Source organism: Oreochromis niloticus, linkage group LG4 (genome assembly GCF_001858045.2).
Source record: "Oreochromis niloticus isolate F11D_XX linkage group LG4, O_niloticus_UMD_NMBU, whole genome shotgun sequence".
Taxonomy (NCBI): Eukaryota; Metazoa; Chordata; class Actinopteri; order Cichliformes; family Cichlidae; genus Oreochromis; species Oreochromis niloticus.
Genome location: NC_031969.2, coordinates 29505424 through 29649602, shown reverse-complemented (window position 1 = coordinate 29649602; position 144179 = coordinate 29505424). Strand labels below are relative to the sequence as shown.

Below are 144179 nucleotides of genomic sequence, written 5' to 3'. Positions count from 1 at the left end.
TCCCCATCAGGCCTTTCAGAGAACTGTGGAGACCCAGTTGAGGAAGGGGCACTGGGGAGGGCAGAGTGCCACCTGTCGGTGTTCCCCCACCAGTGGAGGTTGGAATCTGGGAACAGGATATGTTCTGTGACTGAGAGCATGGTGAGGGGTTGTTATTGTTGTTGAGGCCCACACCAGATCCTGTGCCCATGCCCAGGCCCATCATGTTGTTGTTGAAGTGATGAGTTTTGTAGTAGTGGTTGAGGTGCTCCGATCGAGCCAGGTTGGGCAGGTTGACTATCTCTGGGTGGTGCAGCCTGAGGCTCTGGGTACCTCCAATTCCACTGCTTCCACTCTGTGTAACAGTGGCTCCCCCTGAGATGCCGCTGCCCCGGCCACTGGCCCCAGCGCCGAGCTCATCCTCCACATTGATGATCTCGATGGCACGTGCAGGGCCGTGATGTTTGTGCAGCTGGTGCTGCTTCCTAAGCTTGTAGAACACCACCAGCATCACGGCTGCCATGAAGGTAATGGCTACGAAGCAGCCAATGATGATCTTGGTGGTCTTCATCACATCATCCATTAAGGTAGGGTCCGTGATAGGCTCAGTGAAGGTGGGTCGAGTGGCGCGGGGAGAGGAGGAGGACCAGCTGATAGGCAGAGAGGAGTCTGTGGTAGCAACACCGTCTGGCCACAAATCAGAGGGAGTGGGGCCAGGTGGAACACGGATGAAGGTCTCATTGATGGCAACCAACGCATAATCATTACCTCCAACAGTATCCACAGTTTCCACAGTAACTGTTGTAAAATAGGTGTAGTTGACACTAACATCAGCAGCAGTAACGTTGAGGACAGCGGTTGCAGTGGTATTGCCAGCAGCGTTAGTCACCATGCAGGTGTACTGGCCTGTGTCTCGCAGGGTTACATTGGTGAAGTTGAGCGTGCCATCGTGCAGGACTGATATCCGCACGCGGTAGGAGCCGTGGGTCATGAGAGTGCCATTAGGGGTGATCCAGTTGACGGATGTTGTGGATGTGCTCGTTCGACACTTCAGCTCGGCAGCCATACCCTCGGTGACATTGAGGTCTGTAGGTGGCTCCACAATGACGGGCGCATAGCATGTGAAGTGGCTCTGGTCAAGCTCTCCAATGTATTTGCCTTTTAAGAATGGTGGAGCATGGCAACGAGCGCAGCAGGTGGTGTTGCTCGGCACCGTCTCTTTCAACCACCAACTAAGCCAAAGCACATCGCAGTTGCACACCCAGGGGTTGTGGTTAAGGTGTACCCTCTCTAGCTGGTGAAGGGGTGTGAAGAGATCGTGGGGCAAGGAGTGGAGGGAATTATGGGATAAGTTGAGCTCTTCCAGGTTTTTCAGGTCATCAAAGGCATTGCGCTCAATGACGGAAACCTGTGAGTGCATTAGCCACAGCTTGCGAAGAGAAACCAAGCCTTGGAAGGAGCCGGGACGGATGATCTCCAGCCTATTTCCTGACAGCTCCAGCTCTTCCAAGCGTACAAGGGCTGTTAGTTTGGGAATGTCTTTCAGCCCACACATGCCCAGGTTTAGGTACCGCAGATTGATGAGGCCAACAAACGCTGCATCAGAGATGAAATCCAACTTCTTGAGCTCACCCAGGTCCAGGCGACGTAGCGAGGGCACACGGTGGAAGGCATAGCCTGGCAGAGTCTCGATGGGGTTGTTGCGCAGCCACAGCTCCCGCAGCTTGCTGAGGTACTCAAAGGCATGTGATGGCACCAGCGTGAGGCGGTTGTCAAAGAGCTCCAGCGTGTTGAGGTTGGGCAGGCCATTGAATGCTCCAACTTCAATCTGACGTATCTGATTCTTGGACAGCTGGAGGATTTCAAGGTGCCTCAAGTGCTTGAATGTGTCCGACTTGATAACCTGGAAGGACAAGTAATGATAAAGTTACTGCAAAACGTAGGATTATTAATGGAGCTTACTGAAAGAAAGGTATCTAAACAAAATGAAAAAAGGAAGCTGTGTTTTACAGCAGCCATTTAAAACAAACTCAATTACACCTCTCATAATAACAAACCAAATACACTTTTAAAATATTAATTTGGCTGTCATGCATTAGTTCTCAATAAGAATGAAGATCAATAACAGCTTCCCTAAATGTTTAATTTGCTTTTTTATTTATTAAAGAATACCAAATGATATAAAACCTTTAGCAGACATGCAGCACTAATACTGACATTGTTTATTGTTTGTTTATTTCCTTTTAGGGACAATGCACATTAATCAAGATTACTGTAATGTGTCAGTGTTTTCATTTTACAACTATTAAATTAATCTTTTAAAATATTTTAAGTTATACAGACAACATTTAAAATGATTGTCAAACAATACCAAACAGCCATTTAACCAAATAATATCTCATTATATTACACATGACAATGCCAGAAAGGACACAGTGAGACAAAATAGAAAAAACAAAACAAAAACAAAATGCAAGCACGCAGCAACTATGTATGATATGTATGATAGCAGCTCTGGTTTCTTCTCATGTTGTTATTTTAAGGTTTAAGATTACTTGAAGCCTGTTATGCTCATTTCCATCTGCACATTTTTATCCTTGGATTTTGTCAGAATGCACTGATAGTTAAAAGTTAAAAGCTCATTTTAGCTCTCTCCCTTTAAGCTAAATCTCTTCTGATTGGCTTGTTCTCAAAAACAGGTGGGCTGGACCTCTGTTCCCGTGGTCAGAGGGATGAGTCTGAGATGGCTGTATTACACATTGGAAGTGACTGGTTTATATAGCTGCAGAATACATTTAAAGTTGGATGTCTAGGCTTGTTCCTGCAAATATGATACACAGAGAATCAGGTGAGCAGTGAATAAACCTCTCCCCCTGAGCCTACAGGTAGAATCAGAGAAGGTGGAGGGGTTAAAAGAGCCAGCAGCAATGCAGGGGAGCAATGGCACTGACAAGTCAGAGGGAGAGATGCAGAATTTTTCAGATTAAATAGACAGATAAATTACCGTGACAGATCTGTCCCCCATTGTAGCTGGAATAGTCTCCAGCCACCCCACGATCCTGAAATGTATAAGCTGAAGGAAGGATGGATGGATGGATGGATGGATGGATGGCGAGACTGGAACAATGTGTTTGATTTCACATGAGGAAAGTGAGTGGATGATGGTATGTATGTATCCATTAGTGATATCCACTCTCAGTGACATCATGCAGAGCCTACAGTAGAAAAAACCGCCAGAGCCTGAACATTCAGAGCAGCTTGAATCGTGAGCTTTGGGCTCACAGGGATTACTTATTACTTATCATGACCTCATTACTCGAAATGTTTCTCTGTATAACATTAGGATCCACCAACAGTATGTAACAGTATATATTTTCCAGACAACAATAAAGAGTGTAATCGGCCTCTTCGCTGGATGTTCCAAAAACTGAGAAAATCCTATTGCAAAGGCTGAATGGCCAAAGAATGTTTTCTTCCCTGAAAGACAAATGTCTCCTTTAATTCTGCATTCTGTTATTCTTATGTGTTAATCTGTTCCCAACATGTAATTAAATTATGTTAATCTGTTCTTAGCAAATAATCTTTAGAATTTGGAGATGGTCTAGTTTTTGTAATGTTACAAATCAGTGCAAAAACAAACACACAAAGCAAAGCAAAACAAAAACAAAATGACGACTTAAGGCTAAATGTATGTTTAAGTAAAGAAGCCATACATTTAAAAAAAAAATTATTTATCTGCTAATACTGATAACTGCTGACCTTTCCCCCTCAGTGATTCCTGCTGCTGTCTGCATTTGAGTTCCTCCCTCTGGCTATGGACATAAACATGATCAAATTAAGGGTTTCCCTGGCCTCCATGTTAGACTTTCTCTTAAAACAATATGCATTTGAGTAATGGAGTTACACTGAGTGCTCTGATTTACAATCAGAGGTTGTAAATAGCAGGGATACAATAAAGCTTAAGTCAACAACTTTGGCTAACGCCCACTGAGAATACAAATCTTTAAGACTGAAAAGATGGTGGATGTCCCACCCACGTCCTGAAAAACTCAATCAAGAGCCAACACCAACGAACATATGAGCCAAATGTGTTCACACACTAGAGGTTCCTAATAGGGTAAGCTGTGAGGCTGCACCTGCTGTCTTAGTAAAGGTATCATTGTGAAGCCATAATTCAGTGAAACTCACCCAAAGTGACAATGAGTGAATCTGCACAAGAGGTAGTTTATTGAAACTAAAGTAACAAACATCAAATGCACTTCATGCCCAGCGAACCAGCTTTTAAAGCCTGCCCAGGTGAGCTGCATTACCTGACGACCCTCCCATGTCAGACTATTGTCAGTAAAAGTAAGCAAGGACTCCCATGGAGATAGTTGGAGGTACGTCACAATGCATGGAGGCGGTATAAGCTTTTAAAGCTTTATCCTGGGCAAAAATCAGATTTAACTAGTGACTCTATATCAGCCAAGAAATTTCTCTCCCCATTTACCAACAATTTAAGGAAGATACTGAGGCGTTCCAAAACCAGCTGAGAGACATAATCTCTCCAGCTTGCCATGGTTTCCCCCAGGATCTTCTCCCACTAGGAAATGCCCCCAAATCCTCAACTAGGAAGTGTCCAGGAGCATCCTTGTAAATTGGCTGGAGAGAGGAACGTCTGGTCATGTCTGCTTAGACTGCTGCCCGCAGGGCCCAAACCTGGTTAAGTTGTAGAAAAAATGGATTGATGGAACGGTGGATGGATGGATTCTGCACATGTAGTTTCACAATTGCTCTGTTCCCATTCATTTAGAAAATAATTGTCACTTGGACGGCTATGGAATTGCAAGACTTGCTTCTAAAAGGACTATTTTTGCCATTTAAGTTGGTGTCAAATACACCTAGTGACCAAAGTAAAGTATTAGGAATTTGATCAGTAGCCCACATTATGACTACAGCACAGCTCAACTTGTACTGATGAAAAATGGCAAAAAAAAAATGGTCACTTTTAATTAGTAGTTTCATGCTTCATTCAACAATATATCACATGACAAAAAGCAGTTAAACTCTTGACTTTTCATTAAATCTGAAAGCACTGTGGTAAATTTACTGTAAACCCAACCCTGTCTTAACCCTGACCATATTTTAGCGCTTGCTGCAGACACAAAAGTGCTTTTCACACCGTTGTTACCGTGAGACTCAGGGGGCTTGCTACTGACACATTATAATCCCTTGCTAATAAGCTGATTATCAGTGTTGGACTACAGTATTCGCATAAAGTGTCACGAAAAAACCACAAAGGAACTATGAAATTAAATTAATACATTTTTAATAAATTTGGTGTGACAAACAAAAAGAGATGATTTTGTCTGCAGGAAGACATGAATCTGAACTCTATGGGTGCCACGGGCCCTGGACAGAGCACAGTAGCATTGGTGTGGTCCAACTGGAGCTCATTTGGCGTGAAGTCAAAGACACACAGTTTAGTGAGCGCGACTAAAAGCCCCTTAAATCTCTGACTGTTTGAGATATGTGCGGCCAAAGCCCTCAGTGAGGCACACAGAGGCTCCTGGAGTCAGGCCATTGCTTCTTCTGTATGTAGAGCAGGAGCGGGGGGAGAGGAAGAGGGGAGTTGATAGGCAAAAGGAGGGAGGGGGGCGAAAAGGGAGGGGTGAGGATGTTAAGAGGGGGTGGGAGCTGTCAAGGCTTTACTCTGAGGGTACTCAGTGGAGGAAAAAATAAGCCAGAGAATCTAGGATGCCTTCAGGTGTTAAAACATTTTTAGATTTTTAATCATTTCAAGTGGGGCTGCAGGATACAACAAGCCGAATCCGAATTTTGTAGGCTAAAAACAAAACGCAACAAATACTGTTCTTATTTCCTTATTTTTTTCTCCCCTTTCATGTTAACAGCATCTCTTAAAGCCTCACATACCAAATCAAGTGGCGTGATGTCCCATTTCTGCTCCGTTAACGTCACATAAAGTTTAATAAGATGTTTTCTCAGAGGAATAGAGAATATCAGGCTGCTCGGTCCAATGTACAGAGCAATTTGACATTATAAGAGATGCACTGGACAATTTTAACAACGTTTAGGATACTCGTTGCTTTTCATTAGAGGAGATAAAATGTAGTGGAAATGAATTTAAAACCACAAAAGAACAAGGCACTGTCAGGAACATGAGGATGGATCCAGCTACATCAAATGCTGCAGCAAAGACTAAAATCAACCCACTCGGTTTATAAATTTAGAGATTCATGTGCTTTGTATCGATGGTCTGTGGTTAAATGATCTTCCCCTGCAGCTGTAAAGCCACAAATGCTGTCTAGGGACTCGAGATAAATTGGTAATGCATACAAAAGGCAGCTCGGTGTCATGGAAATCTGCCTTGCTTTCAATTCATAAAATATTCCCTCAGTTCACTAGAGGCTTAAGTGCTTTTTTCTACCATTATAGCCGCTTACTTTCTTGTCTTTTCTTAGAAATAAAGTTTCCAAGAGAAAACCTGTATCAACAAGTTAATCCTAACATCCACAACTGCCTGCAAACGCAAATGTTCGCTCTGATAGCGGGCAAAAAATGCAAACACAAGTGTTAAAGACACATAAGTGTGCTGGTGTCTGTGTATGTGTTGATTTTTAGATGTGTGCATTATGATGTGAAAATCCTCAATCTGCTATACAAGATGCGACTGTGCTATATCACTGACTATGCAAATATCTCCTTTCATAATAAAAGAAATAAATGAGTTTGTAGAGAAGTGTCAATAGGTTATTTGCTGAAAAGAAATGCTGAAAATGTGGCATATTTCAAATGACAGGATGAGTGTTTTCTCTGTGCACTGATTGTAAAAAAGAGAATGAACCATGACCTCCAATCAATTAGTGTTATAGGAAAAATGACTGGCAGTCAGCACCTTCAGAAATTACATCATGCATCATGATGCAGCTTATGATGCTTACAGAAATAAACTGCATGCATGCTTTTCTTTTTAGCACTTCATGTGTGGATATTTGTGTCATATTCCAGACTTTACTTGGGCGAGTCGGCTAGTATATTTTGGTGAATCATTTTAGCATCTTTTTTTATTAATCTCAGAGAACAACATCATCTGCAGTATATTATTATTGGTATATGTTATTGGAGATCTCTTCACTCCTATTTGGAAAATCCAGTCATTGTTAGCCAGCTAGCTCCAGCCCTCCCCCTTTTGTGTTTCCCCATTGGCTTACTGGCTAGGTGACTGGATCACTATTGTGAAGATCTACTGTATCGTTCAGCTGCGTGAATCTTTTCTCTCTCACTCCGGTAGACTCCTATGGCTCGTTCTCGGACTGCAGATTGCCATGGTAGTCCTGTTCTTGAGCTGAACTGTATTCAATCTACAACCTGCAACAGATAGTGAACCGCTTCCTCTGCTGCTACCCCAAGGTCACCGAAGCAGAACAATCAGCACCAGTTGGGGGATGTGAGAGGCCTTTGAGAAGCAGCTGATTACTAACACATAATATCTTTTGGTAACTGAGATTCATAACAACAACAAAAGAAATACTTTTTTTTTATTGTTGTAGTTTTTTTTTAGCACTATAATTACTATAGGCAGCATATTAGTTCCTTGTTGTAGTGGTTAACACATTCCCCTTTACATCTGAAGGATACTGGGTTCCAGACTGGCAGGAGACAGAAACCCAGCCTCAGGGAATTAAAAGCTAGTGCTCTTTTTATGCCAATCCCAACCATTCCTCCATTCCCTGGCACAGCCCTCCCAAGACAAGTAAAATTTGTAAAATCTGGGAGTAAAATCTGTTCCAGATCTTATATTTGACTCTATCTGCTGTGGCTCCCAGGAGCAGGTACTTTTCTAGGTACTGCAATTCTTTTGAGAAGTGAAAGGGGAAGCATGCAGCTACAAGTGTTCTAGTCTATCCTTATATGCTAAAGAAGGAGGTTCGTTAAAAAACCATGTGAAACACAGAAGAATTCCCATGGCACATCAAAATCTACACGTGGGAGAGGGCGACCAGTGTAGCTGTTGCAATTGCTTCGTCATAACGCTGTCATGGTCTGGGTGTGTGGCTGTAAAATTCCATTGAAGCTCCTGCCCTTATACCACCTCGGGACCTTCACCACTCAGGACAGCTGCCACACACCACCTAACCCACCTGGACCGCACCACCTCTCCCTCAACGCTTCCATCTCCCACCTGCACAGTAAGACGGAGATTTTCATAGCTTCTACTCTCTCCAGAACTCGTCATTGGCTACCGCTCTAACACTGCTCTCCTCTCTTCCAGTACGTACCTAATCACCAGCAGCTGCCGTTGCTCTCTTGGACCTGTCCCCTTGCTTATCCCTCTCCCCTGGCCAAGACCCTCACGCCCCATATATCAAGCCTTAAATCAAGTACTAACGTGAACGTCATTTTGGTGTTAGTCGATAAACCTTTGTTAAACCCTTTACTCTGCCTCCGCCTTGGGTTTCCTGCACGTGGGTTTGATTTTTGGTGCTTGGCCTCTGGCCGTTTTGTGACAAACGCATTGATAAGAAAGTGGTGATTTATCCTGATCTATCCTGCTTTGCAGACCAAGGAGGAAATCTTCCAATTTTGCAAGAAATTTCGAACTACTACAAACTAGTACAAACAAGCTGGCAAAAACTAAATTTCCAGTATTGTGACATCCTACTGTTCATCCCTCATAACGTACTTAGCAATTAAAATATTTGCAAAGGAGCAACTTATATACTGTTGTTTAGCTCACATGCCTGCTTTTGAGTGCACATGTACAGGGCTGTGAAAACGTGTTTGCCCCTTTTCTTCTTTTGCCCCCATATTTGCTACTGTTTCAGGTCACCAAACACATTTTATTATTAGACAAAAATAATATAGAAAATGCAGTTTCAGTTTCCTTGGTCACATCCAGGCCTGATTACTTCCACACCTGATCTTAAACACCTAAAAAGGACCTGTCTGACAAAATGAAGCAGGCTAAAAGATCTCAAAAAGCAACACGCCATGTCCCGATCTAAAGAAAGTCAGCAACAGCTGAGAAACGAAGTCACTGACATCTATCAGCCTGGAAAGGGTCACAAACTATTTCTTAGGCCTTGGTACTTCAGTAAACCAGAGTGAGAGCCATTATCCACAAATGGAGAAAACCTGGAACAGTGGGGAACCCTCTCAGGAGTGAGTGACCTACTAAAATTACTCCAGGAGACTGAAGAACTCAGAGCAACATCTAAAGAAATGCAGGCCTTTCTTGTCTCAGTTAAGGTCAGTGATTAAACAACAAGAAAGAGGCTGGGCAAAAATGACACCGATAGGAGAGTTCCAAGCTGAAAACCACTGCTGACCAAACAGATCACAAAGGCTCATCTCACATCTACAGAAAAAAATCCATTATGGGAAAAAAATTCTGCAGACAGATGAGACAAAAGTTAAACTTTTTGGAAGGTTTGAGTCCTGTTACATCTGGGATTAAACTAACACAGCATCACGTAAAAAGAGCAGAGATCATAGCAACATTCAAACATGGTGATGGTAATGTGATGGTCTGGGGCTGCTTTGCTGCTTCAGGACCTGAAAAACTTGAAATTGATGGAACCACGAATTCTAGTCTCTACCAAAAATCCACTTGTGTTATGTAGGACAATAAAACACACCGGCAAACCCACCTCTGAATAGCTCAAAATAAAAATGTAGTTTTTGGAGTGGATTAGTCAGAGTCTGGACTTAAATCCGACTGAGATGCTTTGTCATGACCTTGTAGACCTTGTAGGTTGTAGAGCATACCTTTCATGCTCTACAACCCTCAGATGTAACAGAAATGAAACAATTTTGCAAAGAAGAGCGAGTCAAAATTTTTCTACAGTGATGAAAAAAACACATGATTGCAGTTCTTGCTGCCAAAAGTGACACAACCAGTTATTAGGTTTAGGGGGCAATAGCATTTTCACATAGGCCCAGGTTGGGTTGGATAGTTTTTTCTCTTAATAAATGAAATCATAATTTTAAAACTGCATCTTCTATTTACTCTTTGTCTAATTTTAAAATTGGTTTGATGATCTGAAAAATGTAAGTGTGACAAATATAAAGGAAAAAAAACTTCTTCATCATCTCAGTGAATAAAAACATTTAGTCATGCTTAGCTCTGCATTGCAGACTGAAATGATTTGACCTCCGTCCACCATTAGTTACCTGTATTGAGTTCTCCTGCAGGTTGAGGTATCGCGTGTTGACTGATATGCTTTCTGGCACCTCCTCCAGGTTTTGCCTGGTGCAGATGACTCGGCTGGCCTGGTTGGAGCAGGTGCACAGGGAGGGGCAGGTGGAGGCGGCTCCCACTAACTCCGGCCCAGGGAGGAGGAGCCGCAGCAGCAGCTGGGCCAATAGAAAGAGGAAGGGGAGGGGCCGGGAAGGCAGGTCAGCGTGGCGATGCGCATGGCAACTGGGACATGACCCTGCTCTTTAATCCGAAGGTACAGGTGAGGTGACTCCACACTGGTGGATCTGTTAGAAAAGGTTTCCTTTCCCTTTTGTCCTCCAGTGGCAATTTGTTCTTTCTAATTCCGCATCCTCTGAGATGTTCCGTGTCCTCCGTCGATCTCTGTGTTTTTCCCTCTTGTTTTTTGAACATAGAAATATGCAGATAAACAGATGTTATTCCCTTTTTTTCTGGTGCTGTCGGGGGATTCGAGTGAGGCTTTTTGTGAAGTGAGAAGAACCCAGGAGTTACTGTGAAGAACAAAAGAGAGAGAGACAAAGAGAAGGAGAGAGAGAGCAGATATTAAAGACAGTACACAGACTGCACTTTGTGTTTTTACCAATAGACAATGAACAGAACAAATAATGGGTAGGCAGCTACGATATAGCTTATCATGGGAGGGATTGTCAAAAAATCTTTCAGAAGCATTAGAACTTCTGTGTCACTGCTCATATCAAATCCCACATAATCCCTGAGCAGACATTTTGTCAGAAATCAAATCCTTACACACAGGGCAGATGGAAGCTGATTCTGTAATTAATGATACGAGGTGGAGGTGTGGAGATACGGAAACAAACAATGTGAAGTGGCACAATCAGGTATTTTGGTCTTTAAAGGATTGCATTTTGTAAATCAATAAATCAGAAAGAAATTAGTTCTTGAAACATTGGCATAACCGCTGTAAACAGATAAGCAGTGTCACACAAAATCGTACTGAAACAGCATGGAAACGGTGCAGTTTTACTTTTGAGGTTTTCCTGTGCAGATTTCAACTGCTCAAAAGTTTAGTTAGAAGAACGTTCATAGAAGAAGTGATCTTTGTACACTTGTTTCATGTTTAAAAGAATAAGATCTGCCACCAAATAAACACGACAACTGTTGAATGCTGAATACTTACTGAATTACCGTGTTTGGGTGACAAATGTCACTTGCCTGAAATGTAATTCAGGAAGATGAGTTTTGTTGATTTGATGCAATACAGTTGAAAATATTACCAAAAGCCTTGAAAGACAATGACATGGATCATTTTGTGCAACTTAAAGTTACACTTTAAAGTTTTGGTGAACATGTGAAGAAATGCGTATGGATTCTGTTGTCACCTTGAGACAGGTCAGAACTCTTCACTGTGTAAAACTAAGCTCACCTGTATTTAGACATCTGAAAAGGGGTATTTGAACCAAAATCATTTTTATTCAAGGAAAAAGAAAGAAAACCTCAAAGACGTGGCAACGGCGGTGAAGAAGAACTCCCTTTTAACAGGATGAAACCTCTAGCAGTATGTGGGTCAGAGAAGGACACCCATATGTACTGACCAGTTGGGGTTGAGTGGAAACCCTCAAACAGCTTCCAGGACAAAACATAAACTACAAATACACTATCATGTAGTATATTTAGACTTTAGGCTTTTACATTGCTTCAGAAACGGTCCCGTGGGTAGTTTCAGTGGGTAGGAAAATTGTCAATTGTTTGGTAGGTCGAAGATAACCTCAGCAACATTAACAAATGGTTCGTAAAGTCCCATTCAGACGCCTCAATTTCTTTCTTTTTTTAGTAAAAACAGGTGCATGTTTTCCAAAGTGGTCATCATCATCCATCTTTTATATACAGTCTGTGGTTTGAGGACTGTAGACTGAGACTTTTTTGACTGTTCAGTGGATTACCAGAAATTAAAAGTAAGTTATTTAAAATTCATCTAAATTAAACCCAATTTTCAAACCTGCAGTTATACCAATACTTCCTACTTAAAGAAGAAATAAGTACAGAAAATTATTTCCATATTAGAAAGGAATTACATATGCAAGAACGTATGCATGGTTAGTCAGATTGAAGAATTTCCACTTAAACTCTCAAAGCTGTGATATTAACTACAATTTCTAATTATTAAACACTGTGAAACATACACAATACACCATTCTCTGCATCAACTGCAATATTTCTCATGTCTACAGAGTGAATAACAATGTTGGGTTTTACAGGAAATGTGTGATTTGTAGGAGCAAAAGAGACAAAAAGCACAACAACATTTTGCAAAGGTAGACGTCAGAAAGAATGAAAAACAAGATCTACTCCGTGACAGGGAGCGGTGGGGTTTCTGGGACATTTGGTCTTAATTCTGAGAAGCATTAATAACACCACTAGTGTGAGATAGAGCCTTCCAGTCATCTCTGCTGTGGTCTCATTTGTTAGCACTAATTATTCCAAGGTATAACAAATAATATGACAATGATATATTGATGTTTGAACATGAACACTTACCACCTTTAATTAAAGTTATCCAGACCTTGAAAACAAACTGAAATCAGTAAGCGCTTTTTTTTTGTTTTGTTGCAGTAGCACAGACACAGAGGTGGGACTAAAATGCGGCCGTTCAAGTCAGAGATGCAGTGCGCCTCTGTATCCTCCCTGCAAGCTGTTTAGAACCTGAATAACCTTAAATAAGGGCATCCAGCAATCTTAGATATTAATGATGATAGTTGTAATGATGGGACTTTGACACGCAAACTCATTTGACACGCTGAGCATCCTCACTTGGCACAGTAAGAAAGGAGATGTTGGGGGGAGCAGAGAATGAGAAGGAGAGGAGGATTATTAATCTGATAGATGACTGTATGGCTGCAGGCAGAGAAGGGAATTATCAACACTACAGTAATAGATGAATACTGAACAGCTGCAGAGAGAGGGCCGGAGAAAGAGAGACAGAAAGGAAGAAAGAGATCGAGACGGAGACAGATGGAGGGAAGGGTGAGTGAAAGGGATGATGAGGGATAAAGACCCAGAGAGAGGTATAAATAGTGGGAAGAGCAGAAAAGAGATGAGTTGTAAAAAAAAAGAGAAGATAAAAAAGTGGAAGAGGGAAAATAGGGAGGAAGAAAAGAAGAGACATTAATATTAATCATCTCTCACTCACCAAGAGAGGGAGAAAGAGAGAGAGAGAGGAGAGAAGGGAGGAAGGCTCAATAGAGAGATGAATATAAAGCAGACAGAGATGGAGGGAGGGGAATGACAACACAGAGACGCATATAAAACAGAGCGAAGGAGAGATGGAGGCAAAAGACAATACAGAGGGATGAATATGAAACAGGTGGAGATGTAGAGGAAGAGATGGAGGGACAGAGCGGGAGGTTTCTCCTGAGTGCCAGGGGAGTGGGAGGAGAGGCAGGCTTGGATTGGCTGGGCCAAGATTGATCAATAATGCGTGTGCTCAAGTTCAATGACATTAAAACACACACACAAGGACACGATGACAAATCATATCAGCAGCAGTGGCGGCGGCGGCGTCTCTGGTCAGAAAGAACAGGGCACCAGCGGTGGCAGCGAAAGCAACAGTCCCACTCGTCTGCAGCTGCTCGTCATCGGCCGATGGATGAAGAGGAACTCGCGGTGCTATTTTTGCACCAGCTCTCACCTTTCTACGTATTTTAATTTCCAGCCACCTTTTTTTCCCCTCTCCTTTTGGCGAGATTTAAGTGCCAGAGCTATTTCAGGTAGACGGCATCAGAGCAGAGTGGAAAGGTGTAAAAAGGGGGAAAAAAGAAAGAGCGGGAGGGGGAGAGCTGGGGGTGACTGAGGCTGAGGTTAAGATGCTAGCTCAGATGTTGGGTCCATCGAGGAGAATGAGGCTGCTTGGAGCTGACAGCTGGTTAGAGGCTGGTTGATTGTATTCTGCCTCACCGCTGTCACTTTCCACATGTTACAATAGTCTCTAACTGTAACCCTCCCTCCTTATCTTCACTCTCCTCTTCCTCTCTCTATCTCCCCTGATATCTTCTTCCTCCTATCTCCCATCTCATTCTCTAAAAGTGGGAACACTCTCTTCCTCTTTGCAAACTCTTTCACATTCATCCCCCCTCCCTTCCCAGCTGCCTCGCACCTCCCCTCCACCCTCTCCTTCTCCTCCTCTACCCTACTACTACATATTTCCTGGACCTCCACCTCTCCCCCCTCTTCCCCCCCTGTGTGGCACACTGTAGTGTCCAGTGGCGGGGGTAAACGCTGCACTGACCCCACAGTTTGATGAAAGATTAACCTGCTACAATGATGCATATTAACCCTTAACCCCCACTCTTTCTCTTTCCACCAAACACAAACACACTGCAGCTTCCTCCCCCCACTCCCCCACCCCCACCCCTTTTGCTCTCTCATTCCTCTCGCTGCATTCAAATCTTAGCCAACAGAGTTACCATGGTTACCTATTCACCACAGTCTCCCACTCCGTCCAGCTGTATCCCACCGATTCCACATCCACCCCGCTCCACCTCCCCATCCTCCCTCATTAGCACCCTATACACACGTATACAAATGGCACGGACCAAGCGTGAGCGCAAATGACATCAACGCTGCGCAAGCCACGAGGTAGGGTAACAGCAGGCCGCGGTTACCGTTTGTAGCAGCGATGGCGATGCCGCACTGATGTCGATACAGTTTCCTTCGTCCAGCGAGTCGCCACAAATGTCAAGCAACCACAAATCACAAGAGCAAAGGTCAGGGCCGTTTTTCCCTGAGAGCGATGACGTAGTGGCACATTAACAGGTGCATAAATCGAGTTCATACGCAAAGAAAACAACGTTTTTGAATTTTTAAGGCACATACAGCCTGTTTTCCCAAGCAGATTCTAACATGCACACATTACTGTAGTTACACAAATCTTCTTTTTTCTTTTCATAAGAATTTTTAAATGTTCTTGGAATAATACTAAATAAATCTACTCCAATTAACATGTTTTAAATCATTGCGGATCACATGACAACTTGAATCTATTTATTCATAATGAAAAAACTGCAGAAATCTATCATGCAGTTCCCCACTCCCCCTGAGCTCAGGGACATTTTAGATTTACTTTATTTAGGTTTGCTGTCACTCCTCTGATAGCTTGTTATTTGTCCACAAAGGGCAGCTTACATTAAAAAATACTTTAACATGCCCACTGTAAATCATCTGCTCAGCACGGTCAGTTAATGCAGTTTTAAGATTTGAACCCTAGTTTTAGGGACTTTAACCATCTATCCATTTCCTTAACTGCTTATCCAGCTGAGGTCACAGTCAGCTGGAGCCTATCCTAACTGACATCGGGCACACCCTGGACATTGTGCGTGTCCATCACAGGGCTAACGCAGAGAGACAGACGATCATTCACGCTCACATTTATATCCTCGGACCAAGTCTGAATCACCAATTAATCTAACATGTATGTCTTTGGACTGTGGGAGGAAGCTGGAGAATCCAGAGGAAACCCACGCGGGCAAAGGGAGAACATCCAAAGAAATCTAGCAAAACTGCCAAATAATTCTGGTGGACATTTAAAAAAATGATCATAAGTTATAGCTCTGTCTTTTCAGTATGGTTTTTATTTAAATTTAGTTTTTAAATTCCAGTTCAGCTTCCAGAATGGTTTTGCTCATTTCAGTTTAGTTTTTATTATTTAAAAAAATGCCAAGTTTTAGTTTCTGTTTTAGTTTTTAATCTTTTCAGTTATTATAAAGGGAGTTTTTGACAGAAGCTAACAGTTTAATATTCAATTTTCACATAATATAGAAATGGATGGAAGGCAGCGGATCACTGGAAAATCAGGTAAAATAATTTCACTTTTTTGAGTCATAATACATCACAGGTATTCCTTCAGTATTCTCTTTAAATTCCCCCCGAGCTACAAAGAGCTGATGTATTTGATTTTATTGGTATATTCTGTATTTCACACAAAACTTTGATTCTATCAAATAAACCCTGACACCATTTTACACTTAAAGGATTTCCCACATTTCATTTCTCAGTAATTTAAAGTAAAGTTGTGTGCATCTGCACACTCTGTGCTTGCCCACAATGAATTTTTAATGCCCGACTTGCTAGAGGCTCTGTAGAGTTGAAAAGGTCAAAAGACCCCGATCTTGATGCTTTTGATCCTCGCTGCGATCATGTATCCTGTGAACCTTATTTCATAAAGACTTGTGACAGCTTCTAAATTTTGGGTAATTGAGTTTGAATAATTTTACCCTCCACTTCATCTCCGTCTGGTTCTTTCCCCCATCAGATCGAATCCTCGAGGAACGAAGCAGAAAAGGGAGTGAAGCGTTCCCCTTTTTTCACCACCAGAAACGTGTGATCTTTAGTCGTGTATACTGACCAATAACGGACTGTTGCTCTAAGTGATATAAGAAGAAAGAGACAGGATGAAAGACAACCAGAAAGATGCGCTGACAGTCGAACAAGCAGCGAGTCGGACAGACAGGAACACACTCCTTCTCTGCAGAACCCTGTCTGCACATCAGCATGGAGACCCATCAATAATGACTCGGCACACACCAAGATGGCAGCTCATGCAGCCACGAGAAAAAAAAAGAAAGGAGGAAAGCTCATCATGTCGGTTGTGTGCTGTGGGAATAGAGCTATGACCTTTCCTGATCGCTGTGACATCTCGCCAAACGGGGTTGTGCCTGTGAGGCTTTAAGACAGTGGAAAATCTGCTCTCACACACCCCAATTTCTGAGACAAGGAAGTAATTTTAAATAATAACCCAAATCTGATTTTATTCCAAGCTGCAGAGAGAAGATTTATTTACCTTAAACCTGCAATGCTGTTATCATTTCAGGGACGGTATGCTTCATGGCTGCCGCCGATTCAGTCAATTTAATGAATCAATCTAATCAATTTACCTTTTATTAAAATTCAGTTAGCCGTCTAAGATGTCTGAGATGATGAATATGACAAAGCTTTTCTAATCAATGCACATATTGATCAGCTACACTGACTGAATCTTTTAATCTGAACTGAATTCATTGACCGGATTCCCCAGAAAGCAGTTTCGTTTTTGTCATTATTTTGTGTCCAGGGCTTTCCTGTAACTCAGTTCAGAGGCTTTATCACCCTGAGAAAAACACAACTGTAAGAAAAATTGGCTCCTTCTATCTAAATTACATCAATATCACCCTCATAACCTACAACAGAACCCAATGATTTCAGTAAAAACTTGTAGATTTTGCAGCACACAAGACTGTCTGCAAACAGGAAAAATGCTTGTAGTCTAATTGCTAACAACTGGCTCTGAGTTAGTGAGCTGGGGTGATGAGGAGGGCAAGAGTAGACATCCAAATGCACCTCCTGTCTCATTTTCTCCTTCTTTCTCCTCTAACTTTTAGTTTCTGCCAACAGGACAGAGTGGATGTGCCCTCACAAAAGGACACAAGTCTTGGCACCCCGAGGCATCGCTAGGGGGCGAAGTCTCTGGGGGAAAGCAAAGTCCTTGTGCAACAGAGGATCATCCCCTCTTGCCCTCATCTTTTCGAAGAGTCTTTTGAGCTCCGTTTTTAAGACATGCTGGTCAACTCACTGGGTTTCTTCTTTTCTCCCACGACAATACAGCTTCAAAGAGAATTTGACTGAAAACAGTGTTTTGTTAAACAGCCAAGAGTAAATACTTTTGCAATGTAATAAATACATATTTAAATTACAATGGGCTAAGATTTAGGAACAAATATATTTAATTTGGTTTATCATAATGCAGGCCATCATTGCTGATGCCTTAAACAGTACAGTGACCTGGATTACAGTTTGGGAATCACTACGATATTTCTTGGAACCTGATGTTCTTAAGATCTGGCTTAAAATATTCTCTAAACTCAAACAGCCTTTCTTTAAAGTGTAATAAGTTGTGGAAGTTATTATTCCAAAGTAGCACTCCGCCACATTGCATTTTTTCAGCTTGTTTCCTAGGTTTCCAAAGCTGCAACCTTTGGGATTAAAAAATGAAGACAAAGCAGAAGCTGACGATGGCTCCAAAATCAACTCAGTCCTCACAGACTCTCATGTTAAAATGCTCTCAGCATGTTTGCTTACAGCAGAAACAAACATGTTGAGAGCGTAGTACAAAAAAATATTTGTCTTCACTATTTCCAGTTTCCCATGTCTTGTTATCTGTAGGATTATCAATTTTAAATGTATTAAGGCTTTAAGGTATGTTTAATTAAGGGCTTCAGCTACTACCTGTCTGCTCGGCTTGACCTTAGCTAATTTCTGTCACTAATCTCGACTATCTCACTGCATTAGTGGTGTCAGTGCTGTTTTGCTATTTGACAAATAATCCAGCTTGCTGTGCAACAGTCTATCCAAAATGTGTGAATGTTTTGGAGTGTCTTATTTCTTTCATCCATCCATTCTCTTCCACTTATCTGAGAGGCGGGGTACACCCTGGATGGATCACCAGTCTATCGCAGGGCTACACAGACAGACAGACAACCATTCACACTTCCATTCACAACTAGGCGCAGTTTTGAACCACAAATTAACCTAACCCCACTAACTGCATGTCTTTGAACTGTGGGAGGAAGCCAGAGTACCCGGAGAAAACTCACACAAACATGGGCCCCGGCCATACGGTGAAGTCCAACTCAGGACATTCTTGCTCATATCATATTAGCATTAATTAGAAGGTTTCTGTGTCTTTGTGAGGTACCTTTCAAGCTACATATGCTAATTAGGGTTAGCTGCTAGCTTGGCACTGGCCAAAATGCCACACACCAGGCTTCACAATGATGGCTACATCTTATACTATAAACTTGAGGGAGGTTTTTTCCTGTTCAAAAGGAGGTTTTTCTTCCCACCGTCCCAAAGTGCTTCCTCATACGGGGATGTTTGATCGTTGTTGGTTTTTTATCTTGTTTGCTTTTCGTGTTTGTTTAATATTGTTTAGGGCTAAAACCGATATACCACTAGCTGGGACTGCATCCTCATTTTAGGTTTGAAAGCATTTCTAGTAGATAATGGCAGATGGCTTGAACATGAATTGAGGCTGCGGTTTGGGGAAGGCCTCAGAGGGGACTGGCAGCGGCTCACGGGCCAGGCAGGTCCCCATTTGCTAAAGAGAAGTGAATGAATTGAAAAAGTGGAGGGAGGATAGGCCACAAAAACGAGAACGAATAGCTAGTAGAACCGGTGGGGGTCATATATACGTAGAGAACCAGAAGGGGCGTGCGTGAAGGTGTTTTCTCGCTCCTTATTGGAGATGCTATATAACTATAATTGAACTGAATTAAACTGAATTGCCTCACCAACTAGTATTATATGGAGGGCTGATATTAGCTTGGCTTTCTTTTTTTGACAGATTGGTTCAGAGTTGGCGACTCCGATGTTGGAAAACTGCAATCCTGTAGTCATCAAAGTTTAGATAGCTGTTGCTGCAGAGTCAGTAAATCCTTTCAATCTGTGGGGCTGTCTGCTTCTTATGCCACAGTGTCTTTCTTGTTATTTCTAAACACTTAATACAGGCTGCCTATGACTATTTGGAAGGTTCGGAGGTCTTAAAATGCAACTGCCAGGTTCTGCTGACTAACAAAAGGAGCTAAATGAAACTGTCTTTCAATAAATAATACATACTGTACAGATTAATCAGTTACTGCTTTCAAATTACTGTCTGTAATTAATATAAAGTCACTTACTGAAGCTGTTTGAGTTTAAAAATGTGTGAATTAGCGTGTAAAGTAGTCAAAATCCAGTCTTTCACAAGTGAGTGCATGCAGCATCCAGCTGTCTACCAGAGAGACGTGGCAGTTTTGTCATCGTGTAAATGTGATTTGACCAGGAGAAAAATGTCTAAATACCAGATCAGCTCAATCATAATTTCTTAAAGTGACTCAGATATCCAAAAGAGGCCGGCCCCTCCAGTGAACTGCATTTGAACACACAGCGCCAAACCAAATCAGTCTCATCTCACTGCGTCTTATTAGAAGGGAATATGACAGATCGCAATACAATCAAGTAGGCGGCTGCAGCGAGGTCTTCACTTTCCCAGATGATCGTTTCTTCAGGCCTAGCCGGGTCGAGGCGGTGCTGGTCTATCGCAAGTGTGATCTCTGCGCTGCACAGCTCATAAGAAGCAGACAAATTTAGGACGTGATAAATCAGCGCTAATATGATTACCCCCAGTGTCTGCTGGTTAACATAAAACAACCACTAAATTTTCACTTAGCAGGCACTTCTCACTCAGCCTGCATTGTCTTGTTTATCCCAACCAGGAAGGAAAGCAACTCGTGCAGAAAAGCATCCAGTATACAGAGGTCAATCTAAATATAAACTGTGCCACCAAAGTAAAACCAAAAACAGAGTTACAATATTAAAAACTTGCATGCGGGGAAACACATTTCACTTGTTTCAGCAGCCAGCCATAATGTCAAATGGTAATCCCGCCACAGAGACAGTTTCACCATAATCAGCCCATTATAATCCCATCCAGACCTTCCACAGTCTGCTACCAACCAGCATTAATTTTTAGCCCAGTCTGTTCATGTTCATCTAGCCTCATTTTTCCTTCACTCCCAGCCCCGCTTTGGTCCCAGGGTAGTCTATCACACTTAAAGCTTACCCTCTTCACAGGCACTTATACACATTTAAAGCATTTGACTAACTGCCAGGCAAAATTGACTTTGGGATGAAAGACCAGGGGGCTTTTAAAAAAATGAAAGGGGGAATTCTGCATCAGGACACAGGAGCACTGATTTAATGGAAAACAAAAAAAAAAGAAGGGAGAGGGGGGCAGAGAGAGAGAGTTTTATTCCACAGAAGTAGCCGAGTCACGCACAGGGTTTTCTCTTTTTAATGATGGAGCAGGGGGGTTGGGTATGGGAATATGGGGCTATGACAGAAGGTACTTGTGAATAGTTTTTAAATGGTGGGGGCGCTGAGGGGGTGATGCTACTGTGTTACATTGTGCTGGATGGGAGAGAGGAAGCCCCATGCTCTCCCACTTCCTTCCTTCTGTCGGCCTCCTCCACTGTGTTTACCCTCCCACCCTCTGGCAATGAAAGAAAGCCGGACGAGCACTGGCCTTGCTGGTGAATGAAGCCCTGACGTCACTTGCCCACACACACACACACAAACACACACTGTAAGGGGTGTGAGTAATAGCATACTAACGCCCTTTGTGTTGTCTCTGTTATACCTGATTCATGTCTGGCTCCCAGGGGAAGGAGCCCCCCGGGTTATTGAAATATTCAGAGACGTTAGATGTTAGTACAGGTGAATTAATTAAACCAGTCAATAAATCCCCCATCCCCTCAACAGGGACTTAAGGACAGGGGTGCTACATTCAAGCAAAAACACCACCATTCTATACTGTATTGATTTTTTACCCCCTGATATTGCATGCAATGATTTCGGCTTATGGAGCAACATATTCAAATTAGATTGAGTCAATACGTGTTTGATAGCAGATATCATTAAATGGCTGGTATGTTGTAATAGAAGAGAAGGGAGACTGTGAGTGGGAGAGAAGGTGGAGAATTTGGTTTGAGAGCAAATTCCTATTATCACAGATGAAACAAGCCCGGAGCACGCTGAAGCCGAGATATGCATCTGCAAAGACAAACATGGAAGTACATTCATTGGCATCCCGAGATATGTAATCTTATCAGTCCTTATGAAGTACACAGAATTAATGTCAAAGGACGTCTTTATGCTTTACAGTCAAAATCAAATCATTTCTCGGCTTGCTAGCTAATCATAATGTATTCCTGTTTAATTAACCCCTTAATGAGGAGTGGGCAGTATATAGGGGTCGCTTATCTTATTTGGGATTTCATGTTTTAATTATCACCAAACAGAATCATGGTAGCTAACTGTGCTAACTGTGTAAAAGAAACAGATAGAAATCAAAGAAAGATCCAAAACTATAAAATATACCCTGACTATATGTATTTCCTTTTAAACTCTGCTTAGTTTCACTTAGACTGTCAGATTTTGATTATTAAAAAAAAACAAAAAAACTAAGAGGTCTAGAAAATTTATAGTCGAAGGGTGCGGAGGGGGTATATTTGTTCACCCCTATTTCCTTTTGAAATTTGCTTAGTTCCACTGATTTCTCAGGTTTGAATGAGTTGGTAAAAATAACAAAGTGCAGGGAAAAAAAGTAATTTTTGGCATTTAAGTGTCTCTGTGAATTCTGTCTGGATTCAATTAAGCTATTATTATTTAGTGACTTACAAAAAAGTTGAATCATGTTTGTGTTACTAACCTCTGTTTAGTTTTATTTAGACTGTCAGATTTGAGGGTGAATTAGTTTGTTTCGTGGTGTGATCAGTCCTTCTTAATGAGCAACACCTTGAAAACCAAGGACATGGTTATTGACTTCAGGAAGACATCCCCCCATCCTGCACTAACAGTGGTAAATGGTGCAGCCATTGAACTGGTGGACAGTTATAAATATTTGGGGGTTGGTCTTGATAAGGCTCTGTCCTTTGAGTCACATCTTGTTGCTACAGTGAAAAAGGTTCAACAAAGATTGTACTTTTTAAGGAGGTTGAGAGGTTTTAATGTTTGATCTGAAATGATGACTCTTTTTTATAAAAGTTTTATTGAATCTGTTTTAACCTTCTGTATCATTGCCTGGTACGGTAATATGTCCTTGAATAATAAGACCAGACTCAGCAACCTGGTTAAAGTGGCTGGTCAGATTTCAGGGAGGTCTCTTGTCCAGCGTGTGGACTTTTATAACAGGCAGGTGCTGAGGAAGGCAACCTCTGTCTTGTTGTGTTCAGATCATCCTCTCTTTAATGATTTTCAACTGCTTCCATCAGGTCGTCGTTATAAAGTGCCTGCAGTGAAGACAAAGAGACATAGATTGTCTTTTGTACCTACTGCTATTATCATGGTTAATAACACTAAACCATAAGTGTTGTTGCCATTGCACACTGCACTTTTTTTGATGATAATATTTAGGTTGTTTTCTCTGGGTGTATATTATTTTTTGTGTGTATGTGATGTGTTTGTTTGTTTGTTTGTTTTTTCATATTTCTGTATGGACATACTGCAAATCAATTTCCCATTGGGGACAATAAAGTTACCACTGACCACTGACCATTCCAAAGAGTTTGTTTTTATGTGATACTCGTATTAAAACAGTTAGAAAAAAACAGAAGGCACTTTATTTTATTTTACTTCATTTGCGGTATATAATTTTATGGCTATAGTAAAAGCCATTAAAAAAAGTGAGTAACTGGTTAAAAATAGACAGTTGTTGAATTTAAAACAAAAAGCTAAATCTGACCTCTTTGCTTGTTTGTTTGTCAGGCCCGGTTAGCAGGATAAAATGTTGTCAGCAGGTTAGCTTTATAAAAGCCAATGCCTGAGGAACAAGTGATGGAGGATTGCTGTAAATCCAGGTCCAAATTTCTTTTAATATTTGGTAAAGGCCTTATATCATTACGATTGATTCATTTATTTTAAAAACTTTGTATAATTGTCTGTATATTGGCACCAATATACAATATCATGGCTTCTTTTTTAGGGTTTAATTGAATGTAGCACCCCACCCATTATACTGAGTCTAAACCCACTAACATGAGTTTCGATCCCCTAGGTGGGGTATTAGTTTCGTTATAGCCCAGATACCACAGATGGTTCTGGTATGGACAGGAATCAGGGAAACTAACAGTAAACCCCTTGCCTGCAGGTTAGACTTTGACAGTAATAAAAGAAGCAACCCCAGACAACTCTTTAGCACAAAAAGTTTAGTTTAGTTTAGTGAACATAAGGGCAGGATAAATAACGTACAAAACACACCCTTTTTAACACAAATGATATCATAGTTATTTAAGCAAATCCAATAAACCTTTCAAATTTCATGCGTTAATTGCAATTAATTAATTTGAAAAAAATAATGCGTTAAAAAAATAACGCATTTAATCACATTCCAAGCAAAGGGGAACCTATGTTAATGCACGACTTCCTGGTATATCGATTACACTGATGCACACATCAGAGCTACAAAGAATCAGAACAAAGTGCATTGCTAGGACCTATCAGAGGCAATTTTAATTTCAAAAGACGACCCGACGGAAGCCTTGATAAAAGTGTGATTTTGTGCAAACTGTGCAAAAAGGAGTTGGCATACCACTGAAGCACTTCAACCTTATGTTACCATCTAAATGCAAAACATGTTGCAGCGAGCACAGAAACTCTGGGAACTGTTAGCGCTAGCAGTGCCAGTTCGGCAGCCCAAACTTGATGAAATGACTGGCTTCAGGACCAAAATTAGTAAGTCAACATCGGACAAACACTATGCACTATGTGCTACAGTAAGCATCAGGTGATCCAACTTTCCAACTGCTGTGCCAAAAGACTATTGCAAATAAAATTCGACAGCTTTATGACACTGAAAAATTAGATGCATTACAGACAGCCCTGCTAATATGGAGGAACTACACCAGGAGCAAACAAGACTGGAGCAACAGAACGAACCACTTATACAGGATGTTTCCACACGGTGGAATTTAACGCTGGAAATGGTTTCTTGTCTACTAAAGAATCAAGAGGCTGTTTTTGCTGCTTTAGACAAACAAAAGCACAAGCTAATCATTTTAACTCCATCAGAGCTGGTAAAACTCCAAAAGCTGGCGACTGTTCTTGAGCCATGCAGGTAAATAAAACTATTTTTAACTTATTGTTACTGTCATGTGTCTCACCTTCTTGGAGGTGAGACATATGTCTCATGTTCAGTGGTTTTACCTGCTTTCTGCCATCTGCATCACACCATGGAGGTCTCCCATGATGACTCAAACTACATGGTGAAATCCAAGACTGCCTTCACAAAGGACATATCCCAACGTGCTGCACCTCTAGTTTTTTCAGCAGTCTCTATGCTTGTTGCAAGTCAGTTTAACTATGTACCGGTGATGCGTCAAGCTGCTTTGTGTCTCATCCTTGATTCTGAAACAGATGTCCACAGGCAACCAGGTGTCTCTACCAAACATACCCAAGTAGGGTGAGTACCCGGTTGCTTGATTCTGTGTGCAATTTTACGCGTGTACTACATGACTGATGGAATAATTACACATTTATTTCTTCTTGGGATCCAAGGTTGCCACAATGGAAAGTAACGTCCAGTTAAATCTCTCCGGCTGTGGATCTCCTTGGGGATGATAAGGGGTTGTCTGGGATTTCGGATTCCTTACACTCTTAGAAGATCTTGAATCAGCTTACTCTCAAAATTACGTCCCTGGTTCGAATGTATTCATGCTGGAAGTCCATAATGCACAAAGTACCGCTTACAGAGGGTCTTGGCTACTTTAGAAGCTTTTTGGTCTTTAGCTGGAAAAGTCTGTGCCTACCTGGTAAAATGATCAGTCACTACCAGAATGTTAGCATATCCCTGGGAGTCTGGCTCTAGGGATAGAACATCGATACACACAAGATCTAGTGGCTCACTGCTGGTGATGTGGTTCAATGGTGCAGCTTGTGGTGTAGGTGCTTTGCGCGCAAAACATCTTCCACAATTCCTGATGTACCACTCACCCTAGGCCAACAGAATTGATCTCGTATGAGCTCCACAGTCTCGTCAACCCTCAGGTGACCTGACTCATCATGAAGCGATCTAAGCACCATGGCAACATCCTCTCGGGGTAGTACAAGCTGCTGTATTTCCTTCCCAGGTTGTCTCTGTACTTTTCTGTAGAGTACTCCATCAGTGATTACCAACTTGTTTGCCTCTCGGTGAAGCAACGTGGCTTCTGGATTAGCATCTTTGTCGAAAGAAAAGGGAATCTCTCCATTAAGGGATTTCTTTACGGGAGCAATCACTGAATCATTGTCTTGTGATTTGATAAGCTCGGCTTTGTTTATCTGGGTCAAATACCCATAGTCGAGACGAGTGGGGAAAACAAAACACTCTGGGAATGCCTCGGAGGAAACCCCTAAAGACTCGGCAAAGCTGAATATCCCTCCTCCTGTCAGCTTCCTACAGGAGATCAGCTTACACAGAGCTTTGACACTATCCAACGGCAGGGTTTTCCAGTCAGTGTTCTCCATTAGTAAGGGATTGCGTGTCAGCATCGATATTGCTGCTTCCAGGTCGATACTGAGAGTGAAATCGTATGTTGCAAGAGCAGCTAGCTACTGATGACCAGTGGCGTTGAGCTTGGCTGTGGTGAGAAAATATGTGAGGGGATTGTTATCTGTCCTAACAGTGAACTGCTCCCCATACAGGTAGTTGTGAAACTTGTCAACTACAGCCCACTTTAATGCCAAAAATTCAAGCTGGTGCATGGGGTAGTTTTTCTCTGACGAGCTAAGCTTTCGGCTAGCAAAGGCAAGCACAGGACCCAAACCCGAAGGCTAGCATCTATGTGTAACACATAGGGCTTGGCTGGGTCTGCGAATGCCAAAACAGGTGCGTTTGTAACACGCGGCGACACTAAAGCGGTCGCGTCAAAACGTCACGCTAAAAAGAAAGATTCTTTAAAATACAAGGGGAAGAAAGCAAGTCAGATACCCAGGGCACAGAGATGAAGCAGGTCTGATCAGAAACAGTTTATTACTAGGCCAGGGAGCACAAATAAAAACACCCCTAAAATGTAAGTAATAAAATGTTGTCAGTCTACTAAAACTAAATAACACAATTCTAAAACCAGTAAAACTATCATCTTCTACATTCACTAAAAACCCCCTGCTATAATCATGCCACATGTTCATTATGGGTCCATCAGCAGGCCAGGAATTCCTTCCTTAGAGCAGAGTCCGGCAGGCAAGGAAGAGCCTCCCATCTTCTTGTCCTTCCACGGGCCCAACACATCCCAGCCCAGCTTGCGTTCTGCACCCGAATCCATCATGCGACCACCGCCACAGCTCCCCTTGCGTCGGTGTCCTGAAAAAAACAAATAGGGGCCAGAACAATGGTCCCAGAAGCGGCCCTGGCTCATGGCCATGGCGACCCTCTCCCAATCCAGCTGCACCCAGTAAACAACAGTAGAGACCCTACTCACAAATGCAGGCAGAGGTAAACCTCTGCCCTGCTGCCAATCACACGCGTTGTCTCCTACTGTTGCCGTTCCATGAGGTCAGGACTGGGTCACTGGGTCACCGTGTCACGCTGGCCATCTAGCATTCAAAGCTCCTGTACATGCAGCATCCCACCTGTCCCCAAAAGGTTCTTTTACCCGATGGTAGGTCTTTTCTGGGACTTTGACAATTCTCTTCCCTGCTGGGTTGGTGGGTGACATTTACATAGTTTGGTTAATAGCTTGACAATGATGAAAGATCGGTGGGTTGCTTCCAGCGAGCTACTGCCTCGACTTTGCTTGGGTCTGTCACAGTACCCTTCTCGGACACTATGTGCCCAACATAGGTCACTTGTGGCCTACAGAACTGACATTTGTCGATGGATAACTTTAGGCCAGTCTCTTCCAGTCTGTCGAGAACATTGATTAGTCTCTGTTCATATTCTTCCAAATTTCTTCTGAACACTATCAAATCATCAAGGTATACTATTACCTCAATTATGTGGCTGTCTCCTACCACTTTCTCCATTACTATTTGAAAGGTTGCAGGAGCTCCAGTTATCCCCTAGGGCATCCTCTCAAATTGAAAGAATCCCAAAGGACATATGAAAGCAGTTTTCTCCTTGTCCTCGTCGGCCATGAGAATTTGGTAGTATCCACTGTGCAAATCCAAGACTGAGAATCACCTGCTTCCAGATAAACCGTCCAAAACCTCGTCAGTGCGAGGAACTGTGTATTGAATAGTATAGGAATAGTTCTGCGATTCAAGGTTCGATAGTCCACACACATGTGCAACCGCCCCGTTTTCTTTCGTGCCAGGACAATGGGGGAAGCATAGGGACTCTGTCATTTTTTTTATTATTCCTCCTGCCAGAAGTCCTTGAAGGTGGTGGCGTAAGTCATCTAAATCAGCTGGGGCGACACAATGGGACCGCTCTCAAAAGCGGGTATGGTCAGCCAGACGGATGTGGTGTTGCACTCCTTTAGCCAAACCCACATCCCATTCATCCGTCGAGAAAACTTTACCTCTCTCTGCAAGTTTCTGCCTAAGCCTCTGTTTCCATTCAGCTAGTATCAGTATTTACTTAAAAACTTTGTTCACACATAATTTGAGATTTTAAAAAAAAATTAAATTAAATTACATTACAAAAAGATTAAAAGCTCATCAATATTTCTATAGTGGCGAATTTCTGTCCCAAGCTTTGAAAAAATAATTCTTCCCCTTCTTAATGTGAGCTGTCCAGGTTTATTTCTGACTCGTACACACAAACAAAGCTATCATATCACAATGTCACGGTCAAAAAACTGTTTGCTGCTACAGCGCACATTTCCAATGCTGTGCTGGCTCATTCTATTCCACTACCACACATACGGTGTGCAGTGTTCATCTTACCCAACACAAATTAAACACACAGCATATATTTTCCTTATACAAATCAAACATGTAACACAATAAACCAAACAGTACCAAAAATATTCCTCTATGGATTGGCTCTAACAATTTCCATCATCAAATGATAAAACTGATTTCTGGTTTAACTAAATACACAAGGCAGTTTTAATTTTGACCCGTTTTCGTTGTCACTCCTGTTATTTGTGTTCCAGTTGAGTTACATCTATTTAACCTTTGTCCTTAGCTGAGCTTTTTAATATGCAATGGGTAAAAAAAAAATACAGTTTTCATTCTCATATAATACAGAACACACAAAATATAAAAACTACAATAAATACACAAAACAGGGTACACTCTTTTAAATATATCTCTGAAAAATAATACTTTAATTTATTAATAGTTAAAACAGCTACAGCCCTATTTTGCTGTTCGACAACCCTTAACCTTTGCAGGGAAAGAGCTCATATCTGTAATTAATATGATTGCCTTTTATTGTCTAAATTTAGGTGTGTGGAGTGATATTTTACAGTTGTCATGCTTCAAGCCACTCTGTTACTGTCTTGTCTTTAGCAATATCTAAGATAAACACCCTGCAGCTAGCCTGTTGTTACATTTAAAGACTAATTTTAAAGACGCACACACACAAATGAATAAGACTCTCAAAGCTAAGTAGGCTGTATTTTTTTAAGATGTGACAATGATGCCACTGAAGAGGCTTTTCAGAGCCTGACTGCATCAGGACAGGAGTTGTAATAAATATGGCATTTTTATAATATCAGTGGTAGTAAATGCACTTTTTATGTCTTATAATGTCTTGTTACCACTTGAGCTAAACTGTAATTTTGTGCTCTTCAGTGTAACCTACAGAAGGTCAATAGAGCTTATGGTGGTATGATAAACTATTAATTAGACAATAATAATCCCCCCCCCACCCCCCCCAAACCCATTTTCTCCCTATTCAATAAACTCCTTAATGTGATCTCATGACAGGACATGCAGTCTGAGATGATGTTACGCTCTCGCAATTTGGTGTATTTTGCTGCAATAAATGATTCCGTTTGGTTATCGGAGTATTATTACAATAAGCGCTTATTTTTAGAAAAGAGCATAAAAGCCTGATTAGGTTATTCTTAAACTGGAGCATTCGGCGTTCCACATTTTAATCACCACTCATCCTTGTCAAATAGGATATACTGCAGCCCCCTCTGCACCGCATCCGTCTCCTACCTCGCCCTCCTACTCAAAATGTCCAAAGACACAGTGTTACTCTCATTAGGATGCAGAATGCAGAGAGGAGCCCTGATCTATTCAGAATTGCTCCTACAAGAGCGGGGACCTCCTCCCCTTCAGAGGGTGCATAGAGCTGCAGATTAAAAGTCACCGTGTTCACCACCCTGCTAAAGCACTCCCATTAACAGACATTACATTACCTACCCCACATGTTCAAATCTCTAACTGGGGGCTTCATACCACTTGTCATTACATGCTGGGATAAAAGTCTTTTTAATGTTAACATTGTCACATTCACTACGCCACCTCCCTACTTCAAATGAAATCCACTTATTACTGTCCGTTCTGTGGCGCTGCCTAGTCGGGACGCCGATTTTGTGAACAATTAATCCGTATTTAAGGTTGTTAAGTGTGTTGATACACTGAATTCCTGCGCACTGAGGGGAGAAGCCAAAGCCAGCAGCTAATCAAAATGTCTCTCAGCGATTTACAGAGCAATGCAAACTGCACTTTTTTTTCCTTTGGAGGGGTAGGTGGGGGGGTTACACTAAAACCTTTTCCCAGTGTTTCTGAGCCTAGCGTTAGTTGCTCCCAGCTGTTTTGGAGAGGAGGACTTGGTTCAGCATTTCTGGGTTTCACGCTGCCCTCGCTTTCCTTTTTTTTTTTAGTTTTTTTAGCTCAGTGTAGAATTTCTTGCAGGAGGTCACACTATAGCATGTCAACTCTGACTCCATGTGGCTGTTTATGTGTGTGACATTTCTGTGATGGGGTCAGACTATGCCGTGTTCAGTGTGTGTATCATCATGCTTTTTTGGTCAGTGTACAATGTGCATGAGCAAAGTTGAACTGGTTTCTTTAAAAGAAAAAAGTTGCACTACATCTGGAACACTGTATCAGTTGCTCACTCTTAACAAATATAATAAACAGAATACTGGCACTTATTCTCAGTATTGTTCTTTGTATTATTATTTATGCATGAGTTACTGCCATCATCAGCTCAATCCAAAAAACAATTATGTGCCATTTTGCTGAAACAAACATTAATCATTGCATCTGCATGCCCTGGATTGAAGTCAATGTAAAAAAGTAATCCTCAAAAAGTAAAAGGTAATATGTCATTTACATTTAAAAGTTAGGTTCTAACAAACACAAAGGGAAGTTTTGCTCTTTGTTGCTTGCACTATAGTCCAGCAGTCAGCTGGTGGAGGCGCTGAAAGATCTGACAGAGTGTTTGGAAATTTGTCAGCATGAACTGACCACGAAATTGGATGGGTGTGTTTGGAGTATGAGGACATACTGGTCTGTGTTTGACAGAGGTGGCATATTTTCAACTGAAGCAGACATGTTTTCATAATGCACAAATTGATACTGGTTCACGTCTTGATATGCATCACGTGAACATTTTTGGTCCCAGCATACTATATCGGAGAAAAAAATTTAAATATGTATATGTGTGAAGGTGCATGCTGTATTATAATTGGGACATGTGAATAAATATAATTACAAGTGTTTTGTAAGGACAGACAATACAGAATAAAACTGTGACCACAATCTATAAAACAACTGAGCAAAACACGTTAGTTCTCTCAGGCATCAGATGGATAACCATAATATGGGAATAGAAATAAGTTGTTAACCTCTTAACATCCACTAGCTCACCAGTGAACCATGTAGGGCAGAGGTGGACAATTAATTTTTGCAAGAAGCCTCATGAGAAACTGTGACCATTATGGAGGTGCGCACCAATAACTTGTTGGTCAGTACTGACCAGAACTAAGCTTATTGGTGCAGCCCTCCACAACAGTCCCAGTTTTTATGTGACCCCTTGAGAAAGTTAATTGTCCACCCCTAAAGTAAGGGAGGGTTAGAGTTGCATTTTACCACATGCTAAACAAAAAAAGATTCAGAAAATATAAAATTCTACCTTTTAAATCAGCTTTCTAACGTGGATTTGGGCCTTCCAGTTTTTTTTTCACATCTACAAAACTAAATGTGCTAAAAAGATTTTTAAAAATCTAAAGAAAGGGGAAGATGTAAACCTAACCATATCACTATCACAAACTCTGGGGTCACTGGTGACCAGGTGGAGGTTCAGAGTTTAAAATGGATAACAGGAAACAATTCAGTGAATGTGTTTTTTTACAGACATTTGTTTGTATCCCATTTTATGTGGAGGTACCATTGAACTTTAAAGAAAAATCATGGACAACTGAATATAGGATTGTCAAATAAATTGATACAATTGATACAAATTAGTATTGGATTCGATGCTCATTTGCAACAGTATCAATACCAACAGCCCCTCCCCTCACTAGCAGCTGAACACATGAGCAGCAGTCACCACACTGACCAACACTTTTTGAGACAACGTGAGAGGTCAGCATAGCTCCAGTTTCAACAATGTTAAACTCATGTGTTAAGCTGGCAGGAGCAACATTAGCCATCTGTTATAATTCGTTATCATTAAGGCAGCAGTTAGCAGCTACAGCTAATAACAAAACCATAATGTTAATGTGGGAGCCAGGAAGCAAACATTATCAGTCCAGCCCATAGATTATATTAATTTAACAGGATAACATAATTATTTGAGTCTAAAAGGTGAAACTTTCCTCCTAAAGTCCCAGATAGAAGCTGACAACTAGAAAGAAACAATGGCAGCCTACCTTAGCAACTCCATGTGAGCAGCAAAGAAAATCATCAGACGTCAGTTTGAGTGTTTGAAATTTTGCCTCTTTTTCATATTTTATATTTGATCGTTTTTGGTACTGAAAATGGTTTTGAAATTTGGTTTGAAATTCTAGTATCGTGACAACACTATCCTCTTACACACGGAGTTGCTAGCGCAGTTATCTTTCACTCCTCCATAATTACATGTTCAGCTAAAGATGAATTGATGCTGGTTTGTTACAGTTGTTACAGGGGTGTAATCTGCCTGTCATAACTTAGATTACAATGTGTAATTCTTGCTCTGTATTATTGTCATTTTCTAAAATAATCCACTGATTTTTCGCAGCCCTCTATTTGCTTTGCTGGTTTACGTAACAGGATGCATCTGTTAAGACAACAAAAATATTTTTATCTGGATACAAATGGAGACGACTATTTGTTTTTCTTTGTTGACACTTCTCAATTTATTGCATTAAAGTGGGTGTTCTGCAATCACTTGTGATAATAGTGACGTGCAGCAGTTGGCTGTCACAGTCACATTATGCTTTCATCTAAATGTGTATGCGCCTCTTCTTAGTTTGGACTAAATACAGACGCTTCTGAATGCAGTCCTGCAGTTTGGCAATAAATTCTAATATCTGACATTTCAGAGGTTTTAACAAGAACCTGAAGGCATCATCAAGTTTATCTATGTTTCATAGGAGTCTACATTTAGTACTGCATTACTGCTCATGAAAATTATATCATTTATATATTTTTCACATCACACTGAAGTCGCGTCAAACTAATGTGCATAATGTCTTTCAGCATGAGGCTTGGCAAGTATAAGTACTCCTATAAAACTCTTATATTTGGCATATTTTTTGTTTGGCACAGTTTTACAGATGAGTTAGAATGTTGTGACTGTTAATATTTAGCTGTTAACACTTCTTTGCCCCTCAAAGTCGACCTTTTTCTGCATATGAACATGGTCAAATTTGCAAATAATGAGGTGAGCGTATGTATAAGTAACAGTTGTTGCTGAATTTCAGACTGCTCCAAACATTCAGTTTTAAACCATTATTTCCTGCTAGTTGAAGTTTTTAATTTCATTGAGCCAAAGGTCCCTAAAATAGTCACATCAGGCACACATCTGGTTGTGAGCACACAACCCCCATCCACCTGATGTTTAAACCTTCTGTTTATGAGGAACAGCCAATTAGAAGAAGGACAAATTAAAGGGAGAGGATGTAGGATAAATAATGATCATTCTGAACTGTGAATCATGCAAAAGTACTCTTAGTGAAGTCTTTAAAAACAATGGAGCTGGACATGTTTGCAGGCATTATGTATGTTAAAGTCTTCTGTTGAACAGAATGTGTAGATTCAAATATATGTAGATCTTTGGGGACATTAGCTATAAAAATTCTGCTGATAGGTTTGATCCTTGATCATTTCCTGTTTAAAAAAAAAAATACGCCTTCACAGATTTCCAGTATCAGTGCAGCTGCTTATTATTTAGAGTCTGAACACAGTGTAGGAAAAAAAACAGGCCTGTATATGACTCAGGTGTGTAAAAGCTCGACTATGAGTTTGACGTCATTGTTGTATAACGACAAAAACATGCCAGAATTGATAATAGCAGGTAATAAGCTTGGAGGCGTTCAATTCCGATAGATGGGATAATTTGGAAATGGTTCTCAGCTCCCATTCCCATCAATGACAGAAAAGGTCAGACACTACTGTTTTGCTTATTAAAATTTGACTACACAGAAGGCAACTTATTTCTGTGATACTGGTAAAGTGGCGTTAATTAATTAATTTGTTTTGGGGTGGGGTTTTTTTATTTTGTTTTGTTTTGTGGTCATTTCAAATACAGTTTCCCCTGGGCATGCTAAAGCAGTGGTTCTCAAATAGCCAGTTTAGAGCCTGCGTATGATTGAGGACTGCATGGGGGAAATGGACACATCAGTGAAAACACTTTCAGTTAGAGTGTGTACCATGTCTGCTCAGCACAGTGCTTTATGTTGTTAATAATCATTTTCATACTGGTTTAGAGTTTTTCAATCATACCCAAGGTGGTTATTTTTTAATATTGACAGTATCTGTCAATGTTAGGAAGATTTAACCTGCTTTGATGACTAAAACAGGGGAACTGAAATTATATGGTGTGACATGAACTATGTGATAACATGATTGCATTGTTATCTTAGGCCTCAGTCCTAGTAGGCGTAGAGATTACTTTACAACCCCGAGGCAACCACTGTTTGTAGGGAAAACTGGTTAGTCAGTGGTTGTTGGAAGTTGCTGGTAGGTGAAATGAGTTGCTAAAGATTCGGTCATGCAGGCCTAATGTCTAGTGGAGGGGTAGGCAACTCCAGGCCTTGAGTGCTGGCGTCCTGCAGGTTTTAGATCTCACCCTGGGTCAGCACACCTGAATCAAATGATTAGTTCATTACCAGGCCTCTGGAGAACTTCAAGAAACGCTAAGGAGGTCATTTAGCCATTTAAATCAGCTGTGATGGATCAAGGACACATCTTAAACCTGCAGGACACCGGCACTCGAAGCCTGGAGTTGCCTACCCCTGGTCTAGTGAGTGATCCCCTGACAACAACATGTCACTATGGAAAAATGTGCTGTCAAAATTGTCTCCAAAGAAGCTTACAGTACTGCACCAAAAGCTTCCTTGTGATTGCTTTGGTCATTAGCAGACTGCTACGGTTAAATGGTGGTGAAACTGTGGAAAGTGAAATGCAAATCAGAAATAAAGCTAGTTTGCCTTCAAAGCAAAAATGGGACTTTTTAAAATGTACTGGCCGCAGCAGTAAGTCACAAGTTTTACTTTGACATTTTTCACTTTCCCTTTTGCGTTGCCCTTTCACTACTGCATGGTGAGTAGTTGGCAAGCGTTTGCAGATAAGTTGGCATCTTTGATTCAAACCGCAGCAACTTGCTGGCTACCAAAGCCATCACAAGGAGGTTTTTGGTTCTGCACTCTCTTTGAAATCTATTTCATCTACTGACAGCGACCAGTCGCCATCCAGTCAGCTGTTATACATTTTTCCCTAGCGACTTGTGGTTGCCAGGTGATCACCGACCAGTATCTAAGCCTGTGTGCAGAGGCCTTAAGAGGTCAAAACTCCAGCTAGACTTTAATTATTCGACCAACATATTTGACTTGTTGCCTTATCAGAGCACATCATCGAAACCAATCTTATTTAAGATGTTATAGACAACATCTTACATAGGACGGGTACACAGTAGGAGAAAACAACCAGTCATCTACATTCACAAAGATCTCTGAAAGTTAAACATCTACAAGGATGGGCTGATATGGTCAAGCGATTTCAGGCCAATCACTGTAGCAGACAAAGGGGAGTGTCCAAGAAGAAACATGGATGGAAGGATGTTTAAATTATGCTCCATAATGTCTTTGAAGTCAAGCTAACACCAGGTGAGCACACAGTTTTGTATTTTTGGTACCTATATTTATTTTATTTAAAACGTTGTCTGTGGTGTTGTTAAGAGATTTTGTTTAATGTTTTATTAAATAACATGCTTTCCCTAAATAGGTTTGCGAATGTACAATGATGTTCATATATTTTATACTACATGTATCTTGTCACTACACATGCACGTGAGCCTTGCTGACTTCTAAGAAAATGACTGGCATAAGGAGGTTGCCACAGGAAACCTCACCTTTGCTGAGTTTGCTGAGTCTGCCGTTGGGAACAGGAACCAACTGGCTTCTGTTTCCCTTAAGATAGGCTTGACCAGTTCCTTACTGACAGTTGAACGTATATGTTTTATGCTTTGTAAGGAGTGGTATGTTATCTCTTCCTACATGTGTCTGTGACGCAAACATGCTTGAGTATAAATAAAGCTGACTGCAAAGCCTCGGTGTGGGTATCACCCGATCACTCACCCGTGCGCACGTAGTTCTCTGAACAAAACTCTGACTGTTTTGTATTCCTTCAATGTGTTTTATAATGTCTTACCACTGACATTTAATTGGTCCTTCGAGCCGGATTGTTGATTGATATTATTATATCATCTAACTATTCACAGACGGAGCCGCCGAATCCTGACGTCGTGACTACCTGCACTGTAAACCACCGCTTCTAGCGAAGCGAGGAAAAGCCCAGAGTCGTAAATTCGCCTATTGGCCAGTGTCTTATACAGGTCCACGACGACAGGACTCGGTGACGCCGGGAAAAAGAACACAGCGCAACATTGAAGGTGAATATAAAGCAGCCAGAAACACTTTGCGTTGAATAATCGATTTTTAGGCTGACACTGCTCAAAGTAGAAGGGTCCTGTGTGGACCAAAAGGACAGACGTGTCCTATTGTAAAACGTCCTGTGTGGACCGGGCCCTGTGTGGACCCGCACGTAAACGCTCGCCTGTGTAAGACGGACTAATTCGCCCTGTGTGGGCCCATTCCGCAACAAAAGAGAGGTTGGTAGCTCGTGGTTTCATTTCACTCCGGGAGTGAAAGGTAATGAGAGTGTCAAATAAAAATAGGATTTTTTCTAAACGCGCTGTATGTTTGTTGAGGAGTAAGTGCTTCATTGAATAGGAACTCTAGGCTCCTGCACTACTCCTAGTGTTTTCCTGTGAGTACTGAATGGTGAGGAAGAGAAAGGTTGCGCATCAACGCATAAAATTAAGTCCGCCCTGAATTTAGTTCAGGGTAGAAGGCTGACTTAATAACCTCCTCTGACTCTAGTACCAGAACGTCTCACAGTGTGTGCTGGCAGTATTAATAAATAAAAGCAAAACAAGGTGTAATGTTTTAAAGCATGGAAAGAGGAATGAAGTGGAATAAACAAAAGGTTAAATTAAATTAGAGCTTATTTAATGTATTCAAATTGATAATAGAAGGATAACAACCGGTAAACTGGTATTAATAATGAAATATAGTTGGCAGGACGACCGTGCCTAGAATGGATAGAATGCATGAAACCAGATAACTCACACAAACACATATTAAATGAAATAGAGAGATGCATAAGGTATATTAAGGTTGTGTCATTGTTCAGCCAAAGAAAGTGTGTGAAAAGGAAAATGTCTCCAGCTTGGGAAGGGTGAGACTGCAGCTCACCCTCAGCCCTTGGTGGACACAAATAAAATATTGTAATATACTATTGCTGTTATATAAAAAGATAATAACATTAATAATGAAGTAATATTAAATATGAAGAGGCACCTCAGTCAGTTGTGATGTGAGGTGGATAATTGTTAAAAGTAATCTGTATCAAGCTTGAGGTTTGCTCAAATTCAGTATAATGACATATGAGATGAAGAAAATAAAGAAAATATGTAAATTAATTAAGTGCATAGAGACACTTCACCCGCTTGTAAACCTGTCATCCTAGATGAGATTTTGTTAAGATGAAGAGCAAACCTATACTACCAAGCTAATGAGCAAGATACACACTTTTTATTTTGTATTAATTTTTTTGTTTTTCAGAGCAGAAGCTGCATGATATTAAAGGCTCACACATGCAGCAGTCTGTGATCTCAGTTTTTTCTCTCACACTTCTGCTTTGTTTCTGACAGCAGTTCTTTTTCTTTTTGTGTCCCAACTCGTGTGTAAGGCCTTCATGCCATCAGCAACTTGTTTTTGTTTGTTTGTTTTGTTGGTTTGAAAAACAAATCTGTGATCATACTTGAGGATCACAGTGACACGAAATGATTAGGCACATGATTTACTGATGCCTAGTTTTAGAGCTGTGAGCTACGAGCTGTAAGCAATGCAAAGTTTTTCCCAACTTAGAAGTTTGACATATGTAACATGTATGAGATATATGAATCATTTTAAAACGAAATAGAAATTGTCCAAAATGCCTTAAGAAAATATGTAGTGCTGTATCTACAGAGAAAAAAAGGAAGAAGAAGCATTCAGTAACTTGGAAATAGCCTTTCTACTTGCATGTAGATGGAAGTGCAGGTTACATGAAAGCTGTTTTAACACAGGCATTTGGAGAAAAACAACGTCTGCTTGCATTTTACTTCTGCAAATTAGACTCTGTTGTGTGCAGGCCGGTGTAGCTGCAGCAGAGGCAGTAAAAGGTCAGCTGACATTGTTTTAGGACACACTTTAATCACCAAAGTGCCCCCATGCAGTGACTTCAATTTTAAATCTAAGCCAATTTGTCTTACCTGACACATGTGAGACAACTCTCAAATGTTGGACACTTATTGTCGCTATATGGAAAGTTCAACAAAGAGTTAGGTTAGTCTGGAGAAACAGGAACTACATGCCCATAAAAGGAGCTGACTGTGTCAAGGACGCAGACAGACAGAGAGACACACGGACAGTTAGTATGTTTTTTCAGCAGTACACCATTTCGCAAAAATATGGCAAAATAGGGGTATGATCACCTCCACAGGGGCACCAGTACAACATGGCAGTCATCTGAAAAAATTACTAGAAGTAATCACATTACCCAGAAAATTAGCACTATGCAAATGTGCTGCACATCAAAAAGATGACTCTTACATCACTAAAGGAAATAACTTTGCAGATAAAGCAGCAAAAGAAGCTGCACAGAAAAAAAAACAAATGTTCTTACATTAACCTCGTGCTCCCTGATACCAATAGAAGTCCTTAAAAACGAACAAAAGGCGGCACCACAAAATGAAAAATCCTCGTGGTTAAAAGATGGCGCAATTCTGAAAGATGATATCATGACGTGTAATGGGAAACCTATTCTACCTAAATCCCTACATAAAACAGCAGCATTAGTGACACATGGGTATTGCCATTTGTCAACAGCAGGGATGGTAGATATTCTTTCTAAACAATTCTACTCAAAAAATTTTGAAAACTCAGCTAAAGCATATATAAGAACATGCATGATTTGCCAAAAACATAATGCACAGGGAAACCTTAGACCAAAAAGAGGTAACTTTCCCACACCACCTTATCCTTTTCATACAATCCACATGGATTTTATTGAATTAAATGAATGTCAAGGCTCAAAATACGCTCTAGTGATTATAGACGTATTCCCAAAATGGCCAGAGGTTTACCCAGTGAGGAAAAGCTCAGTTGCAAAAAGTGAACCTTTAGACAAATCTGTCAGAGAAACAGCTCTGGCAGAATGGATGGCAAAACTACTAGGATATTGTTTTGAACAATAAACTGCCGAATGATATCTCTCCAGTGTCTTGCAGGTTGAAACCAGGTGATTGGATCCTGATTAAAGTACTCCAAAGAAGGAACTGGAGCTCACCAAAGTGGGAGAGTCCTTATCAAGTCCTAATCACCACACCAACTGCCTGTAAAATAGCAGAAAGACCATCCTGGATTCATCAAAGCCACTGTAAGAAAGTGAGTGACAATCTAGACATTTAGACGCCGACACCCCTAACTCCTGGTGATTTATTGGTGAAGGGAGGGCTGATCGGGTACACCCCGCCCTCTTGCTTCTTGCCGGTAGTCTACTCATCAGAGGTCACAGGTGTGTCTGGTCATCATGAAGACGCTCGTCCTCCTAGTGGCTAGTATTGCACTCCTAGTGAGTTTATTAACACTCACCCAAAAGAAAGAAGATGAACAACACCACTAATTGTAATCAGATCGCTGGAAAAGGAGAAGGTGCCCCTGTGAACACAACCAACCGCTCTAACGGCACTTACTGGGTGCAAGGAATGGCCTGGCTATGTGGACAACGTGCTTATTTCATACTACTCCAAGGCTGGACTGGAGTCTGCGCTCCCATCTTCATATCAGATCACACCTTCAAAATAACTGTGAGAAACACCACGATGCCTCGAAGACGACGACGAGACATCTCCGCAGTGCAACTACAAGACCCCATCTATGGCAGTGATGTGCCAGAGGAATTTAAGCTTTGGACCACCGGACAAAAGGTCCTCCACTCACTTTTTCCATGGGTGGGCACCGGAAAGAACATGTTAAGAATTGAAACTTTGGACTACCGCTTTGGACTGTTCCTGAATGCCTCGTGCAAAATCAACAATCAACAAAATGAAGAGCCCTCAGCCTGACAAGGGCCTTGGAGGGCCTGAAGACCCTGAACGAGAAAATGAAAGAACATTCGGGAGTCGACACTTCGATGTGGGACAGCTGGATGGATATGTTCGGGAAGTACCGTACTCTGGTGTCATCAATTCTAGTGTCCATGGCTGTGTTTGCAGCAATACTCACTCTATGTGGATGTTGTTGTATTCCCTGCATTAGAGCATTAATCAACAGACTCATAGCAACTGCCATCACACCACATGTTACGTTTCACGAAGAGACGATGATGTTGCTTACACATCAGGACCGAAACACAGACTTTGAAGAAGAAGACAATTTTTAATTATTGTCAACAAAGTGAAAACAAACCTAAATGTTGATCATATCAATTTTACTAAATGATACTCTGGTTGAAAATGTATACACAAGTGACTAGAAGTTGAAGTATGTAAAAAATATTTGAACAACAGCAGGGAATGTTAAGAGATTTTGTTTAATGTTTTATTAAATAACATGCTTTCCCTAAATAGGTTTGCGAATGTACAATGATGTTCATATATTTTATACTACATGTATCTTGTCACTACACATGCACGTGAGCCTTGCTGACTTCTAAGAAAATGACTGGCATAAGGAGGTTGCCACAGGAAACCTCACCTTTGCTGAGTTTGCTGAGTCTGCCGTTGGGAACAGGAACCAACTGGCTTCTGTTTCCCTTAAGATAGGCTTGACCAGTTCCTTACTGACAGTTGAACGTATATGTTTTATGCTTTGTAAGGAGTGGTATGTTATCTCTTCCTACATGTGTCTGTGACGCAAACATGCTTGAGTATAAATAAAGCTGACTGCAAAGCCTCGGTGTGGGTATCACCCGATCACTCACCCGTGCGCACGTAGTTCTCTGAACAAAACTCTGACTGTTTTGTATTCCTTCAATGTGTTTTATAATGTCTTACCACTGACAGGTGTGTTTCCATTTTGACCCCAAGAAAAAGCCACAAGCCAAAATATATCAGTCAAGTGAGTTTTGCTGGAGTTTTTATCTCTTCTGACTTTATTCTCTCCTCAGTGCATCTTGGAAGTGGGTGAATTTGTGCCAAAGACCTCTAATTTTTTTTTTCATTCTTATGAAAAAATTATGATAGCAAGGGCTGCACTTTGAGAACCCATATGCTAAAGGGCAAAATACACTTCAGCATTTCCACTGCTAAGAGAGCTTAATGGTTTGCACTATTTAGGTAGTGGCAAAGCCCCAGAATGTGTACTGTTTGCTGTGTATAAATGTAATGGCTGGAGCCTGGTTTGATGCACATCCATGTATCAGGACAAAGCTCGCTGCATCTCTAATTGGAGTGAGGAGTCACTGCGATTCAACAATGCTGTGCAACAGCCCCACTTTGAAGTTAACAAGAGTGTTTTTTATATGTAACATTAAGTCGAGTCCCCCACACACTTACATCATTTACACACACACAAACACACACACACACTCCAAGCTAGCCGCTCCGACTGAGCACCTTTAATCAGAAAAACGTTTGTTTCTAATTAGAACAAGTAATGTCATTACAAGTCTTCCTTTACTACTCAAGGTCAAAGTGAAGGTCATCAATACATGATTTCACAAATGGAGTTGTGGACTCTCTTCCAGCTACATAGTGTAGAATAAAAATGAGCAAATGCCTGAGAAATAATGAGAACAGCAACAGTTTAAAATAAAAACGATTAAGATATTAACTGCCTGTGCAGGTGAAGTGCTATTCTTTAAAGCAAAGGAGAACGCTATAACTCCATATGTTCTACTTGGAAAAACATTTTCTGTTACATGAATGCAACACATCGTTCAACTGTCTGCTCACTATAAAGAAAAATAAATTAGATTAGTTATAAAATGGAAGTTTTCAGCACTGATGCTGTCATATTGCTGGCGTTTTGCACATTAACATCATACAGAACAAAGTGAATTATTTAACCAAAGGAGTTCTCTGCAACATATGATGCCAGATTTTACACTGGAACAAGGCTCAGCGTTTAACTCAGACGACACAGGTGGAAAAAGGGAGAATAAGTATTTACTAAGTGTCGTGCAACATGTGGAGCAGAGGTGGGTACACTTTTATTTCGTGTGCATCTGTGTGAATGTCTCCGGCGAATCCTCGCGGTTTTACGCATAAACCTTCGTCTTTTTCCCAAACAAACCGACGGCGGGTGCGTTCATGAGTGAGTGATAAGCAACACGCTCTCGGCCCCCATCCATTCAGGCCTCGCCCCAGCCTTCTCTATGAGTGACACACTGACTAATACACAGACAGATAAACACTCACACTGACAAACACGATAAGGCTTTGCCCACAAAACACTGACACGGACTGACTGATGGACGTCTCCATGGAGACTAGTCACCAAGACTGACACAATGTCTCTCGCTGCTGAGCGCCGTGCCAACTGAATCAGAGAGGTGAGGGAGAAGAAATGGAGATAGAAGGAGCGATAAATAGTGTGCAGCACCAGAAAGATTACAAAACAGCGTTGAAATGTTCCGGCGTGCGTGTGGATGCAGTGCAGATCTGCTCTAAAGCGCCACGTGATCGTCTTCCCTGCCCTCCGATCGGCTCCTCTCACACCTCAGTCTCACCCCATCACTTACACCTCTCCATCACTTTTCCCCCTTCACACTCCTCTTCTCTCTCTCTACCTCCTTTGTGCTCATCTCCTCGCCCCGCTTTCCTCTCTCTACACCTAAGGCATGTTTATTTCCACACCTCACCTCCTCTGCTGATTTCTCCACCCTTCTTCCTCTGCAGGTTCTTCTCTCCAGCCCATCTCTCTCCCTCTCTGTCTCGTTCCCTCTCTCTCCCTCTCTCTTACTCTCTCCCACGCTGTGCGAAATGGAAGCTCTCACAGAGACCTGAGGTTGCCATAGTAACCTGCCATAGTAACCACTCACCATCTTGCGTCTCTCCGTCACATCGGCGGGGGCTCGGGGCGTCCGCGGCCCTGCTCTGCAGCTCCCAAAGCGGGGTGTCAGTTCGCTAAACCCTGCAGTGTGGAACCGTGGAACAGTCCCCGGATCGAATCTGATTTTGGCCGAACAAAAACTCCAAATGACTACGCCTCTAAGAGGAGAAATAACTGCGTGATAACTGGAAAAAAAACCTATTTTATCTTCGGATTTGTTTGATCGGTCAGGTCACTGCAAACCCACAGCTGAGAGGAAAAATACAACCATTAAAGGGACAGTTCACTCCAAAATCAAAGATACGTGCTCGTCCTCTAGACTGTAGTGTTGTTCATCCACCTAAATTAATCTAGTATGAGTGCCCTGCTTTTAAAGCTATCAGCTGTTCAGATGCCTGCCTTCTCTTGGATGTATTAGAACTAAACGGCACTCGCCTTGTGGTACTCAAAAATCCAGTCATCCAAACTCAACAGCAATGCCAGAATTCATGACCCTGGTACTCTAAAAGCCCACAAACTTTGATGTGAGCAGTTTCATTTAGTAACTATTTTCTTACTTTTTTTCTCTCTCGCACTATGCACCACTGCTCTGTCACTCTTAGAAGCTCTGCTCATCCAGTGAACACAGCAGAGAGAGGGAGAACTCTGTTCCGGTGCCAGGAGAAGTCGTTGTGATGCTGACCAGAGATTTTTTTTTTTTTTTTTTGCAATGCCTTTAAAAAAAATCCTCTACAGGGGTGTGAAAAGTCGCTTAATCTTCCAGCAAAGTCGCTAAGTTAGCAGCAGTGAGGTCATCTGAAGTGTGATGCTCACTACTGGGAGTGTGAGGGAGGTCAGTCACACAAGCTGAGTATATAGTCAACATTTTATAAAAAATAACCAAATCTGAAAATTCAGAATTAAATACTCAACAAATGGATATCCAAATGATTTAGTATTTGGCACAGTCTTATTTTTAGGTCTTTATCTACCTGCAAAGACAGGTTAATACCCATGACAGCAGCACCTTCAGCTGAGCCATCATATTAGCTAACTGGATGCTTTCTGGATTCGCTGATGTAGACAGTAGAAAGAAAATAGCTCCTAAGGTGAAACTGATCACAGCAAGGTTTGTGGATTTTTAAAAAAAATAGTATTTTTTAAAAAATGTATCATGATTTCTGGAAAGAGACTTTTACGGTATTTTGTCATGAGTGTAACAGATCTGTTTTTCCTTCTCCTTGTGGGATGTTTAGCTCGTGTGGTTGAGTGTGTCGATATATGATAACTGAAAAGTGCAGGTACTTGGCGATGATTGATGTGCCATCTTTCGGCTTGCAGATGATTGGCTCCAGGCTGAGGACAGTCTGGTGCCATCGTGGGCAGAGATTTATTCATCTTCCTCCTATTCCAACCTGCCACACATGTTTCCACCTGTAGCTTTTGCCATGCGGTTTGCTTGATAGACTGAAGGAGTTTGTAGTGGTGGTGCTGTTTCTTTTTTCTCATGCTAGGTAGGTAAGTTGATGTATTTTGGTTTATTCCTATCAGTTAGGTAGCCTTCGGTATATTTCTTTAGATAGAACTCTTGGTTATTTTGGTCTTTGGTCACTTTAAAGATAACTATATCAAGTTCAAGTTGATTCTGTGGCTCATTGGGAAAACTAAGATTCTTCATGTTTCTCAACCACCCCACTTTTGCACTTTGAGCACCACAAGGCAAGTAAGGTCTAGTTTTTTGGTATTCATGACAGGGCAGACATAATATCTCCAAAAGTACATAGCAGCTCACACCAAAGCAATCTAGATAGATTGGTCTGGGATGTTCTGACTCTTTAAGTCTCTATTCTAACAGAAAAATTCAAACTAAGCCTCACCGAGGGTTTAGTATGGGAAGTGTCTTACCATGTCAACTGTTTTGAGTCTGATAGAGAAATTTGAGCCTGAACACCTCGCCACTGCACCACCCAATCTGAAAGCTACCACAAGAGAAATATGCAAGAGGGGCACAATATATAAATAAACCAGTACAACTGAGTCAACACTCTACATATATCGCGGGGAGTCCGGGGACTTGGAAAACAAACAGTGAAGACGTGCACAGGTTCATGTGATGGCACCGAGAGTAATCGTCCTAACCATACAACAGAATCTGCGATTTATCACAGCGATGGCGTGTAGCTTTGCTAACTGCCTCCTCTGGGGCCCTTAACGGCCTCCAGGGACGGCTGCTGGCATGTCTTATCGCCCACCCCCACCTCAGGAGCCGCCATCTCACAGTGACATCAGCACAGCCCCCATTGCTGCCCCTGAAAATACGACAACCTCCAACCAGCTACAAAAAGGACGTTTGGATTACGTGTCATCTTGTGCGACAGCATGCCCACGCTTCTCTCCAGGCATCTCATTGTGATCTCTCAGAGCACCGTGGAAACCAAACCTGTCTGTGTCAGGCTTGAATCACATGTAAAAACAACAGCGGGAGGAAGAAAAAAAAAGAGCGAGAGAGAGAAAACATTTAGCATCACACTTTGGTCATCAGGATTATAATTTCATGCTTCTGTTTCTTACCATCTCCATCATCAATATTTATACTGTCATCATCATCAGCATCAGTATGCCACAACTGTTGTGCCTCCAGCCAGCACAGCCAGCCAGTGAGGCAGACAGAGGAGGAAAGGCCTCAGCCCGACTCTGCAATGCTGTATTGAGCTCTTATGCCACCACTGACCCGAAACAAACTCCCTCAAGACTCTGTGCATAGATGCAGCCAAGCCGGCAGTAGCTGTAAAGCAGGGTGGTCATTGAGGCTTGACCGCCTTCATTACCCAATCACATTTACTAATACTTAATCTAACCAGGAGAAGATAATATCTCTTCTATTTGCCAAACTCAATATCAGACACTCAGAGCTGACCGCTGTCTCTGGCGAGCTCATTTCAGACAGCACAAACCGAAACTGCATCCTGACTGCCTCTCACGGTGACACGAGGAAGAAACAGCCGCTTTCAGCCATCTTTACTAGGAGATGATCGGATTTTCGGGCCGAGCACCTCCAGGCAGCTCTCCCAATGTGCCTTCATGAACTCGTGAGGTAGGAGGGGGAAGGAATCGCCTTAGTTCATTTTTTCAGGCGTCGCTCTTCACTTTAGGTCATGATGAGAATATACTCCTCAGGGGAAATCTCACCATTTCTAATTATGTCAATTCAATGGATTATAGCTTTCATTTTGTGTCATTAACCATTGCCAATCTTCCAACTATTATTCAATAATTAATGTCTGGACAATCATCATGATCCCCAAAGGGCCAACACCCAGGCCTGGACCGAAGACTCAATCAAACCAATCATGGCTAATTATACCCACCGCGCCATCATAGGGAGCTTAGCATTTCTGCGCCGCACGGGTCAGTGCTCATGCACTCCCTGCCCCCTGGTTACGGGGATTCAAATTGTGCCACATCATGCACAAAAACAGAATCTCGGATATCCAGGTTCTGGCGTGGCGTGAGCACGTGGCAACTCTGTGGGATACGATCCCAGCGTCTCAGATGGGTCCCTCGTCGTGCTGCATTTTGAGCTGAACGCCGGACGTTCCTCCCACAATTCTCTGCCTCTCTTGGCTGATCAGTGACTCTCCCTTCACCCTTCAACCCGTGTACATCAGCAAGTCTAGCAGCCATCAATCAGTGACACCGCCGCTCTATGAAGAGATCAGCGGCCAGCTTGCCCTGATTAGAACAGTTTAAGTGTCATCTATAATCTCTATCTGGCTCTGGCTCTTTGTCACAGAAATGAGTGCGTGTGCATAAACACACAGGTATGCACAAACTCAGGCAGACACCATATTTAGGGCAACAGTTACTCCCTTTGCATTCTAATGTAGCAGCGAATTAATGCAGTCCATTGTCCTTTTACAGTAAGGGGACAAAGAAAGGCAAACTACACTTTAACCAGATTAAAAGCATCCTGGCTTCATTTGGGAGATGCACAAATCATTGGGACAATATTTTAGGGGGCAATCATTTATATGCTGGACTCCTCGCACGCCCTTTGCCACCTCGGATGTTTGTTTTTGGAGGATTTGCTTCGACTTTTCTATATCTCCTCTGGAAATAATCCGCAATGGCTCCACTATTCCGACAACGTTAGAGCAGTGGGGGGCTGAGCATTATCTCAAAGTCACACCTTCCCTCTAGGCCAGGTGTGCAGGTGTAATTTACCATGTCCCTGTTAACCTGCTTGCTTGTTTTCATCAAGCTCATCGGCCATGCATAAGTGGTGTGCCTAGGAAATTAAAGAGCAGCTTGGCCTGATTCCTCAAATGACTGAAATTGCTCAGCCGGTGCTTAATTTGTGACACAGGAAGGAGTCAGTGGGATGTGTGTGTCTGTGTGTTAAATTTATCAGGTGACAGTTGAAATGTGCAAGATGACCCACATGCTATTTCTTTTTTTAAGTGGTCAGACTGTGGAAGAGGTTCAGAAAATCCTTCAGGAAAGTGTTGACTGCTATATTTTATTTTATTTATTTTTCCACCTTTTGCACATTTTAGAATTAAAAAGAAAATCTGCCAAATGTCCTTCCTTTGATTGCTGACAATTTAGACCTTGGAGCTACCTGTGTCTAAATGTTCCCGTTACATGAACAAAGTCCGTGAAGAGGAAATCAGATGAATAAAACATTCCACCTGCATCCCATTTAACTAATCTGTGTTAACCTTTCCTTGTGAATCGTGACATTGTTCAATTTTAATAACATGCATATTAGGTCAAGAGGTGTCATGGCTTTGCACCTTCAGGACTTCATAGAGATCTGACCTACTGTAAGTTGTGCATGAGATTCCCTCTATTTCAAGATCTTTACTCATTCAGTCCAGGGTCTCCTTGATTTTCTTTACAATTAAAATCCCATGAATGAGGATCACAAGAAATCACGTCCCTCCATCCATAAAAACCACATCACAGACGCTAAATAGACCGCTGTCTTGTTTGAGTGGTCACATTCTCATATGTGGCTGCCTTTTAGTAAGTGAGGTAACGCTTCGGTTTGTGGGGTTGGTGGGAGGAGGGTAGCAGCAAAGTTCAAGATGAACAAATTCCAGTGACATTCCAGCCTGGCTTTTGCGGCAGTGAGATGTCTTGATATTTTGAAGCGCTGCCCCGAGCTGGAGCACCTTGGCTTTAAATGCGATATCATGTGACAAGCTTCTCATGAAGCCCAAACCTTGCAGTTACTGGTGCTGTTGTAAATACAGTTCACGATCAGCTAAGAAAGAAGCCTCGCTTCCTCACTATTGACCATAAACCAATATGATTGGATGAAATACATGCTTTTACGAGCAACATAAAAACTTACCATCCTCTTAAAGTTTTACGTCTCTAGGCTTATTTTGGATCCAATAGAAAGGATGTGCAGTGGAATGAGGGCCCATAAATGCTATATGTCGTGGTCATTTGCTCGACTGTTTTAGCTACAATGGTGCAGAAATTTATAGGTACTGTAAAGAGCTTTGAATTGCGGGGTGTAAAATGCAAGCAGCAAACAGTCCTGCTTTAGCAGTATGAGAGGATGGGAGGAAATCCATACTGACACAAGCCATCTTCCTGTTAAAAAAAAAACCACACACACTTCTTCTGAACCTCCCTGAAATTCAGCTTCATTTTCTTCCTTCCAGGCATGCAAATCTGCTAAAACGTACACTGTTGGAGGGGCTTCTCGGTGCATCAACACCCCCTTCCCCTTCCCACACATAACTACAGACAAACGCAGATCCTTCCAACCTTTCTCTTGTCTAATCCTGCCCCAGTGCCCCAGTTCACCTTCCTACACCCCATTAATAACCTATTCTGTCTGTCATAAAACTCAGGAGATCATCCAGCTGGTCCACAGCACACGCATTGCCAGCAATCTCCTCCCGCTAGTCCCAGTCGGTTCGGATTTCTCTCAAACACTGCACATTAGCATTTAAATCCCCTCATAACCGTATCATTGTGTTGCAGATAGAGGCAGTAGATCTTCATTCATCAGTCCTAATCTATCTGCTCCTTGTTCTCAGCCGGAGGGGCCCCAGGCTCTGACTCAGAGCTTAACCCACCGCGCGTAAGCCGCAAGGTGCCTGCGCATTTTCCTCCAAATCTGGGGTCATCAACAGGGGCCAGCGAGGGTAACTGAAGCCCAACACACACACATTAACATTGTAAACTGGGCCGATTGGGGGGGGGGGGGGTTAATTGAGTATATTTGAGTGAAAGCTGCGCGTTAAACGGATCATATATTAAGCCCTGTCAACAGCTTGTGCTACAGTGGATGCTCCTCTTATCGCCAAGGTTAGATTAACTTGTGCTGAAAAAGCACACTGAACAAAAACAGAAACAAGAAACACATCCCAAGGAGCTGGTGCAAAGTTTGAATTGCGCATACGGACCAAATCCAATCATGCAAATCAATAGAATTGAATCGATTCCCTGTGACACACGTCTGTCTTGCTGTCACGCGTAATTCCTGGATATCAGCCACCTTTAGAGGCCTCTCTCGGATTCCAAACGAGGACAGTTCCCAAATCATATCCGGTCATGATACACGCGGATTTCCAACATATTAGTAGTTTGTAGCGCGTGAAATGCACTTAACTGTCCGCCAGACTCGCGCGCGCGCACACACACACACAAGCGGACACACCAGACAAACACCAGAATGTCACGAAACTGCACCCGGACTCTGAATGTCATCGAGACACTTACCTTTATTTTATTATGCTACCATCAAGTCCTGAAACACATCTTCGCTCAAAGCGCGCGTGTCAGTACTCCGAGAGCTCTCACCTTCCCTCAAATAACAGCGTATTCCACTGCAGAGCCGCCGACGCTGTCTTCTCTCCCTCCTCTCGCTCTCCTCTCTCTCTCCTCCGTCTCCCTCACTGTTTCTTCTCTCTCTCTCTCCCTTTCTCTCTTTTTCTCTCTCCCTCTCTGATTGATTCACCCTTTCCAAGTGCTGCGCTTCTACCGCTGGTAATGAGAATTGTCTCAGAAATCTTCAGGTGGATGGAACCACTGGTCGATTCAGAGGGGATGGGCTACACTGTCGGGACGGTTTTTCTTTTTTTAAAAATTATTGTTATTTTAAATTCTTACTTTTGAAGCAAAAAAAAAATGTTAAATGAGTGATTTGCATTAGTCTGCGTTGCACATAAAACCTAAACAGTAAGTTGCAAACGCGCTCGCAGCATTAAACAGCCTATTAATAACGCAAAAATGGGGTTACATAATAAATAAATGCATCCAATGTAACAGTAATTATCACCTTCCTATGTGTTATGATTATAATTAGTCACAGGAACCCACACTTTCGTTGCATTTCACTATTCAGCTGCGGTGTTTTCTTACATTTGATCCCAGAGACAGTCACGCACGTGTCCATATGCTCGCATAATCTCTATAAAATGACGGTGATGGTGCTGTTTACTGCTTGTTACAAGGAACATTTGCTGCTTGGTCGGTTCCCTTGGCAACACTCACGCACACGCAGTGCTGAGCCCCACCTGTACAGCGCTACCTCGTTGGATTTGAGTCCTGCTGCCATTGTGGATCCCGTCGTACGTGTGGCATATACAGTATGCGTGCAGGTATATTGATTGGCATCGTAAGATGGAGGAAAGGAGGGTGTTGGGCGTGGGGGGTTGAGCGTGTTTATTTCCTAGAAATTAACTTTCCTTTTTAAAGAATGTGAGCACTAATGTGATTGGGTTCAGGTGATGACAGTTTGGGCAAAGCCTCTCCGGGGATAAGTTATTAAATGGGGGAGTGAGGTGAGGTTTAAGGTCAGGTTAAGGTTGGAGGTCTGCTAGGGGTTGAGTTGTCAATCACTTCATCAAGATATTAGCGGGGAGATGTGCGCGAGAGGGTGGGTGGGTGGTTGAGTGTGTGTCCATCAGATAACAGAGGGTAAGAGGGAAGAGGGGATGAGTGTGTGAGTGCTAGGGTGGTGGGGGTGGGGGGGTTCAGACGGGTGATTAGTGCTGGATTGATAATGTTCTATATCGAGACTCAGTGGATCACTCTTCTCACATTCTTGCACCTCAACGCCAGCGCTTCATCACAGGCACGTGTTTTCATGCACACACTCCTCACACACACGTGTCTTCCTTCCAGCACTGCTCCCGGCTATTGCACACACACATATACACACATACAGGCATGATTTAGATGGGGATCAGGGTTATGACTGACCCCTGCATATTTAGTCTGGATGCAGCAACAGGGTGGCCAACCTGTTCCTCTCTCTTATTAAACATTGCACAGTGCACACTCTACGTGGCCTTGGCTGCTCTCTTCCACTTTATGCACAATATGTTCTCGCTCACTTGACCCCCACCCTCCACTCCACCACCACCACCAAACCTACACACACACAAACAGCCCCACGCTCTGCAGTGAGGGTCTAGCAGCATCCACGTTCTGTCCCAGTCCTCTGTAATTCCAACAACAACGGCTCTCGCTCAGTGCTTTTTGCATTGCGTCGCTCCTTCGCCCTTCTCTCCACCCCACCCACCCTCCTCCCCTGCTGCCTTCCTGTCTCCCTCCCTCTCTCTCTCTCTCTATTAAATTTCCAGTCACACAACAGTGCAGTGGATATCCCTCCCTCTCTCTAACTCTCACACACTCTCCACCAACACGTCCCTCCTTCCCTCCCTACTCCCTGTCCTCCTCTCCCTCCTCTCCCTCCTCCCTCCCACATACATACCTCAGTAGTCTGTGGAGGTGTTGTCGTCGTCCCGGATCTCTCCCTAACGCTCGCTCTTGATATTGACTGTTCTCTCCCCTCCTTCACTTTGAACCTCTCAATCTCGCTCACTCTTGATATAAGGCTGCTCTCTTTTCACCTCCAGTTGTCTCACCTCCCCCCTCTCTCCCTTTCTCCTCCCTCCTTGCCTCATTATTTAAAAGAGCCCCCTCACATTTCCTCCTCTTCCTCCCCATCCCACCCTGTTTGTATCTCTGTACTGCAGTGTCTGCTCAGGCTATATGGTGTGGAGTATAACCTCCCCTCCCCTCTCTCTCCCTCTCTCCCTCGTTGTGGTGGGTGTGCGGGGCTCGCTCCATCAGGCCAGACTTTAACTGACTGATTGAGTGGACACCACAGGCCGATAAATGAATAAAGATGGGAGCCACTGTGAGGATTAATGTGCCTCATATGAAGACAAAAAGCTTGCCATCTAGTATTTCTGCCTCTGCCCTGTGGATGAGGTTGCTCACGCCTCCTGTGCTCTGCCTTGTATCGCTGTGTGTTATGCTGTGCTGGCATATTGGTTGAGAGATGTGCAGGCGCTCTCTTTGCCCTGGGTTATGTTTAGGTCCTGTGGCCTCGGTGGTAGTTGCTGCGCCGGGGTGAAACCTCTGCCATCGCCTTACTGCGCTGGAATGGCGTGGTGAGAGGAACTGGGGCAGATATGCCAGTGGTGTAGAGAGCAGGCCTCCTGCCTTTCTCCTCCTGCCGCTCCCTTCTCACATGCTGTCTCAAGACTGAACTCTTCGCAGCCTCCGAGGCCCTAACAGAGCCCTGATCCGTATCTGATGGCGAAACAGCACGCCACAGGCTGCAGAGATCCTAACCCGTGTGATACCAAATTGAACATTCTGGCTGTCGTGACAAGCAAGCAAGGGTTGAATGCTCCGACGCTTATGGCAGTGTAGACCCTGAAACACTTGGCTTTCACCCACAGAAAAACAAGAAGCTCCTTTAAACACAAAGTTAACCAAGCCTGTATCTGCAACACTAAAGCTAATACTCCTCCCTTATCACTAACAGCCCTATCTGGCAACCGCATCCATTAGGGCTCAATGGAGTCATTGATCCTCCCACACCCAGGCCAAGTGGACCTCGACCACAAAGCTCCTGAAGACAGATCCAATTTTAGGTGTTATACGCTGCTCTTACCTGCCTCCTTTTCCTCATCGTCTCTCCACATGCACCCTAATCTCATCATCACATCTTCAAACATGACCACCGCAACTCATTCGCACTACGTGGTGAGGCTGAATAATAAGACATGTCTCTCGTGCCTCTCTGTCTCTCGCTCCTGTCAACACCTCCTCCGGCAGGGCGTAAAGCAAACTCTGCCCCCAGGCCTATAAACCCCATTATGCTGAGGAGTACTTCTTGCACCAGGCTGTATAATCTTCATCTCTAGCTTATAGCCAGGCCAAACTGGCCCTTAAACTGGTCCGCTGCTTTCCTCGTGGTGGCAACGCAGACGGCAATAACCAAAATGTCACCCAGCCATCAACATTTTAATTTCAGGCCCAAACCACTTTGCAGTAAAAAGTGGTCAAACAGCACAGACTATGGGCATACTGTATGTGAGGATGTGTCCCGGCACGTAAGGGTAACTGCACTTAATGCGTTTAATCGTCTTTTTAATGTAAATGTCATAAATCTATAAGAGGCACACAAAAGAAAATATCTTTACTCAAATGCTTGATATTGGAATGTTCGGTATAAAGCACTGAGTTGTTTTATGGTTAACTTTCACGTTTCATATCACATTTAGTGTCTTTGTTCCGCTTTCATATGCCAGTATTTTAAAGAAACCAATTCTTAAGGTACTTGTTTTAATTTCCTGTTTTTAAAAAATGTTTAAAATCTTCCAAAGTGAACTAAACTAATCAACAAAATCTTGCAGAAACAGCTGCTGTTACTGTACATCCAAAAATAATACCAAGCCCAAATGGTGCCAGGCTGTACTTTCCTTTACTAACAATTTGTACCAAAGGACAGTGCAGTGTGATTTTAACCAGGCAAGGCATTAAAATGCAAAATTTAATAATATATATTATATATAATTAAAGTAAGGAAGGAGAAGAATTTTTTTTAAACATTTTTAACAAATCTACAGGTAAAAAGCTTAGAAGGTCAATTCTGCAGAGGGGGATCGCATTTAGGACATTTAAAAGTTAGCATGCAAAGAAAAAATGTTCTTCTTCTGATGCCCAGTAAACACAACTGGGTCCATCCATGCATCTTATTAATTGTTTATCCAACTCAGGGAGAAACAGTGGAGAAAGAGCGAAAAGGAATATTATTGTGCTGACGAGTATATGGAGGAGGGTGGCAGGGTCAAGGAGTGCCAGAAGCAAGGCTGGAGGGCAAGGTGCTTCTCTGGGTGCTTCATAGGACAGTCGCTCTGCCAGGCCTACACTGGGCTTGGCATCACAGGAGAGAAAAAAGGCTACAGAGAAAGCGTCAAGATGGCTGATGATGAAGAGTGGACATTTGTGGGCAGCTGCCAGGGCAGAAGTTGAGGTCTGATTAATCCTGGCTGTGTCGCCTGGCTGAGGGTGTATCACGGTTGTATCAGAAGGGCATCCAGTGTAAAATCTTTGCCTAATCAAACATGCATATCATCAACAATATCATTTTCATACTGGATTGGTTGGAGCCTGGGATGAAACAACAACTGGCTCTAGTGCTGTTGGCCAACAGGGTGCCAGTGGAAACAAAGAAAGAGGAACGGGGGAAAGCATGTTAGAAGGACGTCTCATGGATGTAGTGAAGAAGGACATGCAGAGAGGTGGTGTGACAAAAGAGGACGCTAGGGACAGGGTGAGACAGAGGCAGACGATCTGCTATAGTGACACCTAAAGGGAGCGACCAAAAGAAGAAGAAGAAGAAACATATCTTTGGACTGTGGGAGAAGGCTGGAGTACACAGAGAGAACACACAGGCACAGGGAGAAAATGTAAACTCCACACAGGGAAGCCCCAGTTGGCCTGTGGCTTCATCTCAGAACATTTTTGCTGTCAGATGACAGTACTGCACCTCGGTGCTGCCCACACCGGGTATCAAATCAAAGTGTAACTGTAAAAGACCAGCTTTTAATATGGAAATTCTCCAAAAACAAACTGTTTCCCCAGAGCCATTACCAGCATCTGCACCTCTGTGCTACTATTCACAAAACTAGTTGAGAAATTGTCTCAAATTTTAAACACTTTCAGGAAATGTCTGGAAACTAGCTGGATATTTAAAACGTGGCATAATATGCATGAATTGTTTTATTTTACAGAACATGTTTGACCAGAAGCTGCATGAACTTGCTGAGCACTTGTGGCCATAGGAAGTTTAGTTATAAACTTTCCCTCCAAAAAAAAGTCAGCACTGCATGTAAATGCAACAGAAGCTTTGCCAGAAGCCAGAGGCCAGACAGAGCACGGTGAATTTATGAGCTGCTTGTTTTATAATTTAGCAAAAGGTCTTAAACAGACCCAAATGCACAACACCAAAGAGGCACACAGTTACAAAAAAGGGAGAGAGAGAGAACGATTTCCATCAATGTGATATTCCAACTAGATTTAACAAGGAAATAAAACTCCAAAAGAAGAAAACAGGAAGTTACTGCAAGGCAGATAACACACTGAGGCATGAAGACAGAGAGAGGGGAACAGGAAAACTAGAACTACAAAGGAGTACGACAACTAGTTGAATTAATCAAACAAGGATCAGGACCACATATGTACTTTTTGTTGTCTATACACATTTTTGGGAAACTTGACTGTACTCAGTGTGTTGTGGAATATCAAAAGCTCAGTTACTTCAGCTGACAAGCTTAGTTTTTTTTTATATATAATTTGTTTTTGTCATTTGACCCAGAATTAGAGAACGTGAACTTTTCTTTTTACTGCAGTCACATAAGATCTCCCCTGAGAAAACATGTGTTTCACTCTGAACATGAGATTTTTATAAGGTTTGATGTATGACAACACTGCTCAGCTTGACAAAAGCATCTATCCTCTCTCCGAGGTGTACGCATCCACACATCAAATAATCTTAACGTCTTAAAAGCCTACTGTACAACTGCACAGAGCAAGTTCACGTATCCTTCCATTATCTGGCTTCACTTACCCTAACGTCGGCAGGTCTTAGAAAGGTGGTTATCTATTTGATAAGTTAACCCAGGGTTTATCAATCTAGGTAGAAGCATGTTCATATAAAAAGGGTGGTTTTGGCAGCATCTGACCAATCACAGCTGTAGACAGGTCTACTGACAGCTTAGCCATGGACTTAAAACTACAATCATGGAAAAATACAAAGAGGTAAAACACAGAATACAGACCAAAAGCAGCACAGCTGCTGCAGACAAATCAGCTGTATCAGTGTCTGTAACAGGACAAGCACAGTGCAGCGGTGTAGTATTGAAAACACACTGTATGAATGCTGGAAAAGATCGACTATATTAGGTTTAACCTATGTGAAGCCCGGACAGAGTGCTGGTAAAAATGCAGACTGTGTAAGTAAACAACCTTATCAGCACTTATCATCTCTTTTATTAAAACGTGGGATGTATTAATCTGATGGATTACAATTGTAATTTCATTGGGGGCATGCACTAAAGCTGCTTGCCTGAATCATGACATCGGTGAGCGTTGTCATTTTTACACTGTGTAAATTTGAAAACACACTTTTTTGCTAAAAAAAAATTGCTAAAAACAGACATTTGCTCGCTGATGTCAAAGCTTTTAGCTCAGTGGTAAGTTGAGGAATCAAACATGGTTGGATTTAAGTGTAAATTGGGATTTAAATGTAATTGTCTGGGCATAAAAACAATAAATACAAAATACTGGCGGTGGCTAATTGTACCCCTCAGCTTCCTAGTAGATATCGTATGAATTTCAAAATTCTACATCACCTTGTTTTCAAGTTATTGCATTTACAATGCAAGAAAACTTGATCTCTGACCTATGACCTTGAGGCCAAAGTCAATGAGATTCAAACTCAATCAAGTTTTTAAGTAGATACACCTATGGTATCAATTTGAAACTCCTAGGTTGCTTCTTTTTGGAGTTATCATATTCACAAACTTGGGAGTCCATGTTGTTTGCTCGCCCAACTGGCAGGTTAAAACTTCCATTCAAGCCTCGGCTTACATCATGTGTCATATGATCTAAGCGTCAATGTAAAACAATAAAAGTGTTGTAAAATTATTTGTAGAAAACAGGAAAAAAACATCAAGGAACAAAGTTGTGTCCAAGAATCTACATTTACTACTGATGTTCACCAGAAAAACAGATGTGTGCAACTTTTGACCCTCCAAAAATGCATGCATAGAAGTCTGAAGGACTGGCGATGCCATTTTGCAAAGATCTGATTGGTCGGTGGGTGCTGATTTCAGACCTGCTCATATCTAATCTTGAGGAGGAGGATCTGCACTGGCTTCTGTTTCAAACCATTGAGCTTTATCCATCTTTTCTTTACAGTCTGCGTGGCGCTCACCCAAAAGAGTGATTCATGCATGAGGCTGACCTGCACTGTTCTATGTGCATATACATGTCATGTATGAGGTGCTGTGACTGCTGTGGCTGTGGTATACAGTGTATACCTGACTGTAAGTGTTAACAAAGTTAACTTGGCAATGATCAAACTATCAACAGCTGCAGGGAGCTTATTAAACACCCCTCATCGCAGAGCTTGGCCTGTAACAGGCTGGCGACCTGTCCAGGGTATGTATACCACACCTGTTGTCCTAAAATATGTCAGCTTGAATAGTCAAATTTGCACAGACAGAAACAAGTCTGGGTGCTTTTAGAAGTGAGAGTCAAGGGAAGTCTTCTTTTTCAAGTTAACATTCAAATAAAAATGCATGAAAAATGTTACTTACTACACTTTTAAATATTTACTGCTCCTCAAAAGTTTTGGAATGTCTCATTGGAGTTGGGAGCTGGTTGCTGCCTTATAGGATGTGCATTTGTAATAGCACTTGATCTCTTTATAAACTTGCAATAAAATGACGAGTTCAAAAGTGGCATGCTCTGAGCTTTATCTCATCTGAAGCTGCAGTGCAGCACCGTGACATAGTGGCATTCTTTAAGGTATTTATGGAGCCCACAGATAACTCACCAAAGAGGCTCTGTGCTGATTTTACATAAGCTACATCAAGCTATACACGTCAGCCATACTTCTTTCTGTTCTCTTTGTCAGGCCACTCTTACCATTGTGACGACCGCTTTCTCCATCTCATTAAACTAAATGCGCCTGAACTGAAGTCCTGAACGTTTGCTGTTTTATTTTGAAGGAGATCAGAAGTTGACTCATCTCCTTTCATCCTTCATACTTGCACTGCCCAAAGGGAAGGAATTTGAGTTTCACAGAGTTTGGTTCACAAGAGATAGTTAGGTGAGTTTAATGGAGGTTGAGATCACACAACCTCCTTGGGGAATCTGGAAACTACTAGGAGGAGCTCGAGGAAATAATGTAGATGTACATGGGTTACCACGTCCATAATTATGAAATGCAGCTTTCCTAATTATGCTGTGATTATAAGATTTTAAGCTCTTGTGCAATTAAATGTCTTCATTTGTACTCCAGGAACTAATTTGCACATTTTTTTGTTCTAGTTCTGCAGTGCTCATGAAGTTTTTTTATTTACCAAACTGTCTAGCTCTGCAACTAAATTATATTTTAATGTTTAATTGGCCATTGAAAAACTGTCTGTCAGGGCTAAGTCAAAGAAAGACACTGGTGGTGTATAATTTCATCTACAACTAGAAGAGAAACAAATATTCTTCTTCTGAGGGGTGCACACTAAAACCACACAACACTAGTGTTTAAGAAATGTGCAATAATTTGACATCATGTGATCGCCAGATAATTAGTCCATTGCATCATAAGCAAGAGGAACATGACTTGAACTAATAACTCACCAAAACCCTCGTGATATTTTCTGTATAAGACAGTCATCATTGATTTAATGCTTTAATTACCAAATGCTTCTTTGTGATTATTGCTTTCCCAATTGGTGTTAAAGTTAATTTCCTTAATGTATTAAAATACAAGGTTAAGGTTTTCAGAATATCTAATTATAACTCTTTTATATGCTAATATATGCAGCAAGGCTGTCAAAAAACCTTATTGCATCATGTTTATTTGAATGAACCACACGTCATTTTTTGCACAGTGCAAGCATGGAAGGGAAACAGAATTTATTAATTTATTATTCATGATCACAGAAAACACCAAACCAAACTTTCTCTGCAATGTTCCATCTTAGAAGAAGCCGTAAAAGGTTTGACACCCCACTATTACTTATCATTCTTAATGAAAGGTTCACATGATAACACCCATATATATTCTTCTGCTGATTAATTGGGGGGGGGGCTGGGGCCTATTCCAGCTGTCAGAGGTTGAAAGATGGGTTGCACCATGGGCAGATTTCCAGCTGATTTTAAAGGTACTTTTCGTAATGAGCGCAATGAATTTGTAATACAATATTTTCACCACCAGGGGAGGGAATTTTACCATGTGGGTTGATTCATTTGTTTTCTTTTTTCGCCCCTTTAGTCTTACTTCCATTACCTGCAGATGCTTAGTGTTCAACTGGGCTGTTATTGAAAATAGAATTTTTTTTCCTGGTTAAATTAAGTTTAAACAAAATAAAGATTTTTTTCCTCACTGCACTGTCTTGTGCTACAAAGAGTACATGTTCGGTTATATCAACTTTAGCGCAGTACACAAATCATGTTTTGGACAAAGTCACAGCAGCGGTTTCCTCACATTTTGTTGAAGACTAATTCTGGACAGTTGTAATCTCTTTAGAGGAAAATAAATGTCCATTTTATGCAATTGTTTTGCATGACTAGTAAAATATCTTTTTGTGGAGCCGGTGCCTTCATTGGAAAACGTCAGCTGACACAGACAGGAAATGTGCGAGTAAGAAATGCAAGGAAGCAAACTGGGGAATCACCGCTGATGGCATTTGTGTCCATTTAGTTTGTGTACTAACCGCTCGGCTATCAGCTCCCCAAGTAGTGATTTGGTAAACTTATGTTTGTCCATACATTTAACCATTTTTATTCCATATGAATGAATTTAGTTGTTAATAACTTGGATACTGAAAAACTTGTGAGCCCAGAAAGGCACTAATAGATCAATATTGAGATGGAGATGGAGGGGGAGAGAGAGGAAGATGAAGTGAAGCTAAGGCTCCGAGGGCCGGCCAGTGATTAAGGGATGGGAGGGATGAACACCAGCCACTGAGGGACTAGTGTCTATCTGTGGGAGTCCATGTGAAAGCGGGGCTGAGGAAAAAGCTTGGAAACAAGAACCCACTGTCACGGTATCTTAGCAACCGTCTCAGTCTCCCAGGTGACAGGGACTGACATCATTTCCTGTTGGTTAGTGTGTACACACAGTGTCCAAGTTCTTTGGGGGTGGGGGGGACTGCATAAACTGACATGTGTCATTAAACATATGTGAGAGGCTGAAAAGTTCAGGTGCGTCATTCTCCCTTTTCTCTCAGCGCCCGTGCCACCACGAGGTGCACAACAGGCCCGTGTTTGTCGATGTACAGGACTTAACTCACATGCAATATAACTGATGCGAAAGCAGACTGTGGGCATATATGTGGAGTCCATGCCATGTGCGCATGCGGCCAGCCTGTTTGTACGTTATGCCAAGGGAAACATGGCCAACTGATGCCATCTGGTAGGACTACTTGGCACGAGGAGACTCTCTATGGTTCCACAACATATTGGAGTAGTTAAAATTAACACTGTGACACTATTTGGCAGAAAAAAGACACCGAACTATCTATTACTGTGTCTATTTCAGTCTCACTCTCTCCCACCTTAAGAGTCCAAGCGGCGTTCACACGGGGGTGGCGGTAGGAGTGCGGACTCATCAACAACAAAACCTCTTTTTAAAATCACAAACAACTTGGTCTTATACGATGTTTACCTTTATTTCATCTGCATAAAACAACATGATCAATAATTAAAAAAGAAATGAGCAGAAAAAGTAAAATCTTAATTTAAAAAAAGAAAGAAATAACACAGGTTTCCATTCCATGATAAAACTTAGTATCATTTCTAGAATCATGATTGCTTGCTCTATCCTGTGTGTAGTATGGAGGATTAGCGTGCTGATGGTTTGAACATTTACATGAAAAACTAATGCTCACATTGTCTGCCCCTAATTAACTTCAGCTACTCAGTCCTGTAAAAAAAACAAAAACAAAAAAAACAACTGCTTATGACTTGTTTCCTAATTATGTTGAACATTTGTAGGATTAAAGCGACAAAGCAGACATATGTGTCGAAACTGGAAAATGGCTGCCCAGATTCAAATTGAAAGCCTAGTTCCATCAGATAAGATCCATGAGGACTTCATCCTCCATCATGCTCGAGACCTGTGGCATCCCGGGCTGCGGGACGGCTCCTCTCTGAGCTCCAGACATCATCATCTGACCTGGGATGGGAAGAAAGAATAAAAGAGTTTCTGGAAATGCTTTAAAAACCGAAACAGAGAGAAAAAGTTAAGACTTTAAAGCAGGATAGTGAGAACTAATAGGCCGTGGCACTGCATTTGTTCTCCTTTTTACAGAGACCTACTTTAGAGACACTTTGTTTGAGATAAGTAAACATCAAGGTACTTAACTACTGTGTACAGTGAGTTGAAATGTTTATGCGCTGCAATAAAATGTACTGGCTCAGACATGCAGGATTTCGAAGCCAAGTGCTTCTGTTTTATTTTTTCTCAAAGTAAAACATGAACAAGAAACCACAGACAATCGCAGACAAAGATTATGTATATGGAGCCATTTCTATCATCAGGGAAATCTTTGACACCCCATCCACGTGCGCTGCCTGATGGCACTGACAGTGTTCAGACTGGGACGACTGCACAGCGGCTGTGTTTTCTGTTGCAAGCGTAGCTTTGTTTTGTTTGTTTTTCTGATTACTTGCAGTACGTGCATATCAAACCACAAAGCAAACCAGTGACTAAAATCAATCCATACTCTCAGAGGGTGTAACAAGTGTTGGATTTCAGTACTCTTAAAAAAAAGTCACGTCTACTCTTCACTTTTTCAAACACAAATTATTTAATTTATTTACTCCCTATAGAAAGCAATTTGTTACCCCAAACACTAAATTACGTTAGTTTTTTTGTGTAATTTCTAGTTTACAGTAAAGCACTAAAACTCGACAGTAAATTACAAACTCATAAAAACACAAACACTTCTGTCAAAAAAATTTAATTAATATTGTTATTTATTAGGCAAATAATAAACTGAATTCACGAGCGGGCACACTACACTTCTCTGAGATAGAAAACTAATAATTTTTTTAAGAAAAGTAATTTTTCTGCTTCTTTGTAGGTCAGTAAAATTGCAAATTCATGAATACAAACAATAATTCTGTTTGGGCAATTAAAAAAAAAAATAATGGATTAACCATTGTAGACACATAAATGATATTGTAATTACCAATATTGTTAATTTAGGGCAGCTGTTAGGGCTGTTCGATATAACGATATATAGCGCATGATTATATCGTTATAAAATCTATAATATATCGCTAAAAAAATAAACCTTAGAACAGGCTTTTCCCTGCAGTACGCCGTGTAATAAATACAAAGACAATTGCGGCCATTTCAACTTATGTAACACCCGATTCCAGATACACGCCGCCCAGCTGAAAACACTTCACGCAAGTCGAGTTGCCTGAGATTCACAAAATTTACAGAAAATGTTCAATTTTTGTGATATATATCGTTGTCGGGACGATAAATGTCTTATATCGGGATATGAGATTTTGGTCATATTGCACAGCCTTAGCAGCTGTGGCATAAACATTACACTGGATGGATACACTGGACATATCTGTACTTCCCTATAAAGCATGATCCAAAAAGCCTGTTCATCTCACAGCTTCACATCATAAAAGGAACATTTCAGAAGCAGAGCATTTAATCTCTACTGGGTCTTTTATTTTTAAAAATGGCCAGATTCTCCATGTTCCGGCTCAGACCTTCTGCCCTCCTCGTCAACCACTTCTGAGTCACGCCACTTCCTACCAAAATTTAACATCCTTTTACCTCTGCCAAGAAGATTATGTAATTAACTTTCTGGAGTCTATCCAGATGTTGGTCTGGGTATCTTTGGAAGTATTCTATTGCCAGACACGATATAATTGGACATCTCTAGTCTTATTTTTACAAAAACACATCAAATTGCAATAAGAAAAATGAAGGACACGTTCATCCTATTTGAACTTCTATCATAAAAACATATATCATATGAACTAATGTGGACCCAGAAATCCTTCTGGTTCCACGGGCTCAGCTCATGCGAGGCATTGAGGGAATTTTCAGGCTCAGCAGAGGCGTGCAGTCTCGGACTGCTCTTGTTTTTTTAAGCAATGAAAACATTTAAAGTTTGAAATCAATAGATTAATGCACCAGAACGTGTGCAGACTTTTTTCAATCAATGTGCACAAAAATAAAATGTCACGAATCAAAATTTGCCCAGAACACACACACACACACGCACACGCACACACACACACACACACACACACACACGAAATCTTCAACTCAAACAAGTCCATGAACTTTTGTTAGATACAGATGGCTGCTTTGGTGGCTTTAAAATTTGCTTTGAAAATAAAAGTCTGCAGAAATATCTTTAATGGAACGAAAAAAAGAACTGCTCTTTATTTTTATTTTTTTCCATATCTAACTTGTTGTCAGTTTCTAGAAATGTGACCTTTAAAAGTTATTATTTTCTTTAGATGTCAAGCTTAATATCCTTCAATGAGCACATTTCCTGACCCGTATTCTAAATGCCTACTTGAGTTAAATATTAGTGAACTCTTTCCACCTCTCTGTGGGATGATTGCTGACCTGCCATGGGTTGCCTCCACTGGCTCTGCATTTGAGCCCCCCCTCCTGGGGCCTGGTGGACCATCTGTTGTCCCAAACCTTGGTGAGACATCATGCCCGGCATGTGAGACACCCCACCCTGCTGCAAGGACAGAGACGCACAACAGTTTCAGAATCAAGCATTTACTACAAGGTAATTCATTCGAACAGCTGACTGGTGCACTCTTACTGGCTGCTGTTGGCTGAGAAGGAGACTGCGAAGCTGTGGATTGGCTCCTGGATTTGTGAGGCGAAGGATGGGACCCTGGGGCGGGGCTTGTCCGCTAGTCGGAACTTGATTAGGTGGAGCGCCACTGACGGGCGGCTGTTGATTGGTTGGTCCAGCAGCTCTCATTGTCATCTGAAGGAATGCCACACAGTTTAAGAGTTAAGTCTAAATATTAATTAGAGTAATGACAAACACTGCTATTTTTGAAAGCAATGCTACGGTTAATAGCAACTGCAGTGGTGTGACAAATTAGAATTCAACATTGTCACATACAAAAAAGCAGTGTTTGTGCAGGCTGACTGAGCATTCACTTGGTTCAAGTGAAGAAAAAAAAAGTTAAACTTGACCTGCACTTATTCTAAAAATGGAAAAATAAGATGAATAAGTTCTGGCTCTCCAAATTACTGGGTGGGTGACCCATAATCTCAGTTTACACACTTGGGGTACCTTAAATACGATCCCCAGCCAACTACAAATAAAAGGAGTTATTGGAGTCTGATATTGGCGACACTACAGTCTAAAAACCTTCAGATGACAATAAAAGATCAATTTCATTAAATTACACAAACATATGCATGCATGTCATCAGTTTAATGTGTTATTTAGCATCAAGGGCATGCGGCCTCAGACGTACTCAACAGGAACTCAAAACATCAGCACACATGCTGTGACAGGAAATTAGCAAGAAGCTGAAAAATGAAGCAATTATGGAATGTGCAGTTCCTCTAGTGGCCACATGAGGCTGGCTCCGAAGGAGAGTCAATCCCCACAGGCTTGCATGTTAAGATACAACGAAACAGCACTAAAACCAGCGTAGCTTAGCATGAATAGCATGAATCACTCCTGGCTCAAAAAGCTAAAAATTAGGCCTCAAATTTGAGTCTAAAACCAACAGGTGACGTCAACCTCAATTTTTTTTAAATTTTTATTTATTTAATTTAATTTTTTTTTTTTTTTTTTTTAAATACAGTCCATGTAAATTAGCTACACACCAGGCTGATGCTGAGCAATTGGTTGAGAGAAATAGCTATAGACATTTTCAGACATAAATGTAAGAAAAATCATGAAAGAATCAGGTTGGGAAAATTTCCACAGTCACATTGTAGCAAAGTCCTCTGCAGACATTCACTCTGCCGAATATACTCCATGTGGTTTAAGTGAGGGAGCCACATTGTATTTTTGAATTCTCATGCACTGTATGAGCAAAATTATTTGGTCACACCTCTTAATCTGTGAATTTGAGAGTTTTCACTGGAAAGGGGAAGCATTTAGGAGCTAGAATAATTCAGCCACAAAGTCCCAGACAAGATTACAATGTGATGTGTAGGTGGCTGAGGACTTTTGTCCATGTAGTGTATGTTGGATAATGTTGCAGCACATGTGTGAAAAAGGTTCAATACAAGATTCCTGACACCATCAAACAAACGGATGTTTCTTGATTTCCAGGAAGAGAGATGCAATTGTAAGGTAGCTTTGAATGAAGACACAAGGAGCTTTTTTTTTTTTTTTTTTTTTAAATCTGTGGTTATATCTAACATTACATACTATATATCGTATTATAATCGATGTAGCTCAGTAAGACCTACAACTGAATTCTAATATTATAATTGAAAGCCCTTGTGAACAACGTAAATACATGTTGGTTAAGTTGAGAGCTACTTTGGGTCTCACCATGTTGTTCTGTCTCTGTTGCTCCTCCATCATAGAGACCTGACTAACAGGGGGTATGCCCACCACCACAGACTGGTCAGATCAGAAGAAGGAGGGAGGGGGAGTGGAGAAGAGTGGTGGAAGTGTGAGGAAAAAAAAAGAAAGAAAGAAAGAAAGAAAAAAAAAAAAAACAGTGGAGGAAAGAGTTAGCAGCAATGCATGCAGAAATCCCAGGCAGTTCAGGTGTCAACATCAGGCAGTGCAGGAGGAATCTGATGAGGGAAAACAGGCAGACGAGCCAGCACAGAGCGGGTAGATTCATTTACCTGCTGCTGGACATTGCCGTGGGAAACTGGAATAGGACCTGGGGCTCTGTTGATGAAGTTCTGGTTGGGGGGGACCTGATTGGGCTGCATTGGTCCTGCTGCACTGTTCAACTGTTGAATAACCAGAGAAAGCAAGAGACTGCAGTTATTATAACATTTAACCATCTTTAACTAGTCTCCACTCCAACACTGCTCCATCTCTTTAGTATACAACTTGAATGATACCACTGTATTTCACACATTTCACATGCACGCGCGCACACACATTAAAAAAACAAAAAAAAACAACAAAAACAACAAAAACCCAGAAAGAAAAAACAACTAATCCAAAACCAAAAAAAAAGGCAGCGTGGGCACCAACTCTGGATTGGTCACTTAAAAGAACCAGACCATGTTTTGATGGTTCAGGAACTGAACATTAGCACAGTGACAGATCCCAGTTACCCCTGTATAGGAAGTCCAAGTCCAGGTCTATTATCCTAGTAGGAACTGCGAGAAACTTATTTAAATCTGTGACAGGGAGACACGTCCAGGTGACTACCCTGTATCGTCTGGTAACACGCTTCAACTGAGTAGCCCTGTTAGTTAAATACAGTTACCAGTCCACCGGTTAATGGCAGTTCTCCCCTTGATGATATGTAAACTTTATGCATTGCTAGGCTTTTACTTTAGTGGGCTAGAACCGGTTAGAACGATTAAAAAAAAAAAAAAAAAAAGTAACAATACTTTATAACCGGTTTAAATCCTTATTGTTTCCTCAAGAATCCAAAAAGTGAGTCCACAGTCAAGTCTTTATACCTTCTACAAACTCCTACTTCCCTTTCCCTCTCCTCTTGGGAAAGCCCAGACATGTCTGCAACATCCAACCATGACTCATACAGCCTGTCTGCAGTTACATCACTCAGCAGCAGTACAGAAAAATAATGTAATTCACTGATTACATTTATCATAGTGTAACTTGATTTTAGCCAAATTATTATTTGCATAATATATAGATTTGCATATATAGTTTTCTTGAAGTCTCTGTTACTTTAACGACAGTAAGGCTTTTATCTGTTATCCTTGGGTGGAGAGGGGTCTCTTTTAGAAAACTGACAAAGTTTAGATAATTTAATAGGAATGAAATCCATGGCAGACAGAATCTGTTTGCTGCATCTGAGAATCGTTGATTAATTTCTTGCAGTAGCACTCATAACCTTAAATGCAGATTTAACAGCATTACTAGCAGACGCTCAGGTAATTTCTGAGGAAAGCAAATCATGGTAGACATAATCTGTGAGCTGCGAATGCAAATCCACTGGTGAGTTTCCTCTCCCACAGCCACTAATTCAAACCTGCAATTTTGCACTGTGGTTCAGGTCGTTTAAAAGTTATTTAGCCCGGGTCCTCCAGAAACACAGTCCCTTGGCCCTTTCCTAACCCAGTCCTCCACAAGCTGGCTATGTGACAACAACCGACGCTCCACAGTGCTACTGTATCACTGGATCTAGACTGGATTCTGACTTAAAGATGTAGCTTCGCACATTGTACTAACCACAATTATTACTGCTACAACACAACATCAGTGCTGTGAACCTAACCTATCTTACAACGGTCCCAGCTCTAGCTTCCTGTAAGTGTGTGAACAACCCAAATTGTTCTTCGCATTGATGAGGAGACAACTTCAAATGGATCAATGCTGATATCAGCACATGGCTGTTACAGGCCAGTCAATCCTTGTGTTAGTTTTTCCTGACACCTCTTGCTTAAAACCGAAAATGTCAGAAAGCTCCTGAGAGTATATTTATTGTGTAAATCACACTCAAGTGACCTCTGGCCTTTCTGTTCCACTGAAGGTTTCTGCACTCTCTGAGCTTGCCCTAGGACACCTGTGTTACAGTGTGACAGGTGAACTGCAGCAGTCAATCCTCCCACCTGTCATCAGCTGAGAAAACTTTAGGATTTTTGTATGCATTAGCAAAAAAAAAAAAAAAAAAAATTATATCTATCTATCTATCTATCTATCTATCTATCTCTCACACTAAAATTACTACTAAAGGTTGTTTTTGTAAGAATTCCACTGCCTAACTGTCAAAGGTGCCAAAAATAAATATATAAATAGGCTGTTTAGTTATATTTACTGTGCAAGTGGAAATGAAAAAAAAAAAAGTCCAAATTTAAGTGAATGGATCTTGAATTGAAAACTGCTGAATGCTACAAATATTCAAGCGGCTAAAATTGCTTTTAATTCCCAAATGCAAAATCCAATTAACAAACTGAAGATCAAAATCTGATTAGTGCCCAGATGAAAAATAATGTTTCTCTTCTGCTTATAGGAAGACCACTGTTCAATCTACCATTCTGTCTGGACTTCCTTTTGATAATCGTGTATATGCAACTCCGATCCTCACCCTAAAAGCAAACCACGTCTCGTATGCACAACGTAAAGGAGGGCTGATCCTCTTTCACCAGCATTGGATATCCACTTTATGTTATGTGTAAACTATGGCAAAATCTTTAAAGTGTGGGATGTCAAATATTATAATGATATCATGAACGTCAGCAGCATCGGACTGAAACGGTTCTTACTTTAACTTTAAATCCACTTGTTTCAGTAAACGATTTAGCTTATTTTCTCTTTTAAACGCTAACACAGGGAGATTTAAAACTAGTTTATTTTCTGTAGCTACTATTTAACAGCGTTTACCTAAAAGTGTCACATGGAGACAATCCTAAAGCTGCTGTTACAAGAAAAAAAAAAAAAAAAGGATGTAACACACTTGCTGAATCTGTGTGTGATTGTGCCTACTCAAAACGTGGCTGTGCAGATTGGGCAGATTGTGGGTTGCAGCTTTCTGAAGAACTGTTCATCCAAACAAAATGAGTGAGTGATTCAAGTCTTTTGTCACAGGAATATGAAGGCCAAAGTAAACAAAAACAAATAAAAAAAAAACATGGCCAGTTATTTTTGTGAGAGCCAGTTTGAGTGTTGGTCCCCCTTTTTAAGCCAGCTCTTCTTTTTAATACTCCTTCAAAGGGCTGTTTGCAGGTTAATTCTTGGTTCTCGGGTTAAAGCTCAAAGTACATTAGGGTTAAGGTGACGGTTTGGCAAAATTAACTTAGTAAGGTAAGGAGATGCTTGGCTTGGGGACTGTGTTAATGCCAATGGCTCTCCTCAGTAGAAAAAAACGAAAGTAAAATAAAGCAAACAATCATCTCAGTGTGTGTATGTGTCCCTCCCCAACTACACACAGAGTGGCTGCAGTCACTCTGGGGGAAACACTAAGAACAGAGAACAACTTTTAGCCAAAATATGAGAACCGCCAAATCCAATCTACCTCAAACTCGACACAGCACTTACTGGGTCCCCTGCAGCACATCCACTGAGGCTGACGGGGATCTGAACAGTTGTCCAGGCACATGAAGAGCAGACAGATGATTTCTTGATCATTAGTACAACTGTTTTTGCACCACTTTAAGTGAAAGAAAGTTGTATGTACTTGTGTCTTGATCCATGCTGAATCATCCAAGTAAGCAAATCTCAAAAAGTTAACTCTGTTCATCTGGATGTAGCGTTTTCAGTGGGAGAAACGTTTCGTCAATCACCCAAGTGACTTCCTCAGTCTCAGCCGACTGCAGGTTTCCCCAACCTTATAAACAGTACATTTGCATAATGACTGAAACTAGCAACACCAACGAACAATGGGCTGCGAGGTCAGAAAAAAAAGAATTGCAAATGGTCATAAGTACCATTCACAGAGAGTTGGGGAATGGTGCTTACTTGTATGTTTTGTCCATGCTCATACTTTCTAGAGCCTGTTAAAGTGGATTTTGATCTCAGTGAGATTACCTGTTTAAATAAAGGATTCAATAAGTAAAGACTCACAAGATATAAAAAAGTGGAACTCTGAAATCTTGTTAATGTGTTCAGGACTTATGAAGCTTCATGTTAACTTCATCTGAACCTTTTGAGTATTTTTTTTTTTTTTTTTTTTTTTTTAAAATCACAGAAGAAAGACTTCTTGTTACTTTAGAGTGGTCTATGTAGCCTATCAATAAAGACAGAAGAAATAATTCCAGTCATCAACAACATACATACTTACGAGTATGGGCATGTCACGATCACGATTAATTTATTCCCTTTAAATTAGAACCTATCCAAACAAACAAAAAAACCCATCTAGTCCAAATAAATCAATACTGTTTACAGGTTTTGATATTTTTATACTAATGCTATGAAACCATAATCCATATTTACAGAACTTCATATTTGCTTTATGTAGTTGATGTTTACTGTGTTAACAATGCTGAAAGAGTGTGAAACCACATATTGACTTTCTTTGTACATGTGTGTGCACAGACGGCAAGCAAAAGCAAACAGAGGACGATGATACACCAGCAGAGATTTAACTTCAAGCACCACCAGCTGAGGTGTTTGTTATTTTGGATTTCACGGTTTAAAACAAACTGAAGCCGCCAGCATCGTCTGGAGTGGGGGGAGATATCATATACGATATGCATCTCCAGTTAAGTACAGCAACACGAAAACACGAAACCTGTTGCTGTTACTAAGAGAGAGTCTGAATAATTCACAAATATAGCACCTGAAATACTGAAGTAAAATGAACTGCAGTCAGTATCATCTGAGTTTTATCTGCAGAGTCCTGCACTTTAAACAGAAATCAGCCAAGACAGACTATTGCAATATGAGACAAGTGGTAGGTGCTTGAAAAGGCAGAATTTGAAACTGGCAGCGGTGCTCCTGAGTTAGCTGTGCTCTGCGGGTGCTGTAGTGTTTTGTGCGAGTCCACACTAAGGGAGAGACGAGGAGGAATGAAGGGTGTTTCATCCCTCCTCCAAGCACAAATTATTAACCAGACACTGAGGGAGAAAAAAACTGATGGAAGATGGGGGGGGGGGGAACAAAAAAAAAAACAAAAAAACCCCACCTTAACCCATCCATCTTGCTGAATCTGAAGAAATCACCCTGGGATTGCACTAATGCAGGGTATGTTTTCTCACCAACAAAAGCAGTGCAACAAACAGCTTTAGGTCTTTTGAGGGAACTAACAAAACAGCTGCCTCTTTCTGTTCTACTGCCTCTGATTTATCTCCTGTCTTTAACCCACTAACCTGTGAAATCCTGGATCAAGGTTTAGGAGCTTGCATTGCTTTTAAGGGAAAAATATTTAATTTTGTCTTGCAGTGAACAGAACAAACTGCAATCTTGTTCCCAAAGAATGCCACTCCAGGGCTTTACACAGAGAAACCTTAACTACGGGTCCAAATTGAAATTTTAATTATGTTAAGATTGCTCTACCGCTTCACTATTAGCAATGCAGCACTGAATATGTGATGATACACAAGAGGCAGGGAAAAAAAAAAAAAAAAAAAAATTTTCATTATAATTTCATGTCTACTGCCTAATCTAAATGCCCTGATGCTCACACACATACACGACTTCAAGTTACATATAAGGCTTATGCGCATTCGCAAAGACATAAAATTAGCGGGGTGAGTAAACAAGCGCTATCATCGCTGATGAGAGCAGACTGCGAGGAGAAATGTGATCCAACTCGTGTAAAACCGACAGCGGGCTTCATTTTTAAAGAGAGACACGCTGCTTCTCTGGCTAGATGCTGCATTGTTTCACAGTTACGCTGCACCTCTCCTCCCTGGATGCTACAAGCTGGAGTACAGCCCTGTGATGGAAAAGACAGCTAATCCAGAGGACACACTTTAAATCACCCCGTCTCCGGGGATGAAGATGAGCAGAGAATGAAATTTCCAAGTCATGTGGACAAAGCAGCAGTGTTTGTAACCTGTAATGAACTCTGCCACAGGAACGGGGAACCTTCGCCAGTGAGATGGAAGGGAAGGAGGTGGGAGGGCAGGCTTTGTCTCTAGACCTCCTTATCCTGTCCATGAAGAGTGACACACACTTTGCCTCCTACAGCACGTCTTATGTAATGCTAACATCTAGACAGCCTGCAAAATTAACACCCCATCTTCTTTGCTTAAAGCTGAATTTCACAAGTTTACACTTTTCACATTATACCAAACATAGCACAGCAACTAGTGTGAATGTTTTGCTTTCACCTTGCTGTACAGCAAAATGACATTACCTCTCAAAGGTACCGTAAAATAAGACAAGGTTTTCATCTTTCATCAGTCTGAGGATTATTTTTTATTTTGATTATCAAGGTAAGAAAATGTGGAAAAAATGCTAATCACAGTTTTCAAGAGCTTTAAAATTCCTGCTCCTTTCCTCCTGGAGGATCTTAAACCTGAGATTATTCACTCTTCTTCTGTACGGGACTGAAGAAACAAGCAGATTTTACCTTTATAACCTAATATCATCCAAACCAGCTTCTTTCTATGAGCAATGAAGATCTAAATCAAAGGTCACGAACCAGCATGTCAAAAGGACCAATCCACCCTACTTAAGGGATTTGCAAAGTGTGAAAATATCTGAAAACTAGGACTTTTTTAAATTTCTGCCTGTATTTTGCACCACAAACCGGTGCCAGAGGTGGGGGTGCAGGTGCTCTAACTATGCTGGTGTATAAAATGCTAAAATCATAGCCTAGTGAGCTGTGGAGCAAATCAGGACCCGATTCAGAAAGAGAAGAACACAATCTAGCAATTTATAAATGTGAATCATCACGTTAACTTGAAAGGTCCACAGAAAATGTATTACTCATCTTTTCCTGGTAGTCTATTCATAGACTGCATATGTGCTTCCACTTCCTCTCATTTCCCAAAAACGAAGCTAAAACCAAAGGAGGCTGCCATCTCTCATTGTTGGATGCCCAGACCTGACTCCACGCACCCTGCCCCCCCCCCCGAACATTTTTACAAGTCTCGCTGCTCCAGTGGTGATGATGGCCTCTGCTGTGGCTGAAGGCCACGTACACACAGTGTTGGGAAGGTTACTTTTAAAATGTATTCCACTACAGAATACATGCCCCAAAATGAAGTTTGAGTAACGTAACGCGTTACAATGTGAGTAACGTATTCTGAATACTTGACCCGCTACAATATATTGTCATGCTTTTTACAACTACATGAATGTACTACTGCTGTGTGATTTACTACTATTACTGAAGGCTACTCACTACCGAGCTAACATTGTTAGTTCATAGACTGCTTTCAGAACTGCGCATGATTATTTGCAGCTAGCAGGTTGTTAATGCTATCCATCAGGTCTAACGGTCTGCAGTCTATAAACTAACCTCAGCCAACGCCAGCAAACAATGTTAGCTCGGTGGTGAAAAGCCTTCAGTAATAGTAATAAATCACACAGCAAAAGTACATCGAAGACACTGAAGTCGCACATAGCCCAGGTAGCTAACACAACTAAAAAAGGTAGTTGAACTAGGCTAACAGTTAAGTTCTTAAAAAGAACTTACTTCCAGATGTTTCTTTAGATTGGAGGTGGATTCTTTTGACGCTGAGAGCAGCTTGTTGCAGGCGAACGGTCAGATTTTTGTCCATCCCTTTCCTCTTCACATATGAAGTGGTGTCGGAATTTCCAAGTAAGACATGCATTACTGTCCGTGCACTGTTGGTTCTGTTGTGCTGGTTTCGGGTCCATTGTGTAACTGACGCCACCAAAATTAACAGGACGCTTACATTAGAGCCTTTTATTTCGTGTTTTATTTGGGTTTCGGCAATGCGTGTAATTACCAAAATTTGAGAGGGGATAGCCTAACATATGAAACAGGAAAAGACCGCCCTGCAATTCATTCATTTCAAAAAAGTAACTGCATACTACTAGTCAACTGTAACGGTATACAGTTCCTCATATTTTGTATTTTATATACGTAACGCCAGTACATGTATTCCGATACTCCCCAACACTGCTTACAACAAGGTAAAGATATTAACCAGCCACAAAGTCACACTGGACTATGCAATATCAACTGTCAGCCCTCTAATATTTAGAACACATACACCTACTGTCTCCTCCCCCTTTACAAGTCTCAAAAAGCAGAAAAACGGCTACACTCAGCAACGGCAATAATGCCTCCAACAGTGGAGGATCTTTTCTTTTAAAATATGAATACAAATTATGAGTTCATACCACCACTGAATCTTATGTGGTAAACATAATTATCCCTGCCACACACACACACACAGTTGTGATATCAGTCAGCAGCTGCACAGTGTCTCCTCCTCCTCTCTGGTGCTGGCAGTTTGATAACTACAGAGGAGCCAGAAAAAAAAAGGTTTTAGAAATTCTTTTTTTTCTAATTTACTAACTAATCTCAAGATCATGTTGCCTGTCCTCTTTGTTTTCAGACAGTCTCAATAAGAGGCATGAGAAGTGCTTGATTCCTAAAAATCATCCCAAACAACACATGTGCAATGTGTTTTTAATGAACAAGAGTTTAACAGGAGCAAAAAACCTCAGTGAAATGCAAAAGTTAACAAATTAAAACAAATTAATTTTTTCACTGACGTGAACAGGTGACGCATGCACGTGTAAGTAGGTTAGTTCCACAAGCTTAAGACACAAAAGCAGCCTGATATCAGACGTAACAAGCACTTCGTTGCACTCTGACTGTCGTGTCTGGAGCCAAGCAAACACAACAGAACAGAAGAGGAAATAGTACTTATACATTCACTGGCCAATTTATTAGTTACAACTTGCTAGCACAGGGTTGCACCCCGTTTTGCCTAAAGAATTGCTTTAATTCTTTGTGGCACAGATTCAACTAGGTGCTTGAAAATTTTCTCAGAGATTTTGCTGCATATTGACATGACGGCGTCACGCAGTTGCTGCAGATTTGTCAGCTGCACATTCGTGATACGAATCTCCCAATCCACCAAATCCCAAAGGGACTCTACGGGATTGATTTCTGCTGACTGTGGAGGCCATTTAAGCACAGTAAACTGACTGCAATGTTTGCTGGAAGCAGCTGTCAGAAGATGGGTGCACTGTGGTCACAAAAGGATGGACACGGTCAGCAACAGGTATCATCTGGTGTTGCTAAACAACACTAAACTGGCACTGAGAGGTACAAAGTATGCCAAGAAAATATCCCCTACACCAGTACGCCACCACCACATACCTGAGTGGTTAACACAAGGCAGGATAGAGCCATGCTTTCATCTTATTTTGTGCCAAATTTCAACCCTTCCACTACGACATCAAAGCACAACTTGACTAATTAGAGCAGGCAATGTTTTTCCAGTCTTATGTAACTTTGGTTCCCTGCTCTTAGCTGACGGGACTTGGTGTGGTCTTCTGCTGCTGCTGTAGACCATCTGCTTCAAGGTTCTCTCTGTTCCGCCTACAGATAAGCTTTTCAGTATGTTACTGTTGCAGTCATATCAGCTTGAAGTACTCTGCTCATTTTCCTCCTACCTTTGACATCACCAAGGCATTTTCACCCAGTGAACTTCCACTCACGGGATATTTTCTTTTTCTGACCATTCTCTCAGCAGTTTCTGAAATACCATGTAGTAGCAACAACCATGCCACATTCAGTCACTTGTAACACCTTTCTTCTTCATTCTGATGCTCTGTTTGAACTTCAGCAGGCTGTCCTGACTGTGTCTACATGCATAAATGCACTGAATTGTTGCAATGTGGTTGGCTGATTAGACATTTGCATTAACAAGCAGTTGAACATGAGTACCTATTAAAGTGGTCGGTGAGTGTCTGTTGACTCAGCAGGGCTAATATTAAATGAGAAAAGTGGATAATTTTCCATCATTGTTAGAAAACACAACAAAGAAAGGGAAACATTTGAATGTGCTATTTATAGGCCATTATGCAATAGCGTTAGTGGTCTGGCCCACTCCAGATTAAATTGGACTGCTTGTGGCCCGTGAGCTAAAATGTGCTGGGTACACCTGAATTAAATGAAAGCTGGAAAAATTTGGACTATTATTCCTGAAGGCTTTTGTATTCATGGTTTCTGTATTTACGGTCCCATATAAGTGCATTATTTGCTGTCAGTTTTAAGCATACCTCCAAACTCCATTTAGAAAAATAAACTGAATCAATATATGAAATTCAGCTGTTTGGTCTTTGCTTACCATGCTGGTTCAGTTTTGAGTGTTTCACTCTTAATAATTGATACCCAACAATGGTTTTCCCCTCTGTGACTTTGATTTAATATAAATATTTGATGTTAAAGAGAAATATTTAATATTTGAAACTGAGTTTACAAGAGCTTTAAACTACTAAGAGACTAGCAAAGTCAGAGCCAAATTCTGACAGCCCTAAAAAAAATACTTGGAAACAAACAAAGGTGTGATAGTTTCATCACACACAATCTCAGAGCTGAGTAAAGCACTTAAATTAGGGGCAATTAAACCCTTAATATTTGATGTTTTAGCCAGTTATTAATCATTAACGTGAAATAAACAATTATAAAGCAGTAACTGTGCATTATCCCAGCATTTTGAAATAAACAAACACAGCGCCGATTACTGCAGAGGCCATTGTGTTGTGGTTGAAGCAAATTCGACATAAAGAGCTCTTATGCTTTGCACCTATATTTGCCTTCAGTTAAGCAGCGATAATGAGGTGGGAGTGCAACAGTCAGCTAATGTTGCAGGAGCTAATGCCTGTAGTAGAGTGGCTGCTGTGAAGATACCAGGCTCACTAAATGAAATGTCAACAACAATGCAACTTAATGCCTTAAACAATGCACCTCAATTCCCCGTCCAATCTCTAAAATACCTCCTCATTATCACCTGCTTTTGGTCTCCCCGCTGCACATGTTTTCTACCACACTGAAACCTTCCTCCCTCTTCCCACAAACTCCACTTCCACTCACCGCTCTGTGCTGCTGGACCTGCTTGTGGCTGGTGATGACCTGCCGGATGCCGTTGACGAAGCCACTCTGGTCGTTGGGGATGAGGCCCATGAATATTCTCTTCTTGGATGAGTAAAGCAGCATCAGCACCCGCACTTCACAGGGCGAGGTAGTGTGGGGGAAGTGGACGCAGCCAGCCTGCAGAGGGTCACAGGGCAGATTAAGACCCTGACATGGGACACTGTTGTAATTATGTGATGGGCTCCGGCTTGGGGACATAACCTTCTCCTAAGCTCCTTTGCCCAATCAAACATGCCAGTTTTATAAAGTGAATGCAAATGATATTAATTCACACTGTTCTTTCCCTGGGCTGCAAATCAAATTTAGGCAAAGAGGTAGAGCTCAGCTGGACCGAATGCCATTAATGCCTCCGCTTTTTCTCAAAGGTACCAGCAGATTAAAAATAAACCACACTAACAAAAGTCCTATCATTATGCTACCCCTTTGGAAAAGGATCACAACTAAAAGCTTTTTTCTTTTGTTTAAACTGATGACAAATAATGTTTTAATGATGTTGAGCTTTAAAAGAAAGAGTGGCCTAGAACCCCCTCTAGAGTCTTCACCATAAAACTGCAATACAGGTTCACGCTCAGTCCATCTACTGGGTAGAGGTGGAACCTGCACGCAATTTGCACTCATGCAAAATAAATTGAGGTATGCTGAATGATGGAGAAGAGCGGGAGGACACACATTCCAGGTTCAGAGGAAGGCAGAGGGAGCTCGAAAACTTACAAAACCATTGGCCATAATGCGGTACAGGCCTTTCAGCGACTCCACGTCTTTGTTCGTGAAGAGAAACTGAACCATCCGAGAGTTTCTGAAAAGGTGACCTAAGGTTGTCTACGGAGAGAGCAGGGGGGGATATGCATCATTCATTAACGCGTCACTGTTGCACATAAACAAAACAAAAGAAAACAGTATAAACACATGGTCTCACCAGCAACTGCTGTGGAATTAGCTGCATAATGAGCTTCTGTGGCCACTGGTCTGTGTTTCTGTTTAGAGACAAACGTGCAGAGTCACGGCGTGAACAAAAACATTTCACCACTTTTAACATCCAGGGTGTCTGATGAGCTACTCACAGATTTTCTCCCGGGTTGACGTGCACCTGACATGGCAGGGATCGCGTCAGCTTGGTGGCCGAATCCATGGATGAGGCTTTAGGTTTCTGCATGGGTAACAGAGGGGCGAGTGTGAGACAAAAAGAAGAGGGGAATTTAGAAAATTTGCTTTAAGAACTCGTCTAGAAGGGCACAGAAAACATTACTTAAAGCTCAGAGAAAGCTTATTCCAAGACATTTCTGTGATCTTTCAAACCACGGCCGACTCACTTAAACCAAAATTAAAATACAGAGTAGGCAGACTGGATGTAGTTAAACTGTGAAAGTTCTTGTGGCTGAGCACATTATGTATTAAGTTTAGTGTGGACATGGAGAACAAAGAAATCAGTAAGAGTGCAGAGAGAACAAATATATTTTTAACACTTTTATATAAGAATTCGCACCTCTAGCCCAACTTCAAAAAAGACCTGATGGTGTGTTCTTACTGTCCCTGAGAAAACAACTGAAAAAGCCCAAGTTCAGCCTGCAGAGTGGACGAGATTTTTACTCTTTCACAAATAATTAAAGGGAACTGGGAATTTTCTATTTTGGTCTGTTTTTTAAGTCTGGGAAAAGCTTAAAAGTGCGTCGTTGCAGCCAGTTTATGGGGTGCATTGTCGATAAGGCTGTTACAATATTAGATGTTCACTATAGAGCTATGATGGCCAAAATAATTTATACCAACTAGAACAGTTTTTGAAATCTGGGAAAAGAAATGAGTGAACAATAACATAATTTTATAAGTCACATGAACTTTTAATCTTAATTATTGTGGTCTTTTGCAAATGAAATGCACTCAAAAAAGCCCTTAAAGGAAACCTAAAATGCTCAGGACATTATTATTCTTGCACTCAGTCGATTTGCAAGATTCAGTTCAAAATAATTCTTATTTATCGTTTTCTGGGCTTTCAACCTAACAGATGATCCTCTATATTAAAAAAAGCAGCTCTTTCCCTTCAGTTTAAGACAGTTTTTTTCTGATTGGCTGCCACTTAAAAATACAAGGTCTGAACAGCAGATAGGTGGGACACCATATGAGGAATATCCACTTTCTCTGACATCATACAAAAGATAAGGAAAAACATAATATATTCCCTTTAAGCAGCCAAAGGCTAGTGCCATTGAGTTCTATATTTAAGAGGAGACAGAAAGAACAGATCTCTCTAAAAACAATCACTAAAGGCCAGACAAAAAAAAAAAAAAAAAAAAAAAAAAAAAAAAGGTATTTGATTTGTGTGTGAATTGTGCCTTAAATAACAGATTTTTCACCATAGTCAGATCACTCTCAATTCTGAGTTTCAGACAGTCTGATACTGAGCATTTAGAGCGGTCTGAAGCAGAGCTTCAGGCTCACCAGGATTACGTGTACATATGCTGACCTCATTATTGAAACCATGCATTCAACGCTGCAATACAGCACAACTTTAACCATAACTGTGCAAATTAAACAGACAGTTATGGTGCTGGAACATTTGCAGTATTATCACGTGTATTACTACTAATAAATCATTAAATTAATTAATTGATCAATTAAAATATCAGGTATTGTTAACACTAGAAAATCTGAACACCGTAAAATTTAGAAAAGTGACCGTTATGCATCTCTGTACTTATCAGCACACGCAACTCTCAATAATTTCCAAAATATTCAGAGAGCCCAAAGATGTTACTTGGAGAAAAATGTCTGTGATTGCAGTTCATAGGACCCTAGTCAGTTGTTTTGTAGGCTTAAATACCTCACAGCTTATTCAGTGTGAGCAATGAACTCCCAAAAGAGTGTGCTTTGGAGTGGCACCGTTCCTATTTGGTGAGTAATGTTGCCGTTTTGGATGTGTTTGACCATCCAACATTCAATTTACACCAGAATGCTCTGACGGGTATCTGGGATTTCAAGTTGGCCTGGGAGCAATTGGAGAATATTGCTGAGGAAAAGGATCTGTGGGCTGCCCTGCTCAAGCCTCTGCCAGTGACCTCAATCAGAAAAAGCAATTTAAAGAAATGGATGGACTTTTAAGATCTAAACAAATTGTCAAGAATTAAAAGGAGGGGGCTCTCTCCAAGCACATCAATGCAGCAATCCCACTGGGAAAACTGCCAGCACTCGTCTTCAGTGCATCAATACAAGATCAATGGTTAATCTATCACATATTAGTCAGGTCTACTATAGACCATTACAAATGTGTTGTGCTGCAGACAAATGGGTTATTTATCTCCAGGGCTTGCTAAGGTGGAGAAGAAAAGGAGCCAGGAATGTGGACAGTAACAAAACAATCTAATCTGCTTTAAATTAGAGGTGGATTTAAAAAGTGTGTCAGTAAACCACAGTGGAAACCGCAAACACCCCACATTTTAGACAAGAAAAGCTTTCATAGAATAACAGATTGAAATTCAGCCAAAAACAGAACATACCATATTAATAACACTGTACTCCGAGGAAGCGCCATCCAAGTGTGCTGGCAGTCCTTGAGAGTTTTTATCAACAACCATTTCTCCAAATGAGTTTTAGTGTCTGCATTGTAATTGTTCTCAACATTACAGATTGCGCCACAGAAGAATCACTTACAGAGCTGAAAGCCTGATGACTTAACTGCAGTAGGAGGCAGCAGATTAAGAGCAATGTTTCATGCTTCTAATTTGTCCACTCAGATCATTTGTGACGGTTTTGTATTTTCATAGACAAGATTTAGATTCTCCAGAGCTTCTTCATTCTTATTCCTGTCCGTTTAACCGACTTGGATAATTTTGACAAACAGAAAACGGGGGCTGGAGTCGATGCAGGGAATTGATCCGAGTCTGTCCACTAAACACAAACACTGGAAGACCTCATGAGTGTCGCATAAAAGGCATTAACATCCATTTTCCTGGCTCAGCAATGCAACTGTAAACTGAATCGATTTGACCTTGGGCAAAAACCAATAGAAGTAGGACAATAAAATGATGTGCAATTAATCAAGCTGTACAATAATCAATGGCAGGTGGTTATTAAGACTTACTGCTGTGATAGGTCCTAGACAGCGGTAGGGCAAGTCTCAGACTGTGCTGGTTTTTATTCTAATCTAATACAGGCTGATTTACAGCAGGGACATCTAATTCACTTATTCTGAAGATAGTTTCAAAAAATACTTATCAATTACAAAAGGACAGAAAATATAAAGCTGAGTCTAGGAGCCAGTTAGCTTAGCATTAGGAATGGAAACACAAGGAACCAGGTAACTTGTCTGTAGCCCCTCTGAAGCTTGCAAAGACGAAACTTTTTAGATAACAACATAAAAATTTTGCACATTAAATAAATGCAACATAATGTCTGTCTAAACCAAGACGTCCAAGGTTCTTTTTTTAAGACAGCTCTCTTCTGATTTGCTCCTTCCTACAAACAGAGGGTTTTGTGCATGAGATGTGAGGATATGAGGAACATCTGCTCTCACTGACTTACAGAGCCAAGGGCAGTGTTGGGTAAAGTAATGCATTAGATTACCCTCCAGCTGAACTAATCAACACACGTTAGTATTACATTTGAGGTAATCAGTTATTTACTTTGTTTTTCCAACCTGTAACTCTTTAATATCTTTCCATATTTGCCTTAATTAGTTTATTTTTGCTGTGACAAAAAGAAAACATTTCTGTTCTCCTCAGACTCCTTTGCATGCTGCAGCACACCAGTAAAAAGTATCAGACAGAGCAGGAAGTACTTTCATTGTTTACTAAAGTATCGGTCAGCTGCTAAAAAGCTCTATTTCACATTTTAAAGAAACATCTGCAAGCTGACTGGTAAATGGAGCTCCACAGTGTACTGGTGGTGAGGCCCACTGAGGAGGAGAATGATTAGCTGTTAGCAGTTTTCCCAGACCTCTTTTGTCTGAACTCTGATGACTTAAGTGATTCTTTCCTTGATGGTTTTACTTTCTGATCACCAAGCTCTCAATAAAAGTAAGACATCCATTTATTTCCCATTGAATGAACATTAACTCAAAATCAAAGAATCTGTTTTACCTCTTGCCACTCAAGAACGCCAGTCCAGGCCACTACTTTATTGGTGACACCTTGTCCTTGTGAAATTGGGTTTGGATTGACTTGACTTCCAGGCTGTAAGGAAATTAGAGGATGTTATCAATACAACACTTTTCCAGGAATAAAGAATTACTTCTCAACTCATAGGAAAACCAAGTATTTCAATAGTAAAACATAATTCTTTAGAGCTGATCGAACTACATTATTAGATGTAAGCTTTGACTCATTTTAGACAATTGAATCTGTTAAAAAAGGAACATTAATAAATGAATTGGAAAACGAGGGGGAAAAAACGCTACCCACAATGATTTTCTAGGGAATAGCGACTCTTATCTGGTTTTGATCTGATAGTAGTAGTAGTAGTAGCATTTAAAATTCATTTTGATATTAGGCTTCAGACAGTGCGCTGGTCTGAAAACTCAGCTCAAGGCTGCTGCTTGCAGAGCATCACCAAGTAAAGTCCTAAGTCTTTCTAAGTGAAGCAGGGCTATTTACATGTGAGAATGTCAGTATGACTTAATCTTTGATAGAGTTTACAGGGGTGAAAACAGCAAATTACACCTATGATAACCCAATATTTTTTCAGCCAACTTGAGAGTATATTTGACCCACAGAGGCTGATGCTCCAACCACTCAATTAGACCGATTTATTGCTTCCTTAATCAGCAGTTTTCAGCTCTGTGTTGGGATAATTGGATGGGGGTTTTTTCCCCCCCACAAAGATCAATTAGCCTTTTCACAAAAGAAACCTGGATTAGGAAACACAATATGCCACTGGAACATGGAATGAAAATGAACTTCTGTATGCAGAGTACTGTATACGTCTTCAGCATTAGTCCAACTGTTTTTTTCCCCCTTTTCTTTTCTCTGGGTTTGAACAAAATGTGTAAACAGAACAGAAAAATAAAGGCATGAATATGACTCAGGTGTACAAAAACACCACTGCAATTAATCTGATGAAAGTGTTTTGCAATGTGCAACTGTCAGGACAAGTCAGCATTGGAAATAGGAATATATACACTTGGAGGCCAATGTTTCCAGTGTACTGGACAACATGGAAGTAGTTCTTTAGTTACATGATATCACGATTGATCGCCAATATCCCCTATATAGAAAAACACTTCTTGTTTTTAGTAGGGATGTGTGCAACTATACGACTAATTGTCACTACTCAGCACCAGACGTACTACTCATTTAATCCAAGTCTTGTTAAGATTTTAATTGATGTGAAATACCAGTAAATTGTTGTGTCCTAAATGTTATGCAGATATCTTATTGCACCATTATTGTTAGTTCTTTTAAAGGTGAAAGAATGAGCTCATGGATACAAGTGGAAAAAATTAGCTTTCTCCAAAGGGCAGATGGGCTTTCCCTTAACAGTATGGTAAGGAGTTGAGTCATTTAGGAGGGGCTCCGAGTAGAGCCGCCACTCCTCTACATTGAAAGGAGTCAGCTGAGGTAGTCCTGGATATAAAGTTGTCCGGCCAGGCATGTCCTACTGGCAGGAGGCCCCAGGTTTGGCCCAGGACACAGAGAGATTATATCTCTTGGCTGGACTCGATGTTTCCCTGGATAAGCTGGAGGAAATGGCTAGCAAGAGGGGGGTCTGGGCTTCTCTGCTTGGGCTGCTGCCCTGCAACCCAGCCCCAAATAAGTGAATTGCTGGATGGTTTATCATTTTGCTATTTTAGATTTTAAATTATATTAAAGAGGTTGTCATGAATTTTAGAGCAGCGTGCATCACATTCCACACTTTTTGGTCGCAGTTTATTCGTTTTTTTGGATGTTAATTTGTCACCTTTTATTAATATATGAACGTCTTGTAATATGTTTTCAGACCCTATCTAATATCGGTTTATTTAAAGTGTTTTTCTTCTTCATTGTCTGAAGTATACTGAGTTTGTCATCGGTGGTCAGACCCAGCTTCACTGAGTCTGTCTGAGCTACCAGCTTTGATCTCTGCAGCTTTGGTTTTTCCAGGGACACATTACAGAGCTATGGTTCTTCTTATCTAACTCTTAGCAACACAAGAAATACGAACAGTTTCCCAAATGTAAAAATAATGCATTTATTGCTTTGTTTGCAAATTCCTGTATTTCTAACCCTTAAAAGGGGGTTGGAAGTCGAAAAAGGTGCCACAGAAATGCTACTGTGACAGAAATTACCATAGTGGGCGGTGCAGATGGTTGCGTGGTCTGATTTCCAGAGGGTTGTGGCTGCTGAGGGAGTGGCTGTGGCGGCTGGCTGGGCACTGGCTGTCCTGGGGGTGGGACTGGCTGCTGATTGGGAGTAACTGGTTGGATTGGCGTATTTACCGTACTCACTGTTGATAAGTTCGGCGGAATGGGCTTCACTACAGGGTGACTGGGAAATGGAGGCCCTTGGCTCATTCCTGGGACTGAAGGAAGGAACGAAGGCATAAAAAGACAAGACAGACATAAAAATGCATAAATCTGAACAATAATATCCATATCAATATGCCGTAAGGTTAAACACCAAGGCATAATCACACATGGTCTATGTAAACACAGACACACTGCAAGTAAAAGCTTGGCTAGTATAAATTGTTCACAAAGACCCAAAGAGCCCTCTGGTAACTCACAGCGATTCTTCTGGCTGTTGGCTGCCTCCATGACTATCTGTGCAGCCACCTGAGCAGCAGCCAGAGACGTATTCTGTCAGCGGGCAGATTAAAGGAAGACAATGCTTGGTAAAACGTTTTAAGGGAAGAAACATAAGCACCACTGTCTGAAACCCAGCCAAAAGCAGGCAGCACGAATTAGTCTCCAGCCAGCTTTACACTATATGGCTGCTTGCCCATTACCTGATAAGGAGGGGTTGTGTTTATTGGTGGAGGGGGCTGTGGAGTTCCAACAACAGGCTGACTACTAGCCAGCACCGGAGGAGGGATGACAGGTTTGTGCGGCCCGGGTCCTCCACCTGCAGAAACTAGAGAGAGACGGGGAGGTAAGCTCATAGTCTGTACATAAAAGATGGCTGCAGCCATCGGGACATCACCCATTGTTTAGTGAAGTCCAGTTGAAAAGGTACAAGCGTTTTTTTGTTTTGTACTTCTGACAACTGGAAGCATGATATGTATTTATGAGTCCGATCACAGAGATGTGTCGGAGTAACCTTGAACAGTAGCTAAGTCTTTAGAAATTCCTTTAAGAACTACAAATAAATAAGAGCTCAGAGTGAAATAAAAATCTCATATAAATGGATGATTCATAAACTGTGATGTACAAAGTTACAGTCATGTTTCAGTAATTTTAAAATTAGACAGAAATAACCAGAATAAATAGAGAATGCAGTTTTTAAAAGATGATGTCATCTATTAAGGGGAAAAAGCTATTCAAACCTGGCTCTGAGTGAAAAACTAAACTTAATAACTGGTTGTGGCACCCTTGGCAGGAAGAACTGAAATCAATCATTTATGATAAATGTAGAATTTTTTTTTAAAAATTCAGCAGGATGGCAGTCATGCCAAAGCATTTCTGATGGATTTAAGTCTAGACTTCAACTAGGCCACTCCAGAAACTTCATTTTGCACTGTTTTTTTTTTTTAGCCATTCAGAAGCAGAGTGACTGGTGTATTTTAATGCATGCTCAATCATCGAGGTAAGGAAAACCCAGAAAGTTCATTTTGTTCATCTGAATTTACAGTGGGAACTTCTTGAGTTTCCGCTAACAGCAGGTATCCCCAAACTTCTAAATGGTACAGTTGCATTATGACAAAAACTAGCACCATTGATGGGTTGTGAGCTCAGTTTCATGATTGTTAATATGCAAGTTGTCATCAGCATGGACAATGGCGATGACAAGTGAGGTGTTTCAGATCACTTTCTGCATAAAACTTCAGGGTACGAACTGATAGTCAGACGTTCTCCTTCACGATTTTCAGAAAGAGCAGAATTCATAGTTCCTCAAATTTTGCAAGTTATCCTGGTCCTGAAGCAGCATCATACTACCACCACCATGTTTGACTGTTGGTATGAGATTCTTTTTATGAAATGCCATGTTAGTTTTATGCCAGTTGTATTCCACAGAACATTTTTCCTAAAACTCTTGGGGTTCATCAGGACATATTTTAACAAACGTGAGATGAGCCTTTGTGCTCCATTTGGTCAGCACTGGTTTTCACCTTACAATTCTCCCATTTTGCCACATGTTTCTTTTCTTTTTTTTGAATCATAAGTGTAGCCACGACCGTAACTGAGGCAAGTGAAGCCTGCAATTCTTTAGATGTTGTTTTGGGTCCTTTTGTGACCTCCTAGATAAGTCATTTATGCCCTCTTGGAGTAATTTTAGTAGGCTGGCCACTCCTGGTTAGGTTCACCACTGTTTTTTCCATTTGTGGATAATGGCTCGCAGCATGGTTCACTAGAGTCTAGGCCTGGGTTTGGCCCATAAAAGTGAACTCAGCTTTCAAAAAATGTGATTACTTACAGTGAATTCATGACTTAACAAGGGAGGAAATAACTTTTTTTTCACATAAGGTCAGGTAGGTTTGGATAACTTTTCTTCCCTTAATAAATGAAATCATCATTCTAAAACTGTTTTTCCTTTGATCATCTTTGACTAATATTAAAAATGTTTTGAAAAGGTGAAATGTGACAAATATGTAGAAAACAAGAAGGAGGCAAATGGTTTTTCCACAGCATTGTACACTTGTCTACTCCCGTATTAAACATCAACCTCCAGGGCTAAAAATGTCAAAGTGGCAAAACTACAGTTCCAACCAAGCGGACAACTTAGCAGTCCATTCTCAAATCTAAATAAGAACAATTCCTCCACCCAAAAACCAGCATGATGGCACCCAATGTGTAAAAGCTAAGGCTTTAAAATGAGTCCAAATACCTTTAAATATCACTGTGTATCAAAACTTGAAAATTCATCAAGGCTTATTGTTCCACAACATATCTTTAGTATAAGAGCAAAAAATAAAAACAAAACACATGTTCTACAAGTGGACAAGGCGTAGTTTTCTCACCAGGAAGCGAGATGCCTCTGACTAGGACCATGTGGAAGGGATCTTGACTGTAGTCAGGAAGAGATTCAACTGCCCCCCCTACTGGTGACGCACGTTCAAACAAAGCCCTTAGAGGGGGCAGCTTCCGAGGAGCCACAACAGAGAAATGAATTCCTCTCTAAAAAAAAACAAAAAACAAAAACAAAAAAACCCAACAAATATATATCAAGGTTAATACTATGATTATATCTAACCCAGTAAAAATAACCTTCACCAAAAAAAGCCAGCCTGTCCTCCAAGTATCTACTGAGGACAAAATCTGTGTTTACTTACATCTCTGATGATTTTGACCAGGCTGTCTGCTGTGCAGCCAGTGTAGCTGACACTCTCCACAGCAGGAAGCAGGTAAGGAGGGGAATTACACAGCAGCACGCACACTTTGTGGGTCTGACCTCTGCAGCAAAAAGTTTAGATTTTCATCACTACTAAGCCAATACAAAGAAGAAAATTGGTATTGTTGTCATTGTTTTTTTCCTTTTACTTGAATTTCATAAGATATAAGAAACATTTTAAAGATTATTTTAGCAAGAAGAGCCAGTTATTTTGGGGATAAAGGAATATTTTTATTATCATGATTCAATCATGGTTTTGCCTCTTAAAGAGAACCTTATACTTTTCCTTGACCATTAATTTGGTGAATGTTCATCTATATAACCAAAGTTACATGTGGCCAAAGCTTTGAAAATGAGGTCAGTTTATGTGAGTGTAATTTGTGTGAGGTGAAAGCTCAGATTTCAAAACTGATCTAAACACTCAAATTCATTTTTTTCTATTTTTGTTTCATAATAATGATGATAACAACAGACATTCTTAATATATTCATCATAGACACTGAGAGCACCGAGGCCCCACCCATTTGCCGTTTTAAGCAGGTATTTCAAAGAGGAAGCCAATCAGAGAAAACTGGTTTAAAGGTACAGGGAACGATGCTAAAACATGTCTTTTCAGAAAGAAGATGAACTGCCGGGATGCAAATATAAGAAAAATAAGGATTATTGAACTGAGAGGTAGCAGCTAAAACAGCTTGTTTAAACTTGCTATTCTAAAAAAGCTACTCTGGTAGGCCCAATACAAACATGGAGCTGGAAAAGAGAAAAAATAAGTGCCAAAATTAGCTTCTCACTGCCTTTTACCAAGTTGCCTTGGATGAAAAGATTCTGCCTCTAGGTTGGTTTTATCAATGAAGAAAAAAAAAAACAAAAAACACAAATACAGGCTTACATCTGCTCCCTCATTTTCTTAAAGTCATCGAAAAGCTGCAAGGCCACAGAAAGTCCCTCTGCAATCAGACTGCAGCTTTCTGCTCCACCTCCCATAAACCTGTGTGAAAAAAAAAAGTGTGATTTTCTATGATTTCTCTTCATGATTAGAACAAAGGGGCAGTTTAAAAGGTGTAATAGGGAAATAATTTTTACTGGATGTTGTCGATCCAGGAGACAAATTCGAAGGCTGAGCTGGTTGGCGCGTGACACTGGACATATGACTCCGGAGCACAGTCCACTGTGTTGAAGACCACAAGGCCATACTGTGTGCCCCCGTACTAGAAAACATAAAATAGTAATAATAAATCATCCACAGAATTCAAAAAAGATATCTGAATTTCAGCAAACAGTGACAGGGAATGCAAGCTAAAGCATTAAAAACAGAGATTAGACTGTCTACAGTGTACCTTGCCTCTTGCCCTATGTCAGCTGGGAAAGGTTTTAGCCCCCCCCAACCCAACCTTAAGTTGGATAAGCAGTTAAAAAGCTAGAAAACAGGAATTAGAGTAACACTCACATCTCCACCAAAATCTGTTTCTGCTGGAGGCCCTCCATTAAAATACCTGTGGTGAATGAAATAAAATTAATTCATAGCTACATGACATTAATGATTTAGGAAACAATGGGTAGCTTTAGATACTTACTCAATAGCTGGAAGTATGTAATTTTTTCTTAAAGATTCAAAGTATGGTCCAAGGTTCGCTGTCCCTTCAATGACAAACACCACATCAGCCACCTGGTTGGGCCCAGGTTTACTGGATGGCTCCATGAGTGCCGAACCTGCCACCATAGATCTAGATACAGAGGAGAAAGTTATCATAGTTTAAAAAAAAAAAAAAAAACTACAATAACAACCAAAATTAGGTGTGAAAAACATTTCTTGGTTAAAAGACATAAAATAAATTTAGTCTGACTCATTTCTTCAACACCAGCATTAGCAGGATTTGGTACATGTAACTCTAAGCCTCTCACCTACCTTTCTATTTTAATGCATTTCTGATACTCTTGAATCTTGATTCAACAAATATAATTCATAATATAATTGACATTGAAAATGACAAAACAATTCTAAAAATCACTTTTGTTAAAACTTGGATGAAAGGCCCTTGTGGTATTTATGGCATCTATTATGATCCGTATGTATACTCTGGAGCACAGTGAGAAGACAGACACATTGGGCTACAATTCAAACCCCTATTCAAAAGTCAGGACAACAGCGTCAACAAAGTTGTGCTTGTTTATTTTCCTTTCAAACTAAACAAAAGCAAAAACATGTAAATTCACTTCACATTTCATATATATTCATTTAGAAAACATTACATTTTAATTTTTTTAATATTGTCCGAACTACTATCTTTAGTGTCTTGATGCATGCTCAATCATCCAGGTAAGTAAATCCCCCAAAATTGATTCTGTTCATCTGGACATATATCTGAAAACGCAAGACCCCAGGTGCAGGCTGTGTAAAGATGCCCCAGAGACAATCCAGCACATAACAGCAGGGTGCAAGATGCTAGCAGGCAAGGCATACATGGAGCGCCATAACCAAGTGGCCGGCATAGTGTACAGGAACATCTGTGCCGAGTATAACCTGGAAGTCCCGAGGTCAAAATGGGAGATGCCCCCAAGGGTGGTGGAGAATGACCGAGCTAAGATCCTGTGGGACTTCCAGATGCAGACGGACAAAATGGTGGTGGCTAACCAACCGGACATAGTGGTGGTAGACAAACAGAAGAAGACGGCTGTAGTGATCGATGTAGCGGTTCCGAATGACAGCAATATCAGGAAGAAGGAACACGAGAAGCTGGAGAAATACCAAGGGCTCAGAGAAGAGCTCAAGAGGATGTGGAGGGTGAAGGTGACGGTGGTCCCCGTGGTAATCGGAGCACTAGGTGCGGTGACTCCCAAGCTAGGCGAGTGGCTCCAGCAGATCCCGGGAACAACATCGGAGATCTCTGTCCAGAAGAGCGCAGTCCTGGGAACAGCTAAGATACTGCGCAGGACCCTCAAGCTCCCAGGCCTCTGGTAGAGGACCCGAGCTTGAAGGATAAACCGCCCGCAGGGGCGTGCTGGGTGTTTTTTTTTTTTTTTTTTATATATATATGCATGCTTCCAGCTATTGAGTAAGTATCTGAAGCTACCCATGGATTAAACAGTACAGTACTGACCCCACAAACCAATAGTCACCAGTGGTGTTAGTTTTAGTCATTATGCAAATGCACTGTTTATAACCTGCAGTCAACTGAGATTGAAGAACTCACTTGGTTGAGTGACGAAACGTTTCTCCAACTGAAAACGCAAAGTCCATATGAACAGCTTCAACTTTTTGGGATACCATCTTTAGCGTTACCTTGTTTAATTTCCTGTTTGATCTCTTACCTTAATTCGAGCTCGATTATCTATGTTATTTGCTTTTTTGCGTTTCTGTTTTGTCAGATACACAAGTAAATCACTCTGAGCTGAAACACTCCAATGTAAGATAGTGATTTCACGGACATCCAGCAGCTACAGTACGATGGAAGCATGTGACTTCACCTCTGTGAAGGTGTAACAGTTTTCTATTCTTTCTCAAAGAAAAACAAAAACAGCACTTGTGTTTTTCAATGTAGCACACTTGCGAGAAATATATTTTCTTTTTTTCCTTTCTTTTTTTTTTTTTTAAACCGGTGATAAAATACCAGATGTTTGCTGCGATAGCTGTGCGCTCCAGTTTTAAAGGTAGGACCTAAAACCTAGCTGGTACTCAAATCGCTAATCATTAATCCATAATTAATATTGCTAATCGACATTATCGCCAAGGGGAGGTAAAACGCAAGCTAACGAAGTCAACAACAGCTGAAGTGCGCACAGCTTTCGTTTTAGCGTTAGCTAGCACAGCAAACGTCAGTGAGCGATTTAAGCTAATATAGTTCAAATAGCCCCAATTAACAAGCCTTTATCAAGCTGTTAAGTGATGTAGACTGACCTGATGGACTGTGGCTGTCCGACGAACCGCTGAACCGGTTGGACCAAACTATAACTTTAAAAATTAACTTGAACTACACAGCACAGTTAGCCTGAGCATTTGTTGTATTTTTGACGGAAGTGACGAAACGACACGCCCACGAGAGGCCAAGAATCTAAAAAAACCCAAAAAACTTTATTAATAACAACAAAGCGGAACATGGCATACATCAGGTTGTCAAGAACACCGAAAGGAGTACAAGGAAAATAAACGAAAACGATACAACTTGGGAATTACCATAAACACAAAATACCAGGGTTTTCAAGCCGTTCTAACACACAAAATTATAGAAGTATATTAAAGTCTTTAAGACGATGACACGGTTTTAAGGTATTTTCAATTCTCGCTGTCCATTACTGAGAAAATGTAATGCTTTATTATCAAAAGTAATCCAGTGAAATTTGGCTTACGACTGGAGAACTTGGATGAGTGAATACACTGTCAATATCACTGTAACCAAGCAAAACGTTCTTCCAGGATAATGAAAAATTAGGGTTACCATGATCAGAAACAAAACGTGAAAGTATGCTCCAGAGATGTTTCGTAAACCAGCAATACCAGAATAAATGAACCACTGTTTCAATATCGGTTTCACAAAAAGTAACAATTCACATTAATACCCCTTACAAAGAATAAAACCAACGCCTGATAGTAATGAAAACTAAACTAAATCTAAACATTTTCAGACATTAAAAAACTAAACCAAAGTATTGCCAGTTCACTAAACTGAGCTTAAAACTCAAAATAAAAATGAAATAAAAATGAAATCTAATTAGAAAATGCAAAACTAATAGCTTTGGTCCTCATCAGTCAAAGATGTTTTTGTCTGGTCCCAAATAGCAGATATGTACCTAAACAAGTGCTTTTGCAAACGTATACCATGCAATAGAAAATACAGCTACAGCCACGACAACAAATACAATCCAAGCATTTCAGATATTCATTTATTGAACAGCAGATTAAATTCAGTGGCACATGTAAATACGGGTCTTTGCAAGCTTAAAGAAGTCCAGTTACCTTGTTTCTTCTATAACTGATAAGAAGAGAATTTATTTGTTGTCTTCTTAGGCTTACTGAAGGCCAAGACCCTGATTATATCCAATTCATTTTGAGTTTATTTTATTTAAATAGCACCAATTCAACAACAGTCAGCTCAAGGTGCGTTCTATTGCAAGGTGAACACAATATTAGACAGAGAGAATCCCAACATTCAGATGATCCCCTATGACCAAGAACGTGGTGACAGTGGGGAAGGGGAGCGTGGAGAGATGAGGATAAAAAACAAAAAGGGACAGAAGACAAAGTTTTGGTAACATGGAGTTGTGACATATAAACAGAAATTCCCCAGCAGTCTGAGCCTATAGCAGCATGAATAAAGGATGGTTAGAGGTCACCTGATCTAGTATGCAGAGTAATATGCACTGGATGATGAATTATATATAAAATGAAAAGAAGTAGGAAACACAGAGACTAAACCGTAAAGTGTTGAGGAGGCAACATGCATGTAAATAATGTCACAATAACATTTAAGAGCATGATCTGTCCAGGTGTTTTCCTAAATGCTAAATTCATCTAGTTCTATTTTGAATAAAAACAACAACAACATCAAAACAATAACAAAAGAAACAAAACAAAAAACAGTCAAGCCATTAATTCTTCATTCACAGTGTTGGTATTTTCTCGCTTCCAAAGGTATGACTAAGTGTTTGGGTCACTTCCAGCCCACGCTTAACTTGGTGGAACCCACTTCATGACTTTTTAGACCATGTCTGGCCCATAAACATTTGCCATTGCCATAACTGATGTGTAAGTGCCCAGAGCAGGCCCAGACGTCTCTGCTATCTGGCTACTTGTAAGCAATTACTGAAAATGAAATGCCCTCAATATATATTGCTCCACATAATGAAGCATGGAGGTGCAGGGTCATCAGTGAATATTGTCTTGGCTCAGACTTCTAAACCTCATCTTTGCTTTTCAGTGCTTTGCCAGTAGCCTGAGTGATGAGGAAGGGCTCCAGTTATCTTTCCTTAAATCTATCTAATGACCAACCTGAGGCAGCCAGAGGGCTTTCCTCAAGGGTAAAACTGAAATCTACACTTTAAAAATCTAGACTTTAAAAATCCAGACAGTTGACTATTACAGACAACAATGGCAGGTGCATTCAGATGAAATCCCTCGAAGTGCAAAGGACAGGAATCACATGTTAATTTGCTTAATACAAACTTGTGCTCAGTACTGAAAAGACAGAAATTGAAATCTTTGAGTGTTGCCACAGCAAAAAACAAAAAAACAAAAAACAGACTATCTTCTCTTTTGTGTTTCGAACAGGGTTCTGAGGACGAACGCTGGAGATATCCAAGTGCTTTTGATCCAGACCTCCAGCAGATGTCAGCAAATATCTAGCGATGATGAACTGATGATGGTCTTATCAGAGAGCAGGCTACAGATTTTAACCTAAAGTTCCTTTAATTTAGTGTCAGACTGTTTATCTATAGTAGCTATGTGTCTAGAGTAAGTTACATATAGGAAAAGCTACCAAGACAAAATCCATGGTACTGAGAAAAACATCTTCACCACAAAGCATGACCTGTGATTTTTAGGCTTGACATGCTTAACCTAGTTGTTGCTTTTTTCTGGATTTCATGGTTTCATAACTTCATTGTTCTATAAAAAGGCTTTCTCATTCCCCTTGCAACCTCAGTGCTGGAAACAAGAATATAATTACCACAGCAGCTATCGGCACATTAACTGCTGTCAGATCAGCACAATACACCAGAGGCTAACCTGTAGTTGTAACACATCGGCATGCTGCTTCTGTGGGTCCAACAATAGCATCCCCTTCCCTGTGGTAATGCCAGCCAGTCAGTCAGCTTAGCACAGCATTCAGCAAAGCGCTTCAGAGCTAATCAAGCTCAAACCCTCCCACAGAAACAATGCTCCACATCAATTTAACCTAAATTCTAAGGAGGGCAACAAGCTGTGGGCTCAAGCAGCTTTTCCATTTGGGCGTCAGTAAGCAAGAACGCTTCAGGCGACCTAAAGAAAGTTCATCTGAGGGAGGGTTTATGCCCAAGGCTACCCCCTGGATGCAAACATTAGCTCCCCCACAGAGCTTTTTTATTTTGAATGAGCATCATGGCCAAATTAAACTGACAGAATGGATGGTGAATGTTCGTGTGTGTGTGTGTGTGTGTGTGTGAATGTGCCTGCGTAGGCATCCCTTTACTTTGCAACTCTGATGCTTTCTGCCGCTTAGAGGAATATACAGTGTGTCTCGCTGCTTTGAACTTCAACTCACACAATGCCAGCAGTTGCCAAGCAATTACAGAAGGCCTGCTTTCTGTGTATGCCTTTGGAAGACCAGACAGTGTTTTCTTTTTTTTTTCCTCTTATGTTCCTTGTTTGGTCAGAGAATTACATAATACAATATGAATCAGAAATATAGTTGGTGCCGTAGCTATCTATGTCTGCAAGGTCCAGGTGGTGTGGTAAAGACAATCCATCTCCTGACATTGGTACCCAGCTGGGATGCTGAGGGCCAGATGGTCGCCTCACAACAGGTAATCACAGCCAGCATGCTGATACAGTGGCATCCACACAAATAGGTTACCAGACAAATAGGTTACCAGAGGCGTTTCCAGGAATGTGAAAGAAAAGCAGCCAACAGGAAATCGTAATATTTGATCAGAAATAAATCCAATGTAGAAAAATTTGTGTTGAAAACCTTGGGTGTGATTTGTAGGCTTGTGTGCAACCTGAAACAATGTAATACATAAAAAATTGTGCTGCACAAGAGCCTGAAAATTGTTCAGCATTGGATAACTATTTTGCAAAGTGGTGAAGTAGCAATGTCAAAATCTGACTTAGTATTAGTATGAAAAGTTTTAGCAATAAATAAGATACCTGAAGTAAAGGGAAGGGGCCTTTCCAGAAGCACAGGCATTATATTGTTAGATCACAATTATTCATTAATGTGTAAATCACTTTAAACTATAAAAAAGATATTAAAAAAACAAAAAATAAAACAAAAACATATAAAAAAGGCAAAATTTAAATTTATGTTTTAAAATCATATCTAAAAGCTTTAAAATAAATGACATGGAGAACAAAGTACAATATTTGGATCCAACATATAGTGAGTTGGAAGCAGAAAGTGGAGTAACATAGATATATTTAAATGAATGCATTAAAATTGTATTTGTGTCATTAGTTCAAAGATAATTAATTCAGTTATATTATGGTTAGACAGCTCCGTCCCATGACCTCCTCTGGACACACCCCTGCACAGAGTATTAGATCTGATAGTATTTTTTAAAAATCTTCATAGAAAATTACCTTTTTCTGTGAAATCATGGACCAGCAATGAAAAGTAATAAAATAAAGTTTAATTATGGATTTTACCTCAGTTTCTAATCTTGTACAGAACTTCCTGAGCATTCATCATTTAAAGCCATGCATGCGGCAATTTAATGTCAGTAGATGTTTTACATAAGTTTGTGCTCATCAGGTGAATAGCAAGTTCCTCCATGGCAGCAGTTTGCAGAGAAGGTCAGATCCTGGGGCTCACTCCTGTATTAATACGCTGCTCCCCTGCAGAGGCAGGCTCCTCTAATACTCCTGCTGGCTGAAGTTTCCACTTGCGTGCACTCATTGAATTCATTATTTTGAAAGGTTTCGGGTATTATTTATAGTGTTGGAATAAAATGTTAAAAACTGTATACGTGGCATAATAAGTGGTTGGCGTACTTTCAAAACGAGAAAGCAAAAGTTGGGCGTCACGTAAAGGTTTCCGGCGCGCTGGAGACACAGGTTTAATGTCGTGGCATAAAGTGAATTTCAACATGTTACATAAAGATTGGGCTCCATGCAGATGGCCCTGTCAAGAAAACTATAAAACCAAAGCATCACCCAGAGCTACTGCATACATCTTTAATGATGCAGGCGAATTCATTATCATTATGTTTAATAATCAGATATATTTGCAATAAGGGTTAATGCATTGCTGTCAGCTTTTAGATACCTTTAGATCTGTCCCTCCAGCGTGATACACACAGCTCTATGCTACACACACATACACACACACTCCCACACCCAGTGTCTCACTTGCTCCCCCCCTCCCTCCCTCCTCTCTGCCTCTTTCAGTTCAGTGAACTGAGTGAAATGTCTTTCCGACTAAATGATTTTTTTTTTTACACGGTGGGAAAGTTGCCATGGAGACAGCAACCCCCCCACCCAGCCCCTCCTCTCATTTTTTGCTCAAGAGTGTAGCCCATTAAAGCTGTGCTAACTGGTCGATGTCACGTGTGTGTGTGTTTTTTGCTCTTCTTGAACTGTTAACACTGTCAGTATGCTGCAGGTGCCCCTTTATGAGTGTGTCTATATACAGAACTAGCCTCCTCCACCTCCTCCTGTCTCCAGTTCCACACATCCTGCATGCAGCTATTGCCTCTCTCCTCCAGGTTTTCCCATTTGTGTTCTCCTCCTCCTCCTGTTCTCTTCCTCGCTGGCATTCTGTGGCTCTTCATCCTCCTTCATTTGTTTAATCCCCCCCCTAATCCTCCTTCTCTGTCATTCCTCTGCACATCTGAGCTTCCTCTTCCTCCTCACTCTGCTTTCTGCCGAAACACCGGAGGTGCAGCTTGCTGCTGGTGGGCTTTAACGAGGGATAATAACCACATGACAAATGATATGAGTGATTTTTCTAAAAGAAAGGGAGACAAAATAGAAGTAGGAGTGCAGATGTGGGTGCGCACACAGGGCAGGCGATGGTGCGCCACGTTGCATTTAGGCAAAATGTGGCCACAATAAAGAATTCATGACAAAGTGGCTGAATAATTACATGCGACGTAATGCACAGCTGAAAGTCTGAAAACTCAAAAAATAAATAAAAAAGTTGGGTTCAGGCAGTCTCTATCCAGGTCTTACCTCTATGCCTGAGGCAAATATACACTGTGGACATGTGAAATGCTCAGAAGTTTGTGAAGTTTGTATATTATATATAGCATGTAGCGCACTGCCTGGCATCTGTGACAGCCCAGTGCATCAAGGAAAGTAAGAAACACGAGGCTGGATGATACATATCCTTTATTTCCATGATCATTACTTCAGCCACACTGTTACTTACACATTCACAGACATCCTGCGACCTGGTACAGCTGTCCCGACTGAAACGATCGCCCTGGCTTAACCTCTCAATCAAAATACTCAGCATTAACCAATAAAAAAGTAAACCTCTTGAATAAATTATATATAAAAAGAACAAATGAAAATCAAAAGGAATACCAATTCGAGAAAGATAAATACAGCATAAACAATCCTTTTTCTTCAGTGTTGTTTTTGACCACAGAGATAAACATCTGCTAGATCTCCTTTTAGTCGTCATTAGTAGTATTAGTATCAAGTTCTTTGTCAGATTTTGCTTAAAGCATCACTTATATAATTTTCATTGCATCAAGTTGACATCATTCATGTTAATATAAGCATGCAAACATGTTTCCCCATGACCATTCGGAACTGCACAAACGAGAGAAGACAGCGAGGGGGAGAATAGGGAGGAGGACGGAAAGGGTGGGGTGGGGTTGTCGTACACAGAGAGAAAGAAAGAGGGCAAGATGGGGGCGTGAGGTGGGTGTGAGTGAGAAAGCTGAAGGAACTGGGGAGGAAAAAGTAGAGCAGGAAAAATGGATAGGTGACGGAGAGGTGCAGGAGGAAAGGTAAGGACTGCTGGAGGAGAGAATGAGTAATCAGACAGACAGAAACAGAAAGGGAGGGGTTTAGATGGGGGGGGGGGGCTAGGCGGACAGAGGGAGGAGGAGAATAAGGGAATGTGCTGGCTCCAGTATGAGTTTTGCAATCTATCACAAGGCAGTAACACTAGGGCTAAATAGGGTAGACACAAGCAGAGAGAGAAGGAGAGAGGCTGGGAAAGGAGGAGAGTTTATGGGGCCTCTAGACCGATGGATCAATACCATATCTACTTATACAAGCTGATCAATAACCCCCCATCTGACAAACAACACAAAATACTTTCAGATATAATTATAACCTCCTGCTACCTTCATTGATCCAAAGGAAAACTAGACCCCCCCCCATCCCCAAACTGCACGCACAAAATACACACACGTGTGTGTTTGTGCACGTGAGGATGAGACTGAAATGGCAACAATACAAGTAGCTGCAGTGAGGTGTTGTACTGTTTTGCTGAGGTTACAGTGTGGTGACAGACATGGCTTTGAAAAGTCTGTATCGGTTTACACAAGTAGTGCAGATATTTCAAGCGCTCGTTTCTCACAACACCTCCTCCCTGATGTCTCGTCTTTATGGGGATCTAAATTTATCTTGATCTGTATTTTTCCTTAAACCTTTTATTTTTTGTTGCCTTCCTTCTCATGAATGTAATCAAAACGCACCCAACAATTAAAATGATCAATCCCAACGCCGTCCTGATTTTCCCTCGGACATACAGTACACAAACTACTGAAAGAAGTACACAATCAACACAGTTACTTACATCAGGCAAAGGGTGAGAGAGGAGAGAAGGGCTGAATGATTGGCAGCTGATTTCAGAGACGACATAGACAATACAAACTAATGTCTATGAAAGACAGTGTTTCCCCACCTAGTGCAATGAGGCACGTATAGTACATACACATTCACTCACTCACACACACACACACACACACACACACACACACACACACACACACACAGAAAATGGCTCCTTTGTAAAGACACAACACAAAGTTGGCTCCAAGACGCGCTTTTCACAGTCTGTGGATGCCGGGATTCGAGGAGCGAGGGAGGCAAGACAGGAAATGGACATGGGGGAGGAGGAGGAAAAGGAGGAGGTGAGCACAAAAACGTGTCACACACAAGGTCACAGTGACACACAGGCATACACACACGCACAGACGCGCACGATACAAAACAAACACGCCCACAAACACAGAAACACACACTAATAAAAGCAACACGGACGTGTGTGTCCTCCTAAAGTCTTGTCGGTGACATGATATGGACTAATAATTTTGTCAATTGAAGCTTGAGGAACAAAAACAACAAAAAACACATTGTCTTGGAATGATTGAAAAATAAATTAGAGTGGTGATATCCTTCAGTGTGGGATACATCCTCCAGCTAGTGCACTCCAAACAGATGCTGGTCCAATCCTAAAGCCAGGATTCGTTGAACCCGTTTTGTCCTACATTAGGAAAAGTCTGGCGATTTGGCCTGAAAGCCAGTGTCGATCAAATAGTTCGTGTCTCGCATCATCTCATCCTCAGTGGACCGTAAAAAAAATGGCATGAATGAACTCATTTCCGCATGGTTGCATGTATACTGTTTCACACAAATGACAGAGCAAAATAATCTAAAAAATACTAACGAGCACCATGAGGACTGTGACAAAAAGCATGAGGAAGAGGGACACATTTCAAGGCTATGTAACATGCTTAGACCAATGAGTCTGTCCTCATTTTTCGCTCTTCTGACATCAATAAAGACCACTGGATGCCTCGTCGTCTTTCCTCTGGGGAAAATAAGCGAGTTAACTCTGAAACCAGAGGGTAGGAACCCTGGAGAAGGCGTCCAAAATGGCCGAGAGTATCCACGGTGGATATTTCGTCCTGCTAGTACTACATGAGATGTATTCCTATACAGTACGGCATATACTGTACACTAAAAGAAAAATATTGACATAAGGATTTTCTTCTTTTGTAGTCTGTACAAGGGCATGAACCTTTGGTCCTGTTTGAAATGACCACTCTACGATGGCTTCCTTTTGACTTTTTTTAGTTTTCAAGAGAGAAAGAGTTTGTCACGTCACACTCCTTCTAGATGAAATACTACACTAATCTGAAGCACACATGGACTACTCACATACTACAAACTCTGTATTTGTGTATTTGTGTGTGTGTGTGTGTGTATGTGTGTGTGTGTTTCCTCGCTAGATCCCAAAATGTACACCTGATTTCAGTCCACTGTACCGTTAAGTGTCCACATGTGTTTGTAAATGTGTAGTCTGATGCTCAAAAGTGTAGCTTGTGATGGATGGAGCTGATTTTTCCCCCCTCCAGCTCAGTAAAGACAGCACAGGAGTTGAAGGATTCATTAGCAGGAGCAGAACAGCACTAGCAGTTGGACACTAGCAGTGTCTCCACGTCTCTCTTTCTTTGATGGAGAGAATTATTCACAGATAAGAAGAAAGAAAGCAAAGTCTGGAGCTGTAGAGATGATAATGACCTGAGGAAAGAAGGAATAAGGGGGGAGAAGCAGATTAAGGAAGAGTGTGAGTTAGGGGGAGGGAGGGAGGGGGGGGGGGGTCGAGAAGATATAAACAGCATGCTGTACTGTACGTTTGTAGGGAGGAGGGGGAGATGCATTATATAACCCATAACATCGAGATTATACACATGCCTCTGCCTTACAGCTCCTACATCTGACAGCTCCACAGCTTCCACTTTATCACACACTCCCAGTTAGGTCATGCTTTTAAAGACTTGACTAGTTTTCCAGTGTAAATCTGTCTGGGGAAGCATCTGCTGCACATTTTGTAGATATGTACTACACTTTCAGATTTAAAAAAAAAAGTGCATCCACTTTACAAGCTAAACTCCAGGAGATATTTTATTGCTACCGGAGTGATGATACAAATTACCATATCGTGATGACAAGAAAATAATAGCATGCTCAGAAACCATGGTGTGGAAGAACAAAGTCAGGAGAGACTCACAGTTTTAATCGGAGTGGGGACTGTCCACCACGATGTGTGGCTTTGGGGAGGATGTGGTGGAACTCTTTGACACAAATGTACCGATTGCTTTTTCCTGCAAGGAAGAATACGTTTGGCAATTAAGTTAATTCTTTGTGACAAGAAAACACTTTTAATACATTCAGTTAAAAAAAAGGAAAAAGAAAATGTAAATTTTATACATTATGCTGAAGTACCACAGCTATTAATCTTACTTTGTCTATCATACTTTTAGGTGAAAAGTGTAGTTGCTTATGTCTTAGGCAGAGTTACAGTGCAACGCAGTATTAGGGCCACATTAAGGAAACAAATTATTAACAGCTGCCACAGCTGATATGCCCTCTGCAAAATGCCACGTGTAGAGTTATTGAAGCAACTTGATCGGCTGTCTTCTTGCGTCTTGTGACACAACATACATTCTCTTTATTGGACGAGGGTTGTAAACATCGACATCCTTGCATCTGTCCATTGCCAGCTATTTAATTTTGTACAAATCTGGTCAACTCGTCCAAGTTTGTGTGGTTTTTGTTCTGACCAGATGCAGCTTTCTGCATCTCTTCAACACCCTTATACTTATCACCACACTGTGTGTATGTGCTAAAAGAAAAATCAGTTCCTTGTTACTGAAACCATTATTAAAGTACGATTTCACTAACTCATCTACACGAGGCGTTTTGTAGAGAGTTGGCAGTCGTTTGACTTGAAACGACAGCTTTAATCTTCACATTTCGACTTTTTTCTCAAAATAGTATTTAAGGTTTTAGTTAATCTCCAAATCTAACACATATTTTATCTGTGGCTTGCAGTGCTGTTTATCTATTGTTTTGGTGTCCAGCTGTACAGACTACCTTTTCTTTAATATTGTGGCTTTAGATGACACCTCAGACGTCTCTAAACACTTGATTTCAGATATTCTTTCTACTCACCAACCCTTCTGTGTATAAGGAGTAGCCAATCAGAAAAGGTTGGCTTAAAAGGAGGGATTGCTTCAAAGTAAGACTGCCAAAAAGGCTTGTCTCACACAGAGGATTAACTAAGGTACTGCAAACCCCAGTAAAAGACACAAAAGGGTGTTTGAATCATGCAAAACCCTCCAGTAGAGGCAACAAATAAAAAACTACAAAGAGTTGGAAATTCACGGGTCTCCTTTAAGTTCTAAAAAATCCAGAAAAAGATGCAATTTTCCAGAAATTGAAAGAGATGCTTTTTTTCTGTCTACTGAACTACACCAACCGTAGCAGAGGGAAGGGTGCAGCTACCTGTGACGAGAGGCTCGCGCTTGTGAAAGCGTGGCAGGATGCAAACATTAAAGGCGTCTCACTCAGCTGAGCTGTAACATTAGCTGGCTGCACGCTTCCTCTGGCTGGCAGGTGTTGTTTCATAGAAAGAAAATGGCTTCTACATGAAGCCGCTCAGGTTTGAGGATTTTTTTCCTGAATAACCAGTGCATGTCTTCCAAAAAAAGACATTTCTGCAGAGTTTTCTAATATGGCTCTTTTTTGGCATATCAAAGGCAAAGCAGGCAGAAGCCAGACATTTCTACAGTCAACATCAAACCTCCAAAACTGGATGACTCACTCAAATGGATGAACAGCACTACATGACGGAGGCAAAGATGTAGATTTAGTTTGGGGTGAACTGCCACTTTAAAGGAACAGTGCAACAGTGTACGAGGTATATACGTAAATATGAAAGAGCCAGCAGCTGTTGTTTCATATGGTGGATGTGAGCAGTGTGGGGAAACAGCTTACCTCACTCAGAAAAGATAAGAAAGTCTGTCTGCCGGAAATGATGAAGTTTATCTAAGCCTATCTACATATAATTATGCATTATAGAGATTAGGAGGTGTTTCACACAATGGCACATCCTGCGTAATAATTACTTTTAACTCTCATATGTAAGTACGTTGGACTTTACCTATGGTAGAATGTTTTTAAATTTTATTTTGCTTCTGTTTCTAGCTCTCTAAAGGCCTTTGCTTTTGTTTGACATTTCCACCTGAAAATAGATCCCCAAATATAATCACTAACAGTGGCAAAACCTAAACAACTCTGAGCTCAGTGGAATAGAGACGTTTGGTCAAGAACTTTGAAATGCAAATAGTCCCCTTAATCTTACCACCGTTCCAGAGTGACTCCAGCAAATACTGAGAATTTAACCTTTCAAATTTGACCTAATAAAATCTATAAAAGAGAGCAACGCTGATGTTTGTGAGCCCACTGTACCAAATCCACTGCAACAAATATGAAATTCAGCAACAGCTGCTTCACTTTAAGTCAAAGTAATATTATATGGCTTCTTAAGTGAATGTGTCATGCTCTGCAGCCTGTCGGTGCTCTAATAACAAATACTGCCTGGGACCATTAGAGAGGCCTTCAGAGAGGAAGAGTTTAAACAAAAGCTGAGTAATTATTTCATCACTGCTACTCCTTCCACTCAAACTGTACCATTTCTTCTATGCTAATGTCACTGTTACTATGCTAATGCTAAATAATTGTCATCATATGGTATAAATTATTATAGTTATGCTCAGCACCCAAGCATATGTACTCATAGTGAAAACACACGGATGCACACGCATAGACTCACACGCTCGTATGCTCATTACCTCCACAAGCTGATGCCAGTGCTCTATTGGTTTGCGAGGATTGGCCAGCATGGCAGCCCAGTGCTCCCTCCCCGGACCTTCAGCTTCGCTGCCTACACGACACATCCCTATAACCTCGTTATGACCGATGCTGATGCGCAGCAAGGGCAGGAGGGGTGGAAGCGAGGATGGGAGAGACACAGAGAGAGGGAGAAAAACAAGCAGTTAGAAAAGGAAACGGTTGAAGAGAGGGATTAGAAAAGCAGAAGGAGGGAGACAGGGCTTGTAAGAAGCAGCCACAGAGTCTCATTTATCAACCTTGAGTATTGGGGAAAGAATACAGCAGTTGAGGAAGGGAATTAAATAGCAGCTCACAAATACACACAGCCCTGTATAAAACCTCTGTCAGTGAGGAAACAGGCATGAGCACAAACATACAAAAGCACACACCTATAGAGATGCCAAACGAAGGGCAGGCTACATAATAGGGAGGCGGCGCATTTGTACACAAACACATCAAGCAGCCAAGTGTTGCTGCAAGCGTCAGACAGCCCAACACTGGCAGGGTTACACTTCCTTCTTCGCCATTAGCATAAATCATTCTTATTCATGAGGTGCCCGTCTATGTAAAACAGGGAACATCCACAAGGAGGCTGACTCACAAGGGGGCCCTCGCCGTGTTCAACACAGCTGCAGCGCGTCAAAATGTGATGACCCAAAAGCAGCATCGCGCCTCATGCGCAAAAAGCGCACATTCAATAAGCAGCTACTTCACAGCAACGCTTGAATTGATCTTAAATCCCCTGGAGCATGCTTCACCATAATAACACCTCAGCGTGCTCACCAGTCATAGTCCATCACTGCGATGATGATGGATACATTTTCTATATTTTCATTGGGAATGTCAAACACCAGCGCCTCGTTGTACGTGGGATTCAGCGTGTTCTTCTTGATGGAGGTCTTCCTCTTTTTTAGCCTCCGCCCGTCACATATCAGAGAGGCCTTCACGTACGGATCTGAAGCAGAGAACGGGGAGGGGGGGGGACAAGGAAGATGGGAAGGGAAAGAAAGCAGGTGGTGGGAAAAGGAAGAGGGGGAGGCGTGGAGAGGAGCAGAAGAAGAAAGAGGTGGAGAGAGCCAGAGAGAAGCAGGGGGCGGAAGCAGAGAGAATAAGATAAGAGGGGACTCCTGTGAATGCTGTTAGGTATTATGTTCACAGGTATCCGCATCTGTAATGCATAAAAGGCATGAAAATCAAGTCACCTTGGCAAAGCTGGATTAAGAACACAAAGGGAGAAAAGCAGCACAGGTTGAATCACCTCAGTTATCCATTCAACATGTGCAGCTTGGTGACAGCAGCCAAGGAAAACACACACACCCACACGACTCTGTTTTTATGCCACGTTGAAGCATCTTTCCGGGCCCGCAATCATGTCGGGATCAGCGAGGAACAATAGCAGCGTGCGATCATTAACATTTCAGATCTCATTTAATCTGAGAGGGCAATCATCAAGCCTTTAAGTGAAGGATAACTAAAATCTCTTTTTAATATAATTGTTAATTAAATACCAGAATTTGGATTCGCATTTCTATGTCTGCAACGCCTTCAGGTCAGATAGTTGAGGTGCCTCTACCCCTTGAAGCTCTGCTCTCACAGTTAAATACAGTCAATCTGGTGATGCTCTATATATTTAGGGAATATTTAGCAAAGATTTGTAGTAATTTGCCTCGTCACGCTACGTCTGCTCCTGTAAGTAATTTATTAGGTTTCGGGGAATTCCTTTCTGACAACATTTTTTATGCACGCTTGTTGGTTTTATTGAAAGTGGAGATAACGGTAACGAAAGAGGAGTTGGCGTCCTTTGTGTTACAAAGCTGCATTACACTCAGATCCGTGGCGGCGGCCTCTGCTGGAGAAGACTTTCTTCTTCATTTGTTGCTAAATGGCATGTAAATGACTATTTTATCGAAAAAGGATCTAACACCATGTTTACCAGTGATGTTTACCCACAGGAGAAAAATATCTCTACAGGGCTTCACGCCAGTTATTATGGTATACATCTGGCCAGTGATCAGTCAGATCAAGACATAAAGCTAAAAGCACTCAGGAAAGCAACATATATCACCAGCAGCTGTTTTTGCAGACAGCGCTTAAGCTGTTTTCTGTCATATTTTTCCTCTAAATGAGTTTCCAGTCAGAGTGCTTGCTGGAGGTCTTGCGGCAGCATGATGTGTGTGAATGCGTTAATTCTTTACCTGAGAAACCAGTCAGGTCCATGGCTTTGAGGTTGGTGGCCTTGATGATTGTAGCGGTGAGCCTGCCTGCAGTGGGCAGGTAACACAGCGAGAAATTAAGTTCCCCGAGATCGGCCTTCTCCTGTAGGTCAATATACACGCAAACAGAGATCAGAAATGGGGCGAGGTCAGACAGATCACACGTAGCAATAGAAACACAGAGATAAGAATTCTGTGGTTTGCTATCTGTGCTTGAAACGAGTTAGATCTGTGACTGACAGCGCGCGACAGCAGGTGTCCCGATGTGGACAGCAGGAGTGTTCGGGCACGGGGGGAATGCTGTCACTGTAAATGAATCATACACCGATCTGCTGAAGTCCCTGACTAGGAAAGAGTTAAATACAAGCAACGACATGTGGGCTTTTTATATCTCTGCCTCTAGTGCTATCTGCTGATCTGCCCGTGCTCTTAGTGGCACCTCGGTAATGACACCGGTGGTATTCAGATCACACCGTGGTGCGATGGCTCCTTAGTGGCTTTGAGGCTCACTAATCAATACTTCCCAAAGTGAAACACTGAAATACGCCGATGACGCTGATGCTTTAAACTTACTTAATAAATTAAAGCCCCATGCCAAAAGATTTTTAAGACTCTGCTCCATCTAATTTGCTAATAGCCTTCTATGAATATTTCATATAAATCTACTTGGACATTGCCTAATATAAAGTTTGGAAGTGGCTAGCATTGCCCTTCCAGTAATCTATCTGGACTCTTCTGAGCTGCTTTGTTACTTTACCAGACTGCGAATTAATCTGTGCTGCAGGCCATTTCCGCTCTGTACCATTTCTATACTTCCCCTCCTCCTACGTATACAATACAAGCTGGGTTTACTACTTTAGATGATTCTGACATGCGTTGGTATTTGAGTCTTAATTTCCCCTGCAAAACCTGAGTAATAAAACATTCTTGACTCAGTCCAAAGACTGTCAAGTTTAAGTGCAGAAGCCTGAAAACATCTTTTATTAATATTTATTAAATATTTGCAACTTTTAATGACCTTGAATTTCTAAAGATAGGAATTCAAACTGCATCAATTCAGAAAATGATTTTCAAATCAAAAGAATTCAGGTATTTAGATATCCACATATTTAGTAAGTGGCTGTCTTTAAGAGTAACTATTCAATAGATAAACAGCACTGCAAGCCACAGATAAAATATGTGTCAGATTTGGAGATTAACTAAAACCTTAAATACTATTCGGCTTTTCATGCTTTTGTCATTTTGATAACTGAATGTTATTTCTATTGTTAACATAATTCTGTACTCTCAGGGAAATGCATTTAACAGTGCAAAGGTCTGGGAAGAGATTACATCATACATGACCATTAGAGAAATGTCAGACTGGCCTCAAATTATATCTGAAGCAGGACAACGAGCCCAAACGAACAGAATCCTAAAGAACTATCTCGAGTCACCAGAACAACAAACAGATGGTGTGGGTCTGGGATTACATTAAGACAAAAATGCACCAGAGACAACTTGAATCCACAGAACTGTGGCGCGTTCTTCCAGTTGCTCGATAACCTACCTGCAAATTACTGTGTGCAAGTGTACCCGAGAGAATTCACACAGTTAAAAGCCAAGGATTTACTACTTTTTTCAGTTTACTGCACTTCTGTTGTCATTATTTGAAAAATGCAAACAATTCATGGCACGTCACTCAATTGTTGCTTTACTTTCAGGGCCATAAACATTTTCACTGCATCTTTTGTCCAACAGGTAACGCAAGACAGTGACGGCCAAAGGTTTTGTTAAACATTTGAGTTTTTGAAAGTTGTAAAATCCTTGAGATTGTTTTTCTCTTTGTCATAGAAACATAAAAAAAAATCTAAAACTGAAGCAGCAAAGTGCATGAAAAACAAACAGTGCAGGGCCCTCTTTTTCCTTCTTTCAACATCCCAATATGTTAACACTTTAATAAGTATTGAAACATGTTAGTTAACTGATATAAAAATAAAATTTAACTGGTGGAACATTATGCACTTATATGTGAACATAAGCTTGTTTTGATAAAAACAAAACTGAGATGACCAAAACTGAAACTAAGCTGAACCAAAAAAACAAAGGTTTAAAATGCAATAAAAATAAAAACTATTGATAAACAGGTGTAATAACTCTGACTCACCATGTGTCTGTGTCTACCTTTTTGCACCTTCATTCAGCTATATTTGTTTTCTCTTTCTTCCGAGGCCAAAATTGAGATTCATTTTTATAACGTTACGGCACCCACTTCTGCCTTAAATCTCAAATAGAAGCTGTCAGGTTTGATATGCTCCATTTCTGGTTCAGTTCTATTTATCACAGCTTTGGCCCATAATTTGCAGCTGCAACGGCCCAAATGCACCACAAGGCTCATTCAAATTTCACCAAATCTAATCTACAGTGGGCATCTCCTCCAAATGAGCATGTCTATTTTGGGTTATTTCTTACCGCAGTGCCCTCCACAATGTCCCTCCAGATGGGTTTGTCCCCGCTGCCCTCGCTGAAGTCCAGCAGGTTGTCCACCACTACCTGGCCTATCAGGTCGTGTCTGGAGAAGCGGTCAAAGTCGTACACGGAGAAATGCAGTTTCCTGGAATGTAGCTCATTCAGCGGCACGCCAAACTGAAATGTCTCATTGAACACTGGGTTTAAGGTCTTTCTGTGGACCTGAAAGACAGACAGAATTTACTGTTTAGATCATAGCTGGAAGAATACAGTGTAAATATTTTGTACTCGTATAGTAGTAATGAAATAATTAATGGGTAGGTAAAAAATTTTCAGGTGGGAATGGGGAACGAAGGGGTAGCAAGGGACTACTATATTTTACAGCCCACACACCCTGGACTTCCACTGTAATAAGAGTGCCACTGCCTATATTTTCATTGCTGTCTCTCAATAGTATGCTGTCAGTAAAAAGCAATGCCAATTCCATCAGCTAGAATTACTCAAAACACATTTAACCCCATGAAATTGTATGTTACCTTCTGTTATTAAGGTATCAAATAAGTGCAAGTAATGCTTATAAGCCAGTAGTTCCTGCCTCAGACTACTCCAGGAAAAAAATGGCTTGAAGTGCGCTAGTATGACTTATTTTAGTCACACATGCCTACAGACTTTTTGGCAACTTCTGGAGGCTGCTGAGTGAAAGCGGTTGCTAGGTGAGTAATTGACATGTGCAGACTATGGGCAACTGCAGCAACCTGGTAGCAACCAAAGGAATCACAAGTACTTTTTCAGTGCAGCATTATATACCTCTTTGCTGCCAGCAACCAGTTTCCAACTGGTCAGAGAATACACATTTCTCCTAGCAACCGATTGTTGCCAGGCAACTATCAAACAATCTCCAGGCTTGTGCGACTGAGGCTATTGAACTGAGGGGCGGTACCGGGACGAAATAAATAAAGACTATTTTAAATTCATAATTATGCAGAACTACTTTGATAGACTAGTAATAGTAATCTTTTTATAATCTTTTATAATCTTTTTAAGGGCCGTTACCTGATGTGTTAATTTATAATACAGTAATAACAATTTTTTTGTATTTTTGTAAATGTCATATAGCTCTTCATCCATCCATCCATTCTCTGTTGCTTATCCCTTTCAGGGTGGCGGGGGGGCTGGAGCCTATCACAGCTGTCTTTGGGTGAGAGGCGGGTACATCCTGGACAGGTCGCCAGTCTGTCACAGGGCAAGCTCTTCATTTTTTCTTAACATGTAATATTAAAATACCCTGTAAATAAAATAATAAATAGGTAGCTGATAAATATATGTCATACTCAAAGTTTGGTTTGTTTGAAGTTTTTTGTTTTATTACAGATTCTCTTTATATTTGTAACTTTTCATGCTGAATAATTACAAAGTACTTGCAAAGGAATTTTTTCTGTTTTAATCTGCAGATTTACTCTTTTATTATTTTCACATTTGAGTCTTTTTTATTGATTCTTTCATTCCAGTTAAAAACATGAGACATTTCTGAAGATAAATTCAAGAAAACCAGCAGTTTGTTTGGGAACTCCTAATGCTCTATTGAAAATGCACCCAGAATCCTCGGCTGAATCTATGAAAAATCATTTTAATCCACCACAAAGTAAAATGTATTTTTCAGCCTGTTTCACAAAGTGCAACTATATTTCTTCAACCAAACAAACAGGATGTTTTCTTTTTTCCAGCAGAGGAGAGGAGTCACTGAGGATTTGTGGCTTCAAAAATCATCAAACGACCTGCTGAATGTTTCAAAGTTTGTCTTCTGGCTTTTATGTGTGACTTGAATGAAGCAATGCAAAACTTTCAAATGCTTTCCTTGGAGGCACAAACTGAGCTGTATTTGCTCAGAATTCCTTTCCTTGAAAGCAGTAATCTACAGGATCCTCGAGTTTTAAAGCAACATCTTTGACTCTGAGAGTTTAGCGCTGTTTTTTGGTATTTAATCTTTGGTCGAATTTGAGTTTATGATGTTTTTTCTCAATCCTGGGCTTTCTTTTGTTTCCCTATCTAAAGCACCCAGATTTTCTTCACTTTTGCCCAAAACAAATTAGAAAGCAGAGAGCTTTAAAAGCTTTAAGGGTGAATCTAAACAGCAACATCAGCCCAGACATGTAAGCATTAGCAACTTCTTTCTTTTTTTGTTAATGACTGACATTATTTCAAAAACAGGACAGAGGATAACATGACAGAGGGATGTGATTAATAGTGTGCTGCGTTTGCTAAAATGTCCTCGAGCCACATAATTATCATCTAACACACTGGCTGACCTTGTTCCTTTGCCAGGGTGAGAAAAGTGAATTTCAATTTTCCCTTTGGGATGGAAGACTCAATCATAGTTGTGAAATTAAATAATGACCAAAATCTAGATTTAAAACTCAATATTTTCTTTTTGTCAAACACGCACAGTTCTTTCCTTAACTCTCGTATCTCGTGTCACATCAATTCAGTCTCACGGAAAGACGGCGGCTATAATTTCCTGATCGTCACATCTCAGCATATTGTGGGCTCCATTTGTAAATTTGTCGTCAACCTCATTCCGGCTCCAACACATAATTTTGCTATTTGCTGTTTTGCCAGTGGGATTTATTTGCTATCAAAGCATTTGATGTGGATGCTGTCATGTTATAAAGCATGTGAAAATTAAAATGTGATGCACACAGTTTTCCAAATCCAACTTTTGTGGCTGCGTGAGCGGCTCTGTCACTCCGGCTTATTAGCACTTGATGATTACTTGTTAGCTTTGGATTAAACAGGCAGCTGATGGAGGCTCTTTGAGTTCTGCAACCCGAACACAAGCCCTAACATCTACATCGAGGCGTTGTGTGTTTCTCTTTTTGAAAACGGTTGGAGGCATAAAAGCATTGCAAAATATGAGTGGTGTAAAAATTCGGTGTTAATGAGGATGTGATTGAAATTAAACAATCACCTACACTCCAAACAAAAGAGGAGCCGTATTATGCAAATGACTGAAGCATTCATGCTTTTCAGTGGTTGAAGGGGCTTTTGATGTGCCGGAGACAGCCACACAAAAGGGAGAAATTTCCAACTCATACAGCTTCACTGTCACTGAAAGCTTATTTTTCTCACTTTCCCAGCCCTCTTTGATTCATTTTATCCCAACACGGCAAAAGTACAACCCCATTTCCAAAAAAAGAAAGAAAAATTAAAATGCAGATTGTACTACTATAACATTCTAATATAGTCTTATAAAGAAGCCATTTAATAGGAGGGACAGTCTTCTCTGGACGTGATGTAAGCACGCCTGCAGCTGTGCAACCCTGCATGTCCCAGGCGTGTTCAGCAGCAGACATATTAGGAAATGATGGCCAAGGAAGTGTCTGGATATGCTCGTGGTCCTGAAAGGCCTGCACCGCTCTGGCGGCGTGGGGACGAGCTTTGTCCTGCTGAAACAGCCGCACGGTGGGGTGCCGCAAGAATGGCACAAATACATGTGCAAGGCTGCAGCAACGTACATGCCAAAGGCCAAACTTTGACCAACTTCAGCCAGTCGCAGCATGCTGGCAATGATGTTCATTTGCACATTTGTGTTTGGTAAACAAGTAACTAATCCTGCCACTCGTTAACTAATCAGCTGGAAGGTTTGGGTTTTCTGAGAGATTAAAATGATGTGAAAATGAAGACTGAAAACATTTCACAGCCTAAAAAAACACCTTGTAGCAAAGATGGAGCTGTGGACATTGTGAAAAGACTCCATGGCCAGAAAGTTGTGCGAAAAGAATTGGGGATTTCATCATCCACAGCAAAATATCATTTAAAAATCCAGAGAAATGTCTGTAGTAAAGACCAAGGCCCCAAACCCTGTTTTACAGCCATAATCTTCAGTGTAAAGAGAGGCCCCTTTATCCATTTCCATGAGACAATTTTGTGTTTTCAAAGAACATCATTTGCCTTGTCATTTTGACGATTGAATCCAGCTGAGATATGGAGTCACAGACTGGGAACAGAGGCTTCAGAAAGTTGCTGCACTGAAATGCAAGTACAGCGAATATGTTTCTCCGAGCCCAATCTCAAAGCGATGGAGCTATAAGGCCAAGTTTCATTTCTATGAGCAGCCAGTTTCACAGCAGACGCCGCCTCCACTGTATGATACAGGTGAGCTACGTGATCACAGATCTTTTATTTATTTTTTGAGTAAAGGTTATAAAGGCTAATAAACTGTTGTGTGGAACGGTCCAGGGTCAATAACCCTTGACGTGATTAAAGCATGTCTGGGCCTTGATGTGATTCTCATTTCCCATTGTGGCCTTTAGTGAAACTGAATTTGAAACCCCCATACAAGCAGGAGCAGTGTTAAATGCACATCATTTAATTCTGTTTTCTCTTACATGTTACATAGATTCACAAGTTCAGAGACAGGGCGCTACTGGTGATATTTATAGATCTAACACAGAGAACAACAACTCATATTTGTGATGCCACAGAACTCATAAGTTCTGAGCTTTTCCACAGAGAATAAATTAGAAGAGAGGAGGATTTTTCAAGGGCTAAGGGTACATTTCCTGGTACAGAATGTCCTGGAATGTACTCAAATATTGACTGAGCTGTCCTCAAACACCAGAATAACACACAGGAGTTGAGTAGCAGAGCCCTGTAATAGTCTGAAGAACATTATCCTGAATAAATTATGCTCCAGATTAGATTAGATTACATTAGTTGAACTGTAACAATTCTCCACGGGGAGGCTGGGTCATCAGTGCATCAGGAAACAGGCCGAGAGAAAACAAAAAGCGGATGCCGTTTAGATGTTCAGGGGATTCTTTTATTGTGTGAGCTTTTTCCACAGCATTAAGTGAGCAGTTTGCCACTAAGGATGAGTGTGGTAGGAGTGAGAAGCACCTTTGTCTGGAATTTCTTCTTCCTGTCTGGCAGTAGGTAAATCTTCACGTACGGGTCAGAGAAGCCATTGGCATCCTTCGCTGGCAGGTCCAAAGCTTTCAGTATCTTCACCACCAACTGCTCTGTACTGGGAGAAACATACACAGAAAACTCCATTAAACTTGTATATAAAAAGCCAAGATGCCAGAGGTCTTCCAAATTTGCACAAACGCGTATGAGCCCTAGACAGGGTCAGCCTCCCCACACACCCAAACACCTCAGCAGAACTCATATACACGTATAATAGTGTGGGAGGTTCAGTGTCTCTGGAGCAAAGAGTATCCAGAATAGCTTGTGTGGTGTGCGTGTCTGTGTGTGTGTTTGTGTCTTATCCCTGCAGCTGTATCTTGGTTGCACTATCAGCGATGTAAGCACAGCAAGCACAGATGTTCAGCCTGCGCGTCTGTCCAACGCTGAGCTCATTAATTAACCTTAACACAGTACCCTTTAATCTGTAGTCACTTGGGTCATGGAGATGTTGGTGCATAAGAGCCGAGCAGAAAAAGATGAATAATTTATTAGCCAATAACAAGAAAATTAATGCATTTCATAGGAGTACGGATTAATCACTGTAACAAGTGCATGTTTAACATTTGCTCGGAAAATGCGAGGAACTGCAGCTTTTCTACATCACGTGTGATAATGAAATGCACATCTTCTGTTTTGGATGGTTGGTCTGACAAAACAAGCGATCTGAAGGTGTCATCTTTGGGAAATTGGGAAATTCCTTCATATTTTCCTAAAACTTCACAGACAGTTAATTAAAACTTAATTAGTCTGCTAAGACATTGTCTCGAGCTCCACCCAAGAGACAGATTCAAAATCCATACAAAACCCCCCCTAAAATACGAAAACATGCAAGCACCCAGCTGTCAGAGTCATCAATGTACACACATTTGTTTGACTGATTGCATATTTCTTGTACGTTTAATCAATACTACAGTGATTGTCTAAGGCAGTGGTTCCCAAACAGGGAGCAGGAGCTCCAGGAGAGATGCTGGGATGAATCTAAAGAAGTTGTCAGATGACTCCTGTTGGCAGCATTCATGCAGATGTTATATTTGTTAACATAACGCTACTCCCAGTAATAAAAAAAAAAAGAGAAAATCACGTTACGTACAAACAAAATTAGTAAGAATTAAGTTATTTTTTAAGGGGGCATATAAATCAGGTTGAAAGCTACAACTTACCAGCAATACTAGCAATTATTTTTTCCACGGTGAAAACCTTCACCTTTTAGTGACTGTGAAATTATTGAATTAAAAATTATTTGCAACCCCACTGATTGCAGGTTTTTCTGTGGGTTTGGAAACCAAACCAAAAGAAATCCTTGGTGTAAAGCAAATATCAGAAACACACATTGTGGTTTTATAATCCTTATTTAATCCAACGGTAAACAAAAGTGTACCTTGGCACAGACATTTTAAATACAAGCCTGCATTTGATGGGTCTTTTCATGCAACTAAACATCACAATTAATAGTTTTGCTGTTATAGGATTGTTTAATTAAACAAATGTAAAACAGGCCCGTAATATTAATTATAACTCTTATATAAATATATAAAATAAATAAAAACAGGCTGCAGCTAACAATTACTTTCACTAACAATTTATCTGCTGATTATTTTACCATTATGCACCACAGAATTTTTTAAAATGAGTCAAACAATTAAACTGTTGTTATGATAAGTTCTGATTATTTTTCTTCCAGTAAATGAGTCAAAGTATCAGCTCCTAGAAACTTCAAAATTTTGATTTCTTACGTGAATTTATGGTTTTTCTACCTTGTATTGTACATGTATGTTACATCGTTTTTTCTCCAAACAGAAAAATAATGCTATCAGCAGCTTTGATCTAAAAATAGCACTTTTGACACACTCCCATATAAATGCACAAGTAAGCACTATAACTGGAGTGTGAGCATTTTTTTTTTTTGTCATGGAAACAAACATGCGTGCAACATGCGCACAAACACACACACAAACACAAGCAGGCTGATGCGCATGCCCTGACATCTAAACGCTCCATCACACCGTCATGGCTGCATCTCCCAAGTCGTTTATTATGTATTTAATTAGCAGATGAAGATGAAGATGGCTCGGAGGCTTTTAATCAGACCTCGTTAGACTGTGTCTCCACGAGTTAACCAGTGTGTCAGCACTTCATTAGCTGCTTAAGGAGAAGAGCGTGAACTTTGGGGCTGAGGAAGGATCAGCAGGGCGAACGCTGGCAGTGACCCTGGCAGTTATAATGTCTTCTCTGTCCAAGTGCAGCATTTAGTACAGCCGTGGCCAATCCAGACACATGTTTACCTCTGTATCACATCCAATTAAAGCAATCGGATAAACATGCCTACCAGTCAGCAATCACACCGAATAAGGGAGAAGATGTGCAGCGCCAACTGCTGCAGGAAATTACATTTCCAGGCAGGTAAATATTTTAACATGAAAGCCCTGAGTCATTTAAAAATCTATCAAATAATCATTTAATCCAGTATGATTTGGGGATATGTTGGCAGCAAAGATTCTGCGGTCACCTCAATGCATCAGTGCGGTTCAATGACAGGAAGCTTGTGAACAAAAAACCAAACAAATCTGCCTCTCTCTTATCATCATGAATTTTCCATTACCTGTTAATTGATAGTTTAACATGGCTGCGGGTTTTCCTGCACTCATATGTCTTACTACAGAGCAAGACATGAGCTCGAACCAAACCCCAGGTTTTTACACAATCCCCGAGGCAACCTGCAGAGAATATACCTATTACTGCTTGAACAGGGAGTGAAATTCACAGCCTTATTCCTGGCAGACAATGCCCGAAAGCTAGCTGTTATTCCCACAGTGGAAATGTGTCAGCTTTTAATGGGATTGTCAATAGAAATGCCTTTCCCACAGGATCTGAGGAAGACTGACATTGTTGTTCTGAATGTTACACTCCAAACAGCGGGGTTTCACACATTAACATACCAATCTTATCACTGCTGCAACACTAACACACCAGCACCTCGCGTGCGGATCTACACACCTACCCACACTTGTTTTGCTACATCTCAGACCTTTCCCCTCACTTACATCTGCTCATTGGCCTTAATGAAACAACGTGATGCATTACAAGCGACTACAGAAAGGCATAAGTTAACATGTGACTATATAAATGGGGGGAGAAAAAAAGGGCACACGAATCGTTTTCGTCACTGCCCTCCGTCTCCTACCAGCTCCCATGCTAATTCTCCGTGTCTGTAACTTCAGCTATAACACAGCCTGGTGTTATTATGTGTTGACAGGGTTGCTGTTTAAAGTGGCTCTCCATATATAATTCATGACCGAAACGGCCTCTCGCTCCCTTTCTTTTCTGACCATCAGCACTTTTGCCCATCGCAGTGCTTCTACATGTCAAAGCAGGCAGAAATGGGGGCTGCCAGCTGAGCAGCCGACTCACTCCTTCCCACAACCCACCAGCACCCCGACTTACATTCACATTCATGTACACACCCAGCCCGCACAGCATGGCTGCCAACAGTTACATACTTAGACCCAGCAGACCCGTGCTCTCCAGCAGAGAGCATTCAACTGAGCGTCGTCAAAGGAGTAAAAAAGGAAAGTAAGTACAGCAGTCTGTGCCACACAGTATATAAAGACACAGATGCCACTTTCTCATTTTAAAAACCTTAATATTTCAGTTTATTATCATAAACAAATGAGAGCACAGCTGAGACAACAACTCTCACGTCTCCTGCTGGTGATAAGTTAGCTGGTGTTTTTCAAAATGAGAGTGCTCGCTGTCTCAAAGTCAATTTCTCTACTTCAGTTGGAGGATTTCTTTTTGTGTCTACTGAAGTGGATAAACACGCTGGAAGATATTTTCCCAAGAAGCATCCTCTTTGTTCTGTGCCATAAAGACATTCAGCAAATCAGTGCCTGTTTGCGGCACCTGACTTAGTATTTGAACGATTTTACAACCTTGCGCGATCAAAGTGGCTGAAAAACAGATGCATCAGCATTCAACGGAGACGTGCTGGTAGTTCAAACCAGTTTTGGTTTCATCATGCAAAGCTGAGAAGTTGTTCTTAGAGATAAAATTCTACAAATATATATCCCTGCTATCACAAGAATCTACGGGGTGCTGGATTTATTTATCTACACGTCTTTTAACCAGGCTAGGAGTCGTGTTTTATGCATGGCACCACTGGTCTATCCGCCCAGGCCAGGCAGCAACTTCCAGAGCCAAAAAATGAAGACAACGTGTAAGTGCTAAAAATTATAGTACCTGCAGCAGCCACTCGAGGCGAGTCATTCCCCATAGACGCCCATGCTAAAATACCCACCTTTACTATACTAAAAAGCATGTTTATAGCCTGCTAAAAAAGGGTTTGGGGATCTGGAGCTTATTTCCTCTATCATAAAAACTGTGCAGGGTGTTATTTTTTTATAACCCAGCCAACTTAATTAGGATGTCTGCTAGGCTTCACCTCCACTAAATGAACCGCTGAACCTTATTTGTGCTGTTGACACTTATTAGAGCACCAGGTATATATATAATTAATAATTTGGCGAAAAACTCACAAAACAGATCTTAGTGGTTACATCCATCTTTAATTTACAGCCTATAGTCCTGACTAAAATATCCCAACTACTGTAAGATAGATTGCCATTCAATTCAGCATTTGCATTGCATATTTCTTCCACATTTAATCTTAGTACTAATTAGCATATGTCCATATTAGCACTAAACACAAATGCAAATGTATATATGAAAATGCAAAAACACGTACATATTAGTGTGATAATTCTCAAAACTAATGACGCTGTTACATTCTGTGGTGGTTTGTGTTGAATGTCTTATGATAGATGATTTTATGATGGGAAAGTCTCCATGCTACTGACTGTGTAAGTGTGTATTTACCGATTCGTTGAAAGCACTGGATGCCCACTCAATAACAGCCTCACAAAGATGTTAGTGCAACCCAGCTGTGTGGTGATGTAACAGCTGCACCATTCACCGTTAAACTTTGTATGGTAAATGATTTATTAATGTTAAAATTCTCCACTTTTTACATTAGAAGACATTGGCAGGGTGAGAGTAGGTTGCTTTTGGTGCAAACTTGCTGACTTACTTGAAGGCGTAGCGCAGGAGGAAGCTGATCTTGCCACAGGTGTCGCCCTGTTTGCCTTCGCCCTGGTCGCCTTTGGGTCTGTAGAGCTCCGGTTTAATCTGCCCAATGCTGGTTACCTGCTCCTTCTCCTCTCCGTGGAAATCGGGACTGGAGAGCTGGTGAGTCATTGGCTTGGGCCTAAACAGAGATAAAAGGGCTCAGAGGGTGAATATTAAGGGAAGCGCAACAAATGCACACATGTAGTCACCAAAAAAGTGTGATTCTGCAGCATTATCAGAGATACATAGGTGGGCAAACGTTCTAAATTGGAGTTTACCCACAGTCAGATTTCCCACACCTTTTTGTATGCATATGTTTGCAGTGCAGTTGCAATGCTTGCAAATATATGAAGGGAAAAAAGCAAATAACAAAGTACTTTTGTGGTGATGATGATAATTCTGTCAAAAAAAATCCCACACTTTTCAGAAAATGTGCACTTTAGTGTTTATAGAGTTAATATTTGCGCCCGTGTCCATAAAGTGAGATATCATAAAAAACCATTCAAAACAAGCAGTGCAGACGCTTTGCTTTACAGACCTCAAAAGTGTTCATTAAAAGAGAGCAAGATTAAAACCGCTGTAACCTGAGTAATGCGATTTTTACGACTGTGTTTTCAAAAACACATTTTATAAAGGTAGAGTCCTCCTCTTATTGATTTACTGATGTGTTTGTTAAATGGATGTACGGTAATGATCACCGGCTCGGGGGTTAAAGTTCACTCCTGTTTTTATTTCCCACTTTGTCTCTGAATTTGGCGACAAAAACGTCAGCGCTAACGGACTTAAATGAAAAACAAACACACACACTCGATACTGACCGCGGGGTGACCTGCTGTTGGGAGTGAGCGTTCGGCAGGTCTTTATGGGCTCCACCCTCTGAGTTGGGAACGTCTGGAGACGTCTGACTCAGCTTCAGAGTTCCTACAAGAGTATAAAATCTTTGGTGATTCACATGCTTGTTTTGTTTTGTTACAGTGCCACTAAAGACCTGCATTTTTGTCAGCAACATTGATCTCATTGATTGTTGTACTTTGATTTAGCAGGCAGTGATTTACCAGCTGAGGGGAGTGAAGGAATGAGCAGACATATTTACAATAGCAGAACATGAGCCAGCATTAAAGGCGTACAGAGACGTGAAACAAGGCTACATCAAACTGCAATAAAGGCAGCCAGCAAACATTTGATATTGAATAATGATAAACAGCGTGCGCCAGCGTTGACAGCCAGCATAAATAAAACTCCAGGATGAAAACTCAGAGCTGTTTTTATAAACTCAGGTCCAAAATATCTCTGACAACAGTTTCTATTTTAGCTTCTTTTTCTAATTGCTGCCTGTTTTTTTATAATGTTGTGCTCAGCTGACAGGCCAGTTCTAAACACCCCATCATCACATGCTGTTTGGACAGCATGGCTTAAAGTCAGGTGCATGTTTTAAGGCTGCCTTTTATTCCTGTAATTGAGTCAAAACAGCACAAAACAGCAAAAAACAGCGAGAATGCATAAAAAGCTTTAAGTCAGAGGTAAATGCATAGGAATAATGGTGTCACATTACCATCTATTAACTGTGATATGTGATACTGACGTTGAAATATCATTATGGATTTCTACAGTTATGTAACTCTCTTGGCACCGCAATTGGATTTTGAATTTAATTAATCTGCTAAAAAAGACAAGACACAATAAGCAAAGCTATGGTTTAATTTGATTATTTGATTATTATCATTAGAATTGTTATAATTTTATGAATATTTATATGTTATTCTATTATATAACATTACTTCTCTCATCTTCATATAGTGCAATATTATCATTATAGTGAACATTTCTGACCACAATAATAATAAAGGCAAAATCCAATGAGAGTCTTCAATATATTTAATATTAATGTTAATAATTTTAATTGGATTGCTTGTTTGTTCAGGGCATATCTGTTTTCACTTGGGTTTCAGTACTCTTAATATATTTTCTACAGCAGGTGTGTTAAACTAAGAGCCTGGGGGGCAGAACTGGCCCCTCGAATGACTTTGCAAAGTGTGAAAATTGCAAAGGAGGTCATAGATTTGGGAATTTTCCCTGTATTTTGCAAAAGGAAGCATTGTGCTGCAGCTCATTAAGAATTGATCATGTGCTTCTTTAATTTAGCAGTGTTTCTTTATAATGACAGTATGCTGACTGAATGTGGGAAAACTCAGATATATTGCTGAAATTGCCCTAATTTTTCTTGAGACGTCTCAGGATGTTCGTCATCTATTATCTAAATGGACGGCTGATTAAATCTGAGTGTTTTCAGAATGTACTTGCACAGCTTTACACCAAAAGAAAGGGAACTTTTGGACAGAGTATCTTTTGCAGGTTATTAGGCAGCGGTTTTACCAGTTCATCCCACTTGAGATGGAATTGGGCTGTGTGTGACGCTGTGGTCTGCATGCAGGTGTTTTCTGCAAGCATGCTCTGATAAAACTAGCTGCCGAGGACAGTTAAGCAGCCAAGGAGTTACTAGTAGAGTTCCTTCACCATTCAAGGAGAACAAAACAGAGCTAAGTGGAAAGATATATTTATCAGATGGCAGGAATCAGAGATCTTTAGGTTGTGAATCAGCCACTCAACCTGCATCATATGTTCCAGAAATTATTTTAAAAAATAATAAAATAACAAATTTGCACATTATATTTTTTGTCATTTAGATGCTAAAAGATGCGTGTACCACATGTTCTAAATTTTACTACTAAATAAATGTCTGTAATAAAAGACCACGCCAGTACGATGAAAAAGTAATATTCCTTGAATGTAGCGCCACTGAAGCCCATTTATATACACGCAGTAATGGTCAACATTCATCATAGTGCTACAGTTCAGACAAATTATTTTACAGCATGTAGGTAAACGTATTAAATTCACTACCCTGTGAGTATATTAAAATGAGAGGGTATTGACGGAGACGTTGCATCGCTCTTTCAGCCTGGCTGAAATGAATGTTTGCGTGTCTTTGCTCTCTCACCAGCATTGTTGGGGTAGGAGTCCATGTCCAGGTAGGAGTGCTCCTGGGTCTCATGTGGCCCTCCAACCACGGCTCCGACCTCACCCCTCTCCAGCCCCACCAGGTCAGAGAAATGGGGGTGGTGCTGGCCCTGCTGGCCAAGGGTGGGATAGAGAGAGGACGAGGAGTGGCCCTCCTTCCTCTGCAGCAGCGGGGGTAAGAGTGACGAGCCCCCGGCAGCTGCAAGGTTTCCGACACCGGCGGTTCCAGGAAGCAACCCCGATGTCAGGCTCAGACCTCCGCCCTCCTTGTCCCGCCATGGTAGCCAGCAGAGCTTCCAGGAAACGAAAAGGGAGACGGAGAGGAGGACGATGCCGCAGAATGTCACAATGACCGACAGCAGACTGACAGAGATCTCTGCAGAGGACCACAGGAAGACGAGTTAACACTTACAAGTCTCTAGCCAAGATAACACTTCTGAGAGTGCACTTTTTTGTAACCTCTATTTAACCAACAAGTTAAACTCTTGAGATTTTTACAAGATTTTCCTGGACTGAGCCTGGCAGGGTTAGCCCTGAATGTTTTATTTTTTTAATCTGAGCTCCGAGAAAAAAATCTTTGCAAGCACAGCCCACTGCAACACACTGCAACACAACAATGCTAGCAACGCTAACTAAAGTGCTGCCAAGGGCCATAGCCTGTATATTAAAGATGGACATCTGAACCTTGAAGCCAACTTGGAAGTACCTTAAACCTGCACTCTTTCTACAGGCCAACAGGGGGCAAATCCTCTGGTTGTAGAAAATCTATGTGGAAAAAGTCCTTATTATGAAAAGCTCCCTCATTCTCTCCTTTTTTCAGGAGTTTATGGCCTCATTTGCAAACTTCAAGTCTATTTGTATACAGCATGACCTTTATTTGGTACAGTATGGTCCCCATTGGATAAAAAAGACAGCAAAGTAGGGTATGCTGTGATCTCTGTGGGACCTATGTGCAAGCTGCAAACTTCAGTCATACTAATAATGTAACAGTCAAGGTAGAGACAAGCAGCGTATGTGTTTAATAACCAGTTTTTATATTTTAATGAGTTAGGAGGAAGGACACTTGTCTGTTTGCTCTATTGATTTGGGGTTAGGTAAGCTTAGTCTGCAGTGCTTTGATTGCTCCTGAAGTCAAAAGCTAAATAAACTCGTAAAAGGCTAAAAAATGTTACCTTTGCTGTGAAAAATAGGGTTTCGTGTTTCATGTTTTGCCAGGATTTCCCCATAAGATTGCAAGTTTATTAGTAAAATGCAGCACCCGCTTATCATGTCCAGATTACCAAAAACAAGATTGCGATGGTCAAAATGCACAGACCAAGGATGCAACAACTGAACATCACAGTGGTTGCGCACATTTTTGTATACAGTCTATGTTTAGCAGTGGTTTGAGCATGCTTATGAGATCAATTCTAACATGATTGTGTGTACCAAATGTAATCCAATAGCTGCTGAGGCATTTTTTTAAAAAGCGTCTTTATCAGCATGCATCGGGTATTTTACACGTTAACATGTTATATATACATATGTCTGAGAAATCGGCAATAAACCACTGCATGATGAGCAATCCACACGCGCGCACACGCTCCAAACATCACCACATTATCTACAAATCACGCATCACGGAGCGGCAGAGGCAGGAAAGGGAACCTGCTGTAGGCGTAAATAGCAATATGCAGCCATCCCCTCAAGCTCACATCCCAAATTTGAATCCTGAGCTTAAAATGAGGGCAAACGCTGGCAGAGTGGATGTTCTTAGAGAAGGAGAGGAGGCGGTGGGGTGGTTGGGTGGGGGTAGCAATTAAAAAAACACCAACACCCACAGTGATGTCTCTATGCAGTGTCATCCCGCATTTCCTCATGGTTATGAGCTTTTTAATGTGTGACGGCTCGAGGATTGTGACTGTGGAGAGAGGGTGGGTTTGGGGGTTTTCTGCGTGTGGATATGTGAGGGTGAGGATGTGGGTGTTTGGGATGGTGAAGGGTGGAGTATGACTCATCCGTATGTAGAAAGTGTGGAGAATAAAATAAAAAATAAAAAAAAGAGCCATTTCAGCACCAGACTGCTGGACAGTTCCAGCAGCAGCAGCCGCTGACAAAGAGAGATGCAAGGTCTTGAGCCGGGAAACTTTATAACTTCTGCTGAGGAGTGGGCACGTGTGCGCATGCTGGACACTCTGACTTGTAAATTCATTATAAATTAATACATTTGTAAATACCTTATAAATATTATATGAATATTAATTAATAAATAGGCCGAATATACAATGAGTATTTATTCTTATCCTGGACCATTTGAGGTCTTTTTATAAATAGCATCTTTTGGTCTGACGACTTTCATGACAAACGGACCAATCAGAATCAACAATGAACTACAGGCCCAGAGCCCTGAACATGAATATTCAATCACTGTAAGCAGACCAAGTAAGACACAGCGTTCAGATTTCCCAGACTGTGTACTCCTCTGCACCTTGCGGCATATAAGTAAAAATTTTTTACCTTTTGCCCTCTTGAGCTGCATCCAGAACACGAGGTCACCAATTAAGAGTCTTTCCTGTCTGCAGGCGGGCCAGGCATGACCTTTGCATACTATAACTTTGTCTCACCCACAGAAGGAAATGTTTTCCAAACCTCCACAAGTCTCACACAAAGGCCTTAACCTCCCTTTCGTCTTAATTTACTTTGTTTCAGAGTGCCTTTATGGGCATGACAAAGACATAAGCACTGTTAAATCAAACAAAGAAGAATTAAATTTTATCTGTAACCGGCTGACAAAAAGACTGAGAGCAAATGAATGAAAACAAGACAACAGAAGCCAATCCTTCAGCCCAGGGCTACATCTTCTGGAACTTGGTTCGCCTACTGTCTCCATCCGCCCTCCCTCACTTTCTCTTTCACTCTCTCGTCTATGTAATCCCCTCAAACACCCCTCTTTCCTCGCTGTCATTTCTTTTCCCATGCTGTCTGCCTCTGCGTGCTCTCTCTCGCTCTCTTTGTTCGTCACCCCAACCTTCTATCTGTCTCCCCCCTGCTTTGCCTCAGCTTCTCTTTAGTGAATTATTCATCAGCCTGTATGTCATTAATCAGCACTTGTTCAAAAGATATGATTGGGGGGCCGCGGAGGTGGAGGATAGGCGAGGGGACATAGATTGGTGGTGGAGAACATGATGAGGTGGGAATTGAGGAGTGAAGAATGGGGGGGAAGAAAAGAAAGCAAAAGCAAAGCACGAGAAAACATGATGACTGAGATCAGGAGACAGGAAGGAAGAAATGTTGGAAGGGGGGGTAAAGGAATGAGGCAAAAGAGAAATAAAGACAGCTGTGATGAGGGGGGAGAAAAAATGTAGGGCTGCTACAGACAGAGAAAGGCTTGAAAACAGATTGGTGCGCATGTTGCAACAGACATATACGATGACTGGGTCAATTCTTCCTTTTTGTTTCTAGAGAAAAGAGGGGGTGGGGGGTTGATAAAGCTGATACAATTACCACACCATGTGTGAAAGGCTCGAAACCAAACAGGAAATGATACAAAGAGAGTGTGAGAGAGAGAGCAAGGGAAAAGGAGAGATTGAGGAAAACAAGCTGACAGTGATTTAGAGCGAAACCCAAAGAGGGGAGGAGTTTGAGGATGAGAAAAGTTAATGTATTGATCTGGAGAGGGGAAAAAAACAAAGCGAGGAGCGAGAGGAGTAGGTCGTGTGCAGTTGGCAGATCAGGGTGCGCTGATAAGACGTGGCTGTGATCAAATGTGTGCAGGGACTGTCGGGGGCCAAGCCACTCGCCTCCATTTGTCTCTCTTTAGGGCAGTCGCTGTACCTTCCTGAGCGCTGATCCTGCCATAGATCCATCGCTAATCCACAAAGTATAAAAAGCGAGTCAGCAGGCGGGTAGGTGTGTGGGTAGAAGGCCTCTGTAGTACGCCGTGAAGAGGGACTGAGACTTCCTGTCAGTCAGCGACTGATGCAAGCCCACTGGGAGTCGTACATTGCTCCACATCAAACACATCTCCGCTGCTTACACAAGTCATTCACTGACAGCTTTCAGCGGTCGCGATCCTCCGAGGGACCGCGGACTTCCATCAGCAAACACCGAAAAATCACAGCTGGTAAGCGGTGGGGGCCAACGCCTAAAACCATGGCATGACATTTCTTCTCAGAGCCATCCAAATCTCCGGAGGCAACACACAGGCAATCCAGGCTAATCTACACTGAGCCACAGATCCATGCTAATCTGCATAACAGCACAGTGCACTTCCAAATGGCTCACTAAGAACCTACACACAATACTCTCATCCACAGTGCAGCAGGGTGTACCTATTCACTCTGGCAAAGGATGTGATGATATAAATATATATATTCTTGTAATCCAGCTCTGAGATAACAATCACAGAATTCTACCGAGACTCTTTTGGGGATCATAAAAGAAACGGGATGGACTTGTACCTTAGCCACTTCAGTCTAGAACATGAATATTTCATGGTCTGTTGTTGTGAGTGCACAGTACCTCTAACCATCCTTAAATGTGAGCACTCTTCTTAACATTTTGCCTCATCATACCTTAAAGTCACTGTGATGAGTCAGTACTAAAAAAGAATCTTTTGCTCTTACCACTTTTGGGACAAAACCTACAAAAAAGAGTTCGTTTTAGAAGAAGGCCTTTGGTGTAAAACTTCATTTGGACCATAATGGGATACTTAAACCTTCAATCATGCCTATATTAAAAAGAGCAGTTCCTTAAAGCAATACCCCAAATCTTTTTATAGTATCACCATTCCCTTCGCTGTAGGCTTGAAAGGTGTCTGCTAAGTTCACATTTTCCTCCCTTTAGAGAGAGTGCAGCCACTGTGGTCCTTGTGAATAGATTAAATTGAAAATCAAAGCTGACTTTAGTTTGTTTTCATGGCGGGTGAGAAAAAAAGCTTCAAAACATACAGATCAGCCATGGCAAGTTTCTGGATATTTAGGTATATTTTGCTAAGATTGTGAGTTTTTGAAATCTACTGAGCATATGGATGCACAGCAGAAGGGTTATTTATTCCGCTGCAGATGTTTGGAAAGTTTTGATACTTTGTCCACGGTGAAAGCTCATTTTCTTTGCAGTACATTTAAACTGATTCAAATCAGGCTGTTCCTGCTCTGCGTGAAGGAGTGAACTACAAACTGCAGGGTTTGATGAGTCTTTGATACTTCAAGGGTATTTCTTGAATAAGGTGTTGCTTTAATGCTGAGCACAGGCTACCTAATTTATTTTTTTGTGGTCGCTATGTCAGATCGGGCCATTATAGAGTAATAAAATCTTCCTCTTTTCTGACTGAAGGACAAGACAGAGCATAGGTGGCTCCCTGATCAATCATTCTGTCATTCACAATGTGTTTGACGTCATCAGGAAGGAGGCGCTAGCTCACGATTTCACAGCCCCCCTAAGCTACAAAAGCAACATCACTCCTCTTTTGCTCTGTAATTTTTACAGTTGCTGGCAGAGCTCTCTTTGTGAAATTAGAGAACCTTTGAGGACTCAAAAACATACTAACATGCCAACCCCCTAAACCTAACATAGGGTTCCCAGATTCAGCTTTGGTTTTCGGTCAACTGTAGTGCAACAATAAACATTTTCATTTCCAAAGTCAGCTCCTAACCAACGCCTTCCGGGTTTGGCCCTAATCATGCTGGTATTGTGTAGACTGGACTTGGCATAAAGCAGGAAGCAGTAGGCTTAACTGCCAATTTTTGTAAAACACAAAATTTTTTTAAAAAAGGGGAGAATCTTGAAAAATCAATAAATTGCAGAGAAAGAAAGTTCCTGACTGCTGACGGAGATCTCTGTGCTTATATCGGTCAAGCTTGCAGAATTGAGGGAACCAAGACCTTAAAAGCCTCCGTTTAGTATTAGAGCAGTTTGCACTGATCAGAAAAGCTCTACATAAATATCAGCCTATTTACTGTTGCAAAAAAAAAGAGGGAAAAAAAGACTGCAGTTGTCGTGCATGACAACCACTTTGTTACCAAGTGATACCTTATATCTTCTGGCAATGATCAGGCTCATTTCATGTAGTCTGAGTCCAGAATAAAGCAGAGAAAGGCAGATTTCACTGAAGTTTTATAGGAATAATTATAAGTTTTAAAACAAAAGAAAAATAGCATTAAAACACCAATAAACTGCCAAACTTGATTCATAAGCATAGATTGTATTTAAACGCCGCTGTGGTGTTATCCACTGGTTAGAGTAGTCACATTCATGTTAAGGGTTTTCAGTATTGCTCCTGTGTTGCTTTGACAAATAAGGGGTGGATCTGACTACACAACACACAGCACTGATTGCTCTGGATACTCTGGTTAATCCTTCTGTTATAATTTTAGTAAGTGGAACTTGTGTTTGAGCCCATGAAGTCATCCAAAAAGTGTTGATTGAGGTCACTGATGAAGGGAACTAAGGGCCTTTTTTCTCTCTCTTCTTTCCAGAGCATGTAGGTTTAAGTCATTTCCACATTGACTTCACTTTGCAAACCCGCACGCTACATCCATCTTTTATGGAATCACTGTTTGTAAGAAGCACCAGGTGTGTGTTACCTGTGTCTAGCGGTCTGTTGCCCCTCCTCAGGAAGATGAACTCCTGGCAGCGTTCGTTCTGGCTGTAACCCCTCGTGTTGAAGCACAGCTCCTCCACCAACACCAGCGCCTTCTTACACAGGTCTTCATCCCAGTCCCCTGACATCCTCCAATCCGCATCGCACTCTCACCAGCAGTCAGCCAATGACAGCGCAGCCCTCGCCGCCCTCACCTATCGGACGGCGCTTGGGTGAGCAGAGTTTTGGGCTGTCCACCTTTTACAAGGTGCGAGCTGAGAGCGATTAGGCAGAGGAAGTTGAGGGGGCAGCTGTGATAAAGCAAGAACACGAGGGGCTCTGCAGGCTGGATCGCAGAGGCCAGACTGATGTGCCCATGAATGAGTGAGCAGCACCCGCCCTCTCACTTTCCCTGAAAGAGATAAAATGAGAGAAAGTGGTGACCTGAGATGTGAGGACATAAAAGGAGACAAATCAAGTTTCTGGCAGACTGGTCACCTTAGCCATTAAGTGTGAACATGAATGCCAGAACCATCAGCAACTCCCTGATAGATGGTTGGCTCTTTAGCATACACTATGAAGACCGATTAGAGAAAACTGAAGAAAAGGTGAGAAAATTTGATCTTGTTGAGGGCAAAACTAAAGTTTCTGATGTGTGATTAAGTATTTAGTTACTGGTTGTGCTGATGAGGACTGTTGACGTTTTTTTCATCTGGTAGACAAAACTTGCACACAAAAACGTAACATTTACATGTGTGGACTTTCTTGAACGCCCCTGCAGGCAGGACATTGCTCAAATTTCATCCCTCCACCTCCTGTATGCACATGGCAGCAGAAGGCTCTTGGGCAAATAAAAGCACCACAAGGTCCATGGGCCAAAATGATAAGTTAAATGACATGTTAATGTATATGTAACTATATAAATGAATTAAACTCTTAAGTCAACCCTCAGTTCAACCTTGTGTTTCTATTACACCGGTTCCAAAAAAGTTGGGATGGCATGTAAATAAAAACATTATTATTGTCAACGTCAAACTAAAAGGACGGTGCTGGAGGAACATTTCGCAACTAATTAGGTTAATTAGCAACAGGTCAGAAACATGACTGGGCGTAAAAAGAGCATCTAAGAGAGCGAGAGCGTCTCAAAAGTAAAGATGGACAGAAGCTCACCAGTTTGTAAAAAACCTGGATCCACAAATTGTGGAACAACCTCAGAATGATATTTCTCAGTGTAAGATTGTGAAGACTTTGACAATGCCATCACCTACAGTATACAATATCATCAAAAGATTCAGTGTGCAAAGGGATGCCCGTGACCTTCGGAGCCTCAAGTGGCACTGCATTCAAAACAGGTATGATCCTGTCGTGGAAATCCCTGTCTGCTAATGCAAGTTACTGAGTCATGCACAACTGGAGGTTAAAGCTCCATCATGTACAGAAGATCACCCCCGTCTTCTCTGGAAGCTTATTTGAGATGGACTGAGGAAACTGGAAAACTCTTCTGCGGTCAGACAAATCAAAATTTTCAATTCTTAGTGGCAAACACGGACATCGCGTCTTCCAGACAGAAGGGCAGAGGGACCATGTGGCTTGTTTTCAGTGCTCAACTCAAAAACCTGCATCTCTGATGTATGATGGTGCATAAATGCCTATGGAACTGGCAGCCTGCACGTCTGAAAAGACACCATCAATGTTAACAAGGGAGTTCTTCATCCTCACTGTCGTCAAGTGTGTGCTCTTTTCTGTTTTAACATAAAACACCCTGAGATGACTATAGCAAAATGTATTAAAACTAATCAATTTACAGTAAGTTTAAGCCTCAAAGCACCTTGACGTGACTGTTGTTGTGATCTGGTGCAATATAAATAAAATAAAAACTGATTAAGATTAAGATTAGACAGTGGATGGATGGCTGTGCATTTACACACCACTTGGAGAAATGAAGAAATTAAATTATGAGCAACAATATACAGCTGAAACTGTGTATTTTATAGAGAACTGACTAGAGCGAGTTCCATTTCCTATCCCTTAAACAGGAGCCTGCTTTGAATAATGCAGGATCTTTCACTCAATATGGTGCGCCCTTAATTGCACAGGGCCTTGCTGTCAATTATCTCCTGGGGATACCGTGATTAGTTTGTTGTCTAAAACTGACCAGTGGGTCAGTCATTTTGGAAACGTATGTCATGTTTCAAACTAAAACACTTTTTACTGTAATTACAGAGTAATTTAGATAATTGTGAGCTCTCTTCCAGCGAGTCTCTAAAAGATAAATATACTGAAACCACAAACACTTTAAGAGAGTGTGCCTGGTTTCTGGCTTTTTTTTTCTTTCATAGATTAAAAAAAAATTGTGTACCAAAAGTCAAACTGAAAGAAAAATCAAAATTAAAGATATTACTTATGTGTTTTACCTTTATTGAACTCAACTCTTCAGGTTCTGGGCCATGTTGCAAGCCTGCGTGGAGACACTACGTGTGAAATTTTCTTTGCAAACAGATTTGGCTGAGGAGCGTGGAGTTATGCCTGCAGTGCATGCATAACCTTTATCTTGTTATTTTCCTAATGTTTCCAAGATCAGAAATGGGAGCCTGTTGTGCTGAGCTCTTAGTCATCTAGCTCCAGCAGGAATTGGTGGAATGCATCGGGATCCTTGGCCTTGCCAGCACATCAGCGTGGATTGGATGTCACTGTCAGAGTCGTGGAGATTTTTTTCAACAGAACCTGGAAGAACATTAGGAATCAATCAGTCAGTGAGTTGAATGAAGACAACAGGGGACTCAAAAATCCCACAAACATCAGATCAAGATATAATTAGATGCATTAAGTCTGACTCCCTTAAGTGTTTGCTCATGAGCCTTTCATTCAAAGGAAACAGGCCTTCTTTAGCATGCTGCCTTTATTTCCGATCTCATTCTGTCAAAATAAAAACAGGTCAGTGCCCAAACTCCAATTTCTCACAGTGTGCGAGTCTCCAGGGACTCTGACCAAAGAACGTATGCAAACTTGTGTCTGATATTACAGATTTGCTCCAAAAACCACCAGTATTGAACATGTCCTGGCCAAAAACCTTATCTTGTACAAGTGGTGTGGTCGGAAAATAAATCACTGGCAAAACAATGTTCGTGGTGAGAGGTCAGCTCACTTTTCCACTGAGCTGTTTTGTCCTTGCAAAGCAGTGGCCCTATTTCTCAAGCAAGGTACCTCGTCAGACAGGGGAAGGACTATTGATCATTTGATGTATGTTGTTCTGTGAAATGTCAGCGTCAGTCTTTGTGCACTGAGTGGCACCTCCCTAGCAAAGTGCTCCTTATGTGTCCATCTGTCTCCCAGCCTTCCATCAATCACTGCATTAGGCAAAGACATATTTCACTCCGAACAAGATCCGAAACAAGAAATGCTTCCAAACCCTTTCAAGTTTTCTGTCCCTCTGCTTGAAGACAGAAACACTCTTCCCGTGTCTTGTTTGCTCTCGGTCACATTATGAAAGTCGGTCAGTCTATAGACTGAAAAAATGAATCTTAGGAAAAGAAGAGGAACAGGGTTAAATTAGTGTCATTAACTATAAAATTGTAACTGTATCTTAACTAAACCCCAACATCTTAATTTGTTAATTTTTTCCTCTTAAAGAAAACCTGTTATGGTTTCCTTCACTTTTACTTGAGGCGCTCAGTTTCTGACACTTCTCTTCTTCTTCTTTTATTAGGCGTCACCACAATGAATCATCTGCTTCCATCTCACCCTAATCCTTCCATCCTCCTTTGTCACATCAACCCTCTGCATTTCCTTCTTCATCACATCCACAAGCCTCTTCCTCTTTTTTGCCTGCCTGGCATCTCTCTATTCAGCATCCCTTGTCCACTATCTCTTCTCTGCACATGTCCAAACCATCTCAGCCTTGCCTCTCTAACTTTGTCTCCAAAGTGCTTGACATAATCTTTCCCTCTGACATAGTCATTTCTAATCCTGTCCATTCTGGTCACTTCCAGTGAAATCTTCAACTCTGCAACCTCCAGCTATGCCTCCTGTCTTTTTGTCTGTAAACATGACATCATAGTAGCTCTCACTACCATCTTGTAAACCTTCCCTTTCACTCTTGCTGCTATACTTCTGTCACAAATCACCCCCCTGATACTCGTCTTCACCCACTCCACCCTGCCAGTACTCTCTTCTTCGCCTCTCCTGTGTATAAACTAAATGAGAGTGAATATTTTCAATATGGTCATTGTAGGCACATGGCCTTTGCTATGAGGACAGAAGCCCCCAAATCACCCGCTTTTCAAATCTTCTGTTTGCGAGAGACAGCCACTCAGGAGTAAGCTGGCTTATAAGAAAGTTGCCTTTATGGGGGAGGAGCTTGAGGAGTGAGTCATGCAAAGCTACTCTAGTACAGCCAAAAATACAGTTGTGGAGTTAGAAATTAGCAAATAGGTGCCCTGTCGAAATGATAAATTTATTTAAGCCCAGCTAATCTGTTCAAGTGCAGGCTTTTCAGGCAGCAAACAAGATGCTGTTCAAGTTTCTCTGTTCAGTACAATCACAAAGCTGGAGGAGATGCAGTGCCCAAGATATTTTCTCCCATCTGGAATTTTTCTTTCAACAGCAAACAGGTATTGTAGCTTCTTGAGAAGCTGTGTCGGGCAGTTTGTAGCAGGAAAAATGATGGATGTTAGTTAAACTTTTATGCATTATAAAAGGAAATCACAGCACTCAAAGAATCCCAAGCAGAAATCTAAAGTAGAAATCAGTAAAGGAAAAGACGCTGCTGCTCCCTCAGAGCCAGTCAACAGCTAAACTGGGAAAAAAATGAACCAGTTGTGTCGTTGTTGTGACATACTTGTACTGTAGAGGTTCACGACTATCTCAGATTAGTGTTATCAGATTATCTAATCATTATATCAGTATGTGATTTCTCAGTAAATATGCAGGAAAGTGTGCTTTTTGTTTTTGTTGGCTAAACAAAATGTAAATTAGCACTAGAATTTATTTAGCGTACCCAAAGAATGAACACTGATGCTGTTCATGTTGGTACTCTGGATTGCCCTTAATAAACTAGACCTGTGAGCCTTTGCATGTAATTTGTATATTCCAGTTAAAGTTAGTTAGGCCCTCATCCTGAACTGCCTTTACTACCCATTCCCCTGTTAGTCCTGCCACTTTGATGTCTGCGATGAGGTCCTGACACCAGGTCTTTTGTGGCGGTGCGCTTTTTCATTTTCATTTTGTGTTCCAGGTCCATTATTGATGTTGGTTGCTGGCTTTTTAAGGATCTCTTCTTCCTTGGGACGTTGCTCTGTCTGCCTTTTTTGCCATCAGACGGAGAGGATTTGTCGCAGGGACTGGCTCAGAAAGTTTGGACTTTGACCATGGCAGTTTTTATAGTTCTCCATGTCTCTGCTGCGACTTTGAAGCACTGACTTGAAGTACGAATTGAACAAACATAGCTTAGTGTATTGGATGATCTCCCTGGAGCTCAAGGCTTTTCTCATCTGGGTAAACCCAGTATTACAGCAAAAACGTGTAATAGATACGCCGGTCCAGTGTGTCTATTTCACGCTTTGATTCTAAAAAGCGTGAAAAAGATTCGCATGCAGAAGTTGGAGGAAGTTGCAGTAACAGCAAAGGGAGATATTTCTCTATCTCCCCGTGCTGGTAATGAAACTTTTGTATACATGTCCACTTCATGTTTTGGAGAGGCAAAGCATGAAATAGACACAGTGGACCAGCGTCTCTATTTGCAAGTTTTGGTGTGATATCGGGTTGTTCCCTGAGCCTTGCTGATATCCCAATAACCATCAACATTAATATCAAGCCTCTCTCGAGGCATTGCCAGAATGGCTGCCGAGTGGCAAGATGTGCTTCTAGAAGGACTTCATACTAAGCTCAGGAGACATCTGGATACATTATACCAACACCTGCTTTTTTTCTATAGTCTGCAGTTTCCTATTAACATTGTAGCCTCTCTGGGGGGCAGTTGGGAATTTGCAGTAGCAAAGATTGTGGATGGATATGGATATTTACAGTTCACTTGCCCAGGTTGACTTATATTTACTTTCATGTTAGATTAGAGAAGCTGTGACACCTTGAGTGCAGTGGGTTGCTGGATTGATCTCAATCCCAGCGTCAGCATGGACTCGTGTGATCAAAGGGATGGTGTTCTTATCATTAAAAGAGCTGGGAAGTAATGCCATGCCGTTGATCTCTGTCAACAGTGACTCACTGCTCTTCAAACTAATTCCATACAAGTCAAAAAGTAATGACAAGTTATCCCATTTGAATTTCACTAATTATGTTCGTTAATTTGAAAAGGTAATTGGATGCATGTTACTGCCAAAAACCGTGTTACTACTAGCATCGAATTCCACTTGTTTTAATTAAAAATAGACAATTGAAACTTTTAGAGTTAAGCAGATATCGCTTTTAAAAAATGACCAGATGAATATGAAAATTTGATTTTACTTGCAAATATATTTCTTTCCATGCAAAAAAGCTGTTTGTGCACGCACTGTTTTGTTAGATTTATGCTGATAATGCAAGCAAGATTGTTTTATCAGTGCAGGAAACTCAGTTAATGCAGAGTCCATTTATCTTTCCATCTCACCGCAACCTATTACAGAAATTAATCCAAAATTGGCAAATCAAAAAGCAACACAAGCCCTCCTCCAACAACCCCACCCTTACTCTCGCCCATTAAGATAGCAAATCTGTCTGAGTGACTTAAAACCTGGGATATCTCAATCTGAGAAATGGCTGTCTGGCACAAAACTGTACGCCTCAAATGCCAGTGCAGCATCAAGAGGGAGAGGCAAAAAAGAAATGGAGGAGACAGACAGAAAGAACGATTGTATAGCAAGAGACAGTGGAATAGGGAGACGGCGAGAGAGGGATAAGAGAGATGCTGACATTAAATTGGAGGCGAGACAGATAAAGAGGGAGGGGAAAAAATTGGAGCAGAGAAGGGCAGGGAAAAAAAACAGGAAGCTGGCGGCGAGGGTGACACAGCAACAATGGTAATCAAGGTTTTGGGCAATGCAATTTACTACAAGCAAAATATTTACAGAAGATGGTTATTTGCCGATGAATATGCCTTTAGAAACATGGTGATGGAGCATTCAACTGAGATAGCAGCATGCCCAGAAATGCGCGTTCCTACTTTATTGTACAGAGCAACACTAAGCCTCCCACAGCTGTTCTGCCTGGGATCAATACACACAGGGAACGAATACGCCACAACACAGACCAGTCAACCAGTAAGGTCACTGTCCGACTGGGCAGAGGAGACAGGACGCAGCGCAAGGTCACAGTCTAATCACACCACAGAGAAAAAAAACCAATCAGTCTTGCCCAATCACATAACGCGAAGGAGATGGGAGCTGGATGAGATGAAGCAAGCCAATCAGATCATGAGCTAAATCTGTCCAGGAAAAAAGGGCAGGTCGCACCAGACACCCGTTAGTAGCTTTAATGGATGTAAACCCAAATTCAGGGCTGTATCAGTAAGAAAGAGAGCACAAGTTCAAAGCTACACAGGTGTCCTTCACCAAGATGCCAAACCCCTGGCTGCCTCCTCCTGTTAATCACTTAGGATAAGAGCATCAGCTAAATTACTCATTTTTAAAGGCTCATTCCAGTCTTTACATCCTCATTCTGCCTTACTGGTGATAAAGCAGATGAGGCATTTATATTTGCATCCCCTTTTAATGAAGGGATCATTCTTACATTTGCACAGTAAGGACAGGTTTGGGTGCTCCTCCCAGGTGCATAAAATACCCAAACTCTAAAGAGAAACCACATCCAAAGTCTGAGTAAAAACACCAAAAAAGCAAAACAACCCAGCACTACTCCCATTTCATATTGCTGGGGCATAGTGTAATAAATATTTATCTAATATTGAATGCACTCTCTCTCTATTTTTTTCTCTTTTTTTGGAGTATTGGATTTCTTATTTTTTGGCGCAGCACCTCCCTCACACAAGAATTCCAGTGGTTTTTCTCCCTCGCTCAGAAATTCCACCCACAGCTGCTACAAACAAACAGAAATCCTCGAGCGTGGCGAATGTGAATTTGATAAAACCCAGGGGGCAGGTTTTTCAGTAACAAGGATCATGTTGGAGAGCGGGAGTGAAAGCTGAAATCTGTATGTGGAATCTGCCTCTGAAGGAAGAATCACACACCTCAGCCGGGTTCGGGAATTACAGTGATAAGACATTTGAGTCGCTGCTGTCTGCTGAATAAGAAGCAGAAGACATTCAGATGCTTACCACAAACCTGTGATCTTTTGCAACCCAATATGGTCATTTAACATAATAATATATTTGTCTGTGTGCTGAATGAAATACATCACACGTGGGTCTTCTACAATTTTAGTTTTCCAGTTCAAAGGCACCTGGATCGATATCATCAGCAGTGGAAACAGCAGTTGTAGTATTACCTTGAGTTTTTTGGGGTTTTTTCTGGAATTTAATTTCTCAGTTCACCCCACAGTCTGAGGGGGTGTGAGATCATAAAACCCTCTTTTCCTCCTATTCAGCTCCTCTCTCTCTTTATTAAGGTTGGTCTAAACGGAATTACTGTTTATTGCTAAAATGTCAAACTATTTTCATGGAGGTAGAACTGAACACCTTCATAATTGCAAAACTGAGACCAGTCAGAGCCTTTTTATGTCAGAACATAATGCTTCTGTAGACAAAGGAGACTAATCCATTGGTTATACCTAATAGGATGTTTCAGGCGGATCTCATTCAACGTGCTTTCAAGTCTTTCTATCTGCTGCCACGCGCCTTCTTTTGTTTTCATCTGTACCTGGAAGTCATCTCTAATTGAACCTCTCGTTTTTGCCCTGAAAGGTTTTGTTTATGTTTTTGTTTTAAAAGTCTGCTAATTTGGTTAAGTGTTTAAGTGAATTTCACGCTTCTGGTGTTTTGGCAGTTTTCACATTAACTTTTTTTCCCTCTCATCTCAAGTCAGCCATACTCCGTAGACTGGCATCTTGGCCCCGTGACCCTATCCTCTCTATTCTGGACTTTGATGCTATCGGCTGTGCTCTACCCTGCTGGGCTGTATCATGTTTTATACCACCTCAAATCGATGTACTCTTGTATCCTCAGATCATTCCCTATTCGTCAGGAGTATGCCTGATGCACTGAGGTCATGACCTCTCTCCACCAGTGCCGGCATATCCTCCTTTCTGTTTTGCATCACTTCCTTTTGAGGCCACAGCGATGTCTGCCTGAGACAATGCTATCATCGCTCCTCTCTGCTCACTCGGCTGTGACGGATTGATGCACAAGGGTAAACAGATAGGGCTACTACAACACATCTTTTTGGTTACTCCAGTGGAGCGGTTTCACGGGGACAGACTCGGCGCTGTATGAGGCCAAGATTGAGCATGGGGATATTAATGTCTATTGACTAGAGGTAATAGCTTTGCTCAGCCTCAGCCTCGAGGTTGTTCCAATTTAGCCAGTCCCATAATAGCTCCTGGACACCCTCTCAGCAAATAAATAACATGAGGTGGGTGAGTGTTAATATCAGCTAAAGACCATATATCTCTATAAACATGGAACCAAACACCCCTTCGCTTTCAAAAAGGCAGTGTCTCCTTTCATCCCCACTTATTTCTATCCTCCATTCACACATATCAGGGTTGCTGTTGAGGTTTTCACAGCTTTCTGCCACTCCGGGCCTGTTGGAGCTGCAAGTGTTTAAATTATCTATAACATGGGACAGGAAATAGAGAGCAAGTGGCCAGCCAGGAACCGTGGGATACTGGTACTGCTCTTCCTGTCTCTTGCAGCCCGTGGAGCTGCAGAGCGGGACCTATTTACAGACAGGGAGTGTAATCACACACACATACACACACACACACACACACACACACAGAGAGAGAGAGAAAGAGACAACGGGCCGCCTTCACTTCATTTTTCACCTAGCACCATGTAAGAGTCGGTGAGTCAGTGTGTCTCAGCGGCTGTTTTTTTTTCTCCTTTTTTGACCATTTGCATAAATATGGTTCTCTGTGGTGGGAAGGCAACTGTGTCTTTGATGGTGAGGGGGAGTGGGGTAGGCTGGTTGGGGTGTGGGTGTGGGTGGAAGGGGGATTACGCACGTCTTACGCACGTCAACCTGTCTTGTGTGTTTTCTGCGTGCTCGTGCGCGCACCCCTCTGTCTGTTCGCCTCATACCTCATGTCGTTCTCGTGGAAAAAAAAAGTTTAATCACTGTCGTCTGTGAGGATAGCTGCCATTAATACACTTGTGACACTGTTATCTGTCATATAGGCTAGACCAGCCTCCGTTACCTTATAGACTGCCTCCACACAGCATGCATCCCACTATAGGCTCGAATATGCCGAGCAATGGCAGAATGCAATACAGAAGAGCGAGAGTGATGCACAAATAATCTACATTAAATATTCATGGAAAACAGACACATGCTGCGAGATTTAGGGCACATTCAGCAGAGCGCGGTGCGGGATGCAGGATCAAAGGAGATATGACGCGAATAACGCACACATCGCGGATATCACAGACCCGCATGCATGCTGCCTGAAAGGGGGCAACAAAAGGGAAGGTCTCCCTACCTTGGTGTTGCAGAAAGCAGTGTCCTCCTCTCTGACCAATTTCCGAATTACGAGCTTCTCCGCTGTTCTAGTCAGATGCGACGCCTGTAAAGGGGCATTCCGCCCTCTTTCGCTCTGTCCACCCCTCCTCTCTCTCCCTCTCTCTCTCTCTCTCACTCTCTTTTCTCTCCAATACGGCACCGAGCAGTAAGCCGCGCAACCGGGATGGCAGACTAAGAGAGAGAAATGAACAATATGATATATCTCCCCTCCCCTCTTTTCCCTCCCGTTTCCCGTGTTCTTCTCTTATATTTTCCCCCCTCCTTGTGTTTTTTCCTCCTCTCTATTTCACTATCCCCTCCCTCTCTCTCTCTCTTTCTCTCTGCTGCTTGCTCGCTCCCTCTCCTTTTTTCCCTCACTGTGCTCTGAATACTAATACTCTGTCTCTTCTCTCTCTCTGCCTGTACAGCCCAGCCAGTGCTAAAGACATACTGATGTATGTGGGGCGTGTAGAGGAAAGGAGAGAGAGAAGTGGCCTGTGGGTACCGGAGTGTGTGTGTGTGTTGGTGGGAAGCAGGGATGGAGGGGGTCTAGGAATGATGTGGAGGGTACTGGCCTCTCTGAGCCTGCAGGGTACATGGAAGCACCCAGGATCTTGTTTGGACTTATTAGAGCTATGATTAGATAATGATACTCCCGCAGATGCCCCTGGAGAGGTGATGTAGTGCTGGTGGTGAGTGGGTTGGGGGCCACATAAAATGTTGCCGTTTTTTATGGCAACATCAGTGGGATGAGAGGAAGAGACGGTGGGAGTAGAGGTGGGGATAGGGTAGTGTGAGGAGGAGGTGTTGCTAGGATGTCAGGTGGTGGAGAGCAGAGATGGGATAGAGGGTCAATGTTGCTCGGCTCTGAGCCAAAAAAAGGGACCTGGCTGGTGTGTGTGTGTTACGTGTGTGCAGCATGAGAAGAGCAGTTGAAGTATACAGAGGACATGATCTAGTTAGAATGAGACATAGGCTTATTGGAGTCATGATTAGATTATGATATTCCTGCAGGCCTCGTATATATGCACATAAAAATATTTCTCTGTTTTATGATAACATCACAAGCAGGATAATGAGGACCCACCACGGTCGGCCGGGAACAGGTTTAGGCATCGTACGAGAGGGGTTGCTTTTAAAGTGGTGTCCCCCAGGGTGCCTTCAGGGGCCCTTGACATATTCCCAGAGTGGTCGACCCAACAAAATGAGAAAAGCTGTAATTCAGTTATAATTGAATTTGCACACCAAGCAGCGGGAGGACGTAATAGGGAAGTAGTTTTGATATCCAGATGTCACATTCTGTATCGTATCGCATCCATCAACAAAAATCAAATCTATCTGAAAAACAATAATTGGAAAGTAGTGTGTAAACTCCTAGATTAGGGTTTCTTCTCTGCTTCCTGTTGAGATGGTGCTAACTTTAACAGTTATGTAAGGCAAGTCAACCCTCTGCCCCTCAAGATGTTCACAGCATATGGGCCTGCTGCCGTGTTAAATGAACACGGCGAACAGCGCGCACTTTTGTACTTGTTCTCCATGTGTGTTTTTCAGATCATATCGCCAGTCATTACTGTCTCTGCACTGTGCATTGTATCTGTTGGTTTTTCCTGTATTCTTCCAGTCACTGCGGATGTTCCTCATTAAAATCCTGCCTATAGTTTAACTTCACAGAATAATTAGTAACCGCTAATATTTATAGTTAGCAGGAAGCCTGCGCATTAATCTTTTTCAGTCCAAAAAGAAAGGCCTCCTACTGTGAGTTCTGTTGTTGGGACAGAAGCAAGCATCTTCATATTTAAAGACGGCACAGTGATGAATTAATCATTCTCCCAGAGTGTGCCCAAACAACACCTAATGGGCCACACAGCACAAGAGAACATCTAGGCCTTGTTAGAAACTTCGGTATGGAAATTCTACATGCATTTGGCTCAAAAACTATTCTAAATGCAAGCTCTTAAAAAAATAAAAATAGCACAGATCAAACTGTTATTTATTCATAAAAATGCTAATCACGAACTTCAGATGGGTCTAAGAGGGAGATAGAAGGGGAAGGGGTGGTGGTGATGGTGGTGGTGGGGGGGTTATTTGAATTAGGCTGGCTTAAGTGAATCCAAATTTGATCTTGGGCTTTTTATTATGATAATGGAGAGCAAAGATCAAGACATAGATTTGGAAAAAAACATTTGGAATCCACGTCTATTAAAAAAAATCACATTAATTCAGGACTAATGCTCCTGCAGAACATTTAGTGATCACAATGGCAAAACAATAAAATCCCATAACTCAACATGATCTTACATTTTATCCAAACGGACAAAGTGATATTATTTCACAGACCACATTTATTCCCAGCGCAATTTTTAATAACTTGTCACGCTGACAAAAATAATAAAACTCTGACAGCATTTATGTATTCTGAGAAGATTAAGCAGGAATGTTCTCAGATTTAGGTGGGAAATAATATTAAAAAAGAGTATTTGCCACACATAGTTTAACAAATTAACACCTTATAATTATATTACACTGTGTTCATCATCCTTCTGGAAGCAGTGATGAAAAAAGACGGACAGATGATGGAAAAATAGCTGTGTTTGGAACCCTGCAGCGGGCGATGATTGACTGATAAATGAGAGTAAACAGTGACCTCTGTTAACTGTCAAAGCAGAGCACAGAGAGAGGCTGAGACGCACAACAGAAGAGGACAGGAACACATAGAGGGGGAACCAGGACAAAAAGAGAGGAGAGGCGAGAGAGAGTGAAAGTTAAACAACAAATGGATTGAGAGCTCAGCTGGAGGCAGCTGCCACTGTCAGACCAGAAATCTTGTTCGCCCTAAAACGAGTGCCGGCATTATAATATCGCTCTTATGTGGAACAAATTATCCACTCCTCCATGTGCACACAAAACACTCTTAGGCACTCGATTCACACATGCACACTCCAAGGCACTTAGCGTGCATGTATGTAATCGCACGTGCACACGTACTAAAGAAAGTAGACCGAGAAAATGCTGGAGGGGAGAAGAGCCATGAAGAGATTAAGAGTGACTAAGACCGTTGGTGTCAACTCAATGGGGCGAAATGTGTCTGAGTCCAAATTCAAATACGCTTTAAGACTAACGTAAATAACAAAGCTGCAAAAAGTGTGAGAGTTTTATTTCCAAACCTAAAAGAAAATAAGGGAAAATGGATTGTTGAGGAACAGTGTGGCCGAATAGTTTATGACGCTGGCTATGTACAAAATATTTCTCAAGTCTTTAGTCTGCAGAAATTTTGTTGATACAAGCAGGTTTGGCAGTTTCCTGTGATAAATGATATTAGATGTTTTGCTGTATCTTAACTGGCAGTGAGGGATGTTACAGTCTATGGGGCTCATGCTGTTATTAATTAAGGATCTCACGCAGCTCCTGAAGTGCAATCGTGGGATTGCAGGTTTAACTTTTAGGGCTTGGCGTTTATTATATAAGAGTATACTAAACTTCTCACTTGTCTTAGAAATATAGGCAACAGTAGTCAACAGCACTGAATTGCCTTCTTGTGCTTCTTCCTCAGACTAGGGAATGCCCATTTCAGACATAAATCTTGTAGCTTCAGCAACAGTAACACTAAGGCGCCTTTGGTTTCAGATTTCATCCTGAAGACAGTGTTTCACTCCAGGCTTGGTGGCATTTTAGGACCAATAAATAAAAGGCGAGTCTGTAAACGTAAGCTTTCTTCATTCTGGACAAAAAAGCCCAACATCTGATGTTTGTTTTTGCCATGAAAGAATACAGATTACATCGATTCCAGGAAAACTGTCTCCGGGGTATTTACGGGTGTTTATCGGGTCCTTTTCCAGTCATTAGTGATGAAAACATGAGATCAAGGTGTGCATGCTCATTTTTGCCCCCTTCAGATTTTTTGCCACTGTTGGTAACTTCTGCTGTGATGAGTAAAAAGAGCCCTGTTTGAAAGATGTATTAACCTTGTAAGGCTTGTAATCCTAATTCCTTACAATAACCCTAAGCCATTAAAATACAATATTTCACGTGTGGTGGGAGTGGAGGGCAGGGCAAAATAAATTGTTTTAAATGTGGGTTATGAATCTGATTAAATAGGACTTATATTAATATTTTTATTTAATATGATGTTATTTGTGAGTTAGGTTAGTTTGTAGCTTGGCTTTCTTTTAATCTTCTGATTACTAATAGAAGACTTTGCCTTACAGGAAATTTTTGTTTTCAGGAAAGAGCACTAATTCCCAAAGCGGAATACTCTGGTCAGTGAGGTCTTTCTCATCCCAAGTAGTTTCTGCTATGAATCATCACTTGGAGTTGCCTCTAACTTTCGAGAGGTGTAGTTCGCAGAGACTAAAATTGGTATCTTTCAGTTGTCAAAATAAAGTGAGTCAAACTATGGGCTGACATTTCTCTGGCCTCAGTTACAAAGAAAATCTATGATTTAGCTACATGGACTACAAGGAAATCTGAGAGATAAAGATGCTCTTCAGCTTTTCAAATAAAGTGGGGGGTTTTTTTTACTGATAAAGGCTGAGACTTGATGACGTAACTCTCCAAATCTAAGGTTCCTTAAATCACCTCAAACTCACGTGCATCATGTGTGTTGAGTAACTTCAACCAAAGACTTTAATTTATTACCTCTGTTACCTCACTTGTGTAAATCAGTGGAGACAGGCTCTGTCCTCTCAGGATTTGTAGATATGGTCACACCCTTCCTTCTGCTCTTCTCCTTCTAGTCTTCTCTGTATCTGCTTTTTCACTCCTTCACTCCCAGTTGTGCCGTTAGAGGGCAAAAAACTCTCGCTGACATGAATAGTCAGCAGATTCTGTGCAGAGATCCATGATTACCCATTGGGATAACTGCAGCCAAGATTAATTCCGGCCTTGGAAAGCCAAGAGATTTTTATAATCTGAGCACTGACTGGTGTGACTCATTCGGAGCAGTTAACACTCCGACACAAACCTCAGGGTCTATCCAATTTAAGAACCCATTGGCTTTTCTTCTGATTTGTCTCTGGAAGTAATGGCCAGTTGAAGCCACAATATCTAGATAGTGGATACCCATAGTGGATAGTGGATAATGGTATTCAAGACTTCCTAACAGTGCAATTTCAAAAGCTCATCAGATGATGGCTGATGGTTTTCAGACTGCTCAAATGTGATTGGTCAGTATTTCTTGTAGATTGAAACAGGAAATCAGAAAAATCTGATTTCTGATTTTTCCTCTAGAATGTGCAAATTTATATGGAGGAGTATGTTTATAGGGATTAGCTTCCCCTTCTATACCTTGACACATACTAGAAGCCTCCTGTTTAAGCATTTGGCAAGTGAGCCAATAAATCCTCTTTTCTGACTTTA

At 41.3% G+C, this 144179-nt stretch overlaps 3 protein-coding genes and 1 long non-coding RNA gene across 9 annotated transcripts in view; all 4 read right to left on the bottom strand.

The window, feature by feature from the left end:
* Positions 1 to 43285, bottom strand: part of lrrc4ba (leucine rich repeat containing 4Ba) — a 51606-nt gene extending 8321 nt beyond the window's left edge. The window contains 4 exon segments of the mRNA XM_019358398.2: positions 1 to 1882; positions 10153 to 10355; positions 10358 to 10689; positions 43220 to 43285. The exon segment at positions 1 to 1882 is cut by the window's left edge and continues 8321 nt beyond it. Of these exon segments, the coding sequence (XP_019213943.1) occupies positions 1 to 1882; positions 10153 to 10355; positions 10358 to 10397 (2125 nt within the window). The 5' untranslated portion in view covers positions 10398 to 10689; positions 43220 to 43285.
* Positions 2432 to 4534, bottom strand: LOC106098016 (uncharacterized). The gene is made up of 3 exons (XR_001224098.3): positions 4168 to 4534; positions 2984 to 3194; positions 2432 to 2800 (listed from the first exon to the last, which is right to left on the bottom strand). It is a non-coding gene; the product is annotated as an uncharacterized LOC106098016 (long non-coding RNA).
* A 17812-nt stretch (positions 43286 to 61097) lies between the features above and the next one.
* med25 (mediator complex subunit 25) lies at positions 61098 to 91622 on the bottom strand. 5 transcript variants are annotated; one of them, XM_005468994.2, is made up of 20 exons: positions 91465 to 91622; positions 89144 to 89293; positions 89017 to 89062; positions 88653 to 88777; positions 88459 to 88557; positions 87511 to 87631; positions 87199 to 87355; positions 85030 to 85154; positions 84808 to 84880; positions 84371 to 84603; positions 82188 to 82280; positions 78180 to 78265; positions 78035 to 78092; positions 77830 to 77937; positions 77059 to 77235; positions 66284 to 66394; positions 65979 to 66050; positions 64269 to 64439; positions 64061 to 64181; positions 61098 to 61624 (listed from the first exon to the last, which is right to left on the bottom strand). In XM_005468994.2, exons 2-20 carry the CDS (start codon positions 89287 to 89289, stop codon positions 61521 to 61523), a joined length of 2226 nt encoding a protein of 741 aa, XP_005469051.1. In that variant the 5' UTR covers positions 89290 to 89293; positions 91465 to 91622; the 3' UTR covers positions 61098 to 61520. The 5 variants fall into 5 exon arrangements, with proteins under 5 accessions (XP_005469051.1, XP_025762422.1, XP_025762423.1 ...); XM_025906637.1 differs by lacking the exon at positions 91465 to 91622 and adding an exon at positions 90879 to 91016; XM_025906638.1 differs by lacking the exon at positions 64269 to 64439.
* A 5947-nt stretch (positions 91623 to 97569) lies between these two features.
* Positions 97570 to 139128, bottom strand: syt3 (synaptotagmin III). Of its 2 annotated transcripts, XM_019358399.2 has the most exons (14): positions 138805 to 139128; positions 130768 to 130947; positions 130638 to 130681; positions 128228 to 128635; positions 121645 to 122040; positions 119465 to 119567; positions 118609 to 118785; positions 113457 to 113583; positions 108564 to 108782; positions 106095 to 106215; positions 104683 to 104854; positions 103860 to 103989; positions 101234 to 101327; positions 97570 to 100743 (listed from the first exon to the last, which is right to left on the bottom strand). In XM_019358399.2, the coding sequence occupies exons 4-13, from the start codon at positions 128370 to 128372 to the stop codon at positions 101238 to 101240; spliced, it is 1680 nt and encodes a 559-aa protein (XP_019213944.1). In that variant the 5' UTR covers positions 128373 to 128635; positions 130638 to 130681; positions 130768 to 130947; positions 138805 to 139128; the 3' UTR covers positions 97570 to 100743; positions 101234 to 101237. The 2 variants fall into 2 exon arrangements, with proteins under 2 accessions (XP_019213944.1, XP_005469050.1); XM_005468993.4 differs by having other exon boundaries at positions 130638 to 130947.
* Between the last annotated feature and the right edge of the window lie 5051 nt (positions 139129 to 144179).

Excerpts from the sequence above, each read along its gene's own strand:
- med25 (XM_005468994.2), bottom strand. The coding sequence starts at position 89,289 with ATGGTGGCAGGTTCGGCACTCATGGAGCCATCCAGTAAACCTGGGCCC. Across the intron at positions 87,632-88,458 it reads AAGAAAATGAGGGAGCAGAT|AGGTCAGACCCACAAAGTGT; the intron begins GTAAGCCTGTAT and ends TTTTTGCTGCAG. Across the intron at positions 77,236-77,829 it reads GCATTATGGCCAATGGTTTT|GCTGGCTGCGTCCACTTCCC; the intron begins GTAAGTTTTCGA and ends GACCCTCTGCAG.
- syt3 (XM_005468993.4), bottom strand. The coding sequence starts at position 128,372 with ATGTCAGGGGACTGGGATGAAGACCTGTGTAAGAAGGCGCTGGTGTTG. Across the intron at positions 104,855-106,094 it reads GGACCTGACTGGTTTCTCAG|ATCCGTACGTGAAGGCCTCT; the intron begins GTAAAGAATTAA and ends TCTCTGCTTCAG. Across the intron at positions 101,328-103,859 it reads ACTGGCATCAGCTTGTGGAG|GAAAAAGCAATCGGTACATT; the intron begins GTAATGAGCATA and ends TCTTCCTTGCAG.